At 44.6% G+C, this 114890-nt stretch overlaps 14 protein-coding genes and 1 non-coding gene across 19 annotated transcripts; 4 read left to right on the top strand and 11 right to left on the bottom strand.

The window, feature by feature from the left end:
* Nucleotides 1-15742: 15742 nt before the first annotated feature.
* On the top strand, nucleotides 15743-17651 carry lhfpl5b (LHFPL tetraspan subfamily member 5b). Its single transcript, XM_030117799.1, has 2 exons — nucleotides 15743-16154; nucleotides 17389-17651. Exons 1-2 carry the CDS (start codon nucleotides 15746-15748, stop codon nucleotides 17649-17651), a joined length of 672 nt encoding a protein of 223 aa, XP_029973659.1. The 5' UTR covers nucleotides 15743-15745.
* Nucleotides 17652-19918: 2267 nt separating this feature from the next.
* Nucleotides 19919-31843, bottom strand: srpk1a (SRSF protein kinase 1a). 3 transcript variants are annotated; one of them, XM_030118608.1, is made up of 16 exons: nucleotides 31672-31843; nucleotides 31029-31083; nucleotides 27323-27450; nucleotides 27133-27241; nucleotides 26915-27002; nucleotides 26324-26411; nucleotides 25793-25899; nucleotides 25201-25366; nucleotides 25081-25106; nucleotides 24761-24983; nucleotides 24343-24675; nucleotides 24025-24125; nucleotides 23658-23765; nucleotides 23470-23539; nucleotides 21569-21661; nucleotides 19919-20519 (listed from the first exon to the last, which is right to left on the bottom strand). In XM_030118608.1, exons 1-16 carry the CDS (start codon nucleotides 31682-31684, stop codon nucleotides 20335-20337), a joined length of 1893 nt encoding a protein of 630 aa, XP_029974468.1. In that variant the 5' UTR covers nucleotides 31685-31843; the 3' UTR covers nucleotides 19919-20334. The 3 variants fall into 3 exon arrangements, 2 of the variants coding, with proteins under 2 accessions (XP_029974468.1, XP_029974469.1); XM_030118609.1 differs by lacking the exon at nucleotides 21569-21661 and adding an exon at nucleotides 20733-20825; XR_003933724.1 differs by having other exon boundaries at nucleotides 20479-20519; nucleotides 20733-21661.
* A 154-nt stretch (nucleotides 31844-31997) lies between these two features.
* mapk14a (mitogen-activated protein kinase 14a) lies at nucleotides 31998-45271 on the bottom strand. 2 transcript variants are annotated; one of them, XM_030118140.1, is made up of 12 exons: nucleotides 44938-45271; nucleotides 42305-42434; nucleotides 42122-42180; nucleotides 40013-40124; nucleotides 37902-37931; nucleotides 37578-37625; nucleotides 37351-37465; nucleotides 36242-36313; nucleotides 35558-35637; nucleotides 33482-33560; nucleotides 33183-33356; nucleotides 31998-33082 (listed from the first exon to the last, which is right to left on the bottom strand). In XM_030118140.1, exons 1-12 carry the CDS (start codon nucleotides 45054-45056, stop codon nucleotides 33018-33020), a joined length of 1083 nt encoding a protein of 360 aa, XP_029974000.1. In that variant the 5' UTR covers nucleotides 45057-45271; the 3' UTR covers nucleotides 31998-33017. The 2 variants fall into 2 exon arrangements, with proteins under 2 accessions (XP_029974000.1, XP_029974001.1); XM_030118141.1 differs by lacking the exon at nucleotides 35558-35637 and adding an exon at nucleotides 35092-35171.
* Nucleotides 45272-46741: 1470 nt separating this feature from the next.
* Nucleotides 46742-60768, bottom strand: elapor1 (endosome-lysosome associated apoptosis and autophagy regulator 1). The gene is made up of 22 exons (XM_030118139.1): nucleotides 60661-60768; nucleotides 59217-59337; nucleotides 58948-59128; nucleotides 58713-58860; nucleotides 58547-58627; nucleotides 58355-58460; nucleotides 58114-58263; nucleotides 57752-57840; nucleotides 57476-57650; nucleotides 55664-55792; nucleotides 55347-55437; nucleotides 55131-55233; nucleotides 54914-55051; nucleotides 54057-54320; nucleotides 51655-51834; nucleotides 51418-51568; nucleotides 50069-50162; nucleotides 49859-49960; nucleotides 49657-49786; nucleotides 49178-49356; nucleotides 48908-49073; nucleotides 46742-47367 (listed from the first exon to the last, which is right to left on the bottom strand). Exons 1-22 carry the CDS (start codon nucleotides 60745-60747, stop codon nucleotides 47269-47271), a joined length of 2964 nt encoding a protein of 987 aa, XP_029973999.1. The 5' UTR covers nucleotides 60748-60768; the 3' UTR covers nucleotides 46742-47268.
* A 596-nt stretch (nucleotides 60769-61364) lies between these two features.
* Nucleotides 61365-62526, top strand: cfap276 (cilia and flagella associated protein 276). Its single transcript, XM_030118142.1, has 4 exons — nucleotides 61365-61524; nucleotides 62056-62172; nucleotides 62232-62353; nucleotides 62427-62526. Exons 1-4 carry the CDS (start codon nucleotides 61450-61452, stop codon nucleotides 62524-62526), a joined length of 414 nt encoding a protein of 137 aa, XP_029974002.1. The 5' UTR covers nucleotides 61365-61449.
* A 161-nt stretch (nucleotides 62527-62687) lies between these two features.
* Nucleotides 62688-71062, bottom strand: smc5 (structural maintenance of chromosomes 5). The gene is made up of 24 exons (XM_030119670.1): nucleotides 70841-71062; nucleotides 69295-69436; nucleotides 69062-69114; nucleotides 68703-68865; nucleotides 68482-68616; nucleotides 68202-68342; nucleotides 67955-68116; nucleotides 67765-67836; nucleotides 67057-67312; nucleotides 66808-66962; nucleotides 66440-66553; nucleotides 66258-66352; nucleotides 66020-66152; nucleotides 65197-65370; nucleotides 64953-65122; nucleotides 64744-64867; nucleotides 64461-64583; nucleotides 64235-64360; nucleotides 64064-64159; nucleotides 63827-63931; nucleotides 63624-63743; nucleotides 63283-63462; nucleotides 63102-63197; nucleotides 62688-62968 (listed from the first exon to the last, which is right to left on the bottom strand). The coding sequence occupies exons 1-24, from the start codon at nucleotides 70987-70989 to the stop codon at nucleotides 62837-62839; spliced, it is 3216 nt and encodes a 1071-aa protein (XP_029975530.1). The 5' UTR covers nucleotides 70990-71062; the 3' UTR covers nucleotides 62688-62836.
* Nucleotides 71063-72459: 1397 nt separating this feature from the next.
* Nucleotides 72460-72863, bottom strand: LOC115408937 (small Cajal body-specific RNA 2). The gene has a single exon (XR_003933822.1).
* Nucleotides 72864-76218: 3355 nt separating this feature from the next.
* Nucleotides 76219-77529, top strand: LOC115408478 (protein FAM107B). The gene is made up of 5 exons (XM_030119265.1): nucleotides 76219-76229; nucleotides 76614-76629; nucleotides 76802-76952; nucleotides 77045-77189; nucleotides 77428-77529. The coding sequence occupies exons 2-5, from the start codon at nucleotides 76623-76625 to the stop codon at nucleotides 77527-77529; spliced, it is 405 nt and encodes a 134-aa protein (XP_029975125.1). The 5' UTR covers nucleotides 76219-76229; nucleotides 76614-76622.
* Nucleotides 77530-79706: 2177 nt separating this feature from the next.
* On the top strand, nucleotides 79707-87173 carry inavaa (innate immunity activator a). The gene is made up of 10 exons (XM_030119590.1): nucleotides 79707-79761; nucleotides 83422-83519; nucleotides 84156-84289; nucleotides 84388-84510; nucleotides 84604-84832; nucleotides 84912-84965; nucleotides 85053-85272; nucleotides 85402-85551; nucleotides 85642-86296; nucleotides 86413-87173. The coding sequence occupies exons 2-10, from the start codon at nucleotides 83456-83458 to the stop codon at nucleotides 86503-86505; spliced, it is 1722 nt and encodes a 573-aa protein (XP_029975450.1). The 5' UTR covers nucleotides 79707-79761; nucleotides 83422-83455; the 3' UTR covers nucleotides 86506-87173.
* Nucleotides 87174-87243: 70 nt separating this feature from the next.
* Nucleotides 87244-88682, bottom strand: LOC115408824 (actin cytoskeleton-regulatory complex protein pan1-like). The gene is made up of 4 exons (XM_030119754.1): nucleotides 88579-88682; nucleotides 88371-88508; nucleotides 87533-87637; nucleotides 87244-87449 (listed from the first exon to the last, which is right to left on the bottom strand). The coding sequence occupies exons 1-4, from the start codon at nucleotides 88668-88670 to the stop codon at nucleotides 87299-87301; spliced, it is 486 nt and encodes a 161-aa protein (XP_029975614.1). The 5' UTR covers nucleotides 88671-88682; the 3' UTR covers nucleotides 87244-87298.
* A 48-nt stretch (nucleotides 88683-88730) lies between these two features.
* Nucleotides 88731-90705, bottom strand: LOC115407450 (lymphoid-restricted membrane protein). Its single transcript, XM_030117797.1, has 10 exons — nucleotides 90694-90705; nucleotides 90558-90648; nucleotides 90405-90477; nucleotides 90299-90326; nucleotides 89687-89827; nucleotides 89467-89598; nucleotides 89032-89185; nucleotides 88917-88954; nucleotides 88791-88836; nucleotides 88731-88750 (listed from the first exon to the last, which is right to left on the bottom strand). Exons 1-10 carry the CDS (start codon nucleotides 90703-90705, stop codon nucleotides 88731-88733), a joined length of 735 nt encoding a protein of 244 aa, XP_029973657.1.
* Nucleotides 90706-91715: 1010 nt separating this feature from the next.
* On the bottom strand, nucleotides 91716-94218 carry rpl10a (ribosomal protein L10a). The gene is made up of 6 exons (XM_030119422.1): nucleotides 94156-94218; nucleotides 93669-93740; nucleotides 93511-93591; nucleotides 92279-92427; nucleotides 92016-92188; nucleotides 91716-91931 (listed from the first exon to the last, which is right to left on the bottom strand). The coding sequence occupies exons 1-6, from the start codon at nucleotides 94158-94160 to the stop codon at nucleotides 91761-91763; spliced, it is 651 nt and encodes a 216-aa protein (XP_029975282.1). The 5' UTR covers nucleotides 94161-94218; the 3' UTR covers nucleotides 91716-91760.
* Nucleotides 94219-95500: 1282 nt separating this feature from the next.
* fance (FA complementation group E) lies at nucleotides 95501-99394 on the bottom strand. Its single transcript, XM_030119044.1, has 11 exons — nucleotides 99257-99394; nucleotides 98848-99172; nucleotides 97678-98272; nucleotides 97564-97608; nucleotides 97398-97454; nucleotides 96782-96925; nucleotides 96589-96712; nucleotides 96192-96267; nucleotides 96046-96112; nucleotides 95831-95956; nucleotides 95501-95736 (listed from the first exon to the last, which is right to left on the bottom strand). Exons 2-11 carry the CDS (start codon nucleotides 99081-99083, stop codon nucleotides 95638-95640), a joined length of 1569 nt encoding a protein of 522 aa, XP_029974904.1. The 5' UTR covers nucleotides 99084-99172; nucleotides 99257-99394; the 3' UTR covers nucleotides 95501-95637.
* Nucleotides 99395-100877: 1483 nt separating this feature from the next.
* mkrn4 (makorin, ring finger protein, 4) lies at nucleotides 100878-104521 on the bottom strand. The gene is made up of 8 exons (XM_030118415.1): nucleotides 104474-104521; nucleotides 103523-103651; nucleotides 103176-103417; nucleotides 103041-103108; nucleotides 102641-102945; nucleotides 102458-102565; nucleotides 101594-101693; nucleotides 100878-101500 (listed from the first exon to the last, which is right to left on the bottom strand). Exons 1-8 carry the CDS (start codon nucleotides 104503-104505, stop codon nucleotides 101369-101371), a joined length of 1116 nt encoding a protein of 371 aa, XP_029974275.1. The 5' UTR covers nucleotides 104506-104521; the 3' UTR covers nucleotides 100878-101368.
* A 245-nt stretch (nucleotides 104522-104766) lies between these two features.
* ppardb (peroxisome proliferator-activated receptor delta b) lies at nucleotides 104767-113474 on the bottom strand. Of its 2 annotated transcripts, none has more exons than XM_030118414.1 (8): nucleotides 113110-113474; nucleotides 110135-110530; nucleotides 109909-110060; nucleotides 109689-109827; nucleotides 109027-109229; nucleotides 107895-108101; nucleotides 107536-107779; nucleotides 104767-106581 (listed from the first exon to the last, which is right to left on the bottom strand). In XM_030118414.1, exons 2-8 carry the CDS (start codon nucleotides 110466-110468, stop codon nucleotides 106334-106336), a joined length of 1527 nt encoding a protein of 508 aa, XP_029974274.1. In that variant the 5' UTR covers nucleotides 110469-110530; nucleotides 113110-113474; the 3' UTR covers nucleotides 104767-106333. The 2 variants fall into 2 exon arrangements, with proteins under 2 accessions (XP_029974274.1, XP_029974273.1); XM_030118413.1 differs by having other exon boundaries at nucleotides 110135-110527.
* Between the last annotated feature and the right edge of the window lie 1416 nt (nucleotides 113475-114890).

Below are 114890 nucleotides of genomic sequence, written 5' to 3'. Positions count from 1 at the left end.
TAGTCATTCAGGTCCCATTCAGTTGTCCTCTGTTAGTTTGATTCATACATATCAGTTCATTGCTCTTTGCAACGATGTCCGCAGATATTCGGTGACGATCCAGACGTGTGTTGTTCTTCCAGCACGATCTCATGTAGATCTGATTAACTGCCTCCGTGAAGTTACTCGGATCCTGTCGAATGCCCTTTCATGGAATACAACTTCTGCCCCGTGGCGTCAGTGAGACATGCTGAGACAAACTTCACAGTTGAAGCCTCATTTCAGCTCCCGTCCCCGACAACATGTGCAGATGAAACAAGCTGTTCAAGTCCACCAGTTGCAGCAGGAGTTCCCTCCGCTGACACAAGTGCCATGACAGAATCTCGCACTGTGTTTTCGAGTGCTTGAATCAAATGTGGTTTTGCCATTTCGAAAACCATTTGCCATTTGATGTTCCAAATTTAGAACTTCGTTGGTGGTTTGACTTGTGTTAATGTGAAGGGGTGAGCCAACACTGCATGTTGCATTTTTAAATATGTACTTTTTTTAAGATGCATATATTTGTGCATTACTTTTTTTATTCTGATTTTTATTTTATTGCTTGTTTTTTTTTTCTGGTTTTATGGTTTTGTGCAAAATGCATGCTTCGTATTGAGAATATGAGAACACTTTCCATACTTCCTGACAATCAGGACTGGTCAGTACAGTTCATTTTTCAACTTAAATGTGTTTTGGAAACAGGCACGATGGGGTGAGGAAACCGGCAAAGGGACACTGAGAACAGCACAGGAGTGCACACACAGGACGGCAACGATGAAACTGGAGCGGGGCGCCATAAGGCAGGGGCTGTCCGACTGAGGGGCTGCAAGCACTGAGAGGAGCAGTGGGGACTGCTGTGGGGGTGTGGGGGGGCTCATAGCCCCTCCCCATCACATTGATTCAGGTGTTATCGAAGTGGAAGAAAACAAGAAATCTGTTCGGTTCGATTTATTACTGGATGCAAACACCTTAACAATCATTTGCACATGTTCATTCCTGCCACCCTCAGCTCATCCTCTATAAAACCAAACATCGCAGCAGGTCTCGCTGTCTTGGAAACCTTCTCTTTCACTCGGACTGCGATCCTTCGGGCTCCCATCAGCCCTGACACCCATCTCCACCCTCTCCATCCTGCTTCCACTCTCTGCTTTAACACCGTCCATTGCTCTGGATGATTGACCCATCATTCACTTACACTACATCCACCTTTTGCATCTCCCTCTCATTTCATTTCACGTCTTCCTTTCCCTTATCTACAAGCTCCCACCTTTCCATCTTTTTCCAGTTGCTCTTCAAAGTCACCACAGATTACACTGTCTTCTGCAAACATCATGGTCCACGGAGCGTCCTGCCTCGTCCCTCATTCTCCCATCACCTGAGGTGGCGTAATATAATCTGCCATTGAAGAAAAACACCAGTGCTCAGGTATGATAAGCCAGGTTTGTGTTCCCCTCCTCCAAAAACAATGGAGACAATCCCACCAATATATAATTATCTCCGTAAGTTTGAGACACTCATTGAAAGCAGAAGAAGTGAACATGAAACGAGCCGCATGATAAAAGAAAGCTTCTCTCTGTTCAGGGAAGGTTTGACAGAAGCAGACATGTTTCAGGCTTTAATGGAATGAGTCTTATCTTCAAAAGCTGCGAAAAGTTAAAATGTCAGGAAAGCAACAAGAAGTTGACAGTTCCCTGTTGTTCTCTCGCAGACGAATTTAAAAATTGATTCTTGTTAGCTCACAGTGTTTGGCTCCCCTCCTTGAAAGGACACTCTTGTTTTCTGATGTTAATGAGCCTTTGGCTTCTTTCTGCTTCTCCGGACTCTGAGAGAATCTCAGAATCTCAACAGTCTGTGCAAAGCAGCTGTAAAGCTCACTACACCTTTGGCCTTCCTCTCCTCTCCATTCAGGGAAAATCACACAGTTCATTAATGATGGTCGAGCCACTGAAAAGTGAAAACTCCTCTGTTCTCAGTGTTTCAGCTGTTTGCGTTTTCACTGTGTAAATGGGTCCTGTAAATGGTTTTGAACGGAAGGTGTTTTTATATGTGGTCCATTAATGTTACAAAAAAAAAAAAAAAAAAGAATTTGCAAATGGAATCAGACAGGAAACGACCTGAAGATGATTCAAGGCTACAGGCTGACAGAAACTGAACAGATGGACCAACAGAGATGCGCTTAAGTACACACACTGGGGGGGGGGAGCGGCTTGACGAGACGCAGGTGAAAACACTGAGGCAGTGATTGGAGAGGGAACTCAGAGTAACAGGAGACGAGAGGAGAGTTTGAACAGAGACATCAGCTCCGATACGTGCAACAAAACCAAGAGAATTAAACCAGGCAATTTAGACATGGAACAAGAACACGAGTAGCAAAATCAGAACCATGAACAAATATCACATCAGTCAGGAGAAACACGTGGAAACATGAGGTGAAGGCATATAGACAGGCGTAACGACTGAAGAAGAGGGGGGCAAGACAGAGGTTCAGTAGAAAGAAAGTTTAAAACTCGATGAAAAACAACAAAAATTGTGGAAAATTTAAACTTACATCGACTTTAAATTGTCCAGTATCTATGAAGTACATTTTTAATTGTAGATTGTGGATACTACACATCTCAGAGGGAGACATATCAGGATACCTGGACAATCAAAATCAATCAAAACATGTTTATATTTGTTACGGTTCATTAAAAAAAAAAAAATTCTCTACTACAATTCAGTATTGTAAAAACAGTCTGACCACCTACATTGATTGGCTGGCACTTTTATTTAAATGTCTTACCTTTTTCAAAACCAAATCCCACTATATTTTTTTAGTGGTTCGCTGGCTTTCAGTCACAAAATCCACTGTAGTTTTCTCATTCAGTTTTAATTTTTTCAGCAGTCTTTTTTATTGAAAAACAGGAATGTCAAACATAAATCCTGTGGACCGAAACCAGCCCTCAAGAAGCTCCAATTTAGCCTCAAAATCAACAAGCAAATTGTAAAGATACATGCTTTTAAGAAAGGTCTTAGGGGTCGTGGACACAATGCAACCTGAGCGGAGTCATCGCTCATGTTAAAGCTTGTTGATGTCAAACAAGCTGAAAAGCTAAGCATGATGCAGCAGTTATAGTTTTTTGGATATTTCACTGTATTTTTCTCCAGAAAGCAGCATTAAAATGGGCTCTATAATGAGCCACTTTTGGTCGTAATTGGTTTTCTTAAAACAGGCTTTTATGACACTATTTCACAAGTTCAGCCCACTTAAGATGAAATTGGCACCTGAATTAAAAGTGTTTGACCCCCACCCCGCCATAACACGCTGACAATAGCTGCCCAGAACAACGTTACTTATTATTATCACTGTGTCTTCATTAACTTTGCAACTGAAAGCTCCCTTTTTGTTCTTGCTTAGATTTTTTTTTTCAAACTGAGATTTAGTCCAACATGTTTGATTTGAGGAAGGTGAAACAGCCTCCGTAGGTCAACCTTGTTTATCAAAGCCTCACATTCATTAGTTGTCGCTTCGCAGCTGGATTACTCTCATCTGAAGACTGGAGGAGATTTTCCACCCGTCAATCAGCTGCAGAGCCGTGAGCAGAGCTGCTTGCACCTTCTTTCAGGACAGTCCTATAGTCTTTTTACTCAACTCTTTCAAGTTCTGTCTTCACCTTTAAATTACCGGTAATTAACTCTTCTGCTGTTGACCACATTTCCAGTGAATTCAACCGAGTAACTGGCTTCATCTGATTCATCAACTGTTTTATCTTGTGTGTGAGAAGGAGAAGAGACTCTGTCCTTTTCAAAATGTCAATAAAGTGGAGGAGAATAAGTCAACATGTGTCTGCATATAGATGTATAACATCAGGTACCGAATTTACTCTGATTTTAGATGATGTATTTATATGAACACATTTGAGTTACATCCAACAGGATAATTGTGTTCATGTTGTTCCAAGTCTTATTGCATTAAAGGGGAATACAATAATGAACCAGGACTCTCCTTTAAGCTTTTTAATTTTTTTTTCCACCAATGAGGCCTCTTCCTTCACTCCCATTTTCTCGTCAGGATACTTCTTGGCCACGTCAAGCCACCATTTGCCTTCTGCCATCTGCTGGCTCTAAGACACGGTCAGCTGTTTGCTGGTAAACATGGTGGAAATTTTAGGGAGCAGTTTGGTGAAAAAAAAGATGCCAAAAGAACTTGCAAAAATTCAGAAAACAACAATAAATTTGCTCCACATCTGCTGAAAGTTGCTCTTCCGTTCCCACATAACAATGGATGGCTTGACTGAAAGCTTTTCTGAATCTTCGTCCAAAAGCCTCAAACTGTTGGTGTCCAAAGAACAAACACATGGACATTTGAATGGTTGTGCTCGATCGCAGCTTCATGAGAAAACCTCTCATTAAGTCCACGACCAGGACAAAACATGCAGGCTGCAGGACAAAAAAATGAGCCCAGCTTCTAAACGGTTCCCGGAGAGACAGAAGAACAATGAAACACACACATTTCACATCATTTGGCAGCTTCCACAAAGTTGCTATTTATTTTCAGGAGCCGAATTGCAAGAAATTCCTTCATTAGGGCCGCCTGCCTGCACGGGCCCCAAACGTCACGGTGTCCGATGTCAATCAATAAAGAGAAAATGAATTAAATTACCTCAGAGGCAGGGAGCCCCAGAGAAATGTATCATCTGTTCATCTGCTGTCCACGCCGTCATCTAAATTTTCCATTTCGGCTCCTTCATGCAACAGCGGCACGCTCGCTAATCAGCCCACCTCAGGAAACTAAGAGAAGCTATTTAGCTTGTGTTGACTGGAACTCGGTGTCGCCACTGCTCATCTCTAATGATGCTTTCAAAAGAAATGCTTTCAGTATCATCATCATCATCATCATCATCATCATCATCACTGTGTGTCGCCTCAGGCAGAGGTGGACCCCTCCGAAACGCTTTGACCTCATCTATTTGTTCAACGGTGTAAAAAGTTGAATCCCTGAAGTCGTGTCCCTTCAGGGGCGGGAGACGCCCCGACTCTTCCCCGCCCCCCCCCCGTCAGAGTCCGTCCTCCGTCGGTGTGTGGGAGGGACTCTCATCGCATGTTTTCCCAAAGCTATATCCATGCAAATCATTGCATTTATCCCCTGCTCGCAGCGTGCTGGGAGGAGATGAATACACAGTCGGTGAAATGTGAACATCGGCACGGTGAGAATCGCAGTGGGCCCGATACCCCCCCACCCCCCAAACCCCCCCAAACCCCCTCCACCGATGGCTCACTGAGGAGAAATAGCGGGGTTCCTCCCACACAGAGATCAGATGCAGGTGCAGAGAGGCACCGCTGAGCCGGAGCTACAAAAGAGGGCTACTATTACAGAGCACACACTCCCTGAATATCATCAGGAGTCATCTGGCAGCAGAGGGGAGGAATACAAAGTGCCACAGACTCCTGTGGTATGAGCCTTCATGCCTCCACGCCGGCGTGCTGTCCTTCACAGCGCATCAGGGTTTGATGGCGTGAACCCCTGTCCCAGGAGTGGACCTGTGTGTGTGTGTGTGTGTGACAGCATGATTAATGTGACTCCCACCCCCTCTGCCTTATTTGACCCCCATGACTCTCACATCTAGATAATGAGGAAAAGCCAGCTCGCCAGCTGAAGCCGCCGCCCGCCCTCCCGCTCGCCGTGCGCTCGCCCTCCGGGGCCGCGCTCGCAGCCAGCGGCTGCTCCGAGCGGGATCTGCCATTACGGCTTTCCTCATTACGGGGCCAGCGTGATTTTAGGAGCTGATGGGCGGCGAGGAGCTCGCAGGAGCCGGAGGAGGAGGGAAGCGAGAAGGAAAACACTCATCAGTGGCGAGTGCGGGCGGCGGCGCAGGCCTGCTGCGGTGTCAGTAACGCCCGCAGCCCTGAAGCCCCCCGAGCTTCCCCACCACCAACAGCTGCTACTTGACAATTTACATAAAGATGACAGTTTGCTCGCCTTCATTAGAATCCACAGCCAGTCACGTGACTTTGCTGGCGTTACTGTCCTTCTCTGCCCTCTCACTTCACACCTGTAGGGATTGACATATTTGGTCAGTTTGTTTCTGCAGTTTAACAACCGGCTGGGCTGGTCAGCGCTTTAACTAAGGGTGTTTAATATTTATTAACATGATTATACATTAATTTCTTTTTTCACAGAGCTGCAAAAATAAACTGAACATTAGAAAATGCTGATGACTTTCACTTTATTGACAATGGAAGGAAACAGGTAGTCTGTAGAGTAACGGCTGAAAGTCAGATGTCAGAAGAAAGGGAATGAAACAAGCCTGAGCAGGTTGAACGAACCACACAAGACATGCAAAGAGATTCACCCTGGGCTGCAACGGCGTAGAATTCTGCTTTGAGGTTATATCCACTGAAGCCAAGGCCAAGAGAGACACAGCGACAGCCAGTTATTCACCAAAAGTTATCAGAACCAGTCCGCAGTTTTTCTGGTTTGATCATATTGTGATGCAGTGTGTCGGTGTGTTTTATAGCTCCTTCACATGAAGCTCAGATAGAAAGAGTCGAGCTCAGCATGGTGGAGGCACCTTCATGCCGTGATACAGATCAAATGCTCTATTTTCAAACATTCTGAGTGAAATCTGAAAATTATGAGTATTATCTTTTGTGATCAGTGTTGCAATTTGAGAAATTCTGTGATTATTAAAAAAACATAATAATCTGATCACCATCTTATCTTTTCTTGTGTCAAGTATCCAGTAATGATTCGATATATTTATGTGAGGGGAGAACATCTCGTTCCTGCGAATAAACAGAAGCAGTTAAAGGTTAAATAACCAAAGTTGTGGGGGTTTTTTCTGCTCCACCATTGCTGCTTGTAAATCAGCTCACAGAGCCAAATACTAAACAGTATCTGCTCGAGACCTCTATATGGAGAGAGCACTTAAAGTTGCTCTCAACGTCAGTGAGAATGAGCCATTTCTTCACATACCCAGAAAGCCCTTTGAGGCTGGATCCAGCCACGGCGGTTTACGCGAGCTGGCATCATCACAAGTGGCTGTTTCATCAGATGTTTGTTTGGATAACAGTCGCCTGAACAGCCCCCTTGAAAACGCACAAAGAGCAGAGAGCGTGACACGTGTGAGCGCGTTAACTGTGCGCATCGGTGTGCTTTGTGAGTTCGTTCCGTTTGTTGGCGCGCCGTTAATGGGCCCCGGCGTCCCGCGGTGGCGCCCGCAAACGACGTGGCGGAGAGATCACAGATGCGGCGCATTAAAGCAAATTCAAGATGGTGCTTAAACAGCGAACGCATTAGAAAGAGCAAAAAACACTGAAGACTACCTGCAGCAGGCGGTGACGGAGCTCAGCTTTACATTCTGAGTGGGAGCGGGAGGTCGTGTTGACACTTGTGAGTCCAATTAAAGCTTCACATCTGCCAATTCGTCTCGGCCCCGGACAGTTTGGGAGTTTTTATGCCTAATATACATCTGGTTCTTTGAAAAACTGACAGAGTGATCGAAGATGTGCATGAACTGACCGCACAGTGAGCAGTGGTTGGAAACTCTGCCTTTCTGTGCAGAGATTGCATGTTCTCCCTGGGTTTTCTCCAGGTTATTTGGGATTCAGCCTTTTTCCCTCCACTGACCCTGATCGGAACAGAAAAACGTTTCTACCTCTGAGTCTGGTTCTGCAGGGTTCTTCCTTTCCACCGTCTCTTATTGAACTGTTACATCAAACAAACTGGTTAAAGCAATAATTAGTGAGCTGCAAACCATCCAAAGCAAACATTCTGGGCTGATTCCAGCTTTATGTGCAGAGAAAAATGACAAAAGTGCTTTTTCACAAGTCAAATTGTCCCATAATCCTCCCTATCACGCCTCGCATAATGTTTCAGGGAGACGGCAACAGCAACAACGGTGCGCTGTGAATATTTCATCGAACGTGATGAGAGCAGTTTCTGTAGGCAGTGGGGACACAAACGGAGAGAAAGGAGGGGAAATGGACGACTTGCAGTAAACAGATACAGTTTTATGATCCGCGGTGTGAACTCACAGAGGAAACAAGTGACACGGAGAGTGGGCTGAATCTGCAGTAAAAACAAACAAACAAAAAAAAAAACTTCACAGTCCAATTAAGCAGTTGGAATTTCCCCACAGCTCTGAACCAAAATTTCAATGTGGGATGTGTGACGGATGGGGTGTGGAGTGGAGGGGGGGGGGGGCTCCTCCTTCTCTTTTACTTCTGCTCCAAGGTTACATAACTGCAGGAGCAGGAGCTCTCTGCGTCCGAGAGGCTACATGTTTGACTTGCTATAATAAAAAGAAACAGAGCCGCGTCGAAGCCGCGCTGTCCTCTTGACAGACATATTGATGGTGACATTTCGAAAGGGCATTGCACATCATGACTGATATCATAGGTGTGTTTTCTTTAATCATCCGAGGGTCTCTGACATTACACCGGCGAGAGTGTGCGCACAGTCAGAGTTCACAGCCTCGGGTCTCTGCACAGCACCGAGCGGAGCAGAGGAGGAGATCCACCCCCGACATGAAGATGTGCCTCCTTGTCACGCATGTCCTTGCATAACTGCACCCCTACCTGATATTTTATGCAGTGTGTGTGTGTGTGTGTGTGTGACAGAGAGAGAGCGAGCTCAGAGATGCAGCCAGAGTTGTCGCACCAATAACAGCTGTGTTGAGAGAAGCTGCAGCGCTGTTTTCACAAGGATTCAGTCTGTCAGGAGGGCTGAATGATGACCCCATCTCACACTTGATATTATGTTCACACACACACACACACACACACACACACACACACACACACACACACACACACACACACACACACACACATACACACACAGGGTAGGCTTCAATCCCAGAAACAAAAGAGAGGCATCTGCAAGAGGTGCAGGGAATAAACACATCATTCGCAGATCTAAATGAGGAGCAAAGACCGATGGAAGCTGTGAGGGAGACACGTTTGAGGCAGGAGACAGTCGGTGTGGCTGAAGATTTTGTGTATTATTACTCTGAGTCAGAGGGATTTGGAAACCGGATCTCTTCAAAGAGCAACTAACCACAAAGGATTTATGGAAAAATACACTCTCGGGCTTTTACAACATCAAAAGATTATCACAGGAAGATCCTGATATGTATATAAAACACACAATGGGCCGCTCTAAAAATAAGACACATATTGATTTTAAAATAGACCCACTGTCTCTAGTGGACGACTCGTAACAACACCGAACGTAGAGGCGATGGTGTGAATAATCCAGTGAGAAAAGCTCGTTTCTTCTGTTTCTTGGAGACAAAGATTCATGATGGACCAAAAGAGGCTCCAGTCTGGGCCCCTTAACTACCAAGCAAATTGTAAAAATTTCAAAGAAGATTTGATTTTTTTTGACAAATTTATACATGAGGTAAATGTCTAACAGATATGACATGTCAAGTATAAACTCTCAGTGAATGGATGGAGAAAGGATTTTCTGCTGTAAACCAGAAAACATCTGTGGTGATTTCAGTATCGACACACTAAATGGAAAACTCTGAACACGATGTACAGAACGACCCCTGAGGTCAGTAGAATAATGTCACTCAGTGACGAAACCACAGATAACCTCAACACCAGCACAGTTTACCCACAAGCTTCAGGTATTGTTGGTCCTACTATCGCTGGTTTGAAGTAATGCCACCATTAATGTCATTTCTATTTTCATACACATCTTAGCTGTTTAATTTAAATACTGTGCTATGTTTATTATAAACTGCTATAGTTTTTGTTTATTGTCCTGGTTTGAATCTACATAATAGCAGGAAGTATTGCAAACTTCACTAATGAGGACGTTAGGGTGGGATTAAATGAAGTTTTCTTCTTCCTACTGCTTGTCAGCAACAAATAAATGAAAATGAATATTAGACCTACATGTTTTCTGTTGAAAGTTTTTGTGTATTATTCAATTTGGCTTAATACAGATCTTTTGCATTGTGTACATATTACTCATTTGCTTGAAATAAATTAAATGAAAGGAGAAAAAAAAAAAGAAAAGAAATTTCTTTAGAGGAACGGACACAACACAACCCTGAGACCTGAGCAGAGATCTCAGAGATGCCTCAGAGCTGTCAGGGTTAGTTTGAAAAAACAGCTGAAGGAGAAGGTTTTTGGGACATTTCACTGTATTTCACTCCGGAATGTTTCATAACTGACATTTCATTAATTGCATGGTTTTGTTAAAATATAGACATTTTCATAATGTCTCATTTAAATTTACAGGTTATTCTAACACTATTTTACCGATCTGATGAAGACAGGACATAAACAGGTCTCCAGTCCATCACAGGACACACACACACAGACACACACACGATCCCTATTAATATCAGGGTCATCAATTCACCTGAAGTGCATGTTTCTGCACTGTGAGAGGAAACTGGAAAACATGAAAACTCTGAACCAAAGTCCACAAGACCAGTTAAACTTGTTGAAAAACATCAGAACTACAGTCCAGCATGTAAGACATGGGTTTCACATGAAGTGTTCTAGAAATCTGTCCTTACTGTAATAAGTAAACCGGCTTACTGCTCTCAATACACTTACTGCCCCCTGATGGACAATACTGGATAACAAAACTTGTTGGGTTTTGTTTTTTTTGTTGTTGTTTTTATTCTTACCAGAGAAAAACCATTTAACGCACCTAACACAGTGAAAGACGGCGCGGCAACAGAAGAAGCCTCAGCGGTCCCAGTGACGGCGGTGCTGAGGCAGTGAGAGCCCCCTCTCGCTCTTTTCTCTGTCGAAAATAACAAGATACATGGTGCTGAGGTCTGGACCGGCTCCTGCTTCTTGCTGCCAAACCACACAGATTCTAACAGCGATGGGAAAACAGAGAATTGGCCTTGGAGCCGGTTGGACGGGCGTTATCGAGGGGAGGCTGAGGTTTGAGCTGAGCCACGCTGAGTTTTAGCTGTTTATCTTGTGTCTAGACGGGCGCCGCGACTCTTCTAACACCTGCACTGAAGTCATTATGTTCAAACACAGAGACGAAAGTCACGATACACTCAGGGTCGAAGCGACTGATGCAACTCGGGAGGCTGTTCAGCGGGATGTTACCACGCGCACACATCCAGTCAGATCATCAGGAGGTCAATGAACAGACGTGAAAAATACACTGAGAGACTGTTTGCCCTTCGATAACAACCCTCCTGCATGCTGATCCCCGAGGTTGATTAAAGCGAGTACCAAGTAAATCTTAATATTCTCCTCAAACCAGCATCATGATGCAGCACTTTCCTCTGAAAAAAAAAATGGTTTTTTTTTATAGAAAAAAAAAAAAAAGACTTCATCCTCATGTCAAATAATCTTCATGTCTAATTGGTGGAATCACACAAAGCTCCAGCAGCGTTTCAGGAATCAGACGTGTGTTCTGGATCCAAACTGCCTCAAAAAAATCAATGTTTTCTGCAGCCGCGGACAGACACTTACGTGGGAAGAAATGTGAGTCATACGGAGGCATTAGACAATATTAAAGCAGGAAGAGCAGGATGATGACAGAATATCTGTCAGATATCTGGAAAACATTATGATGTACTCGGCGCTCCGTCTCACCAGCGGACCTTTAATCACATCAAGGAATAAGCATGAAGCTCATTTGATGAAAGTTGGCCATAAATGTAATAAAGCGGCCAAGGTTATTAGAAGTGCCACAGGCCATTTTACAACAGCTCACACACCTCATATTGGATTACGGAGAGAAATATGATGAACCGAGGAAGTAGGACTTGCCCATTTACACAGGACCAGAAGAGGTTTAATGGCTTGTGACTGAATCCATTCATACACATTAATTCCTGCAGCAGTGACAATCTGCGGCGGTTTCCCGGGGCCCTGTGGACATTCTCACACATGCCTTTCACGAGTGCCGCTGTCTGGACATATTAGCCACATGTTGCCTTAATGCAGCTCACACAGCACGCTGCTAACGCTCCTTATCTTCCATCATCACAAATGGGCTTCACTCATATGCCCCTTTCACCACCTCAGTGATCTCAAACCACTTTGTGCTCAGCCTCACACACACACACACACACGCTCACATGCACTGACACAATTTATATCAGCTGTCATGCAACGTGCATGACTGCATCCTTCCGTTCATTTTCCGTACTTTGCTCGACTCAGGGTCACAGGCCGCTGGAGCTAAACCCAGCAAAGGCAGGTTACAAGTTCATCACAGAGCAAATACAAAGAGGCAGACAGTCACACACACTCACACACACAGCAAGACACAATTTAGGGTCACTTTTTTTAACTCACCAGCAGGTTTTAAGAAGAAACTGGAAGAATCAGAGGAACTGGCGCTGGGACCGAGTCGGGACTGCACATTTACACACCAGCAGCGGAGCAACGACAGTACACACACGACAACAATCAGTGGTGATCAGAGGAGGAACCAGACTCTGGCAGGGAAGTTATACACGAACACAAAGATTAAACCAGAAATGGAAAATGGAGTTCACTTTTGAAGCACTTTTCCAAAGGAACCAGCAGCCTTCCGACTGAGAAATAAATAAGATATTGGTTGTATGCATGTGCAAAAAGTAGTATTTTTGGATTGTTGCCTCCAGTCCAGCTGGATCGAAAGTCTTGGTGTGACTGTTTTTGCGAGCAGAACATCACGCAGAACTCCTGCAGCCATGTTTGTCATGATGTTCAAGACCCTGAGGTCCATCAAATGTCAAAACAGTCTTCACAGGCTGTCACGTGTATCAGAGATCACAGCTCATTAAAGCAGCTCAGCCATGTTTTCTCATGTTTCTCATCAAAATTGTTTGGTTTCCTTTCCCTGTCAATCCCCTCCGTCTCGCTCTGAGTTTCCCTCTCTGATTCTCAGACTCCAGTCGATGTTTGTCGGTCTTGATCTGCGGGGATCCGTCAGGGATCCTCCAGGAAAGCAGGACGACCGTTCACCCACGATCACAGTTTGTCAGTGCACAGTGCACGAGGCCTTGGCTGGAATCTGAGGAGCACAGATGGTGACGTGCTCCGTCCGGCTGCTCCTGTCAAAAACCGAACGTGGCTGCAGCAGTTCACGCAGATGAATTAATATACTTTAAAAAAAAAAATCACATTTTAATAAAATATAATTAAATATATGTTTGGACTAGGTGGCTTATCAGCCAGCAGAGTGGAAATTAAAAGAGAGAGGCAGCTTCCTGAACAGCAGCGGCCGTCACACACTCAGCAGCATCACGTAGGTTTCCGTCTGGGCCGAGAGCGCCACACACCAGCTGAATCCTGGCACCCGCCGGTGTGCCGTGTGATTTGATTTGTGTGTTTGTTGTTGGTATTTTACATCTGTGTCTCTTCCCGAGCCATCACGCCGCCTGGCTTTCACACTTGTTTTGCACCTTGCGGCGCAGCTGAACTCCCCCAGCAACAATCAAACGCCTCAATCTACTCACGCGGTTTCATCTGTTTTTCATTTATCTAAATAAAATCCCTCACCGTGTTCCTGCCGCTGCCAGCAGCTCTCAGATAAGCAGGAGCCTCAGCTCCAGCAATATTAACAAACCTTTATTTTAAGCTTCCTGTGCATTAGTCTGACAGATCACAGATTTCACATTCATCAGTCTTTGAAGCTCCTTTTATGACATTTAGTTATATTTAAATGAGGCAGAAAATAATTTGAAGAAGAAAAAAAAAACTGCTGTTTTGTGATAATAGTCAAAAATATTTTTCATAAGCCTGAACACTTTTCCTTTGGTTTTAAGAGCTCAGATGTACATATTCCTATTTCCTGTTAAGGTTTGTCGTAGAAGACTGTGGATCATTTTCTAGTGAAGCTACAATACTGTATGTTCAGGCTGCCGGAGGATCGTCTATCGTCTGTAAAGCACTGAACTTCTCCACACAGTCACCTTCCTTCAGGATCAATGACAGAAGTTCTCAACGGATTCGCCATGTTTCCTGCCCATAATTACCTGGGATCAGCTCCGGCAACCCTGAACTGAAAAGGCTATGGAATATAGAATAGACGATATAGAATATGGATGGATGGAAAAATAAGATGGTGTCAATAACATACCGTCAACACCTCTGGGAATGTGTGTGTGTGTGTGATTATGTCTGTTTGTTTCCTGCAGTAGCGTGCCCCTAAGTGTGCTGTTTGGTTTGGTCTGTTAATTCAATTCAGGTTTTTTTTTGGTTTGTTTGTACATAATTTATGTATAAGTTGTTGAAGGAAGGGAGGAAATATATACCTTCCTCTGGTCTATCGCTTCTTCATGTAAATTCATTCTGCTGCGTGTTCATTAATATTTACAACTTTGGCTGAATTTACAAGTTTGGAGGCAGGAATCTATTCAGAATACAAAAACATATGTCATGTAATGGGAGCCTGCCACTTCCATAGTGAGAAATGAGGTACGGTATTTGAATAAAGGACAGGAATTAAATTTACTACATAACACCGGTACAAGTACACAGCGACAAGAAGCCATTTAGCATCCAATCCAGAGGTGCAATAAAGTAGACATTGTTACAAATAGAAAATATCTGATTATATATCTATATATGAATAGAAAAAGAAAGTGGAGTTATGTAATTCAACAGCCTGAAGACAATGCTTCAAATCTACATCTACATTTAGTGGTAAGTACGAATACAGACCACAGGCTACAGATGTACAGATGAGAGACATAATTTCTCCAGCATGGCCGGGGAAAAACCTCAGATCTCCTCCCAGTCAGGCATGCCTGATAAACCTGTAATGGGAGGCGACGGGGGGGCGTCTGAAATGCTTCAATAATGTTGATTTCCATCTCATTTTCCATCCATTGACTTTTTCTGAAGGTTTCCATTCAATGATTATGAAGAATTTTGAGAAAAGCTATGCTGCATCTGCCACAAAAATACATCTATCTGTCTATCAGAATGGTTTCAAACCAGGAGTGTCAAACATAAGGCCCGTGGGCCCAACCCAGCCCACAAGAGGTTTGAATCTGGCCCAAAAACCCACTAAGCAAATTTTAAAAAAAAAATTACAAAGAAACCATAAACTTTCTAACGTAGTTTATCAGAGTGAGTTTGTAAAAACATGCATAATGCAACATTTTTTGGGGGACATTTCACTATATTTTGCACCCGAAGTTATCATCAAAATTGGTCTGTTGAGATTGTGAGACTATATTTTTGAAAAAATATAGACCTTTTTAAAACTTCTACTCGACACCACAACAAAGGCAAACTTTAAAGTTTCAATTTAGAGGTTATTGTGGAAACGATTTTAATGTTACGGCTCACGCAACATGAAATTGGCCATACGTGACCCCTGAAATGAAATGTGACTGATAAACCAGCCTTATGTTTAGTGTTTTCTGTGAGAGAAAAAAAAAAGCCCGACACAAACTTTTGTTGTTTCTTATCTTCTGATCCTGTTAGGGAAGAGAGAAAAGACAAGCTTCACCACCACCACCACTTTCAAATGTATATATGAAATAGTCGATCATCTGAATAACCTTGTTTGTCTATCATTTTTTTTTTGTTAGTCAACTGGTAAACCAGAGCAATGACTCTGGTGAAAACAACTGTTACTCAGACTGCTCCACCTCAGTTATCAATTATGGATGTGGAGCTGTCCGTGGTGCTGAATCCTGAACCAATGGAACAATGGAAAGAGGGTGTGTGTGTGTGTGTGTGTGTGTGTTTGTGTGTGTGTGTTGTTTAAAGCTTGTAAAGACGTTGGTTCTCCTCTCCACTGGCGGTCATGGATCTGCTTCCAGCTCAGGAAGCTGCTAAAATCTACCACACCAACTATGTGAGGAACTCGAGGGCCATCGGCGTCTTGTGGGCCGTGTTCACCGTGTGCTTCGTCATCATCACCGTGCAGGTCTTCATCCAGCCCTTCTGGATCGGGGACAGCGTCAACACGCCACAGGCCGGCTACTTCGGCCTCTTCCACTACTGCATCGGGAACGCGCTGACCTCGGAGCTGGTCTGTAAGGGCAGCGTGCTGGACTTCGACTCCATCCCGTCTCCGGCCTTCAGGACCGCCATGTTCTTCGTGGGGAGCTCCATGCTGCTGATCGTGGGCACCATGGTCTGTTTCAGCCTGTTTTTCTTCTGCAACGCTGGAAACGTCTACAAGATCTGTGCGTGGATGCAGCTGGCAGCAGGTGAGGCACGGCTCTCAGGACAGGCAATATGATGGGTGTAAATAAAAAAAGTACTGAAGATGTGTTACAACTCAGGTTACTCTGCCTCAAACTAAGAATTAGTACTGTGGTTAAAAAAAAAAAAAAGAAAGTTCTCTTCTTCTCCTCAATGGCTTTCAGAACTTCTGAACAATCAGCCTGTAATGTCAGAGCAAAAACAATGAGGTAAGTGTAAACCCGAGAATAGTAAGTTTGTAGATATATAGTATGTTTTTTTTTTTACTTTTTTTAAAGAGTTAAAAAAAATAGAACGAATCTTATTGCCTACAAACATTACAATCAAAGTTATCAAGTTAGATTTTATGGTTTGAATTATATTCATGTTTAATGGTGATACTTAATTACAGTCATGTACTATATATCTTTTTTACTCAAGCTTCACATCCACTAGTTTGACTAAAACGTTTCCAGTTGTGATATAATATAACGCAATAAGCTTTCTTTTAGACTAGCTGGTAATTCTATTTAAATTGCATTACATCTTGTTCTTTTTCTTTATTTTCTATTAACAGTAAGCGTGCATCATATTGGGGATTTGATTCTTTTTATCACTCTTTCAAGTCAAGCAGTATTTGAAAATTCAAAGGAAAATATAAGAATATGTTTATTTTCATCATTCAGATTTGCATTTTTAACAAGTTTGTGAAAAATTAACAACGTCCTCAAGTGTAATTTAGAAATGATTGTATTACTAGTAACTTCGCGTTCATCACATACAGCAAAACTTTCACCAAAAGATTTTTTTTTGTTAAAAATTGAGCTTTTAAAAAGTATCTTAGACATGAAGCGTATTGGCAGGGTCAAAGGTTTCATCAGGCCACGCAGTAGAAGAGATTTAGCGCCATGTGGGAATCAATGGCTCTTTTTTCCATCAGGTACTGAAAGTGCATCTCTTACAAATCTTTAACAAAAGCCCAACCGGCACACGGAAACTCTAAATAAAGCAGAGATGTGTGAAGGCAGCGCGAGAGAAGTCCTTTTCTCTGGAGTGAGACGTGAGCCGCCTTCACACCTCCTCTGGTTTCAGCGTGTTGGATGTGTTGTTCTTCACCGTGGAGTCTGGTTTCAGCACAGACTCTGACACCTCTGCCCACGGATCACTTTACCTGTAACCAGATCAGGTGTGGCTGCGCTGCTGTTCACTGATGGAGGCCGGCCGTGTGGTGTGAGGATTGCTGCACTGCTTCCCGTCCAGGTGTGTTGATGGTGATGGGGTGCTTGATCTACCCGGATGGGTGGGACTCCGACGAGGTGAAGAGGATGTGCGGGCAGAAGACGGACAAGTACAGTCTGGGGAACTGCACCGTGCGCTGGGCCTACATCCTGGCCATCATCAGCATTCTGGACGCCGCCCTGCTGGCGCTGCTGTCCTTCACCCTCGGCAACCGGCAGGACAAACTGCTGCCAGACGACTTTGAGGTGGAGGGGGCAGGTGAGGCGGGGGTGGGGGTCACGTGAGACAGTCCACATGTAGATCAGGGGTGTCAAACATGTTTTCGCTGACTGGCCACAAATAAGTGCAGCAGTGAAATAATAGCGTTGATCTCTGACCATTTCACAAAAGAACAAGTAGCAGTAAACGCAATGTTTAATGCCTGAATAAAATGTAAAAAGAGATTCTTCAAAAAAGTAAGATGGATAAATGTCAATGTAAAAGAAGAGACAATCTACTTAACCGTCATACTTCACCTTAAATCATTCCTCTGTGTGTTTAGAGTTAGTTTCCTCCATGTAATTTGGTTTCCATTCACAATCTAAAAATATGAATTGGAAATTGACTGATGACACTAATTGGTCAATAATTGTCTTTATTGATGAATCTTGTCTGTAAACATGAGCCTCTTTAAAGCAGGGGTGTCAAACTTAAGGCCTGTAGGCCAAAAGCAGCCCATAAGAGGCTCCAATCTGGCCGCCAAACCGGTCTAACTTTTTTTTTTTTTTTTAAACAAATTTCTTAAGAGGAGCAGACACTTTACAACAGTGAGACTGGAGCTGAGATGCTGTTGATGCTCCATGAAAGCCAGAAGACTAACATTTTGAAACCATGCTATCAGGGTGAGCTTGCAGAAACATGCTCAATGCAACACATTTTGAGGTTTGTGGACATCTCACTGCACTCGGCACCAGATGGTCTCAGGAGAACTGGTTTTTATGTAGAGACTGTGATTGTTTTAGGTAAGAATTTTTTGGCTTTGTGAAAATAGACATTTTCATCACTGAGAGACACGCTGAGTCACAACAGAGAAACGCTTTAAAATTTTAAATGTAATGTTAATTATGTCACTTTTTCTGAACACAGAGAAACTATGGAAACTAAAGACTCAATCCCAACAGACGTGTGTGTTAATGCTAACTGTACATGTTGGTTCTGTAATGAACTGGTAAAGCGAGTGGTGATGCTGAATAATCCACAGCTCTAAACTTATCTAACTACACAGGGGGGTTTTTTTCCCGCTGTCTCAGAGCATGTAGATGGACAACATACTGTATTTCCAGCTCTGCGTGAATTTAACCTCGACACCAAGCTCAGAAGCAAAAGGGTGCAACAAGTTGAAATGCTCTGACCAGCTTCTGTGCGGTGATAAATCAAAGATCTACTCCTTTAGTTTGTAAATCTTCACGGTGGTGAAAGACTTGCATCGTCTTTACAGGCTTTATCGAAGTTCTGAATCACAGGAAGCTAAAAAAAGTGTTAAATCCAGGAGGCAGAGAGCTCATCCATCACACTAAGGAGTATGTCTGAATTGCATAACTGTACTTCCATTCCTCTGCTTGCAGGAAACCCTTGACCCCAGTTCATCCGAGACGCACTGGAAGATTCAAACTGCTCGTCTTTCATTCTCACTGCTTCCTTCACAGCTTTAGTTTTTTTTTTAAATGTCTCGTTCATTCATGTTTCCGGTTAATAAAGCAAACTGAGGCAGTGGCTGCGTATCGTATGAAGATCTGTTTTATTTCATGGTGTGTTGTACAGTTTTTGTAAATGAACGGCTCACACAAAGTCTATGTTCTCGACCTCGACACCGATGTTTTGTTCTTACTTCTAGGCCTCAACAGACAACATAGGTTACTTTGATATGGTCGGTTTGGGACACCATTACAACACAGCAGATCTCACCGTCTCTCTGGTAAAAACAGTGACACTGTTGGACAGTTGGCCATACATACAACCGAGCTCAAACACCTTCCATACGTTTTAATAAAACACAGCTACCCAGCTAAATAATTTTAGCTAAGATATAAGATTTGTTAAAAACTGTACATAACTGTAATATACATAAAGGCAAACTCTTTGGTACAGATATATACAGGTATCACTTTTTTCCTTTGAATTTGGGCTTCATCACATGTCGTCTCGCTGAAACCTTTTGAAACCGTTACTTACCTGAATTGTAATATGAGAATACCAGCCTCCCAACGAGAATGAAGGATCTCATTCGACACACCAAACGGAGCCCCAAATACCAGGTGAGGACAGATCTGTTATGGCTAAGAGTGATCTACTTTATCAGTTGGGACGGGAAACTGGAGAGCCCCGTCTGGAGAAATGCTCTGAATGTTCACCACAGTCAGTGTCAGTGTCAGCCCAGTGTGCAACTTCCTAAGCCTACTTTACAAATACAAAACCTTACAAGTGTAATACAAAATAATTCAACGGAGGAGGAACACAGCACTAATGAAAATGTACGAGGAAAAAAAAAAGAAGTGACAGCTGGTCATTTTTCAAAGGTCAAAAATGACCAATAAAGGCTACATATCCTTAATTTGTTTGGGTTTTAGTGCAGGAGTGTAACAAACAAGGATGAGTCACTAGCAGTACAATGACGGAGTTCTCTCAGATGGATGGGCGAGCAGAGCGCAGCAGCTTGAGCCAGCATGACCACGAAGTAACCAAACCCACTGGATTCCCGACGTCACCACACCGAGAGAAGAACCCACGAATACAAAGCAAACGTACACGGAAGCATCAGTTCATTAACGAGAACATTTAAAAAAAGAAATCAAAAAAACAACTTAACCAAAAAGAAAAGAGAAATAAATATTTTTTTTTTTCTGATATGCCCAAACTGGAAAGTGATCTGTTGCAGTCTCTGGAGAGAACAGGGGAGGGAAGGTTGGGTACAATGTCAGGAGGCGTCCACTAGAGGGCGAGCCAGGGGTGGCGCAGGCACTCTGCAGCGGTGGCTCGCTTCTCGGGGATCAGCTCCAGCATGGGGATCAGGAAGTCGGTGAAGCACTCGGCTTCGTCGCGGGGCCACTCGTACTTGTCCACCAGCACCTCCAGGAGGCCCCAGGGCTTCAGCTTGGTGATGTGTTTCAGGTCGCCTGCAGGCAGAGCGGCGCGTCAGACGACCGGGAACGGCAGGTTTAAATCTGCTTAACATGGGAATGCACTCAGAACATTATTAAACTTCTTAGTAATCTAAGATCAACTGACTAAGAGAGAATATATTCACAACTGCAGTTCAGGCACTAAAGCAGAATCCGGTGTCGAGACGGGAGGCCCTCACTCTCATCTTGGCAGTGAAACTCTTTTACCTTTCTTGGTGAAAAAATCCTTGGAATATTTGCCGGTCAAAATGAGCTTGCGTGGGACACTCCCCAGCAGCTCAATGATCAGCGCTATATGGTCTACGCAGCAGGTGGGGGCGTGGGGGGAGAGGAGAGAACAAACGAGACAGACAACAGATTCATCAGACAGTGTCCCGGTAGTGGCTCGCTCTGGGGGCGCGGCTGGAGGACGGAAGGAGACGGCGGCGCAACTCAGACCTCGCTTATCGAACTGAACCGTCAGACAATGAAAGAGCTGTCAGGCTGTTCCGGACCGCTCGGCCTGAGCACCGACTTGTCCTGCAGCTCCATCTTCACTGTCACACAAACAATGGAGTCTGGACTGGTCAGTTCATCACAGGCAGATGGGACTCCTCAGTACAACAGACTGTAAATTACGCTCTGTTAGCACTCGTCCGTTGCGTCCCTAAAATTTAATGCATTCTATATTTCATGGGCCTATAGCTCTTGGACGTTTTCTGTGTTTTAATAATTCTCTTTAAATAAAGTTAACTGTCCGCAGTGAAATTCAGACGCGGCTGTGGCCGACCTCTCGCTCTCTCTGTGGAGGCAAGAGATCAATAAAACATCTCCGATGGAGCCAACTCATTTGGCTAAAGCTAAGGAGCTGCCGTGTGAGTCTCAGCCAGGCGGGCTTTGGCAAAACTACTGAGGCTTCGATCAATGCCAGACGGCTCGGTTCAAAGTATTGATCCGTGTTCAGCGCGGTGAGATCTGGCTGCGGCCGGCGTGCGCGGGGGCGCCCGCCTCGCCCTCCTGACCGCCCGGTGCCAGAGCGAGCCGCACACACAGGGGGGGCGTACCTCTCTTGGTGAAGTATTCCTGTGAGTATTTCCCACTCAGGGCAAAGTGACGGGGGACTTTACCAAGCAACTCAATCATGAGAGCAAGATGGTCTGGAAATGAGGCACATCAGAGGAGGAGAGGAGAGGAGAGGAGAGTAGAAGGCAAACAGTCATGTGGAACACATATTAGGAATGATGCATGATGACAGCCCGCCATGACATGAGGCACACGTATGAAAAGACTATCATTTTCTGGAGACGAAGAGCCGTTACGTTTCAACAGATGGAAGTCATTCACTTTCACATGTAAAAACAATGAATACTAAGCAGGACTACGGCTATGACATGGAGCGCAGCCTTCAGGGCAAAGCACGGACGACGTGTCGAGCGTATAACGACACACAATGGGAAATACAATCACAGAGCAGCCGTAGCACATGGAAAGCAAAGCAATGACGTGTGTGTGTGTGAAATTCAGAGCTCCAAGACGTGGCGACAGACAGTAGGCAAAGCGGGAGGAAGGCAACATGGAAATGAGGAGAGTGAAGGTGAAAGTGAGGAAAGGCGGAGGAAGGAAAAGGTGTGGCCCCGTCTCCAGCGGCAAAAAGTGTTTGAAAGTGCCAGGAAATAAACACAGGAATGCAGGTGCGCTTCATTTGAACATCATCACTTCACATTGGTGGCGTTTCATGTTAAATCATGGAGAACTTCTATTAGGTGCTCAAAGTGCAAAGCAGGGATGTCCTGATCACAACTTTCACGTTTTTTTTAAACTGAGTACTGGCCAATCCTTGGATCTTGGATGTTCTCCTCCACAGCTCTGCAGTGTAAGGTTTGTTAAACTGGTGTAAATGAAATGCTGCCAGATTTAAGTGAAAGCGTCAGAATCAATGCAGAGAGCAGCGAGGCTCAGCAGAGACAAATGTCACAGCTCCACGCCTTTTAAATCACCTCGCATGTATGTGCTTTACCGTACAGCTCTGGTAAGACAGATTCTAGAATATAATGTGGGGACATCAGGGCAACAATTCCAAAGACTCCAAATCAAAGCCGGCCATGTGGCGGCTTTTTTCCACGTTCTGCGTCCGCTATGTGTTGATAAAGTCCTCTTTATTGCTGGTCGGACTAGTGGAGCGTTCTCAGATCGATCTTGTTGCACATGCCGGAGATTTGGTCGAGTAAAATGGGAACTGTGAAAACGCTTATCTGTGAACCGTTCACACTTCTGTCTGATGTGGTGTCAAACTACTGAACAGAGCTCTAATGCCTCCAGTTCTTCAAACGCGGCTTTGCAGATATTACAAGTGTCTGTTGGACTTTCTACTTTGAAATATTTTCACACGACTGACATTTTATCTGCTGTGCTGCTGCAGGGAGCCGTCAGGTTAAGAGAAAAGAAATACGAAAAAAAATCAGCTGAGCTGATCAGCAATGAATTAAACACTGATTGGCCCGTACGTGATGCTGCGGATCTGATCAGGACATCCCCAGTGCAGCGTTCAGGATGGTTTCAGTAACGCAATCAGTTACACAGTCGAGAGAAAAGATGTTCGCACTGTCTGTTTCTGCAAAGCAAAAATGTTTCAGAGGAAAGATCTTTGGAAAACATGAAACGGTAAGAGGCGATAAATACTACGACCACAAAGGTCTGATAAACTGATAGTATTTAGGTTTTTTAGTTTCCTCATATATGTCAAAGCACCATGCAGAAACAAGCAATGCCAGCATTTTGCTGCTCTCATATTTCTAAAATAATGATGATTAAATTACAATAAACAACAAAAAGAATTCCACATTAGCTGTAACTTCAATTGAATGTAGCACCAAAGCTAAACAGTGAAGCATCAGCTTTAAATTAATGTAGCTCAATTACAAGTGGGTGAAACAGAATGGACGGGAAGAGGAAGACTCAGCAATACCTTCATCCCTGGAATAATCCTCCCCAGAGTGTGGCTCAAACAAATAGTCCCCTGTGGCAAGCTCAAAGGCCTGAGGAGGAAGGGACGGTCATCAGACAGCAAGAAAGACACTTTATGAGGCCATCTGTCCACATCTCCACGAACACCTCCTGTGAGGTCAATACGCCGAAGAAGTCTGCGTCTCCTACCATGCAGGCTGTGCTCCATATATCAGCTGGCGTGCTGTATCCAGCCCCGATCAGAACCTCTAAAGACCGATACTGCCGGGTCTGGATGTCTTCTGTAAAGTGCTTGTGCTGGGAGAGAGAGAGAGAAAGAGCGACGCGAGAAAACAAATCAAAAACATGGAGGCAACAAAACTTACAGACTGTATCCGATTCCTAAATCCAGAGGCAACAGTACATGACATCTTCAAACAATGAGCAGTTGTGAACACAATTCTAATCTTAAATCAATAAGCGCTTCTATTTCTGTAGCGCGTTGACACTGGATGTGTCCCTCGTTTGAAGGCTTTGTCTCTAATCAGGAAATCCGTCAGGTTAACGGACGACTCACCACCCAGCAGGCGTTTCCCAAATCTGCAATCTTGACCTTGATCTTGTCTGCATTGAGTGGCTCAAGAGGGTTAATGAGCAGGGATCCTGCCGGCAGCTTACCTGCAGCCCAGCAGACAGGGAGAGGGATGTGGATGACATTAAAACCAAATAAAAAAAACGACTGCAGAGTTCAAAGTTTTACACTTCACACAGCTGGGGAGTCTGTCTCCGCTTATACAACAGAGATTCGCCTTTACACAGACATCCTGAAAACGATGTCTGCTTACTTCAGTTTTGCGTTTTTAAACTTGAAGCCACTGATTTCTGTCCGACTCACCGTCTCTCAGACCCTCCTCTTCCCTGTAGGGACAGGTGGGGTCCTCCTCTCGCTGTTCCACCTCTCCCTCTTGGAGCCGCGGCAGCCGGAGCCTCTCGTCGGCCCCCCTGCCTTCAGGCTCCGCGTCCGGCTCGGTGAAGGCCGTGGAGTCCAGGCCGTTGCACATGGGGTGGACGGCGGGTCCCTCGTGTTCGTCCTCGGGGGCGGCGCTCTTCTTGGTGGGCTCGGCGTTGCCGTTGTGCTGATCCTCGTCCCGCCACTGCGGCGGCCTCTGCTCCGCCTGCAGGTGCCCGTTGCAGTTCACCTCCGACGGCTCCTCGGGCGTCTCCCTCTCTGGAAAATGAGAAAACCGAAACAGAATTACGACAGTGCAGTCAAAGTGGCGGCGGACATCGCTGTTGTTGCGGCTGCGTCGCACCATCTGCTTCCTCGTTTCCCAGCTCCTGAAGAGACACCTGTCTGAGCGGCGCGCAGGCTCGGGCTTTAGGAGACTGCGGGTCCTCGTCCTCGTCGTCCTCCTCCTGTTTCTCCGTCGTCTTTTCCATCTCCTCCAAGTCCAGGATGCACTTCTCCAGCAGCTCGGCCTGCCGCTTCTGCTTCTTTTTTAACTTCTTCTTTTTGTTCTTGGACATTTTTACTGCCTGTTAGAGAAGAACAAACAGCTTTTTTTTTTTAAGTCCTTGAAAGTGGGTTAGACTGACGCTGTGTCAGACACATCCAAAGTGAAAGAGTTCCTACCTGTTTTGGAGTCGGCGCTGTGCTGACTGTAAAAGGAAATTAAAAAGAACACGTATGAGTAAAAATATGTTTCCAAAGAGCCTTTATGAACGTGCAGAGCAGTGTGTGATTGTCTCATACTTGCTGAACCGGAAGGCGGAGGCGCTCCGGCCCGCTGCCACTCCGTGGCTTCAGCCGCCAGCCTCCGGACGTACGGCTCGTCCACGCTCATCAGGATGTTCTCCGGCTTCACGTCTGTGTGGATGATCTGACACTTTGTGTGCAAGTAGTCCAGGCCTTGGAGAACCTGGGAAAAAGAAGGATTCAATCTCAAAATGTCAGCTCTTTTCTCTTCTCACATGTTAAAATAGGACTATGGAACAGAGACCTGAAAAAATAGCGCACAAATCTGGAACCTATTTGTTTTACTTCAAGAAATAATATTTAAAAATCCTTTATTGGAATTTAAGAATAATCCTTTAACAGTTTATGCCAATGAATTCCTGGAATATTCTTCAGTTCCTTCAGAGCAGAAACCTTCCAGGTTTGTTCTCTCTTCCCATCTGTTCTGCTTCCTTTCTGTTTATACGTTCGAATGGTGCAACATGATCTGGCCCGACTGGTTTCCACCCATCCTGCAGCCTGCAGCCTGCGTTTCTTTTGTAAACTACTGACTGACCCTTCGCCGTGACTCATCGGCATTTAAAAGGTGTGTCTGCATCGCTCGTATTACCTGTCTGATGATGCTCTTCACACAAGGCAGGGGCAGACCTTGATAGTTAGACTTGATGATCCATTTTAACAAGTGATGGCCCAGCACCTCAAACACCATGCAGACGTCTGAACATTGGAGCAGTTAAGGCCATAAGACACGAGGTGTGTTTAAGAAGCAGGTGGTCTTTATCAACAGAGCACAGCCTGATTTACACTGGAGAGCGGGCGGGTCGAATGAGTGCTCATTACCTTTGTGTTAGGGACTCTCGTGTTACAGCGACTGCTATCCCCAAAGCATTCAGAGGATCTCACTCATTCAGAGCTGTTGTAGGTGGAGGTCTGTCCAACTTCCATTTCCACCCATCACCTGTTGTTTATTCTCTTATTCGTGCAACACTGTCGGCTGATTTAACACCAGGTTGAATTGAACATTTTTCCTCTTGAATTATGTGAGAATTACCACACATCGGTCATCCCATGAATCATGTTACTTCATTAACAAACTCACAAAGGGGACAAAACATTTGAGGCATTTAGTGGTGAAGGATACGAGTGCCATTGACACCGGAGATCTTGAAGTCGTCCAGCAGCTGAACCACCATCTCACGCTTCGGATCATCGGGATCAGAGTTTCTCACCTGTGGAGAGGAAAGGAAGTGAACCATGTCAGCGAAAAGATCACATTCCACAGATAAAACTTTCAGATTTAGGTCCCCTTTTACAGGACCATGTTTTAAAATAGCGTTTCGAGTATCTGTTTAAACAGCAATGGTGCTCAGAGCCAGAGAGAACGCAAGGCGAAGGAGTTTCTTTATGATTGGAGGAATCAGAGTGGACTTTCCCCCAGCCAGTGTATTTTGTCCCTGTGAGCCTCTGCTCTGCCTCACGCCTCACAACCATCAGTCCAGGATTTACACACTTGTTTCTGCCTCTGGAACCACATTACACAGTGCAAACACAACATGATCAATTCAAGTGAGCTGCCAGACCTCGACTGCACGTGATGTGACGGCAATAAATGGTAAAGTAAAAGCAAAGTCCTGACGGCTCTGAACCGAGTGTGTTTTAGGACCCGCAATTAACATATTGACTCTGGCGTCTTCGATACATCTTTATTCTACTGCAATAAACTTTCACTCACGGATCTGAGGAGTTTGATCTCGTCCACTGCCGTCTCCGTGTAGTGCTCTGCACTCTTCACCACCTTCATTGCAACGAACCTCTTCACCCTGCAACCACAGAGCAGAGCAGCGTTTGGCAGGAGGAAGCACCCAGAGAAAGTCTCGCCACAGCGTCAGAGCCGGATCGTGCAACAAAACGTCAGGCCAGACACAGAGCAGAGCAGAAAGGTTTGCTTACTGAATGTCCCAGGCCAGCCACACGGTGGAGAAATGCCCCCAGCCCAGTTTTCGGATTACGTGATATTTCCCGTTATAAAGATCTCCAACTTTAACATGGTGGTAGCCACCTGGGAGAGAGAACAGGCTGATGTGTCAGGTTGTTAAAAGGTTTGACGGCTGGTCATAGGTATTACTGGCGGGGTTCTCACCTTTGCAGTAGTCGTTGGGGTCCTCCTGCTCTTCGTCGTCCGAGCCCAGAATCTCCTCGGGCTCCTCGGGTTCCTGAGGAGAAGCTTCGTGCTGGGTCGGCTGTCGAGCCCTGGGATTGGCTGGCTGTCTGAGGAACAAATACACAGAAATATGAACATACTGATATATTCTTTGTCAGATTTAGTCCTAAATCTTGAAAATAATGTCTACAACTTTGCAGACATCAGATTTATATATTTCATAGTCACTTTATCAATAACAGAAATGGGACTAATCTGTCTCGGCCATGACTAATTTAATTTAATCAATCCATCGAAGCCTTCATATTGTGCAAACAAATAAGAGTAATGCATTATTTTTCCATTACCAGGAGGAGAAGCGACTGCCTATATAATATCACACTTGAAACAGGTATGTTTCAACAAGATTCCAAATCACGTGAATAAAATAAAATCCTCCGTACACTACTGCAAATACAGACCATCATGGAGACATTTCACACAGAGTACTTTAAATCTATTCTTTGCTTTTCAAATTCAGAAGAACTTAAGGTTTACAGGAAAAGTCAGTACTGTGTGTTTAGTATCTGTGTCATATCAGAAATACTGACAGATTTAATTCAACAGGACAGAATAAAGTTTTAACAACTCAGTGCTTCCATTATAGGAAGCATATTCTTTCTAAACATGTGTGTGTGAATCTTAAAACTCTGCTTGTCCACAGTTCAGTTCCTGAAATTACCATAAAAGCCAAACAGCCTGATGTTATTTCCTCCATAGTGGAGATTAAAGCTGCTCATTCCGGAGAGCTGCAATCATGTTGAGATAAATACCTAAAACCGAGCTTTTGGTTTCCACATAATCATTAAACTACTTCTCTGTCCTCTCTGTGGTGATCAGAAGTGATGCAGGTTTGTGCTCCGCTGACAAAAACATCAATTTAGCCTAATTACTGAATTTAAATTTGAACTTGTGCAAATATTTCTTCATCCACAGATTTGATGTTGTTCCTCCAAATCTGGTGATTAGTAAAACCAGAATAATAATCTCTTCGATCGTTATGTTTAGTTAAGGATGTTCTACAGTGAGGCATTTCTAATGCTGCTTTAATACCGAGTGTCAGTTCATCACTGTGGGTGTGAACACCGCTGCATTACACCGATCGCTCCAACGTGCCTTTTCCCCGACAGTCTAATATTACAGTGACATTAACTGATGACTGATTCTGAACTTTTCCGCTCCTCCACGTCCTCAGTGTGACTGAGAGTCCTGCTGCTCATCCGTACATATGCAGCCGAGATGCACGGATGACTGAGGCACGCCACGGCGCCGTCTGAAGTTATATTTAGTTTGGTAGTAGCACATGATTCTTCCACCTAACATGGCAGGGCGGCTTGACACGTGAAGACGGCGCTGTGAGTAGGTGCGTTTGTGCCGTTTTCAGTGAAACGCCATGCTCCGGTGGGCTGATGTGGGCTCCTTCGTTCTCTTGTTTTAAATATAGCTCTGGCGGTTATGTAACACTCCGGAGGATGCCACTGGTGCAAGAATGATTAGTAGATTGTTAGGTACACCGCAACAATCAGTGCTGCAAATCAACACTTGAGCAGTCTATTTTCGAGTTTCACGTAATTTAATCACAAATAACTGTTTTTCACAGGGGAACATGGTGGTCAGCGGAGTTATTCCCGGTGCACTGCACTGCACATTCCACGCCGATGGCTCAATGCTAATATCTTATTAAAACAACTGTCTAAACCTTATGAATAGTGGGGGGGATAAAAAGGTAAAGGAAAACAATGCAGTGGGTTCATTCTCAGAGACATTTATCGGCCTTTCACTTGTTTATCTCTGGATCATGGAAGGACTAAAATAAAAGCAGGTCTGCATGCAATGAGACCAGTCACCCTTTGACATTTTCACATGTAAACGTGTGGACCATGTGGAGGCAGCCTTTAAGCACGTGAATGCATAAGGGGGGGGGGGGGGGGGGGGGGGGGGGGGGCTTACCTGGACTTGAATCCAGGGTCCTAAACCGACCAGGGTTAACTCACAAGAGACGGGTTTTTCACATAATCTATACATCTGTGCTCGATGGAATCATCTGATCCAACTACATCGTTTCAAACAACATTTAAATGTACTCAATCATTTCTGAAGTGAAAGTGCTCAAAGGAATCCAATGTCAATTAGCATGGATCCTTAAAGAGCAGGAGTGTCAAACACATACACAGTATAAGTGATGAAAATATCTATATTTTTGCAAAAATCAAAAAATAACTACCAAAATTACTAAAAACTCACAACATGAAGCCAATTTTAAAGAAACCTTCTGTTGCAAAATACAGTGAAATATCCCCCCAAAAATCACCTTCAGCTGTTGCATTATGCATATTTCTACAAACTCACCCTGCCAGCATGGCTTTGAGACCAGTTTGCCCATTTTTAAAGCAGCATCACTGATATTTCAGCTTGGGTTTCAAGGTTATGTTGTCTTCACTACTTCTAAGAAATTTGCATATCTTTGTTTTTTCTTTTTTCTTTTTAATTACAGAAGGTCGCTAATTTTCATGCCAACATCTCAGAAATTTTTCAAAGAATCCGTTTTTACAATTTGCTTGGTTGGCCAGATTGGAGGCTCTTGTGTGCCGGTTTTGGCCCACAGGTCTTCTGCTCGACACCCTTGTAACAGACGTCGCTTCAACCAAAAAGGTCTTTCCTTACATATAAATTTCAATCGTGCTGTTCCTTTTTTACATGATAAAATTACCTTCTAAACATCCAAAGGGAGGGGGTGGGGGGGGGGGTTGGGGGCATAAAAACAAAATCCATTCCATGTTTATCAGCTTTTGACTCATTCACTCTACCTTTACATTTAGCAGTGTTGAATCACAGCAGAGAGAATTAAGTTTGGATCTGGGCCCAGGTCTTTCAGTGCCAAGCCAACATGCATGTTTCCAATTACTTCAGCTGCTACCCGCAGTCTGAAGAAATGTACATAAAAGCTGCAAGTGGTTTAGTGGTGTTCAGTGAAGACCACATATGACAGGTTAATGGAGACTTCTATGTTGGTATAAATGTATGGGTTTATGTTAACTAGTGACCAAACTGACCAATGGTATAATGTGTAAGGTGGTGCAGTGGTTAGCGAGCTCACCTTTCAAAAGCTATTCAAATACCAGCTGAGGTTTTTCTGTGTGTTTGTGTGTTTCCTCTCGCAGTCTAAAAACATGCATGACAGGTTCATTGATAAGCCTAAAATTGCCCCTACGCGTGAATGTGAGTGTGTGGTCGTCTGTCTGCTTTTCTTGTGTGATGGATTGGTGAGCTATCCGGGTGTATCATGCCCTCATCCACTGGAATTTGGGATGGGCTCCAGTGCTCTGCGACCCTGTACAGGTTACAGCTGTACAGGAGACGGATGAATGGCTGCATATGTATGCACAAGTGACTGGCAGGTGTCTGTTCCCATGCTGGACAGGCGAGCTGTTCAGGTGTACTCGGCTGTTCCAGCCGTTTGCACCGAGCCATATAAATGGTTGACACTGAAAAGTTAATAGAACTATAATTTCTAATGAGCAGTCAGTTTATCAAGCGATTTTCTTAGAAAACAAGGAGTGAGACATTCAACACGCAAGCTGGAGACAACAGTCATGTGAAACTGCACAAAACATGAAGAAACCGATAAGATGGTTTACAAACTCACTTTTTGCTGGTCTTCTTCGCCTTGCCTCTCTTCTTCCTCGCCTGGAGTGCCAGAACTGAAGAGAAACCAGAGACAGGTTATGCTGCCATTGTCTGCGTTTCCTTTTGATCTCCAGCTGACACTCGAACACACTGAGGGATGGAAGTGTCTGGCACTGTGGGGGCAGATAAACCTCCTTGCAGCCCATATTCTCAGTCTAGTCAGGTCACGTTGGATCTGTCCAGGCTCCTCACCATGATCGCGGAGCCAGTCACCCACTTCTGATACCGGAGCCCCTCTAACGTTATCCCGGTGATACCCACCGGGAGAACCGCTGCTCGCGGGAGAGGGACGCTGGCATCAGCTGGACTCAGACACCGCAGCTACCGGATTGTCTGATACAACACCCCCGAACCTCACAGCTGACTGAGATGGAAGGAGCTGGAAGGCTGTAACGTCTCCAGCTAATCCCGACGCGATGCTAACGCTAACGTAGCCCCAGTGCGTGACAGACGCCGTCAATTAAACCGCATTGCTAACTCCACGCAGCACGGCTAAAAACCTCCGTTTGCGGTTGCGGAGGGGGGTTAGTGACAGTGCGGACGCGTGGCGACGAACGCCGACAGTGTTCCCGGAGCGTGTGGCGTGCCCGGTGAAGATTTACCTTTCCTCTCCATGGCGGCTGGATTCGTAGCCTAGCTGCTAGCTACACCAGTGATCGAATGCTCCGCGCAAGCGCACTGCGTCGACTGGAGCTTCCCGGTGACGTCAGCAGTCGCGCATCAGACGCTGTTTTCTTGCTTTTACAACAGCAAGGCTGCAGCACGCGCACACGCGTGCACACACACTGCAAACGCACCAACTGCCTTATAAAGAAATGTTTTATGGAGTGTCGCTGATGAGACTGCCAGCTCATGTTTTAACCTTTTATTTTCTGGTGTTGGTATTCAGCAGTTAATTAAAAAAAAACACTCAACCAGAAAGCAAAAAATCTCTTAAAAATAAGTCTTTATTTTGTTAAACAAAAGACTAAAGATAGGAGTTACTCTGCAGGACAGAAAATAGAGGGATCATTCGATTGCTGTTCATAAATACCACCTCAATACAGTATAAATACAAATCCCTCTCTTCCATGTTTTAGGTTAGAGTGACACATAAAAATCCTGTAAACCAAAAGCACAACCACAGACGCACACATCTCAACATACATGCTAACAGTGATTGCTTCGAATTAGATTTTAAAAATACATCACAGATATTTACAATTGTTTTCATTACCACAGCATGTATCCATTAATATGTCTTCCATTTTGTGCCGTACTAAATAACATTATCCCCCGAGAGTGGGGGGGCTCAGATTTTTCCCCACAGGGAATCTAAACAGTTAAAATGAGTGAAATTCAGCTTGTGAGCACTTCAGGTCAGGCACATTCTCAAATTGTGAATCGTCTAAAAACAGAAGTATCTACTTGTGTCGTATGTCTGGAACCCTTCGGAGGTCCCATCTATTTAAATATAAAGAACAATCAAAATGATAAATACATGTGACCCTGAGCTGACAGGGCGAGTGGAGCACACAAGCAAATCCTTTCCTCAAACTGAGAGACGAAAGCTTAATCATAAGTTACTCAAGAGGAAATTTAACACAGGGAAAAAGTAGCACAGCTAATAGGTCCAGGTGTTTCAGCATCTCAGTGTCACAGTGAAAAGTCATACGAGTCTAATTGATTTAACTTATAAGAGAAAGGGTTTCTTTTTTTTTTGTTTTGTTTTTTTTAGAGGTTGGCAGAAATTGATATTTTCCAGCAGGACACCAACATTAGTGGTTGATAAATAGAAGTAAAAGGCGATTGATCTAGGCAGTAATGAGCTGCTCACAGGAGCTAATCTTGACCAATGTTTCCTCGATGAACACACCCAGCTTGTCTGACGTGTGTGTGGCAGTTTATTTAACTCTAATGCTCAAGCTGAAGAGTCTGTGGCAGTGGTCGAAGTGGACGGCTCGTCTCGTTACTCCATGTCATCCTCGTCGAAGACCGGCGGCTCGAAACTGCACATCTCCTCGTAGGTCAATCCTGCAAGTGATGAGACAACGGCCTCAGTTACAATCAGGGTTCTAAGCTTAATGCTTATCCAAAAAAAAAAACTATTCTTTAGTCAAGAGAGCAGACATACGTTTCCACTCGTTGATTGCCAGCTCTCGGCTCTCGAAGCTCTGGTCGTACGGCTCGGCCTCGGGCTCGTCGTCCGGGTCGTGGTACTGGGAGAAGTAAGGGTGGGCCAGGGCCTCGGCGGCTGTTATCCGCTTGTCTGTGTCCAGAACCAGCATTTTCTCCAGAAGGTCCACAGCTTAGAAGATAAATAAATAAAATCAGCACTACTTTCACCATCATTTTGTTGAAATCTAACTAATCGAGATCAACTCCAGTTTTGACTGTAACAACACAATTTGTGGAAGGGAAAAAAAAAATGACCTTGCGGGTTGGCACCTAGAAATACATCCGTGAAGTCTCTCTTAGGCATCTGTGGCAAGGAGCTGATGTAGTTCCTGGCCTGGAAAAATACAAGAACACAATAAATCAGACGAGGGCTCCCGCGAGCAGCAACATGTCATAACACATTAGTCCGAGCTGCTGATTCCACTCAGTGTGAACGCCGCCCAGATCTCATCACAGCTCTGCGGCTACTACACTTCTATCTACAGCTGTGGCTATATGCAGCATCTTATAATCCTGTGCGACATTAATACTACGAGGACTCTTAAGTAGCAGTTCTTCACGTGTCTGCGCAACCGAATGAATGTCTGCATTAACGGTTTAAAAATAGCAGCAGCCCCCCTGCTGCAGATCGTCACAGCCCACCCAAAAACAAACGCAGCCACATAAACGAGCGAAGACTGAAGTTGTGCGACTCGTTCCCAGAGAGGCACTCGAGTTTGTTTTTGACAACCTGAAGTGAGAAACAAGCAGCCAAAAACTCGCACGGCCGCCGCGCGCATACCTTGCGGCAAATGAATGATTGACGTCGCACGCGCGTTGCCTAGCAACAAGGAGTGTTGCAGCAGCTGAAAGTGGAACGGCCGAACGACGCGCCGCTTGTGATTCCCAATTCCTCTTTAAGAGTCTTCAAATCTGCTTTGAGACGCTTTCTGTCAGAATAGTTCATGATGCATTTCAAGACATGTTCATATGAGCGTTCTTTTAAGGAAAGTCCTGAAACATTTAAAAATAAAAAGAAATCAGAAGGAAGCAACAATACCAAATTGCCAGAGAGAAAACCATGTAGAAGATCACTGATGACACAGAAGATGCTGTTAGTAAACTGCTGCTGAATCGAGAACAGAAAGCCGGGATGCGGCACAGCGCTTCCACCTCCAGAATCGGAGCAGCTGGCTGCGTTCACTGTTAACAGAGCCATGCAGCAAGCGTGTCAACACCACATCGTCGCCGTGATCGAGAAAAACTCGACCTTCGTCTGCTTGTGACTGCAGGACAACTTGCTCCTCGTTACACCCCGCCTGACTTCACATGGTTTGAAGAGAGCTTGTAAAGACTTGGTGGAGCTAATAACTCCCTCACCTCTGTTCACTTTTGGCATCCGCCGTTACTGCTGATCTGAATGTAATCGGGGCGGACCGGGACACAGCTTCACGTCGGGAATTTGAGGCGACTGTGTTCAGATTGCGGACTGGCGTCTTTACTGAGGTTCTGCTATATTAATTCGCTCTACCTCCATATTTGCAGTGCTAAAAGTTTGAACATTCAGCCAAAACTGAGCAGCAATGAAGCAGAACAACTAAATAAAAACTCAAATATGAAGTAGTTACTTCCTTTCTAAGCTTATTATAATCCTTTCTCAATTCTGACATAATTACTAAGAATCAATGCACTCCATCCCAAAAGTATGTGACCTTGTTTTTTGGTTCTTTTTTTTTTTTAAGTTGCCGCTTCCCCTCAAAATTTCTCTGGAAGCCCATTTTTACAGCAACTGTGTTAGTAAGAGCTACTCTTCAGAAATAAATAAACAGCCCTCCCATCCCAGCCTGCCGCCTGCCCTGAAGAAAGTAAGCGTGGGTTGGTCTCACCTCGTGGCTGGGCATCCTGTTTATTAGAGTTGACGGGGGCGTTCCTGTCAGACGCATTATCTGCTGAAGTTGGTTTATATCTTATGCAGCTTGTGTCAAGGGGAGCATAGCGACAGAGCAGAGTTGGTTAGGAAGCCGATTCTCAACCTAACATCATGCAAAGTGCACTGCGATGTTAGGTTGACAAGCAAGCTTCCAAGCTTTCGGGGTGGGGGGGTGGGGATGTGACTTTGAGAAGGCGAGAGAAGATGAAGGAACACAACACACTTTCAGCACAGAGCACGATCACCGGTGACACGATAACCTCACAGCAAACACCATGGAAATCAGGTAAAAGAGGCCAGAAGAGAGCCAAAACCCACACAGCCGGAGGAGGGGGAACATGCCGTCGACGGGCCAGCGGACACTTCGAGTGGCTGCGCAAGCTGAGAGCGAGACAAAAGCCTTCGGTAGTGTTGGAACTCACAGACTCTGAAGATATTTTCATCAAGAGCTCTGGCCCTGGAATTCCGACGAGCTTCATGATTAACTTCAACTGATCAATGTCTACCAGCACAAGGTGAAGGAAGACCAGCACTGGACATGGGGCAAAGCATGCTCCTTGACCTCAGTGGAAAAAACTGTCATGTGTAATATGCAGATGTTTTTGTTTTACATTTCACACGCAGAAGATCAGAGAAATGACATTAAACGTCACCTGTGGAGAAAGCAAAAGGGATTTACACCAACACTTTGTGATAGAAAGGAAGTCAGAGCACTAAACAGCCCAGAGGAACTCCGATTTACAACGCTGGGCTGGAGAAAGAGAGAGATAAAGAGCTGCAGCAGATTGAGTCCCACACAGCCATACATGCAGTCTGAGGGAGGACCAGCTGGAATATTCCTGAAAACAGTGTATGTGGAGCCGGAGGGCAGAGTGAAAACAGTACATTTTCACTGAGAAATACTGCAGGCAGCAACTTGTTGGAGGAGGACGGCAGGTTTTCCTGAGAAGAGGAGGGAAAGAAGCCGTGCGGGTCACATTCAACCGTGTGGGTGAAATCGGCGCGAGTGTTGTTTAGCCTGACTGAGATTGTTTTACAAACTGTGTGTGGAAATCTCACCAGCGACAGGAGCGTCTGCACTTACTGAACTCTTAGGAAAAGGATACGGTCGCTGCCAGGAAACAGGGTTTTCCCAGTGAGAAGTTCTGCCATGATGCAGCCGACTGACCAAATGTCCACTGGAACACAGACAGAGAACTATTTAAAAACACTTCAAAGGCAGAAAGTTATTGAGTGGTTTCTAAACCTGCATTCTCACACACTGTGATTTAGACCCCGGTTTCCACTTCAAAAAAGTTTGGTTGCTGACACGGTGGTTTTGAAAAAGACGTCTGTTAAAGCAAAAACGCTAAAAATGAAGCAGTTTTCAGTTGGGCCACTAATAGGCGTTATTTGCTTTGTAATAAAACCACACACACATGCTCCCAGCACCACTCAGTGTGGTTCCACGGGTGTTAATTCGGAATTCTGAATTATATTCATAAGATTTGTGTTTACATGGGAAAACGAAGGATGACATCCTCTTTAACGCTGGGGGCTGTGAAGCTTTCTGATTGGACGCTGAGCGGCCTGATGGAGTGACGTCTCCCGGAAGCAAACAGCGTTATGGCAGCCATTTTTCTCTTCTTTGTTTCTCAATTAACTTCAATGCTATAGATTTGATAATGTCTGCATTACTACGCTCCCGTCTCTCTGCTCTTTTCATGATATCCATTTCTTCTAAAACTCCCGTTACATAAATCGTCTCCGTACGAGTCGAACCGCGGGCAGCGGCCCGCCATCTTGGAATATTGCGTCATCACGGCGGAGCACGCGCAGAACGACCAGAATAAAGTTTCGACTAATATACATATAATTATTTATTCAGATTTAAACAGGAACAAAAAGGCCCATGTAATGCACCGACTCAAACCGCAAGGAAAGTTTTGTGTTTTCACTTAAAAACATCGTGGAAACGGGGTCTTAGCAAAGGGTGCCTGCTTTCTGACTGTGGGGGGGGGGAGCCCACGCACATGGGGAGAACATGCAAACGCCATACAGAAAGTCTCAGCCAGTATGCGAAGTCGATGTGAGGCGAGTTCAAATACCACTAACCACTGTGCCACCGAGCACGCCCAGACTCTGATGAATAAATAAATAGCCTCACTTAGAGGGAATTAAAACCTGATTCCTCAAGGTCTCCGTTAGCGTGTTCATCAGGAAACATTCATCGTACCCGTCATGTTGTAGTGCATCCAGTTCAACATGATCTCGGGGGCCCGATACCAGCGGGTGGCTACGTAGCCGGTCATCTCGTCGTCGGTGTGTCGTGCCAAGCCAAAGTCCAAAATCTGAGAGGGGAGGGGGTTTCAGAGTGTATAAAAGGCAGCTGTGTTCACAGAGGGTTTCCATCTGCAGGCTGGTTCAAGATAAACTAATGTTCTCCTCAATAAGTTCACTGACCTTCAGCTCACAGTCTTCGTTCACTGCCAAGTTACTGGGCTTCAAGTCCTGCAGGGAGAAACACACAGAGCGCGATCTGCTTTGATGAACGTTCAGATGCTGAGCAGTGGAAAACGCTTCCCTTTGTCAATATGAAAAGAATCATTGCATCATGGACATCTTACAAGGTAAAGGTGCTTTTTTTAATGACTTCTTCTCTCTTCAGTGCTTACACAAGCTGAATGCAGGGAGTCGTAAACCCTGACAAACCCCCCCACACACACACGCATTGAGGTCAAAGACACGAGTGACATTTGTCAGATTAGGATCAAACACATCACTTACTCTGTGAATGATGTCTGCTGAGTGGATATACTGCAGAGAGAGAGAGACAGAGGACATTAAATTACATCGCCAGTTCATAGAAATATCGATTTATGATGAGAGAGAATGCCAGCGGCACTGCGGGACAAAAGCCACTGATTCATCTCAGGAGAATTAAGAGGACAGCTTGAAGGAGGCTTGGGTAGTTAAGACCGACTCTACTGCTTTTAAATAGCTCAAAATAAATTACTATAAACAATGAAACCACTAGAGACAGCTTAACACAGCAATCTGAAGGTCAAAACATCAGCCTGTTAGTAGATATCCACGTTACAAATGTGTGACATTGGGCACGTTTACATGGACCAAGTATAAGCGGATTGTACGTGGAGCGGATTGTAAAATGTGTCATGTAAACGACAGAGTGGATCCGCTTCACTCGGAGCGGATTGTAATTTGGAGCAGATTGTATGAGGTGGTCTACGCCGATCGACAATCCGCTCCGTGTCCCTTATAAACGAGTCTGACAGCGGAGCGGATTGTACTGGGGGAGTGTTTGTTCTGCGCATGCATGTAGTGACGTGTGACGTGCCAGTAAACGGGAAGCAGCACAGTCAAAAAACCAGCAGTGGTTGAAAAACACTTTTTTAGTAAGAAACCTCGACAGAAAAAACATTGGAGAGGCGAGATGGAACCAAATCGCGCAATAGCGAGTTGTATAAAGAGCTCTATAGCAGATTACAAGCGATCGCCGGCTAGTGTTATGGATTAACTGGTTCCCGTGTTAACAAATGACGGCGGAGGTCTGTGTAAACACATTTTGATTACAGCAGTTGTTAAAGTAAGACTCACAAATGACTTTAAACGTATACACTCACTGTAACTGTCGATAACCGACGTTCGCAAGAACGACTACATTTTTCAATCATGTATTGGTCACAAGTTAACACGGGCACCAGTTAATTCGAAACATCGACACGCGGAGCAGAGGCAGAGCTCACAACGAGACGTGCCGCTCGGCGCAGCGGTGCTGCAGCCAGGGGAGCAGCCGCTCCTTCAGCAGCGTATCATGGACTTTTGGGACATTATTTGAGCAGATATCAGCAGATAAAAACTCTCTGCTCGGCGCTGAGGACTGCTGCTGCGGAGCTAAAGACCTGCAAGTTCCTCGTGAGACTTTGTGCGCATGTCACAGGACGCTGTATAATCCGCTTCACCCAGGGTCCTTGTAAACGAGGATTCATCGTGGATCACTTCATGAATACACTCCGTTTAATACGATTGTTTACAATCCGATTGAAAAAAACACCCATGTAAACTGGGCCAGTGTGGTGAAGAGGAGTGTGAGAGTGAAGTTTAGCTGAGGCGCAGACTGATTCCTCACTTCGCCACTCGGAGCAGACGCTTTCACCTGGACAGGCTCCGCTAAATTAGAGACACGCTGCATTAACTTTAACAAAATGAAAGCGGCGATGAAAAGTCCCCAGTGTGAAACAGCAGCAGCTTCTCCTGAGGACAATCAAACAGATGAGATTGTTGTCTGAAGGGAAAAGGTGAAACTGAGCCTCCGACCGCAGATATTCAAGAGATGGTGAAGCCCTCAGAGCTCAATGTAGGGAGATTAACACAGACGACGAGTGTGGAGGAGAAACTACAATTTCTTCATATTCTAAATACTGCTTTGTGGTGCTACAGGCAAAAATACTTCAACATCTTGTTTAAGTTTCATAAAAGCTGAGGCCCCGTTTACATGACAATGTAAAAAGCTCCAGTAATAAATCATTTTTTTTTAATCCAATTAATAAAATAATCACAACAATAACGGATTACTAATATAATTTATAGCTGCAGCCCGAGTACGGACAGAAGACCAGGTTGGATTGCTGTTATTGTCCATCTACCGAGCATGTGCAGAAGAACTCTTCACTAAGGCCGTGATGCACAAGCACAGTCGCAGCGTTGTGCACCGTTTCCATGGAGATAGAGCAAAGTTCCACCTCAGAAGGCATTTTCATCCGAAACACTACAGCAGTTTTAAAGTTTCATTTGTAAGAAAAGGGGCCGAATTTCTCAAGAAACTAAATCGGCACAATTCCCAGGATGACGAGTGAAAAGCCCGTCAGCAGCCTCACCTTTAACCCTCGGAGGATCTGATATATGAGGAACTGCACGTGGTCATCTGTGAGTTTCTGACACTTCACGATGTTGTTGAGATCTGCTCCCATTAGGTGAGTCACCAGATACCTGCCGAACACAGAGGACCGTCAGCACAGCGGAAGCAGACATTTTCTCAAAGTGATGAAAACGCCAGACAGATGTAAATTGGCTGCATTTCCACCAAACAAACAGATTTTCACTGGGTTGTTTGCACACTGCGACTAATTTCCCATATGGCTGCCTGAGCTTAAACCGGTTTAGCAGCTACTTCTTTTCACACTCGCTTCTCTCCAGAGGCGCCGAGAGGGCCGAGCCCTTCACAAATGGAATGTCATTTAATGGCACAGCCCAAATAAATGGGCTTAATGGTGCTGCATCAGTGGATAATTTGAACCTAATCCCCGAGCTGTTTAAAATGCTCAAACAGCTCCTACACAGGAAGGCAAGAGCGGGATGCAAGAGCCAAAACTCGCACGGCCGTGCGCTGCTTTGTCAGCCTCGCTCTCTAACAAACACCCGTTTCATGAATACTGGGCTATTCTCACACGGGTAAAAAGACTGAGGGCTTAAAATAGCACCTGGTTTTGCTTGAACTTGTTTTCAGCTGCACACACAAGGACACAAACACACACTCCAAAGTTCACTTGGCCTAGCAAAAAAAAAAAAAAAAAAAAAAAAAAAAAAAGGGGGGGGGTGGGGGGGCATATAAATAGTGACCTCTGTTTTCCTCCTGCCTATAGAAACGAGCACGGCTGGAGATTTAACCACTGCGTCATGACTCAGCTTGTATTTTTAGAGCCGAGGGGAACCACACTTGAAGCATCTGCATATCTGACATTTTTCCTGATAGCACGCCGCATACAGATTCTCCCAACGTTCCCAGCAGATACGTGTGATAAAGAGAGCACAAGTCCCACCGACCCACTTCTTCTCTCTCTCCACACCGCCTCCATGCGTGACCTTGTCTTGCTTTCAGCCCTCCATGACAGTTTGCTGAGCTGGGAGTGAGACATGAGCGCAGGCTCTGGTTTAATGCAGGTTTCTGTCACACTTGGTGAAATGATGCAACTCTGCAGAACTGCAGCACAACTGGTTCAGAGAACGAAACCGAAAAATTACGGACGCACCGATACTGCACTCAGGACACTTGAATCGTCCGATGTCTCTCATTAGCAGCATGAAAACCCAAACTGTGCACATCATCTCGCAGAGTGATGCTACAAATAGCTTTGTATTCATTATGCTGCAGAGAGAAAGCTCAGCGTGGCCGCGCTGCCGCCTTCATGAGTCAGATTTTCTACAAACATCTCGTACCAATCCTGTAATCCTGGAGCGGCTCTGTGGTGTGAGGAGGAGAGCTCAGACGCCACGCCGACATCAGAAACTTTCAATCAAATCGGGAAACTTCTGCAGTCGGTGTGCTAAAGCCCACACAGACGTGACTCCATGCAGAAAGTGTTCTGCAACAAATGAGTCACTTTTAGACTGAAATGAGCAAGATGCTGACCGACCGACCGACCATACAAATAAACAGTCAAGTGTCACAATGCGTCCAAGTAATGTTGGAAACTCCTGACATTCATACTTCAGTGGATTTTCATGCATCGTTGAAAAAAAAAAATCAATAGATTAGTCAATGGCCAAAATAGTCATTAGTTGCAGACTTACTGAAATGCAGAGGAAAAGGGTTTGAATGTCTGACTCACCAATACTATCCACTTCCCATTTTTATGAACTTTCAATAAACAAGAACTACCTGTTTACCACAGCCGCTACACTGAGTTTCTCAAAGTCACGATCCAGGAAACAGGGAAGGAAGCTGGAGATGAAGCAACTCTTGAAGCTGCCGGACATCGAATAACTAACAGATTAGACAGTGTAAAGAAAAAAAAAAAAATGTTTCCGCGTGTTTAGTCTGCTGGATCGACTCCAGGTGTTTCCCCCGCCGCAGCGTCTGCTGCTGAGAAACTAAAGGCTGCAGGTCACCACAGCGCTGTCGGTAAATTATGCACAAGTGTTGGTTAATAGTGACAGAAAGGGGACAGAGGGAGAAAGCAGTGATTGCACATCTTCGCTTAACTTACACATCAGTGAATTCCATAAGCGAAGTAGCAGGGGTGAAGACATCTAGGAGGCCGATAACCTGCAAAAAAATTAAAACAGATTTCAAAAAAGCAGCGAGAATAACAAAAGACAACAACAAAACACAGAACGACTTCCTTTATATGGGTTAACCAAAGATAGAGAAGAGAAACGGATGAACTCACGTTTTCGTGTTTCATGTGTTTGAGCAGCCGCAGCTCTCTGTATGTTCGTTTGGCGTGTACGATGGACTGAAAGGGCCGAGAGAGCTTCTTTACAGCGACCTTCAACCCCGTCTTCACGTCAAACGCAGAGCTGCGAGAACAAAAAGAAGAGCAGTGTGTAGTGGCAAACGTTTCCTCAGTGGGAACCAGCTTTGACAGAGAGACTCTGGTTCATTTGAGGCTGATGTGTTTCATATGGCTCAGGATGGGCTGAGTTCGCTCTCTACACCAAATTAGGGCCAGAAGAAGCTGCTGAAGGCAGGGGAAAGGGTGGCATCAGCAGAAAATGTCATATTTCAGCAGATAGAGGCAGCTCTGCAGTCTGCCCTCCATTCTGAAACCAACACTTCCTCCTGCTCGATCACGTACGAGCGCAGCTGCTTCTTTCCACAAAGACACCCGCCCCGCCAGAAGATCGCCCAAAACAAGGTTACAGTCAAATATACAAATAGTGTGCAGAGTGTATGTGTGTGTGTTCAAGCTTTTTCCACAGTACTGGGCCTCAAAAAGGTGCAAATTTATACTAACTCATGGTAGTTTTCAAGTAAAAACACAAAACCTTCGTTACATTTTGGGTGTCTGATTACACAACAACGCTCTGTCGTCATGTAAGCGGGCAAAAACCAACTCCAAATCCAACTCGTCTGTCCATCTACTCGCTGCTGTTAATATTTATGCCGTATGGTTCGATTAATGTGAAAACGAAAACTGTATTCGGTGGTTCTGCCGTTTCGATGCAACAGGACACTGTTTGCGTCTGTTATGTGTTTTCTCTTGAGATTTATTCGCGTAAACAGGGTCTTATTCCAAGCATCGTCTGCAGTCCTGTGCCTCAAGAAAAGTGCAGTGTTTCACTAACTCACACAGACCTGGAGCAACAGGAAAGATAAGCCTGATTGGCCCTGTTCGAATCACCTGACTTCATGAAAAGAGAAAGTCTGTGGAAAAACACCTCAGGAGGAACAATAAAATCCTGCTGCAATCCACATCTAAAGCGAGAAACACAGATGATCAAGGACTGGATGGAAATGTTTCCTGGTGTACTGAAGCCAGATTGCTTCCTACTCCCTATCTATACATCTAAATATAAATATTATTGTGACTTCAGTTACGAGTCTGGGTCTTGCATTAATCACAGGGCAGAGATCCGATCCCTCGAGCTCCCGATGGTCTACCATTGTGGCGTTTTATGTCATCGCTATGGATCTAAAAGACACACTACATCAGTGATTTGGATAAAAGCACTCTATAATACAGCCTGTTGGTAAATAATGTCGAAGTGAGAGGGATCTTATAATTAGACCTGTGCACTTCAGTAAGTGCAGCTTCATAATGAAACAACTGCAGACAGTGAGCTTACAGTCATCATGTAAACACTGACAGTGTAAGCCAGAGCGCTGTTTGGGGAAAAAAAACAAACAATCACAGTCAACGCACTGGGTAGCGGACAGTAATCTGACCAGCAACAGATTATCCTATTGCCCAGCAACAGCACAGCTGTCCACCTCCATTTGCAAAACAAACATCTGCTCCCTAAACCAAACGAAACGGCCGACTACGCCGTGTCCTAGATAGTATCTGCACAACCCATTTAATCACATCCTGCTTAACATCACCTTTCACCACCAAGGTCTTCTAATATGACGCACAACTCATGAAGCAGGGAAAAAAATGTTTTTAAGATGAAAACCTGAAGGATTAGATGTTTCTATCAAAATATATTGAACACTGTTCAAAATAAGCCCATCTAAGAAAGTGGATATAGACAGTTTTCTAACTTTATAGGAGAAATAACTGCTAAATTAGAGGATTTTATCCCATTTCTTTATAGATTTTAACTATATATTTGTCAATATAATAATCCGATGGACTCAGTAGAGATATTTCTATTAAAATTCATGGGATGCTCTCAGAGATAAGCCTGTCTAGGACACTGGATTTAGTTTTCTAACATTATAAGCAGCATAACAGCTAAATAAATGACAACATTTTTATATTTATCCAGGAAATACACAAATACACTCTGAAACCATTCTATTTCATTTTCTGGATTTTAATTTTCATATTTATCCTAGAAAAAAATCCAGAAGTTACTAAAAACCATCATCAGAAGATGCTGGTGTGTCCAAAACACTGCAGCTCTACTTTGTCTCTTACCCTTCTGACTTTAAACCTGTACTGCAGTGAACGCCTCTAAAGGAGCCACTAAACGGATGATTTTGAGTAATAATGAGTTATAATATTAGCTAATAAAGCACATTTCTGTGTTCAATTCAGATCATGGAAGATGCCGACAGACTTTACATCAGTTTTTACAAGTTAAACCCGTTCAGCAGTTTCTTGGAAGGTGTTTTCATGTGCATATATGCACACTACCGGGTGTAAATTGTAGCTTTCCCTTGCTGATAAGTGGCATAAATTAAAAGTTAAGAGAGTTTTTACGAGAGAAAACACATGATGGCTCCACCTTGCTAACCAACGGGACGAGCTAGCAGAAGTTCGGCCTGTGCAGGCCTCGTCTAAATGAATGGAGGTTAAGTTAGGTGACGACACTTCACCGAACTTTACTTTAAAAATAAGAAAAGCGGGTTTACCAAACTGATCCGTACGCCCCGGATCCCACCGGGGCGAGGTTCTGGTACCGCTCGGGGACTTCCCATATCGTCTTGTTGACCTCCTGTCGGTAAAACTTGGGTCTCTCTTTCTGCGACATTCCTGCAGAACCGACCGACCGACGGACCGAGTTTCTGTTCCGTCTCAAACTTCACCAAAGTTACACGAAGCTCAATGAGACTCCGTCCGCGGTCTGAAAGTTTCACTTGGTGTAAAAGTTACGGCGCCGGCTTCTCGTGAAATGTTGCAGAATAAAGACGATCCGTCTGCACGCCGTAAAGTCTTCACGCTGTTTGCTCCGTGACTTCAGCCAGCAGCGCGCCAAGTCTCGCGAGACTTCCCGAGGAGCGACGAGAACAGGCGAGAACTGAAAGCAACTGGAAGGAAGCTGCAATAATCCGCATTTCATACTGGAAGGTGATCTATGAACACAGTTTCAGTAAGTCAGCACACCCAATTTAGAAATAAATCCCTTTATTTTCCAAAACTGATTCGAGAGGGGAATTTGTTTGGATCTGTCAATAACACTAGTAACATTGTGCTCTTTGATGGTTTATTTTATAAGTCTCCCAATGATTTAAAAAAATCCCAATGCAATAATGTTTATAAACTTATCTTTTCTCTCACACTTGATCATGTAAATAATGGTGATTTCAGACTGTGGAACCGCGCAGTAAGACAGATTTTCATTAAACAAAAAAAAATCTATACATATGTATCCATTTTCATCTAACAGAGTCTCAATTTTCCAATTCTTCAACACAAAAAGAAACCAGAAAGTTAAGATCCAACTTCTTTTTATTTCTCGCAGCCCCAAAGTGAAGGGTGCTCACTTTAAAATAATTACTGATCCTTCAGCTGTATTTTTAATGTATTTTTTCTTTTCTGTGACAAAGGCAAACAACAAAGAATCTTTCTTTTCAACATACATCAAATTTAGTGATTTTTGCTTAGCCGGTTGTTTTGCAAATTTGACAGATATTCTGATCTTAAAAATATATGTTTTAATGGTACACACCTCGTAAAACTTGCAAAATTTCACCAACTGGAAAATTCTATCAACACAAAAACAGATATATAAATATATTTAACAATTTTTAATCTTAAAAACGCACAGAGAAAAAGAATTGCAAGGTGGCTGAAGAATTTAAAGTTACAAACTCTAGCCAACTTTTATCCCACTTAAGCTTGTATCAATTTGTTTAATCGAGCCTCTTCCTTTTCTATTTTTTAACCTTCTTCTATAAATAAATCAATTTTTTGAATTTGCTTACAGCCTCACCGAAAATATCTCTTTATTTAGTGCATTGCAATTTTGTTTTTAAAAAAAGGACTCACAATCCACATCTGTGGGATCAGACTGACTCCAGATGGTTTCATCACCTTTGAAGCATGAAATATTTTTCTCCATGGAAAATAATGCAGAAAATGTCATAGTCACACCACCCCAATTTGTCTTTTTCATATTTTAAGATTATTTGTTAAAGGATATTATCCATGGTTAAGCAATTCCATAATTCTTAGTTACGCTTGTAATTTGAAATTTCTGAAAAGTCTTTTTATACATTCTTGTTTTGCACTTATGAAGATTTCACACATTGTTCCAATCTTTCTGGATTTGGGGTTGTTAAGTTAATTTCCTTTACTGATTATAATAGTATTAGATTTACCAGAATATTTCACATTTCAGAGATGAGATGAGAGAAAAAGCACAATAATCATGTCCAGTTGTGACTTTTCATATGTGCATATGAAAATCAAATTAAAATGTATTCATTCCTCAACAATTTTTATTTCAGACTTTATTTTCACACTTTGCAACAGGACCTTACAAAGATTTCCTCCAGTCAAACTCCTCATAATGACTTTCCTGGAGTTTAAAAGTTTTCATAGTAGAAAATGTCTTTTTATATCACAATGACAAGCAAAGGTTATTAACTCACAACTTGCAACATTATAAGACTGAGCTGAAAGCCTGCTTTGTTTTGCTTTTTTTTTTTTGTTTTTTTTAATGAAACCCAACAAGACAAGTCAAATGAAATGTACATCCAAAAATCTTCATCCACAGTTGAGTCTGTGATACAAACACTGTGCTTCCAGTGTCTCCCAAATACGGAGACCTGCTTTTCAATATTAGGCTTGGCAACCTAATGTACGATAAATAATACTTCACAAAATGATGACGCTTTACATCCCGATAAAACTCCCTTCGTGACTCCATTATCTCCAGTAAAAATTAAGCCCATCTCTGTTTTCTCACAGCACAAAGACCTCTCTCTGTGTTAAAGAAGAATCAAAGAAAAAAAGAACGATCATGTCCCGAATTCGTCCTCATCAGAGTCGTCCACCCGTCGCTGCTGGTGTGAAGAAGACGACTTCAGTGGAACAGAGTCGAATCCATCCGACGTTCTCTGAAAACACAATGAGGAGGAAACGGTTCACTCAGCGGCAGGTTCCTTTTTACACAGCATCAATTAAACACGAGGGAATTCAAAGAGATCCATCCATCTTCTGTTTCAGTAGTTCCCAATGTTTATCTTCAGGGAAATCAAATGTTTAAACTTTGGTAATTCTACCAACCACCACAGCCTGAAGGAAGCTCATAACTGCAGCCGCCCGATGCTCATCAGGGGCCGATGACTTCCTCCCGTCTCCCACAGGAGCAGAGCAGAGACGCAGGAGGGGGGAGCTGGTGGCCTGCAGAGGAATGCAGGACAGACGAAGAACTGCGTGTCTGGAAGGCATGAGGGGAGCTGGCTGGCCTGAGAGAGGCAGAGGCAGCAGTGTATTTCTTTGATAAAATGGAAAGTGCATCCCAGAACGCTGCTCCTGCTACACACACTTTGTTTATCAGTGATGAGTTCCTTCCCTCTGAGGATAAACTCTTTGGTTTTGTCTGGCGCTGCCTCATCTTGCAGTTCCGCACTTTCATGAGCCAGTTTTTCCACCTCAAACAGATGCAAGTCCTTCAGCGTTCATTAAAGCTGCTTAAGGTCCTTTTACGACTCGGCGGTGGCATCAGCACCGTCATCAGAGCGGCTGAGAGGAAGACACTGGTGAAGAAGGTCAGCTCCATGCTGGGCCGCAGTCTGGATCCTGTGGAGGTGGCGGGTGGCAGGAGGATGATGACAGAGCTGTCGTCGATCCTGAACAACACCTCCCGCTCCCTGCACGGGACTGGAGGAGCCCTGGGAAGCTCCATCACTGCCAGGCTTCTTCAGCCACGGTGCATTAAAGAGAGGAAGCGCAGGCCCTTCCTCCCTGCTGCAGTGACACTCTACTACCAACGTATTTAAGTTACACTGTTTTATATTTATGTACATCCAGGATGTCTTTATATGCCAACATACTAGGAGATAAATAAAAGCTCATCTTATTTTATCTAATGAAACCATATTCACTGTGATTCTCCTGGCACACTGTTTTGTTCTTTTTGATGGATTCATGTTTTTCCTGCTTGTTTTTTTCCTTCTGGGTGCCTCGCCAGCTTACCCTTGCAAATACTGCAGATCGTATGTTCACATTCAACTCGTTCAAATCTTTGCATTCTGGAGCACATGGGTGTTTTCTTCAGCCTTGGGTGATTAATTGACAAAGTAATGTTCCAGGTGGAGTTTGTGCCGCTGTTTGCTTGTTTTTTGTTTTCATTTAACCATTCTATCAGTTCTACATGTTTGTGTTTTTCATCTTTCACTGGCCCTCTAAAGCGTCTGAAGACAAAACCCCACATTAAACAGTTCAGGAAGGAAGACAACCGTACTGCAGTAGGTGTGTCTGATGGTTGGAAAGATGAAGAGAGAGCAAGTCCAGATTGTCTTCAGAGGTGAAGACAATGGAAAACTCAATATTAAACCAAACAATGGTTTGTTAGCATGAGATCACTGAAGCTACTGTGTTGGTATACTTACATGCTAAGTTCATACATAACCTCTAATCAGTGAAATCACTGACCTCTCGTGAGAAAGCTTTCATCTTAGTGAAGAAGGACTTCCTGGTCAGGTCCATCAGCTCGTCCTCGGCATCCTCTCCCTCCATGATGGCACAGCTGTCCGCGGCCGGCAGTTTGCACTCCGTATCCCCCGAGCTCATCATCAGCTTGGAGTACTTATACTCCAGCCTGCATGTGGACGGCGCTTTGTCATTTTCAAGATGTTTGCAGACAGTTCTACCACCTCTCAGTCATTGAAGGTGCTATTACCGGGAGAAGGCCGGCCGTCTCACCTGCGCGTCTTCTTCCAGAAGTAACAGCTGATTAAGATGAGCAACAGAGCAGCGATCGCTCCTGTCAGGACTCCAAACTTCAGCCAGAAGTCCAAATTTACACAAGCGTTCACTGTCTGCGCCGGGAGAGACTCTCCTCCGTAACACTGCACATGTTCCTTCCACACATAGGTGGTTCTCTGAAAAACGCACATGGAATTATTAATATTTATAAATAAATCATCTGAACATTTACTTGAGTTGTTTAACAGAGCAGTGTCAGTGTTCTCAATAGAAAAAAATTCATTTACTTCATCATTCCCTGAGGGAAATTGTTTTAACGCAGATTAAATAACATGGAAGTTAGAATATCAATAAGACAGAATAACATGGTATAAGTCATTTAAAGGATTTCAAAGCTCTTTCTTTTCACACAAATAAACCTTTGGACTGGACTTGTGAGCTGAAGGCTTGTAAAGCCAGCGTGTGAGCAGCTCTACCTGGATTCCCTGAGCACACTCGCTGACGATGGGCTTGTAGTGGTCTCTGGTGCACAGCGGACATGCGTGCTGGCTCTCCCACAGGAAGTGGAAGGTGCAGCCGTCGCAGGTGCCCTCCGAGCAGTTGGTGCTGGAGAAAACAAGGTTTCACACTTTAAAGGGGAACTCTGAGGAGAATGGGAGAACTCGGCGCGTCGGTTACCTCGGAAGTGTGATGTGGTCCGTGGCCGTCACGGCGGGGTTGCATCTCAGCCGGACGGCGGCCGCCCGGCCTTGTTTACACGCTTGAGTTACATCACTGGACCTTCAGACATCACAACACAAGGGTGAACTCCTCCAACAACACATCATTTCACTATTCTCAATATCACGGCAAACACAAAACGAAGGGATGTGATGTGAGTGTGTTTACTTGTAATAAAAGATGATGTCCGGCCGGCCCGGCGCCGAGGGGAACAGCCTGTCTGGAGACGAGATGCCGTCCAGCGTCGTCTCAGTGGTCACACCTTCAGGAGGACAGGACGTGCAGCAATAGTGCTCGAATCATTTTAAAAAAGATCATTATTTAATGGTCCAGACTCTGGTTTCATTATGTGAAAATCTTGGATTCAAGTCTGGATCGAGCCTGAAGGCATTTCTCCTGTTCATGAGTGAGTCTCCTCCCATCATCAAAAAACAGGCAATTTCACCTCATTAGTGTCTCTAAATTGAAAAAATAATGTACAGATGTAGAAGATATATAAAAGCTTCTGTCTTGTGAACTAGTTCAGCTTTAAAGTGATAGTAACAGAACGTTGTCTTGTCAGCAGCCCAACAAAGGAAAATACAGAGGAGAAGCAAAAGAAACTAACTAGAGTATGAATCTCATTTTCAGAGATGTTGTAGCAGCTGTTCTGCAAAATCTAGATTTATTTTCATTCATTTAAAATTACTTTGTAGTTCCAGCATTTTCCACGTTAAAACCTCGTGTTGACACTGCTAACATGTGGATGCATTTCTGATACGGTGCTTAAGATGTTTCAAATCTTGGCAACGTTCGCTGACGGGTACAAAATAAAGCCAAGACAAACAGGGTCCTGTCAGCTGAGCACATACATTATCATCAGTCAGGGATAAAGACATGATAGAAGAGTAATAACAGAAGGTAAACATCGACGTGCCTCCAGCCTGTTTGACCACAGTCCTCAATCTCTCAACTGAGTGAGTTTTCATTATGTGGTAAATTTAAGAAAATCGTGCAAAACAAAATCTGACTGGCTCTGCCGGAGCCATCACAGGACAAACAGACACTCATGTTCTAATTTAACAGTAACTTACAGACACTAATATGCCAGATGTTTTTCACACTGCAGGAAGAAACAGAAGCACTTGCAGAAAATCAATCTAGACACAGGAAAAACATGCAAACTCCTCTCAGAAAGTGCATTTTCTGAGTCACTGCACCACTGTGCAGCAGACACTACTGTCATGAACCAGACCTTAAAACATCATTATTTGGTCGGGATTTCCATTTAACTATAGATTTCACTTATTTTATCGCCTTTGTCTTAATAAAGCTTCTTTTTTAGCTCTCTGTTGATCAAATGCATCTAAGCATACAAGACAGTGTTTCTTTTGTGTTTGACTTTTGTTTTCTTTTCAATGATTCAATTGTTGAAGAGAAAGTAATAAAAATGTTTTGAAAGAAAAATACAAACACACTCCACAGTAGATGACCAACGAATTCACACAGCAGGAATTCATTCATTCATCTATTCATACCTATGAGCGAGTCCCCGATGAGGAAAGGCAGCGACGACACCAAGCTCTGACTCCTGATGCCAGAGGGAACCATGGTGGACTGACAGATGTAACCTTTGACCTCCCTCCCACTCTCTGTCACATTGTCCAGGCAGGACGCCGGCGTCCGGCTCTGTGGGAGAAAGAGAAAGGTCAGCGTGGGCGTCACGCTCATTTCACCCAGATGAAGCGTCGGTGCGGCGGCGGCGGCTCGCTCACCTCGGCGCCGCACAGGGCCACGTTGAAATGGGTGAAGTAGCGCACGCCTCTGTTGGTGAAGCGGGGGCCGCCGTGGCTGCCGGTGACGTTGGACAGAGGAGAGAAGTCGTAGTGCAGCGGCGGCGCGCCGCCTCCCGCCCGCAGGTCCAGCTCGCAGTCGCTGAGACAGGCTGTGTGGGCCTGCGGGGGAGAGGTCGCCGTGTCAGCCGGTACACGCACACACACACTCACACGCACGCGCGCGCGCACACACACCGCACTGTGTCTACAGTGGGCGGGATAACCTCATGTTCCGTCGGTGGGAACGCAAAGCGAGGCAGCTGCTGCCTGCCGGCATCGGCTGAAATATGGAGTCTGGAGCTTCTGTGTTCCTGCAGCCGAGCCGGAGGAAGGACGACTGCTTGAGGAATGATGGAGAAGAGAAATCCTCCAACGACTGACGGATCACTTCACCAACACGTCCAGTGTCATTTATGTAAATTAAATTAACAGTTAAAGAGAAACTGTTTTTCAACATAAAGATGCTTTGGATGATTTAAAGTTGATTTTTATTCAAGAATTATCAATAGATACAGATATAAAGTCAATTTTCTTCAGTTTTCTTTATTCATGAAGCTGTCCAATCATCATTTTTAACAGTCTATCTAAATGCAGTTTATCTGTTTAGAATTGTTTCTGTAGTCTGCTGGTATGTTGGTACATTTACTGGTTTGGTTTCATTTGTATTTTACTTTATTTAATTTGTCAGTCATTTGATTTTCATTATTTTTAATGTGTGGGTGTGGAGGCAGCCACATAATAGAATTTCTTTGATAATCAATGCAGTAAATCTGTGTACTACTCGGGTTGTGGAGGGCCCTGTACATCTGTACATCGTACAGATCCTACATCGTAGTAGCACACGCACATGTAGTAAAAAAAAAAAAAAAAACAGAGACAAAGTGGGAGACTTAATGAGAACTTCCTGTCCCAGTTCAAATTCAGGACCAGGGAGAACATGCAGACTCCACACTACCACCACACTTTGTTGTATCACAGCATTTTTAGACATAATTTCTAAGTTTTTCAAACAGCAATAAAATCACTTCTGGGTTCAGATTTGAACTCTTGGCACCTGTAGCGGAGCCAGAGTGGGGGCAAGGGGGCGGTCGCCCCAGGGCCCACAAGGTCATAGGGCCCCGTTTCATGTGATGTGTTCACATTTACTCGTAAATAAATTATTATAATAAAATGTGGAGTGTGTGCCAGAAGGTATACGCATATGATTGTGGGCTCCAATTTGCCAATTCTTACATTACGACTGTCCATGAATGCATCAGAGCTGTAAGCCAGCGCTGATTGGCTGTGCTGCATGAACGAGTTTTTTCTTTGCACGTGATCTGAGCTCTCTGTAGGGAAGTTAAACAGTATGCTAAACACTATGCTAGCCGCTAGCGGTACTACCCAAAACCTAACATTGGAGCCATTGGTGAGTCAGTGAAACCTTCAAAAATATTATCTTTATCAGAATGCTGTGGTCTTAAACACCTGGCTATTTGAATGTGCCTTGTGTTGCCCTCAACTATAAGAGACCGCCGAGTCTATTTTTTTTTCTAATATACTTGAATTCCAAAAGATATAGATAGCTGTGTCTATATCTACCTGAATAGATTGTGTAATTTTTGACCAGCTGTGTTCATTTTATATTTAAGCTGTATCAAAGATGGTACAGATTTAACCAGTGAGTTTTTAATCTGATTTTTCAGCACCATGGACAGCGGACGATCGGAGATTGACACCTGTCAGGCTGCATTTGGATGTGTGTGTGAAGTTTGTGAACTGGTTTGTGACTTTATTCTGCTTTCTGGGGCATATAGGTTTGCTTGGCTCAATAAAAGTGGGCATTAGTGTGTTGTTTGATGGTAGCATGAGGTATTGTAGGAGTGGTAAAATTACTATCATAAGGGCCCGTCGAGAACGCTCCGCCCCCTCTGTACTGAGACCCACGCTCCGCCTCTGCTTGGCACACTTAATGCCTCATCCATGTTAAAAGCTAATCGAGATCAGGGATTTACAATCTTTATGACCAAAAGAGCTGTTTTGGTGATTTTCTGTAAAATATGTTAATTATCTGATTAAAAAAAAAAAAAAAAAAAAAAAAACATTGGTATACAAAGACTGAGATTGCAGTCTCGAAGTGTCATACAGTAGGTACGATTTAGATATATTTTCTCACATATTTGGCTTTTTTTCATTGATTTTCCCACTTTGGCTATTTTGTACATCAGGACTATTTGAGCCTCTCCATGTCAGGAGACCCAGAGTGGATCCATGTTGTACAATGACAACACAGAATCTCTATCCAGAAACCCAGAATTGAACCAGGTATCCTATCATTGTGAGGTTACTACGCTAACCCTAACCTTGTTGGGCTTCAGGTTGGGTCCACACTGGATGCAGGCCTCCGGCCCCACAGAGTAGCTGGACCTGATGAAGGTGTTAGGAGGACACCTCCTGCACTCCCCCGTCCCGTTGACCATGTAGTGGCCCTGGGGGCAAGGCACGCAGGCGGACGTCTCCACGCCGGACGGCAGGGCGCAGCGGCGGCAGCGCGAGGCCACGCCGCCCATCACGTTGGTGATGTGGATGGAGTAGATCTTCGCTATGTCTGCGCTGTACTTCCTCTCCTGAGGGGGCAGAGAGCAGAGCGGTGAGCTATACTGATTGCTGACTCAGCTGCTCAAAGCAAGTTACTTCAGCTATTTGTTATTTTTTTCATCTTTCCATCTTTTTCCAACTGTTAAATAATCACTCAATTTAACTTCAGGTTCAGTTTTGTTTTCAATAATTGAAGGTTCTGCATGGATGATTTTATCAGTTTAGATTTGAGATAAAAATGGACTTTGACGAGCCAAATCAAAATGCACAACAAGAGAGACACACTTTGAATAAATGATCAAGCATAACACAATAATATCAAGAGAATACAAATTCAGATATTATCAAGATTCCAGTGTGATATTGGAAACGGTAGAATTTTTGCATTTAGTGCATTTCAACCAAATAACTTGGACTCATACATGCAAAACATTAAAAAATACCTCAATAATTATCTGATGATTTAAAAAACAAGCTCCTGGAAAAATGCATTTTAAATTTTCTGTTATTGTTTTTGATAAACTGAACAAAAACGACTAAAAATTGAATCATCCCGAACCTTTGACCTTTTGAACTGTGTGGATGTGACGACGGCACAGTGAAGCGCTCTAAAGAGTCTCACCGCGTTGAACTGCTCCGTCCGCTGAAACAGCCAGGTGAAGCTGAGCGTGCGGTTGCTCAGGATGACATAGGAGTACGACTGCTTCTCGGCGGAGCCCGTCCAGTGCTCCATCTCATCGTTATACCAGCGACTGGAACCCTGCGCACAAAAAACCCTCGCTTCATTACACTCGCACTCCGATCGCGCCAGAAGATAGCGACAAGTTTTTCCTCCTCACCGCCAGGAAGTACAGTTTGCAGTCAGCCGCGCACACGGTCTCAAAGACAAACGAGATTCGAGAAAACTCGGTCTGGGTGTCCATGGCTGCAGCGTGAGGCTGCCTGAGGAGAGGAGAGGAGAGGCCGACTTATTAAAGGTCACGCCCAGAGAAGAATCTGCCAGCATGTGTACAGGAAGCAATAACAGCAGACACAGAAACACCGCTCCGCCTCACCTGTACCCTGGGACGTTGAGCATCAGGGTCATGTAGTCTGTGTCCTGCTCGGCGGGCGTGGTGTAGATGTAATCTCCAGCCACCTCCCAAGCTGTCATCAGAGGAAATAAACTGTAACTTTCAACAATCTGGGGAATGTCGTCTCCAGATATGAAGCTTATTCGTTCATCTTTGTTATTTTTGACATTATTTTCCGCAAACTCTTCGCATGTCTTAGTTTTTCAGTTCACTTTTGATGCTTTAGCCATTTTAAGAGAGAAGATGTTTTCCTGGTAACTTCTGTTTCCCAAAGCTGCTGCGCTGTCGCCGCCTCTCACCTGTGTTTTGCTCGAATTCACTGTATCCTTGGCGGAAGACGGAGCTCTTCATGTTGGCCGGCATCGTGTTCCACCATTTGTATTCGAATTCAGTCACGGGCTCGGTGCCAACGGGACACTCGCTACAGTCTGCAGGAGAGAAGGTCACGCAATGTAACACAGTCAGCGGTGGAGAGGCGACACACAAGCCAAGTGAATATACCGATTTAGCAGCTTCAATAAAATACAAAATGCAGCCCGCAAGAGACAAAGCGTCTCTTTTATCGATCCATTTTAAAGGGATGACCACAGGAAGTCATAATCTCAAGACCAAGATGGCTGCCTGAAAACCGTAGTAAAAGAACGACATATAAACACGATATATAAACACAAAAAAAGCAGGATTTTTCTCTTGAATGAAGTCATGTTTGGGTAACATCTATCAATTTTCACAGTAAAGTGTATTTGTGCACTGACAGCAGCAGTTAGTAAGACGTGGTGAAATCTTGTCACGCATGTTGTTTTTTTGGTCTTATCCTGGTATTTTTCTGTCTGTCATGCTGGAAATACACTTGTCGAAGCTCAATGAGATTTTTTTTTTTTTTTTTTTTCAAACACTTCAGGTTATTTCATTCTCAAAGTTTGGAACTGAAATGAAGAACAAGTTTTTAAAATGTAAGAAGTGAAAATGCATGACATCTGTATTCATAAATGACTAGATTGCAAGAGAAAAAAAAGCAGTGACCTATTTTTGCTTCATTACTTCTTGTGATTGTTACATGTGCTAAGCATTTCTTTTTATCACTCAGGGTTTACGTGAGGACTCGGGAATGTCATACCATTCATGTTACATCCCATGAAGGGCGCAGCATGACAAAAATAAATCTTTAATTATAGCAGCACAACTGAGGCTGCACTGTATTAGGTCAACAAGCAAGTATGCCATACTGTGATTTGCAACAAGCACAGACACTTGCATGATTTTTGACATTAGTTCTTTTTCAATAATAGTGCTCTTTCTCTTGATGCAAATATACACCAGATGTGACTTTTTGTTTTCCACTCATCACGTGTGCATCTGCAGCATTTTGGAAGCGCAGCAGTTTCCTGAATTAGCAGAACATGAATTCAGAGTGTTTCATGTGTTCTGGTGCGTGTTGATATTGTGACAACAACAGATTTGTGATGCAGACACAAAATGTTCAGACAAGTCTCAGCCGATATTTGGGGCCGATACTGCTTTTGCTTCCTCAATTTACATCCAAAAATGACACGATAACAAATATTACAGGTCTCAAGCTTAAAATAAATATTTACTGAACAGTAAAAAAATCATAACAGATTTGTTCAACTTCACAGCATAATGATATGTATGTAATTCATGCAATTTAAAGTATAATTACATGTGTGTTACAGCATACTGATATGCGTGTTACAGCAAAAATTATGCTTTTTAAAGTGTAATTACATGCGTGTCACAGCATAATGATATGCATGTTACAGTGTAATGATATGCGTGTTAAAGCGTAATGTATGTGTTTTAAAGTGTAATTACATGTATGTTACAGCATAATTGTATGCGTGTTACAGCGTAATGATATGCGTTTTACAGCAAAATTCATGCTTTTTAAAGTGTAATTACATGTGCGTTACAGTTTAGTTACATGTGTTTTAAAGTGTGTGTGCACATATAGGCCGATGCCAATACAAGTAAAAAACTAAAATATTGGCCGGCTGATGTATCAGTCTATCCTTAGTCACGACACTCTGGTTGCAGTGACATTCATTTTGCGTGCAGCACAGAGTGACAGTGGGGGGGTCGGCGTTGATCACCTGTGCCGTTGGAGTAGTGGCCCTCCGGGCAGGCCTGACACGTGGAGTTGGACATGAAGAAGCCCGGGTTGCAGGGCGGACAGCTCTGCTTGTTTCCCGATGCAGGGAGCGTCACAGCGCCGTCCGCCGTCTCGTTGCAGATCTTTGGCGCGATCCACTTGTACATGAGCTGAGTCTGAGTCACAGATTATCCATATTTACAGAAACATAATAGAAGCACCAGATGGTTTTGTGTGTGTGTGTGTGTACGTGTCAGCTCTATATTTTTTACATTACCTTTCCCTCGGCGTCGCAGGGTGTGTGGGTGTAGAAGTAGTCGCTGTTTTTACACGCTGGCCTGGGTTTACAGCTCCCTGATCCGGCCACTGGAAGAAATTTAGAAAAAGAAAAAAAGAAAACTAAGTGAGGGAAACCGCCGGCAGGGATGAAGGAAAAGCACACACTGAGATCTGGAGACAAGAAAAACACTCAAACACCTTATAACCACTTCAGCAGTTAGTGTAGCATTTGCATGTTGACTGCCTCGCGTGTGTGCAGAGAAATGCAAATACGTGAAGCTTCTAACTCTGTGAGCATTATTAGCTCAGAGATAAGACGGGCCGCTGTGGACAGAGCATTAGAAATGCAAACAGACATACGTGCGTATTGGTCGTTTTCACACTCGTGGCAAACAGTGGCACCCTTGTTGGAGTAGCTATTAGGAGGGCAGGGGTCACAGTGGGCCGATCCCGGCTGGGCGCTGTGGGTGCCGGGCTTACAGTGGAAGCACTCGGACGTGTAGGCCACCCCTGAAAGACAAGCAAACCCCTAATCAGCAAACACAAAGCAAAGAGCCGGGGGGCAAACAAGCGCTTCAACACAATGCCGGTGTTTATCTACCTGAGATCTGAATGTTTCTGAGCAGCACAGGTTTGACAACACGGTTGTGCAGAGCAAACGCCGACGTGCGCCAGTACAGCACATTGTTCCCATTGCTGAGCTCCGTCTGCACAGAACCACGCGGAAAGAGACAAAGGGAGTATCAACAAAGAGACACTCTTCAGGAAGTGTTCCAGTTTCATTCACACACACCCGGTATGTGTTCCAGTTCTTCTCTGAGACGGTCATCCACTGGACTCCATTTTCTCTGGACTGACACTGCTCGCTCTGGACCTGCGCACGACGGACAACTATTATTAAATAATACCAAAAAGAGGAGTGGCGATTTGCATTGGCAGGAAGTTTTTAAAACACATACGAAGAACTCAAAGTAGATGTTGCTGTCAGGGTAGAGGTATTCGAAGGTGAGAGATCCCGGTTGCTTCAGGTTGACGGCGTAGGACAGAGCTGCGGTGCACTCGTCTGTGTTTGAGGCGATGTACTCCCCCTGCGGCGTCCAGGTGGAGCTGGACGTCAAGAGAGACAGTCAGACGAACAGAAAACCTGGTGTTCGAAGCTTCAGTTCCACGTTTGAAGGCACAACATTCACTGACTTGGAGCAGTTTGTGTTTGCCGAGTCCTCGTTTGTCGTCACTCCGTGAGAGACGAAGCCGGACGGCAGGCTGTCCCACTCGTCGAAGGCCACGCCGGTGCCCAGGGAGTACGTCCCCGCAGCGCACTTCTGGCACTGCTGGGACTGCATGTCCAGGTACTCCCCTTCCTTGCAGGTGAAGGCTGTTCAGAGGGGACACGAGTCAGACACTCCTGGTGAAGAGCGCACCTACTGGAGACGATCAGACGGGCGTGGAAGCGGGACACTCACTGCACTGAGTGCCTTTGACTGGGTCCGGGAGACCCGAGCACGTTTCGACCTTGTTTGGAATGGCGACCCGCCATCTTGACCCCAGCACGTCGCACTGTGTGTACTCAAAGTGATAATCTGACTGCAGGGAGAGAAACACAGCTGTGAACTTCACACGGGAATAAGGACAATAAAGTCTGCTGAACAAACTGTGAAGAGAAGTGGCATCAGAAAAACACGCTTCGTTTGAATTCTCCGTCTATTTGGGGGAAACTTATGAAACAATAAGATAAACAGGACAGCAAACACACTCCAGACACGAAATAGTGTCACAAGAAATCAACACATTGTTTCAGGAGGAATTTTTTTCCCTCGACCAGACCAACCTGTTTTACAAATAAAAGACGAGGCCAATATTTGCCAAGGAGGAAGTCTCAACTGTTGTTTTAATGAGTCGGCAGCGGGGATGCACTGCTGCTGCTGCTGCTCCTCCGCGGGTGTTTACACAGCTAAGGGTAGAAATGCTGATGGGTTCGATCCTTTTGTAAACATGTCGTTTGCTGCTCTTACAGAACTTTGGAGAAAACACAGGAGCTGCTGTGGCGGGATGGGATGGGATGTGTCTCTATTGTCCTGCAAGAGCACTGTGTAAAAGAAATTAGCCACAAGCGGTTTTACTCTTGAAGAGTTTGATCCAGGCCCACTGACCCGCCTCGGAGGATTAATAGTTAACAACAGCAGCAGCAGCGCTTCTCCATCTCTGGTGCTTTTAGATTAGAGCTGCTTCATTAGCTGTCAGATGAATTAAAGGTCCATGTGGGAGGAACTGATGCAAAAATGCATGGAAGTAGGGATGCGGTGAATCTCTTAATCGCCTCTTTTAAGCAAACATGAGGAAACCACGGCAACCGGACATTGTGACCTCTCTGCCTCATGGCCACAGACTCCGGGATGGAAACTGGCCCACCTGCTCGGAGTGGCCAGCGTGACATGTTTTTGTTTTACACACAGCGGTTAAAAAGGTTTAGGGAGAGCAGAGACAAAGAAAAAGTTTTCACATTAACACATCTTGTGGTTTTTGTGCAAATTAAAGAATTTGACGTGACTGAGTTGAAGCAGAGGACCAATGTAGTCTGAACACTTGAAAGGCAAACTAAAGAGCTTCTGGACTTTGGCTTTAAATCGCTGCTGTAAGAATATGTTAAGTTTAGTCTATGAATGAAAATCCCTCATCGATTAATAAAGAGAAAGCAGTGAACAAACAGCTCAGGCAGGTTGAACAGGTGCAACATATGTTTAAGAGAAAGAGTTAGTCTGAGGCTTGCTGATAAATGTAATCCAAGAACAGAGCAGACGCTCACAGCCGCCCCTCAGAACAAATTCAAAATGAATTGCCCACATATTAAAAAAGAAGAAGCGTCAAATCAACAGACGTGTGTTTTCCAGTATTGAGGAGCACACTCACCTCGGTGCACATGGGCAGATCCGCAGAGCCGTGCACGGAGCCCAGCCACAGGGCGAAGAGGCTCAGCGCCGCCGGGCCTCGCAGCATCGTGACCCTGCAGCCGGCAGAGGTGATGCAGACTGACTTCCACCTGCAGCTCCTGGAGACACCAGCCTGGGGCCAGGGGGGCGGGGCTTACCCAGGACCGCCGCCTGATTGGCTCAGGTGTTTGATCTGAGGCGTCCTGGCTCACAGCCAAAAGGAGCAGATCTGAACTTCACCTGTAATCTTCAGCCATATAAATGAACAACTGGACATTATTGCAAAAAAAGTCGTTCATTCCCAATCGCACATGATGCTGGTAGTTTTCTGGTCTTTTGAGGACTTTCAGTCATGATCATAAGTAATAGTTGTTCTTAGAGAGAACCCCAGAAATACATTTCTTTGTCCTTCAAATGCAAACTACATATTTAAACATTTTTCAGCCTGTAATTAATATGTAATTATAATTTAATAAAACAAAGGCAAACAAATGTATCGAATTCTTCTACTCTAACCTTATTTTTACACAGAAATGTATGCTTTTTTTTTTTTTTTTTTTGCTTAAGTTAACTACATTTAATCATTCTGGTTTTAAAAAATTAAAGCTTTCATAAAATCCAAACCTTTCCCCTCCTGTTTCATTGTGAAAGGGCAAAGAGGAAGTGTGTGGTTACCTGGTAACCAGGCTGTAAACATAAGGCCGCAGCAGTAAAAGGCTGCAGAGAAAGAAGTGTTTTCTCTGTAAATCTCAGTGTTTCCAGAGAAAATATGTCAGGCAGAGATCCCTTCCCGTCTCCCAAGTTTGAGAACGGCTTCAGCCTGAGCGGCTTCAGGCCGCAGCAGGTGAGTCTGGGATGTATTGAATATTATTATTAAGCAGTGATGGGGATGCAGGTGGCAAACTACGAATACTCACATTTTTTAAATGAGTGATTTGATTTTCATGGAAAATAAGTAGCCATTGATTATTTGCTGCAGTTTAAGATATAGGGCTGTAGTATTCAAGTACATCAAAGCGTCCAAACTCTTGAAACAAGACAATTTCGATTAAGACTGTTTGGTATTTCACTGTTTAAATAGGTACACAATCATTTGTTATGTTTTGTTTGTTCCTTCATTTTCTCATAAAGCCATGTGTTGATTTCTTAAAACTAACTTCTAACTAGTTTAGGTTCTCATTAAATGTGCCGAATCGATAAAAACACCATCAAAATGCTCACTCAGCAGAACTGATGGTTAAAACAACCTTTAAAAACCAGCTCGTGAACTGTTATTTTGGCGTGTAAAGCACAACACATCTGTCTGCAGCATCTACAATTCAAGTAATTAGAGTATTTCAAACATGTTGTACTTAACACATTATTTTTTTTGCAGAGAAAACCCTTCGATAAACCGACTCATCTCGCCCAGATGGAGGAACCCTGGAGCCGCCTCCACGACGCAGCCACTCTGTCCAGCAGCCAGCGGAGCGTGGCGTCCGACGAGCAGCAGGTGAGCACTGAGAGCACGTCGAGGCCGCTTCACCCAAACACTGCCGGTTCTCCATTCAGCCCCAGGTTCCCAGAGACAGCCTGGACTTCCAGCTGAGCTCCATCTACGACCACCACAGCAACTTCTTCTGGAGCAAGAGCCAGATGCTGTACCAGAGGGACACCGTCTCCGAGGACGGCGGGTGAGCGTTCTGAGGTTTAGTTCAGTGGTTTTAAACGCGTCGCCGCGTTGGTTCATCTTGAAATCTTCAACAGGAAAGAGAGAACCCCGGAGAGGCGGGACGAGACCAAACAGCAAGGGGACATCAGAGTGTGGGTGGACCCCCAGAGGTGCTCCATTTACAGCATCAAGTGACTCCGCTGTGGAGTCCGTCTGGAAACTAATCCTGGAAGCGTGACTAAACACGAACACAACGTTGATTTTTATTTCCCTTTGCTGAAATTGGATAAGACTCGTGGAAACATGAGGTCTGTCATCCTGTTTGTTAATCAGTTAATATTGACTCAAGATGTGAGACAGAAACACTTTATTCCAATAAAATAAAATATCCATATGAACTGCTAAGAACATGTAAAAGAGCAAGATTTCTAAAGATTAATATGATAAAGTGAATCCAAAAAAAAAAATTAAAAATAAAAGCCTCAGATGAAAACGTTGGTTCTGTTCATGTCCTGGCCGTCCGTTTCAGCCGGCGCGTGACGAACTTCTTTTCGTCCCACTGGTCGGGGGAAACCGTCTGTCCGTTGTGGACACACAGGACGGTCATTTCATCCACGTACTTCAGATTCTGCAGCAGCTGAGGAAAACAAAACGGGGGGGGGGAAACGGCGGCGTCACGTCAGCACGGATCGAGTTCTGATGCTTTTTAACGTGACGTTCAGTCACTTCAGACGCTGACTGTGCTGCCTCGGTGAGAGAGAAGGGCCTACCTTGGGGGTGATGAAAAAGTACTGGGACGTTGACTTCCTGGACGCTGTGCGGACTACAATGTCAAACACCCTCCTCTCGTTGATGGGATCCATTCCCTGAGCAGAGCGGAGAGAAGCAGCGGGCTTTAAAACGTGCTCCATGCACCTTCTTACAGAACGTTATCGCGGCGACCTCGCCCACCTGGTTGATCTCGTCCACCACCCTGAAGGGGCAGCGGTTGAGCTCCTGCAGCGCCATGAGGTACAGCATGGTGGAGACGCTGCGCTCGCCTCCGCTCTGGTGGTGGGGCGTCAGCTCGTGCAGCTGGGTGCTGCTGTGGAACTTCACCCGGATGCGGATCCCGTACTTGTCGTACTCGTCCTGCGGCAGGCAGTTCAGCGGTCAAGCTTTCGGAGCTGCGCCGAGAAAAAACTAACTCTCTGTCGTGGTTTTACTTCCAACAGAGCCGTGAAGGATTTATCTTCTGACCTTACCTTGAACTCTCGGCCAGGGTGTGGATTAGACTTTACTGTTCTTCTTACCTCGTTCTCAAAGTGCAGGTCGACTTCTCCGGCACACTGCATGGAGCGAAAGAAGTCACTGAACTTCTCGTTGATCTTCTCCACCAGCTGCTTCAGAGGGTTCAGCCATCGCTCCTTCGCCTGCGACACAAACACACACACACACATTCTGGTCTTCACTTCAGACTTTTCTAGCTGGATCCACGCAGAGCGGCCGCGGTTACCTCGGATATGTTTTGTCTGTAGGCGTTCAGGGCGTTGACCTTTTCTTCCAGCTCTTTCTCCAGATTTTTGATCTCCTCCTCCTTCCTGTTGTAGTCTTCAACAACCTTCAAAACAACGACTTCATTAGTATTGGAAAAAGCCCAGCTCAAGCTACATAAAGCTCAAAGAGGAAAGCAAAAGGAAAACGGGTTTGTAGGAGTTCTTTCTATATAATGCACGAATGAAGAGCTGCTCACTTGTTCGCTGAGGCCGGTGAAGAACTCGGCTCTGGAGTGCTCCTCGTTCAGCATGGCATCGATCTCAGCCAGAGTGTCGGGCAGCTTGGTGAAAGCCTACATTTACAGAAGCACAAGTCATCTTCGTATCTCGAACTGAACCGTGATGACGTGGCCGTGGCGGACGCTCACGTTATGCAGATCTTCTGGCAAGTTCTCGTTGAGCTGCATCCTGCAGACGGACTTGGCTTTCTTCAGCAGGCCTTTGCACTGCTCTGTCAGCCTCACCTTCACCTGCTCCAGACGGTTGCATTTTTGCTGCAATGACATGAGAAACAAACCGAAAAAAAGGCGATGGAAGTGGAGAAGCTGTACATCGCGACACGTGTTAACCCTCCCCTGAGTGCGGGGCGCTCACGTCGGTGGCCTTCAGCTCCGTGGCTCCTTCCCTGCAGCTGTTCTCCAGCTTGGCCTTCTCTGCCATCAAGCCCACGGTCTTCAGAGCCAGATGCACCTTCTCCATGGTCAGGTTGGCCCGCAGCTGCACAGACGGGACGGTTAGCGCTCATCAACACAGCAAGTGGCAACATGAAGAAAAATGGCTGTTCACTGAAAGACTGAAGGAACACTTTTCTTATCCATAATTATTTTTTTTTTAACAACAATAAAGAGTGAAACAAACAACAGTTATCTGGCCTCACCTTCATCTGGACCATGAACGCAGTGACGATCGCCACCTTCTGGCTGTTAACCGCTTCGATTTTCCTCTTGGTTTCCTCTTCAATTTTCTTCAAGTCGATGACGCTGTTCTCCGTCTGCCTCAGACTGAGCATAGATTGATTCTGTGTGTTTTACCCTCTAAGGTGCTGCAGAGCAGAACTCATCGTGGAAGATGCTCCTGAGGCCTCACCTGTCCTGCTTGGTGCTGATTTTCTGCTCCAGCTGTCTCTTTTTGCCCTTCAGTTCAGAGAGCCTCTTCTTCTCCGACAGCAGTTCGTTGTCGCGGCGAGCCAGCGCGGCGCCTTCCCTCTGCAGGGCGCTCATCCGCTCATCGATCTCAGACAGCTTTGACTCGCAGGCCTGATCACAGCAGTTAGCCACAATTAAAAAAAGCTCGTCGTCGGATTAAAGAGGAGCGGTCTGTCGTTCCTCACCTTCATCTGCTGCTCCAGCTGCTGCTTCCCCTCGGCGTCCACGGTGATGGCCAGGTACTGCGAAGGGTTGACTGCGGAGTTACTGGTGCTGATTTTGTTGGAGTAGAAGGACCTCTTCACGATGTAGCGCTCGTGAGCCGTGTAAAACACCTTCAGGTACGGCTCCTCAATCACCTGACGGGGGAAACAAAAGAAGGGCGGCAAAACGGGGACATTCAAAACTCCAGAGATCTTCAGGATAGAATCGGAAAATGCAACTTAGGCTCCGATTACACCACGACGCTCCAAGTGAGAACACATAATTTTTGTTTCAGGAAAGTTTTGCGTTTCCACGGCAACATTCTGAGATAATATTCATTTACAAGGAAAAGGCAGAAAGGCTGAAGATGATGTAGTTTTCATGTTGGGCCACTAGAGGATGCTGTTGGTTGTGTTTGTAATTGAAATGAGCTGAGGACAACTGGAAGGCTGCAGGTTTGATTCCGCATATAAGTGTCCTTGAACAAGACGCTCAGAAAGCTCTCAGTGGATGGACTGAACACCTACAAGGGGTGAATGTGATTAAGAGTGGAAAGCTCTTTGAGGACTGTTAAAGCAGTGAAAAACACTTTCCAGGTGACCGTCAAGTCTAAAACTAGAAGATGGACCGGAAGTCACGGCACACTGAAGGCCGCCATTGCTGTTACTGTGACTTTTCAGTGTCTCTGACCACCGCTGCCGTGTAAACAGACACCCAAAACGCAATAAAGGCACTGTGCTTTCACTGCAAAGACGTCCACCGGCTGATGTCTCTGGAAACGGCTCCACAGGGCTGCTGACGTACCGTCTTAATCATGGCTTTGGTCTTCTCACTGCCCACCGGCACGTCGTGCACCACGTACTGCTGACAGAGGTAGCTCATCACGTCATCGGGAGCGTCAAACATCTCACGGAGGTAAGTAAAGAACCCGAACCGTCTGCATAGGGGAAAAAAAAAACCCCAGTACAAACGACGTATTGAGACAAACAAACAACAAACCAGATAAGAGATCACATTTTATTGTAAATTCCTTTTCACTCACCGTATGGACTCGATGTTTCTGGAGGGAGGACGCTGAGAGCACGACGTCTCTGGAGCGCAGATGGAATTCACCTTCAAGTTCTTTTTATCCCGGACCTGAGGGTTGAGGAGGATTTTAGAAACTGCCCGAAAATACTTTGATTCCAGAAAAATCCACATCCTCCATTCAGCAACCAGTCTGACCTCCGACATGAACTTCTCCATGTCGTCCTTCCTCTGGAACACAAACGCCCGCAGGTCGTGGAAGGAGATGTGGGTCTCCACGTACTGGGCGTACCGAGGATCCTTCACGTTAATCTGAGGAATCAGGAAATAATCTGCCTCAGTTCGTAGCAATGGAATAATACGCTGTGAGAATTCAATACTTTATGCTTCAGAGAGATGAAATCGAGGAAGAAACTGCTTCATTAATACTGCAGAAGGCATGTAGCTTTTCTAATCTTTATTATTACTCTTAAAGATTGTGGTTTTACTCAACTACAAGGACATATAGGAATAACATCACAATAATGACAGCAGTAAATATCTTCACACGTCTCAGGGAGACTCACCACCAGCATCATGGGCTCGTAAACGTTCCCCTGGAAGAGGCTCCTGTTCTGCCGGAGCCACTGGAGGGCGGTGTGCGTGTCCTTGTGGCGCGCTCTCAGCTTCTCCTCTTTAGCGTTCATCATGTTGTTCATGTCGTTCAGCTTCCGCTGCAACACTACACAACAGACGTGTGAAATCAGTTCCGCGGTCTGTGCAGTATGGAGGCGATTGACCTGACAGATGTGGTTTATGAGGAAACGCAGGCGCACCTCTCGTCTCTGCAGACAGGTTGGACTTCTCCCGGCGCAGGTCGGTCTTCTCCCCTTCGATCTTGGCTCTGTCCTCCTGGATCCGCCTCAGATCCATGTTGATGGCGTTGATCTGCGGAGTCACGTCCGGCTGGTCGCCCACTTTGGCGAGCTCTGCTTTCAGGTCTTCGATGGCGCGCTTGGTGTTGCTGATCCGCTTCTGCTGGTCGTCCGCCTCCATTTGCTTCAGTCTCAGGGTTTGTTTGATATCGTCGATCTGTGGGGAATGATGAGGAAAGCGGCCGTTTAGTTAGAACAGTAAAGGTTCTATTGTGGGGTGTGAGTGAGTGAGAGAGAGAGAGAATATGTGTGTGTATCAACAGTAACAGTGAAAAAATATCAATCAAGTAGCAATAAAAAAAGCGTCACTAATTCTACGACTGTTAAATTACTGAAGGTAGATTTTTGAGTATTCTTAAAGTCCACTTTGAATGGTAAATTTTTCAGGTTTGAAAAATTCATAACAGAAGTCACAGTTCACTATTCCCGCATTTTCCAAATGTTTTGATCTGCTTGATGTGAATATGCTTCTGAAGTCGAGGGACTAGTTATATGTGGTGGATTATCAGTAGTAGACCTACTTATACAAAGTTTTTTGTGCAAAACGCAGTTGGGTGAGGGTAAGGTATTCAACTTCTTGAGCCTGTAATGAACAGAAAACACACTGACCTCTTTGTTTTTTCGATCCAACTGATCCTGCTTCTGTTTGCACTTCAGAGTCGCGTCCTTGATTGCAGCAGTCTGAAAAAATAAAATCATAATAGTGTCAGAAATCTCTGTTTTCACACTCCTGTTTGAGTCACCCTTCAATCACGGACTGGACACAGATTTAAGAGCAGAGTGACTTTCACTTCTTCACCTTCGTCTTGATCTGGTCCTCGGTGGGTTTCAGCTGCTCTTCGATCTGCTGCATCTTCCTCAGCATGGGAGCCTGGGCCTGCCGCAGGGCTGAGAGCTGCCTTTTGGCTTCCTCTCGCTCCTTCTTCACACCTTCCAGCTCTTTGCGGTTGGTCTCGTACTCCTGACGCAACATGGAAACAGAAAAGAGAAAACAGTCGAACAAAAGAGGGCGGCGTGAAGCGTTCATGTCTGTCCTGAGCGCTCACCACCCACGGCTTCTTCTTCTCAAGCAGTTCGATCACATCCAGATGCCTCTTCTTCTCGTAGTAGCGATTCACGTCATGTTTGTTCCTCTCGTTCCTCTGCTTGGCTTTCTCCAAGAAGTTTGTCTTGTCTTTCAGTTCGTTCTACAGATAGAATAAACAGCAGTTAAATGTTCAACTTGAAAACACCTGGTTTAAAGTGCATCAAAACCAAAAGCGTCATGTCACTTTAGCAAACATCCTCTGTGGTGTTAGGCCCCACGTGCAGCAGCTCAATGCTGACCTCCAGTTCTCGTTCTTTGGTGCGGAAGTTTCTAAGCTTGCAGTGGTACGCATACATCTCCGGCGGTCCCACCGACTTCTCCGTCGCCTCCAGCAAGTCTGGTTTGGTCATCTTGGCGAACTCTCCTACTTTGTCCTGAAAGGACGGAGCAGAAAAGCGGTGAGGACCTCCACGTCTCTGGATCTGCGCAGCACGACACGGCGGCAGCGACACCAACACACCTGAGGCAGAAACTGGCACAGGTTGCTGACTTGAATGTGCAGAGCTTTAACCTCCTCCTCCACAATTTTCTGACTGCAGACCTTCCCGTGGAGCATCCACACTGACTGGTTGGTATCCACATGGATCTCTCTGCTGATTACTACATTGCCGCCTTGCTTGTACCTGGAATCACAATGAGTTTGAAGATTAATTGGATTTTCTTTAATCCAAAAACCATCACAGTACATGTTACACATGAGGAATTATCAGAATCTACAGGGAATTGTTGCGCAGGTATAAAAATACTTATTTATGCTATCAAGAATTTACTTTTATCAAACACTTGAAACACATGTGCAACATATTTCATATAACTTACAGTTCGATCTCTACGAAGCCTTTACGACATCCGGATTTGACATAGAGTCCAACCTACAAAAAGCAAAGAGCAATTTTAAAGTTTCTTTTTGACGATAACGGTTGTACCAGCATGAATATGAATGAATAATTTCAATTAAAGCAAAGCCTTTCAAACTCTTCAGAAGACTTTTCAATGGAAATCGAGGCTAAAGAGGGAAATAAAGTGCTCGACCCAGCAGCTCAGTTATTTACCTTGTCCCCTCTGCCCAGCAGAGCCGTTTTCCCAGCCAGACCCAGACAGATGGCACACACAATGCTGGACTTGCCAGTTCCATTGGCTCCGACGATCATGTTCAGATTGGGTCCAGGACGCACCACAGTGTAGCTGTAGGTTCTGTGACACAAGGCAGATGTTTCAGTTAATCCTGCAGTCTTCCATAGCAGAAGTGAGAAGCCGATCAATAAAGTCGAAAAACATCTATGTGAGATTGAACGGTCAGTGTGTGTGTGTGTGTGTCCTGTGATGACATGCCGTTACTTATTGTGAGCTGAGGCAGGCTCCAGGGACAAGCTGCACCACAGCACAAACTGTTTTTCCTAATCAAAGCAGCATTCTTGATATAAAGGCTTAACAAGGTGTTTGACAAAAATGGAAAAGTAATCACAAGTAATCACAAGAAAGTCTTCTTTAGCTACACATGAAAGTTCATTTTAATTCTTAAAACATTTTCCTGAGACCATGAATCAAACATCAATAATCTGCATTTTCAAGAAAATGCTTTTCAGCTCATCTTTATTATCATTTAACTACAATGAGTGAAAACAGCAGACAAAACATTTATTGTTCACTTATATTCTATTTTTAGCTGCATCAGTATTTTTATTACTATATTATCTTTTTTTGGCTCTATGGATTGACAACATTAGGACAAAGTAACAAAAGCACGTATTTGTCACTTCCACTGTTGTACATATTCATATTTAATTTCATTTTCATCCTGTATGATTTTATATTTTGACTTTCTATGTATTAGGCTCGTTTCTGTATGAATTTCCACGTGGGACTGAAACAGTATTTCAGTTCTATTCAACAAGGACCGCACTAAGTGTCATATGTTGGTCAGAAGATGTCATTCAGTTAATTAAAGATCAGATCATCACTGCATCAGGGATTTAATCAACATAATAACAAGCTTTCCTTAAAAAAACCATGTTGTAGTCCAGTTTGCTGTTAGTCTTTCAATCTGAGAGTTGGTGGTTTCGATTTCCCGTCATCCCCTGACCACGTGTCCAAAGTCATAAATAATTTATCTGATTATTTCAGTGTTTGATTAAAGCTTAACCCAAATCGAAAGTATGCCACTAACGGTATGTGGGACATCCAGGCCACAACAGCGGCGATCTGAACGGTTTTGGGTATGATCGTTATGTTGACACCAGAGTTGTCCGGTGAGATCTAGACTTATATCTCACTAGACAGCTCTAGTTGACACCATCTCCGGGTGAGGATCTTTCTGTGTGGAGTTCCCATGACCTCCCTAACCGGGTTCGATCCTGATTTCCTCCCACGGATCAGATGAGAACTTAAACGTTGAGAATCTTCCTCCGTGTTTGTTCTGTATCCTTCCTTCACTCGTCTCCTAGTTTTACCGTTACAGATATCTAGAGTCAACTGGTTTCAGACATCTAAATTCTCCCAGGTGTGAAAAATTAAACTCTGCAGTGCAGACGGGACTACCGCGTTTCGGCTTTTGGACATTTTTCTGCTTAAACTGACAGCCGAGGAGGAGCAACTTACAGGAAGTTTTTCATGGTGATGCGGAGTATGGAGCCCTCCACGTACCGCTCCAGCGGTCCGGGCGGCTCGCTCTGACTGCTCGTCGTCTGGGTGGCGGCTTGTGAGCTGTTGACATGACTGATTCTCTGCTTCTTTTTGAGGAAAGACATTCAAAAAGACGGAAAAGAGAGCAGAGGAAGAAAAATCACGAGTCTGAAAACTCACCGCGCGCTTGGGCGAGCATTAGCCCGATGCTGATTGGACGACAGATGGTCACGTGTGTACACAAAAAGTGACGTAATCAACAATCTTCACGTTTTTCATCGCGATACTTGTGAGTTTATTTAGCCCCATTTGGAAACCACAAAACATTTTTATTACACTGAACATATGAATCATAGCAGATATTTTTTTTTTTTAATAAAAAGTAAGAAAGGGCAAGTTTATTTGAAGGCAAATCTGAAAACCAATGTAAAAAAAAAGCAAGGCAAATTTATAGCATAAGTCACACATTTCACAGTACAATGAAGGGAATGTTTTTTTTAAAACGGGGGAAAATTAAGGGGATAGAGGTAGCAAAATAAGTCAAATCAATTTCTAGTGTAATTCTTCAGGAAAAACAGTGTATTCAGTGTATTAACCCTGGTTTAAAAGAAGTGTTTGGCAACAGTCCTCTGGTGTTGAAGTTTGTTGCACAGGTGAGGAGGAACTGATTCTGGGAGCACTTTACAAACAGCTTCTTAAGGACCTCAGGGGTCGAGAGGTTTCATATCCTACAAATAAATCTATTCATTCAGATTCAAGCCATTCAAAGTGTAAATGATCTTCTTTTCAACCCCCTTTTTTGTTGTTTGTTTTTGTTATGATTGCCTTGATTTTGGGAAATATAAGATTTTCTCTTAAATGTGAACAAGCAAAATAAAATAAAACATCTTTTATTTATTCAGAAGTCATATTTTGAAATAGATTGACACACAGGCAGCCAATACAGAGACTGAAGCTCTGGTGTAATGTGCTAAACTCATCTTATTTTAGGTTGAGTAATCTGAATGAGCTGAAGCTGTTAGATTTTCAGTGAGACCTGTGTGAATACACAATGTGCAGCCTACTGATAATACGTTTCAATCTTATTCCGTCAAAAATCCTTTAATTCTTGCAGTATTTTTCAGACGGTACTGAGCTGATTCTGTTATTTTCCTTATTGTGCTGTTGAATTTCAGGTCGGAGTTCAAACACATTTCTGGCTTTATTTGTTGAGTGACATTGGAAAAAAATGGGTACTAATCTTTAACCTTTCCTTTTAGGGGACAAAAATAACAGTTAACAGTTGAGAACATTTAACATATAAACCAAAAAGTTTCATCTTTAGATTGTAGTTCTGATCACTACAATAAATGATCTGGTAAATGCTGTATTTTAATTTGTATTTGGATATGTAAACAAGTTAAAAGACAATTTGCATGTAAGCAAAACGCATGGTTTTCACAGAGGAGTGGGTAGAGGTATAAACCTCTTAAATCCTGACCATGCATTCCATGAGTGTGTGCGTGTTTGATACAAAGAAACCAGCAGATTCGTAACACCGCCCTGCATCTCGTCAGCGACCAACAAACTCCCCGGCAGCTCCGCCTCGGCTGTGGTTAGATCAGAATCGCCTCTTTACTCACGGTCCTCCGTGATTATTGAGATGAACTCAAACACACGAGAGAACTAGTATATCTGATCAATTCATCACCTCTGACCACAGCACGAAGCGTGGAGGCCCTGAGAAGGTTTGTCGTCTCCGGCTGCTCACCGCCCGAAAAACGGGCTAGCGGACGAGTTTTCATATCACCTCCGGTCCGAGCAGAGCCGAACTCAGACCGGATCAAATAAGATCAACGTGTAGGTTTTTAAACACACACACACTAACATTCACCCGCCATTCAAACTAACGCACGAACATAGAAACACACACACACGCATTCAGCAGCATTCACACTCTGAGGGAAACGAGACTTCCGGGTCCGCTTTATATGCAAGTGCCGCACTGCATCATGGGATACTGGAGTATGTCGACCTCACGTGGACAAACACGGAAATGCTCTCTCTGGATATTCCTAACAGCGAGTTTAAAGATTGGATTTCTCTCTAAATCAGCTATGGTAAAAGTGTAGACCTCTCAGTTATTTTAGTAAAATATCGTTTACTCTGCAGTAAACGGGAGGAATAAGAAACCCTCCTTCACCTGTTTTGGAAATGAGTTTGTACTTTATTTTACATCTCTTAAAAACATGTTAGGCACTGTTTCTAAAAAATATACAATTATACGTCTCTTTCTCACACATGAAAGAAAACCAATTAATGGCCAGAGTGATGAGACCAACAAAAAGGCACATTTATTTCCGTAGCACTATTCAGACAAAAATTCACACTGCCTGAGAAAGGAAAAAGAAATGTATTAGAACAAAACGATTAAGGCATTAAAATAACAAAATCAACACTTGAATAAACCCAAATGAATTAATAAAAAAGTAGAATATATTGTTTAATGGAAACTCTCAGTAAATAATTGTTTTTTATGGTATGATATAAAAGTGTGTGGAGCAGTCATCAGGTGTTCAGGAAGTTTGTTCCACAGAGGAACATAGGAAGTAAAAACTGCCTCACTTTATTACTTCTTATTCTGCGAAAACTGAGTAAACGTATTATTGTACAATCATATCCACCCATCTTGTATAGCCTACTGCTTTATCCTTTTTAGTGTCACAGGGCACTGGAGTCAATCCCAGCTAAGAGCAGGGTATGGACAGGCCACCAGTCCATCACAGAGCACAGAGGGACAGACAACCACACACACTTGCAGGGGCATGGCCAGCAATTCACCTCACGAGTTTTCAGACTGTGGGAGGAAACCCATACATGCACAAGGAGAGCAAACTCCTCACAGAAAGGCCCAGGTGGTATTTGAACCCATTCACTTCTTGTCGTGAGGTCAGAACCCGAGCCACTGCTCAACAGGGCCCTGAAATATTCATATATAAAAATTAAAATAATACCTGAATAAATAAGTCAGCTTGCAGCCACACAACATTGGATCGTCATTGTAAGAATCTGCTGCCGTTGCAGCCACGCTTTGACCCACAACTGTTAAACTGCATTAGCGCCTCAGTGAGAAGCAGGAGGATTACTATTGCAGCAACACATCATCACTAGAGTAAAACTGACCTGTCTCACAACGGTTTGACCCCAGCTCACGTTCCCTATTAGTGGGTGAACAATCCAACGCAGAGGATTCATCCTCTTAACTACTTCTAGGAATGGACCCCAGATTTTCCTGAATTTGTTGGCGCTGCCACATAAAGATAGTGGAATTTTTTTGCAACTGAAACCCGTTATCTATAAATATACAATAATGTAATTTGCGCAAATGCAAATTAGACTCATTACGAATGATTTTTAGGCTGCAGTGAGATAAAGGCATTTTGTGTCTTTCAAAATCAATGTGATGACAGAAAAGAACTTAATTGGTTATATTGATTATTTACAGAATTCCTTTATCTTTCTCAAAAGTATCTGCATGCAAGAAACACTAAACTATCCAGGGTGATTTATTCTCCAATCATCCAAAAACTAGTGGACAGTGACCAATACTCCGACTACTTCACATGGAAGTTGGCAGTATTTTGGTTTATCTGAAAGTCTGCCATTCCTGCAGTCCATAGAAGAGTTTACTGGCAATAAATTCCGTGCTACGTTTGTTTTAAGCTGCATTTGTGTCTGTGGCAATTAACTAATCTGTCCTCCTGTTCCCCGTGGGGGTGGCGAGGTAATCTTGAATGGCGTAATAAGATTTCAGCGTCTACTACCACTATGGACAACTGTTCATTGGCACATTGAGTCTGTTCCCCCGTCAACAACAACATGCTGGCCTCAGAGGCAGCACAGAAGCAGACAAGAGACACACTGAGCTGAGTGGGAGAGGACAAGTGATTGTCTTGACCATGGACTAAAACAGGAGTCCCGTAACCGGACGCACCATTCGGCCATGGAGGGGTCAGCTGTAAAAAAAGTGAGTTTCTTACATGTGTGTTTTCCTGCTGTCCGGTGAGCGAGAGGTCAGCGTCTGGCCTGGTGGCCATCTGTCAGAGGTTGAGTTGGCTTGTGGTCAGGCTGTAACTGTTGCCACTGTGAACTGATAGCCAAGGTTGTTTTTTTTAATGTTCTTCTTATAGAGAGATTCTCTGGTGTACATACTATAAACAATAACATAGGTGGATTTTTACACAAGACACAAACAGGAACAATATTGTAGGAAGGATGGACTTGATGATGGAATAATCCTTTTTTTTATTTCGCTGCAGTCCTAACATGTGCAATAATTATTACTGTTTGTATATTGTGTTGTGAGTTGTCTACATATTTAGGGGTAGGGTATATATCATCCAAACTTTTTAATCCTTCAGGTTACTTTACAGAAGTGATGAAGCCTCGCGTAGATGTGTAAACTGTTCATGTTTGAAACCATTCAAAATTTCATTTGCTGTGAGTTTAACAGCATCATCTTGGTGCAAGGATAGAAATTACATGAACCTAGTGACACCAAAAATAAATAATATTTATTCCTTCGGAGCATCAGACAACCTCATCCAGCCAAGCACCGGCCATCATGTAAGTTATGTTGTGAATAATTTCAGCAATAGATGGCACAGTCAGCCTATGTGACACTGGGAGCAGGTATAGGTGGGTGAAGTGGATAAATCATGAGATCATGTGAAGTGAGACTGCAGTGATCAATCTCTCTGGGAACAATGCAGGTCAAAATGTAAGAAACAACAAAAAGACTTGGAGGCTTAAATCAGAGACAGCGACAGCAAGAGGCACAAACAAAGGCTGTAGGACAGTAAAGGACAGAAACACAGCCTCGTGGGCCAGCTTGACTTCGCCTTTGTCTGCTTGGACCAGACACAACAGCATCTGCTGCGTGTGATCCCTCTCTCACCTGGCTCTCTGGTTTCAGTGGGTGTGGCAGCAGTATCTACCTGATTGTGTTACTCGCTCCTTTGTTGTGAGTGTAACAATATCAGCTATTGACATTGTCTTATTTTTAATATCTGCGTTCTCAAAGACAATCCCTGCCCGGTGAAAACACGGGGTGTCCCTCTGGCATGTCCACAGTCGGGCTGTTATGTCACTGCGGTGCACAAAGCTCACCTGCTTAAGCGGCACAGCAGGCACTGTCTGTTTTAGCGCTTATCTAATTATACCCTCCGTCCCATCGGGCAAAGATTAAAACACAAAAGTTTGGACCAAGCATTGTTGCTGCATTGTTGGGGTCATGTTTGCGCTCTTAAAACAGTAACAACATATATTTTCTTCTTCCTTCTTTGTCAAACTTAGCAGAAACCCGGATATGGATCACTCAAAAAAGGTATTTTACAACACAAACAAAGCTAAAAGTACATTTTAATGCATAAAAGAAGCACACATAAATGTTGGTGACTTGCACTGAAAGGCTCAGAATTAGTAAGTTTATATTAAAGACTTTGAGGTTATTCCGATCAGAGCAAGGAAAAACTCAGACATGTAAACAGAAAGTTCATTTGAGGTCAGGACTGTTAGCACACATTAGCACAGCATGACTCCAGGTTAACTAAACTTATCCAACAGAAGTGTTTTTAGTCATGTGTTTGATTGACTTACACCATCATGACTGATAAACAAATATTCAGTTATTAAATTAAAAATTATTTGTCCAAAAATACCTTTAATATTGAGGAGAAAATGAAAGCGACCCGTTTTCTTTATATTTCAGTGTTGCTGAATGAGTGGTAAGACTGACCTTGTTTTTAAAATCTCCATCATGTCACCAACACCGTTCATCTTGTTTTGATAAATTCATAACACTTTCACACTTTCATAAAGACCATAACTGAGTTGGCTTGGAGGTGACTGATCGTTCCTGAGGATTTGACCCCTGATCAGCTCGCTTGTGTCCCTCAGAGACCTCTGCCGGCCCTCTGCCTCCAATCCGCCAGTCCACGGTCGACGGCGGCGCCGACGAGACTGTTCAGCCCAGGAAACTGAACGGCTCCTCAGTCGACACGCCGAGCTACCACAACCTGCACCGCGAGCTGCTGCTCAGCCACAAGCGGTACGAGATGGCGAACCCTCTGAACCCTCCGTCGTGAGGCAGGGCAGGGTCGGTGCTTTGCGCTGATGTGTGTTTACGTGTGTATTCTGCAGCGGCCTGCTGCTGGAGGAGAAACCAGAGCTGAAGAGAGTGCTGGAGCAGCGCAGACTGGAGCTACACAAGGAGGAGGAGATGGCGCGACAGCGGCCCTCGGATCTTGAAACGGAGCTGCGCAAGAGGCAGCAGAAGCTCCAAGAGGTCAGGGCTGAAAAAGGACCACAAATAGGTGTTTTTAGTATCAAGTTTAGAGGTTTGCATGGTTTGAACGGTCAAAAAGAGTATTTTTACATCATGTGTGGCTGTGATTTGAAGCTGCTTCCTAAAGAGCTGTAGACAACAGGAACAACATCTGTGTCCACACCATGGTGACAGCCTTTGAGTGAACTGGTGGTGATTCTGCTCAGCGGAGAACTGACACGCTGATGTGTTTTTTCAGTATGAGCAGGAGGAGATAAGGCGGCGGGAGGACCAGCAGAAGATCCCAGAGTTTGTGCGTGTGAAAGACAACTTGAGACGCACACAAACATTTGAGCAGTGACGCCTTGAAAAACACATCAGGCCCCCCACCAGCCACCCAACCAGTCCCTCGATCAGACCCATCCAGTCTTCATATTAACTATCTGCTCACAGAGAAGGAGAGTAAAGAGTCATCAACTTGCTTCACATTTCCTCATGTTTTTAAATTACAATTGAAAACTGAATCAATCATGAAAACCTGTTGTTTAAATTCATCTTTATGGATAATTTAACCTTCTTTAAACTTAATCACACGTCTTTTTCTGTGTCCTCACAAAACAAACAGCTGCTCTGTTCAGAGGATGGACATTTTAAAAAATGTTCTCAGTTTTGCTGCTTCTCAGTGGATTACAGGACTTCTTTTGTTTGTTTTCTGAAACCCATATCTATTAAGACTGATTGTTTACTCTCAAACACAAAGGTTCCAAACAGACATTTTCAGCAAAACCATTTTGTATCAATAAAAATCCCCACTGTGTTAGAAATGTGTGTGTGTGTGTGTTTGTTTGTCATGGTGTTTGTTCTCTGGCGCGGCTGTGTACGGCAGTAATAAAGGCATCATGGTTTGTTGCGCAGGACTCAATTCAAAACACTGGGAATTGATTTGCATGCAGCTCTTCCCCCCGAGGACTCTCGCGGCTCTTTCACATGGATAAGGGACTTTGTTTAATTAGCTGATCTTTTCATTCCATCACGGGACAAGAGGAAAAAGCACCGGCCATCTGGAGGAGGCTTTTCAGGACATATAAGCAGGGAATACCCAAGGGTCTGGTTAAGGGACTGGCGACATTTGGGATAGCCAAAAGACGCCACCGGCTGAAGGTAAACAAATGTAGCCCATTTACAACTAAACACTCACATTTCAGTAGTTTTAGCATCTCGTATTAAATTGAACTTAGGGATTTACAAAGAAAATTATTGCATTCTATATCATAATATCATATATTATTACACTTTGTTGTCACTTTGCACTATCCTCAATTGTACCTTTATAAAGTTTCTGATTTTCACTTTGTCTTGAAATAACATGTGCAAGAGGGCCACACGTTTAGAACCAACTTTCAATAAAATGCAGCCCAGCTCAGAAAAAAGTTCAAATCTCTCTGGAAATCCAAGACAAATCTGGATAGTTTGACCTCTGAACAGAGCTGCAGTGCTGAAGTGGCTGCTGAGCATATATATGCAATATATCAACCAGTACAGAACATAGAGTAAGCAATGAATGAAAAACTACGTAATCAACAGCCCTACTTTGGCTGTTTCTCCTCTAGAATAATAGAACTTTTTAATCCCAGAGGGAGTTTCTTTGTAACATTGCTCCACAGAAAACAAAACCCCAGAATAACTAGAATAGTCAAAATATCAATAACACTGAATAGAGATTAAATCTGGAATGTAAATACACACACACACACACACAAAACTATGTACGTAATCAGTCAGTCTACTTTGGTCGTTTCTTCTCTTCTGAAATCAGCTAGTTCTATGTTTGGAACCAGTGACCAGTATGAGTGTGTGAAGATGCTGGATCATCTTATTTTTCTATATCGACACAATCTGGTGAGAAGCAGCGCAGATGTAATTTGCCGAATAACATCGGGTGAACTGTAAGGTGCACCATTTCGCCACGTAGTTCAAATAAGCTAAAAACAGACGACTTGAAAGCCAGCTCATCCCCAAATATACACCTTCACATGCAGCATAACCTGCAATCAAAAGTACATTTGTCCTGGCAGTATAATTATGTAGAGAAAGTCAGGTCTGGTTGCTGGTGAATGGATAGAGAGTGCCAGCTGTCCCGCTTTCTTTTCTCTTTTTTGGAGAAACTTGTCTCTCCTTACAGCCATTCTTCTTTTGTAGCCCCCTTTGAAATGAAAAGCCCCCTCCAAGCGTCGCGTGCTGTGTCAATAAGCAGAGCGTGTCTGGAAAGTCAGCAGCGTCGGACTGAACCATTTCAACAGGGTGCGGAGGGGGGGGGGGGTCACTTTCTCCACGAAAAATAAATACACTTTCACACATGAAGATAAGTACATGCAAGAATATTAGAATGGAACTTACAATAGGTATTTGAGCGAAATAAAATACACAATTAAAAGTTTGTGTTAGAATAAGTTGTTTTCCACCCCCCCCCCTCTTTTGGAGGGAGTGGACTGGTCTGAAACAGATGTCCAAGCGCTTCTTTCACATCGGAGCGCAGAAAGTCTGAAGCGAGTGTGCAGAGGATGCAGTAGAGCAGCTGACCGCAAAACACACAGTGAGTACAAACAGCTTTTTGTTTGATAACTGAGTTTTATAGAGGATAAACACCGACCAGTGAAGTGGAGACAGTAAAGAGGGCTGCTACGCTGAAGAAAAGCTTTACACAGCAGTGAAACTTTTATGGAAACAGTGAATATAATCGCATATTTTTCATCCTAACTTTTCATCTCACTTCATTGGCCACTATCGTTATTAGTCACTTTTTAACTTAAAATGAGTGTGTGTCTGGAGATTTAAACAATTATTAGTGCATATAATACTTAAATATGCCAATATTAGATGCTACTTATGTATTGATGAATACTGTCAAAAAGTATATATGTTGCTTCAGATATAAATGTTAAGCTGCACCAAACTTTTTTTTTGCTGTGGTGCATAACTGCACTGTGTTTTAATCCAGCAGTAGAAACAGGTTGATTTTCCAGAGTAAAGCCGATGTGGGTCAGCAGACTACTTGGTGGACACTGTTTGCGTCCACAGCAGAATAAACATCACCTCTTCGTGTATCAGGGTGGTGCTGAAGACAACACCTCAGTGTTGTGATACTCCAGAAGCCTCCACGAGCCTTTTGTCACTGGTGGGCCAAAGAAGTGAAAAGCTGCAGCCACATCCGGCCTGGAAAGCCACCGGTGTCCATTCAGAGGTTTCAGAAATGATGACTCAGAGGAACGGGGGTGTCGTGATCCTGAGTTAGCCTCTTCGGCCTCCAGAGAACAATGGAGCATCTCTTCTTGCCCTCTGTATTTACGCTGTCACTGGGCTGTGACAGAGCTGGTGTGTCTGGTCAACATATGGCTTCCAGTGACTGAGAGCTGCCCACTGTTATGCTTATTGCCCCTGCATTGTCTTTGCAGGGAAACTGAGACCCCCGCAGGACGTCACAGTGTGATCTGAAGGGGCAAAAAGCTGCTAGCATTTCAGTATTTGATGCTCTCAATAGTATCATCTCATTTATTCTGCCTTTTGACTGCCGTCTGTGGAGTTTCCGAACTCAGCAGTGCTTCTGAGGCACAGATCCTGACTCCAGTGACGTTCTTTGTAACACAACACTTCATTTCTTTCCCCTCCTCCTGCACCCCCCCATTGATGCATCCCGTGCTGTAACTCGCAGTGATTCCATTTTGCTGAATAGATTTTGGCTTCTCATCAGACTCTGGAATAAGGCATGTTGTAAAGTCGTTCGGTTTCTTCCATAGTATCAGCATTCAGTGGAGAATCTTAATTACAGGGTTCGAGCGGGCCTCGCTCTGGTTTCAGGCAACCCTCACTGTTTCCTCGGCGAGGCCGGTCCCCGTTGGTAATTCCAAGGCCGACCACAGTGGTAATGAGCACGGTGGTGGTGGCCACAATCCAGAAATACGAAGCTCCAAAAGGCTCATGGGAAAGGGTGGTGGGGGAAGTATGGGAGACAGTGAATCCGCATCGTGATCTCTTGCCATAAACATCAACTTCCGCAGATGTTACAGTGTCACGGTCCGGCGAGAAGAGAGGACGGGCGGGACGATGGGCTCCTGTCCCTCACACGTCTGGGGTGGTCATCAAGGGCAGTGATCACAATTAAGATATTATGAGAACATCAGTCGGGTCTACCGGGCGCCGGCTCCGCTATCTGTAGTCATCCCATCAGGAAATGGACGACTGTTCCTGTTATACCCAATCAAGAAACTCCTGCTCTCTTTCTCTTTCTAACAGTAGAAGTTCAAAACTGTCACGACGTCTTGTTCTCATGAAAGTCTTGACAAACAGAATCAGCGTTTTGGCAATAAGCTGCAACTTCAAGTAAGAACTTCAGTCAGACCTACACACCCAACCCACCCACTCACTCAGCTTAGCCCTCCGACCACAGACTCTTGTGAAACGCTTCAGACAGTTATGGGGTGTAAGTGGGTAAATCCCACATTACCCTGCCTGTCTCTGATTACCGGGCCGGATTCCTGTTGACGTCTTTAAACGTTAGATGGCTGCAGCATGGAGCCATGTGTCTGAGAACACGGCAGTGAAATCTCAGCACCGCTCCCTTTCCCTCTTCCGCCACTTCATACTTCAGCCTCGTCTTGAACGTTTGGCCCCGGCGAATGCAGCTGGAGCCTCAGTCGTCAGCAGATCTTGCACCCACAGCAGATTATTGAGGCCGGCCGGTGGATACAGGGCCTTTGTTGCAGTGTTGTTTTACTGACTCGCTGTGCCTCATTGTGCTGCTGGCTGCTCATCGCTGTTTCAGTTCACATGAGTTGCTGTGGTGAATGGGTCAGACCTTAGAGATACACAATAATATCCTGTTAGAGAAGCTTCTCATTCACTCACGCTCCGTGTCTTCCTCGTCCCAGCAGGAAAAGGCCTGATACCAATCTCCAAACACAGGGGCTGAGGCAGGAGCTGGGGATTATGCACACAGGACGTCCTTTCATGTGGGGCCATGTCATCTTACCTTGGCTTTACTCCTCATTATCATCACCGTCTCATCTGGGTTCTGTTTATAAGACATTAACACAGCAACATTATCTGCTTTGAACATGTGGCGTCAAGGCACCACAAGTTAATGAGATACTTTCATCTGTATCAGACTTTCTACCCAAAATATCTCAGTGCATTCATCACGAGAAAATGGGAGACGGTGCACCGTGTCCTGTTGCTCTCAGGAATCGCGTGGCATGTTGTTTTAAAGAGAAACCAAACCTAACTGTATGGAACCTGTGTCTGTAATCGCTCCTCTTGTGATCTGCTGACCCTTTTTTTTAACTACAAGTTTCAACTGTGGCGAGCATGTGAGACCCCAAAGAAATCGATTGACCTATAAACGATAAAAAAAAAAATAAATAAAGGCAGCATTTTCTTGAAAGGTCTACCAAAACAGCCACAAGCAAACAACTGGCCTGATTTAGAGTGATTCATCTCTGAATGAGACCTTCCTTTCGGCTGTTTACACATTTTTTTTTTCTTTTCTGTTCCTGTTGTTGTTCCTCGCTGCACCTCGTCGTCGATTCATTAGCAGTCGCATGTTTTTTTTTTGCCGTGGAGGAACAATACCGCAGATCAGGCTGTAAACATGAATTGTGTTGTGAAATGAGCAGGAGTATGTGCAGGCCTCAGCCGGGACCTTGTGATCCGATGGACAAGCCCAGCATTGAGACATTCTTCCACTTCAAAACCCCCAGAGGGTTCCTGGACACTGGTTGAATAGAGGCGGAGGGAGGGGGTTACACAAGGGAGAACAGGTGCAGTGCATGAGTGGGGTAATTCCCGCTGCCATCTGCTTTCTTTTTCGGGGTGCGGGCTCCTTTAAACGCCCTCTGACACGCCTCACGGCGACACGCTCCCCGGGCCAGCCGCGCCGTGCCCCGTCGCCATGGCACCACAATTCAGATTAACCCCTGCACATGTGCCGAGTCAAGCGTGGGGGTCTGCCTCCTTTGTTGATGGGGCATGGGAGGGAGAAAGAGGCGGGGGTGATGGAGGAGGAGGAGGAGGAGGGGGAGGAAAGCTGCTGGGATAAGTGTGTAAAAGGAGCACTCGCCAGTCTTTCACTTTTGTTAAGTGAGGCAGCAGTGTGGGAATGAAAGAAGCCATGTGGTCAGAGAACAGCAGGAGGAGACCTGCTGGGTGTAAAAAGTGATTCATCTCATTCCGCTGGTTTGATCCCCGCTTATTTCAACAGGTGATAACAAAAACTCCTGATCAGACAAGTCGAGATGACGGCCGTGGAGAGTAAAGAGGAGATCAGCGACACTGACAGCGGGATTATCCTGCACTCCGGTGAGAAATTATCCGTCCACACTGCAAACACAGCATTCGATTTCCGCATACTTCAATGTGCAAACTCTGCAGAATATAATCACTGTATTACTTCCAGTAATATGTTGCTCAGTCTGCTGGATTACAGGGCTTACTGACTAAACAGAAGGTCGGACAAAAAGCACAAAAAAATAATTACACTCCAAATTACTAAAACAAAAAATAAAATAGTAAAAGTGAAAACTTTTGTCCTGATTTTAAGTTATCTATGATCCTTTTTTCTGCATAACAACTGGATATTTTTATAGGATAACTCACATTTTTTTTGTAGGCCAGTCTTTGTAATAAATGAAACTACAGTGTAATCTGAAACTCAGCATATTTGTTGTTGTAATATTAGCAAGGCAAATTTATTTCTCTAGCCCCATTCAGACATAATTCACAGTGCTTTACAAGGATATAAATGAAATGCTTTAAAACAAGGCAATCAAAAAAGATGTAAAAGGTAGAATAAATAAAGTAAATCATTGTGTATTAGTCTTCCAGAGGACTCAGTAGTAAATGTGAGATTCACAAAAACAAACCGAAACAAATGAATTATTAAAAAAGACTTTACTTTCTTCAACTGAACCCTGAACATGTGTGTGTTCGTTCCAGGTCCGGACAGTCCCACATCTCCGGTGAAGGACCTGACCACTCACACCAGAGCCCTGAAGCTGAAGCACCAGAGTCTGGAGGAGCGTCTGGAGCTCTGCCTGCTGGAGCTGAGAAACCTCTGCATCAGAGAGGCAGTGAGTCGCTCGGACGCCAGTTTGTGTCGCGAAGCCGTCTGTGAACGGCTGGCATAGCAGTGTGAGTCATCACGGCTTCTGTTTGTTGCTGCTGGCAGGAGCTGACCGGCACGCTGCCCTCAGACTATCCTCTGATGCCCGATGAGAATCCGCCTCGGGTTCGACGGAGAATCGGAGCGTCATTCAAGCTGGATGAAGGTCTGATTTGTCTGAATCAGCAGGTACGAGCTCTCCTCGCCGCCGAGTGCATCTCATCAGAGAAGATAACGTTTCCTCGGATTACATCGAATCATCACAACTGGGTTCTTTCACAGGATTCAGAGTTGCAAGCACTGGAGACCGACTTGGCTCTTCACCGGCAGATTTACGAAGCGGCCCGCAAGCTGTCCCTGGAGGAGAACCTCAGCAAACCGCAGAAGAAGAGTCGGCTGCAGCAGTGCAAGAGAGAGGAGAAGAAAGTGAAGGAGCTGCAGGAGGCCGTGTTTCAGCACAGGGTCAAGAGTGAATGCAACTCTCCCTGCATCATGGGCGGCCAAAACAAAGGTGAGGGACAGTGCCGCCCCCTGCAGGTCCGCCTGTGCAGCACAGTTCAACTCATATCGTGTTTTTTCTGTGTGTGCAGATCTGAACATGTCTGATGACAGCTCCCTCTCTGATGTGGTGGCTCTGGATGATGGTGAGGTTATTATACAGAAAAGGAAAAAGAACCACATGCAGCAAACTGCAGATCTTCATGCTAAATGCTCTCTCCGTCCCCTGTCAGATGTGGACTCCCCTTGCCCCCTTTCACCTCCACCGCTGGGTACATCCTCCTCGGACCCCCTCCAGCTCTCAGGCAAAACCCAGCGCCCTTCTCCTCAGAGCCAGCACGGCGTGGAGTTCGAACGCTCGCCCATCCAGAACTCTCCGTGGAAAGAATCCAGCCTGGACCAGCCTTACCAGAAAGTCCCAAAACCTCAGTCTCCGTGCAGCAGCCGGTCCAGGTACATAACTGAAGCGTGGTCACAGCATATGGAGGCTACGGCAGCAAAAACATGTAGAGCCTGATGTCAGTGAACTGTTCAGTCGTGGTTTTCTCTCACCTCACCCCTGCTGTTTGTTCCTGTGTGCAGCAGCCCAGCCGGAGCTCCGGTGCCTGCAGAGAGCAGCAGGATCCCTCTCACTCAGTTCGTCAAGAACTCTGCTCTCCGAAACAGCACCTCCACCAGCGCCCCCTCCACCCCAGAGCTGCTGGTACGCCGCCAGTACTCCCAGTCCTTCAGGTACAAACTCCTGCCAGAATCCTGTCCGTTGACGGTTTTCACCAAAAGCACAAGACGTCATGTGTGACATTTCTGTCTTTGTGTCGTCAGACTTCCAAAGAAAAAGCCGTTTGCTGGCCTGGAGCGCCTCGGCTCGGACAGCAGTCGGGGGCGAGCCCGGCTGCCGCAGCGCCGCTGCATGGCCGACTTCATGGTGCGCTCTCCAGAGTACTCCCCTCTGCGTCCCTACCAGTCCAGCTCTGAGGACAGCAGCTCGGAGCACTCCTCCTCCTCCTACATCGGCTCTCCTGGCAGAGACGGCCCCACTGAGATCCCCAAGCTCTGCCCGCCGCCGTACGGGTTCCACTTCGGGGCGCAGAAGAAAGGAGTCTCCGGCTTCACCGGACCGGTGAGGGCGGCGGAAGACGACGGTCCGCTCTCCCCGCAAGACCGGGCGAAGTGCTGCCTGTCTCCTGTGGCGCGCGGTCCTCCCCAGCAAAGACCGTGGCAGGAGGCGGCGGCGTCCTCCTCCCCGAGGAGCGTCCTGAAGCCGCCTCCTCCGTACACCAGGCTGGTGCGGACCCCCTCGCTCAAAGAGTACCCCAACCACGCCATCAGACTACTGCCCCGCGAGCTGGTGTCCGAGGAGCTGAAGTCCTGGCACCAGAGGAACCAGCTGCAGAAGCTACGGACCAACTGCGGCGAGCAGCAGGGCCCCCTGAGCGTGACCAGCCCCACCTCGCCACACCTGCCTCCGTTCAACCAGGTGGGGGAACAAATAAACTCAATCCAACCGAAAATCAGCAGATTTTTTTTCCTATGTGAGCTTTTTCTTTTTGTCCAGAATGCACTAGATGAACCTCATGGCGTTTTGTCTTGCAGGGTTCGGGGAACTTCATCCTCCAGAGAGCTGCGGACGGGACTCCGGTCCAGTGGTTCGTGGCTGAAGACGCTGAAATCGTGAGCCAGGTGTAGCCGGCACCGCCACCCTCCTGCAGTATGCTGAGTCATTCCTATTTATCGCTGTATTTATTAAGTCGCTGGACTCTCTGTGAGATCGTTTGCTGACGCGATGCAGAAAAACGTGGACCTATCGGTGATTAATTTAAATGTGTAAGGTGAAAAAAAGCCAGTTTTATTTATTTGAAGTTGTTTTTGTGATTGATCTGAGGTGAATTCAGGCTCATACCTTCTCATAAATGTGTCACGCAGACATGTCTGCTGTTATTTCAGGCAGTGTTTTTGTGGCTGGGACACATTTTGCACATATAATTTTCCTTCAGTAGTTTCCACATAATTTTCTGGATTTCTAATATAATTTCACATTATGCTTTATTTATCTATTATTTAAAGTTCCCCCCTCCTTTGCAACAAAGAGACTTTTAACTAAAATGTGGATCCATCTTTGGAGACAGATTGCTGTTTTTTTAATAAATAAATATATATACAGACAGGTTGATTGTCTAGAAGTAAGCTGAATTTTTAACATATATTATCTCTTGAATAATTAATCACTGATGCCTTTTGAACGGTGGTTTATTGAATGTTTTGACTGCAGTATGGTGTTTTCTTACTAACCAAGTGATTGTATCAGTTTGTGTAATTTTTTTTTGTATATTTATAATAAAAATGATCATAAAAGATGTGCGTATGTTTCAAACCTTTAAGGCGAAAGTGTTTGATGATGAACAAACAGAAATCCGACAGCAAAGAGCGTTTTTGGAAGATAGAATGACAACGTTCAGAGTCATGAAGGTGATTTTCCAGATCAGGGTTCGGATGCTCCGTCCTGAAGTTTCCACAGGAAGAAAGTCATCGACAGGACGCAGAAAAGAGCGACGAGGTAGGTGCAGAGGAGCGTCCACCGGCAGCGGTACATCCAGTGAGTCAGGAGGCGAGGCCGCCGCAGCGCGGCGCACCTGAAGGGAGACGCTCACACGGTCACTGCATTCACCCAGAAGCAAACCAAGAGTCACATTTTAAAAAGATTAAAAATACATACGGGCTGCCAGAGATCCGCTTGTCGAGATTTGTTGCTTTCCTGTCCTTTCTCCTGGACAGAGCAGCCTTGCCTCTGTGCCTCTGTCTCAACGTGTCTAAAGAGGAGCTGGAAAAGTCAAAACATCAGATACGTTTAATATTTACCTACGATTAACAAACTGTTACACGAGAGAGGCAAAATTACCAAAAAAAAAACCTTCCATTAACACTAAATACATCAAACAATGTGACGGATTTTGTTGATACTGTTGAGGGTGTACACACCAGGGTCAAACGTAAGGCCCGCGGGCCAGAACCGGCCAACAAAAGGCGACAATCCGGTCCATCAAACCACCAAGCAAGTTGTCAAAATTTTGAAGAACACACTGATTTTTGGACTTTGAATTGTGGTTTTTGGGACATTTCACAGTATTTTCCACCAGAAAGCATCACTGAAATGGCTGTAAAGTAAGATTATAGTGATTTCTGCCAGTAAACTGCAAAAACTAAAAATTTTATAAAGTTATTTAGTCTTGTTTTTAGTCAAAATGTCTCATCCCATTTGATTCAACATCCATTTCAGATAGAGAAACTTATTTCTAGATTCAAAAATCTTATTTTCTCTTGATCTCTTGTCAAGTGAAATTTACTTGCTGCATGGTTTCTCTAGTTTTGAGAGTAAATTTCTTAAAATTTAGAGTTGATATCTTATATGTGCTGTTGCGAAAATAAAGACTTTTTTTCTCTTTCTCCCTTTTAAAATACAATAAGCGACTGACGCTTTAATGATCAGTGTGTGAAAGTCTGTGGATCCTGCTGCGATTAAATGTTTTATTCTCTAGGCGTCTGCGCAGCCGTACCTCCTGGTTGCTGTCTTGGTGGCAGCCGCTGCTTTGGGTGGAGGGCATTCGGGCTCAGGGGTCGGAGGTCGTTCTGGAGGAGCAGCGGGAGCTTCTGGAGGAGGAGGAGGAGGAGGAGGCTCACCTGGGTCAGCAGGTCTGGAACAGAGAAGGGTTTTTATGTGGCGTTCCCATCCGGTCCGGACATGAGGCAGAACGCGAGTCTCACCTGTCGTCCGCTGAGTTTCCGTCGTCTCTGGTCACGGCGGACCATCCGGACTCCGAGCTGTGAGACGGACAGAAGGACAGAGACTTCTTCATGGGGGACACCGGTTTCTTGGTCTCTTGTTTTTTCTTCTCCTGTGGAGAAGAAGAAGGCCGTCAAGGTCCAGGAGATAACCCTTCCGAACGCAGCGAGGCGGTGGGAGCCTCCTACCTGACTCAGAAAGGGAATGAGCGAAATGCTGACTCGTCGGCGAAGGTTACTCTGACAGAAAGAGAGAAAGCAAGAGCGCTCATAGACAGCAGGCCAGCGGGAAGATGTCACAGTAACTAACATATACACACCTGAGAAGCTTTCATTTTCATTTCATTCTCCTCTTGATCTGCAGAAACACACCGAGCGGTCAGTGGGGTCGTTCTCAGAACAGAGCGGAACACGGTGAGGACAGAGAGTGAGAACCTGGAGAGATTCTGTGATCCAGGCTCCTGCTCGTGTTCTGCTGCTGCAGCGTCTTCTTGGCTTCTTCCAGCTCGGCTGCGTTGCGGTCGTATCGCCTCTTCAGGCTCTCCACGTGAGCCACCATGAGCTCTACGGCCCGGCTGACCCGAGCCTCCTGCCAAGTGCAGAACACACACCTTCAGTGGTGCAGTGGGACATCAGACCGACAAATTAAGGGTGTATGATAAAACAACATGGATATTTAATATTATATTCCTGTTAACAATAGCAAGTCTTCCAATATTTATGTTTGTTAACATGAATAAACAACATTATATCTAGATAATGTTTCGATTAAGGATTTCTGATATGGTCAGGTTTTCAGAATTTTGGGTTTTTTTGAGATAAACCTTAGTTACAAAGTGTTTAAAGAAAAAGCAAAGCGGCCTTTTGTACCTGATGCACAGCGCCGAGCACCTCTGCTGTGTTTGAGATCCGTTCCACCGTCCCTCCCAGGATGTCCAGAGACAGCTCCAGCTTCTGCAGGATCTTACTGCGCTTACTGTCCAGACACAGGCCCTTCAGCAGCTGAACACACACACACACACACACACACACACACACACACACAGTCACACACAGCCTCATACAAACACAGACACCACAGAGACAGTACCTCCAGGGTCTCCCTGCCTCTGGTCAGCTCCAGCTGGACGTTCTCCTCGGCCAGGTTTCGAGCGTGCTCCTCGGCCTGCAGCCTCTGCTTCAGGGTGTACTGATCACTTCGGAAAGCCAGGGCGATCTGCGAGAAGGCAGTCTGCAACCACAACACACACACACACACACACACACACACACACACACACAACTCAAGCACCAGTTTTTAAAAATGATGAAGATCTTTTGAGGACTGAATGAAACAACACTATATGAGTATTTATTAGAATATTTATATTATATGAGACTGCTTGTGTGTTTTCTGTTTGAATGGTGCCACATTTGTAACAAACATGCACTTGTGGAATGAGCAGCAGAGCTGACTTTGGGTGTTGTGTCTATGATAGCTCTGCCAAATCTCAGTTTATTCTGCTGATTTCTGCTTTGTGCTGTTTGGTCTCTTATCCTCACTTGCTGTCAGTAAAGAGGTTGCAGAGGATTATAATCCTGCAACCTGTGGAAAACTCTTTTCTCCATAATCTATGCTGATAAAACAAAAAGAAAATCTGACCGATCGCTTCCTCTGAGACGTTAAAACACCGACAGAGTCCCGGTTTGGAGGCAGACTCACCTCGATGTCCTTCTCTGACATCTCCACGCTGTCAGGAAACAAAGCATTCCGTCAGAACTCCCTCTGAAAGAGCTTGAATGTGGCTGAAGGCGTGTGGCTGCGGCACCTGTTGAGGCCGACCCGCTCTATGATGGACAGGTCGCTCCAGCTGGCGGCAGGCGGCTCCTCCCGGCTGCTCTCTGCGTGGAGAAGTCAACCCGCCTTTCAGTGGTGACCGCCTGGGCGTTTTATTGACCGTGATGGTGTTCGGAGGCGTTACCTTCCTCACTGTCCTCGCTGTCAGGCATCGGAGGCAGACTGTACTTCCCGTCTGTCTCCCCATCAGGCTGCACACAGCGGAGGAACATTACCTGACGGCGGCAGAAGGTGTTTACGGCGGGAAGATTATGTCTCACCTGAGCGCTCATCGCTGCGTCGGCTTGAACAGAGAAATCCAGAGTTTGTTAATTTAGTGAAACCCAATGAAAACTTTGAAATCCTCACTGCAGTCACAGGGAGACTTCTGGCTGGAAAGACAGATTTATCCACACAGTCTGCGTTCGGTTCATGTCTTCCTCCGCCCGTCTGCTGGACTGAGAATAGATAATCCTATTAAGAGATCCACAGTCAACCCAGAGCAGTAGACTGAGCTCGGAGGCTCATGGGTAACACCGCGAGGATCTGGAGTGAATGAAGGATGTCATTCAGCTCATCATCATCATCATGTGAAGACCGGCCACGGTGGAGCAGTGGTTAGACCTTTGTCCTCACGGTGAGAAGGTCTGTGGTTTGAACCCTTCATGAGTCACAGAGAAATAAAATAAACTTCAAGCTTCAGCCTGAGGTCTAAATGGGCCGCAGTTAAAAAGTTTGACGTCAATAATACATCATTACTGTAGTTTCTCTTTTTGATAGTGTGATGTTTGAGTTACTGAAGTCATTCTTTCTTATCCAACTGAATAAATGTAGAATTTATTCCTAAACTTTCTACTGGCTACAATGTCTCAAAGTAATTATTAAGACAACTGATCCTCCATATGAAGACAAACCATGAGAAACTAAATGTTGGATTTTTATCTAGAGAGCATTCACATTCAGTGAACCTGATTTGTTCCATTATATAGCATGACAACACAGAAACCGTTTGATCCATCATTCATCCACCTCCTTATACACCTGGACAGGAGAGAAGTCCATCAAGGGACACTCATCGAGGATGTTTCAGGTTCTAATTTAACCTCTTCATTTATTCACTGGGTTTAATTCATTTTTAATGCATATTGTTGCAGTTCTGACCTGAGTGATTACCTTGTCTCATTCATCCAACTGATCAGTGAAACACCCCACTACACCAGAACTCCCTTTAGGAACATAAAGTTGTCTGCTAACATCACCTGGAGCAAAACCTTTACACCAAAGCAAATGAAAACTCTGCGCATAACTTTGGGATCAACTCCACTTTTATTAATAGAAAAGGTGTGTTTTAGTAGAGGCGCTGGGGTTTTCCCATGGTGCTCTTGATGTACAGCGCGCGCACGTTCTGCCAGTTCTTCTTCAGCAGAGACACCAGGAAGTTGACGGCCAGGTGGATGTTGTAGACGAGCTCGTCCTCGGTCATCTTCACGTGTCCGACGGCCACGGCCAGACACAGCACCTGCAACGCAACGCGCCTTCAATCATCTGCGCCGGGGGAAATTCAACGGCGTCAAACCGCCAAGACCCAAGCTGCTCAACGAACCTTCTTCATCTGGAACTTGATGGTGGACTTGACCTCGTCCACCTTGGTGTTCAGGTTCTCGTTGTGGGTGAGCAGAGAGGGGAACTTGCCGGCCTTGTTCAGACCAGGACCCAGGATACGGGGGATCTGCTTGATCAGAGACTCGGAGGCCAGGAAGGCGTCGTACTTCTTGGCTGGAGGAGGAAGAAAAATGAGGTTAAGTTCCCCATCAGAACCGATAAAAAAATAATCCAGTGTTTATAGGGGACACATTCATGGCATACCGAGCTTCTTGACCAATTTCTTGTTCTTGTTGAGCTTCTTGAGGGCCTCGATGTCCATGTGTGGCATGTCGGCCGCCTTGGCCTCGTCGCAGTGCTGCTGGTCTCCCAGGACACACACGGAGAACTTGGGCCTGGGGAGAGTCTTCAGCCTGCACGTCAACAACACTCGGTTACAGCACCGGAGCGGAAGAGCCGCAGAGCCGGCCGACTCTCTGCTCCACGGCAAATCATCTGCATTAAAGTCTCTTCAGATTACGGCTGGTGACAGTTCATCTTGGAAAGCAACTCCATTTAAAAAGTGGCTTTTAAATTATACATTTCAAGAGGTTACTCAGTATTCATTTCATGTCAGAGTGCCAGGTTTAATATATGATTTAAATACTCATAGTTCTTAACTCAGCGTGTGCTTTCAAGTTAACACCTCCAACTATATTAATCATAGCCTGGTTTGACCCAGTTCATCTTCTTTGGCGATTTTGGGACTAAACTGACACCAGCCTCCTGCTCAAACACAAAATGTATATATGTATTTATGCTATATGAGTTTGAGTACACTGGCCACGGGAATTGTTCCAATCTGCTCCCATCTTAAAATCTTAAAATGTGGATAAGAAATTATATAAACTGTAATTACAAGATCTAAACAAAAACTGGACAGTATTGGGGGGGAAGAGCCTTGGTTTCATCAGTATTGGTATATTCCTGTAGAACAGACACATTAATGTTGGCCATACTACATGCTAATATTCCAGAGGTATAAAACATTCTTGGAAGGATGTGAAATCAATCTGCAGCTTCAGATACTGAGCTGTAATTTAAAGTCTGAGTTGAAAAATGTATAATCTGTAATCGATACCTCCTTCATTTACTGTGTAATAGAAGAGGTCTTACCCATACCGCCACCGAGGCCGGAGTCCAGCTGACTTCTTTACAAGGTCAATTGGTCGGCCTGAGGACGTGAACTTTTCAGTTCACCCACTCAAAACCTGCCCTCATGTTTTAAGACCCAGGGTAGGGGTCCGCCTGCCTCGCCATCGCCCGCCGAAGCTGAGCGGGCTCGGTCAGACTACCCAGAGTACTTCTCCATGTCTGCCCCTGGCCTGTCTGAACTATAGAAACCTCTTTATCTACCAGTTTACCGTGTAAAGGTAATACCATCGGGCTATTTGGAAACTCAGACAGGGCTGGAGGCGCACAGGGAAAAGGTTGGGTGACACAGCAAAAGGTCGAACCTGACGGTGCCGGAGAAACGCTTGTCCTTCTGGGGATCATAGTTTTTCAGGCTGATCTGCAGCTCCACTGTCTCCACAAACCTGGAATCAAACAGCAGGTTACACGTGTCCTTTAAACATCACAGAACTGACTAAACTTTTCATTTTAACAGACGTACTTCCTTCGCTTGGCCACGGATCCCTGCAGGACCTCCTTCACGGCCTCGTACAACGTATCTCTGGAGACCTTACTGTAGGAAAACACACAACGTAAAGGCGTTCAGGAGTGGAATCCATTGAAACTGACTCAGCAGTGAAGCGACATGGTAGCACCAGATAAACTGGATCATCATCAACAAAAAGACACTAAATACTGGGAGTAGTGTCATCTACACCTTATCATCGATTCATTCGATCATGATATATGTGCCTATATGGGTCTTAAATGAGCGGATGACTGCGGATTGTCTAGAAAAAACTAGAACTGCGACGTGTTTCACCGGCAGATGAAGCGCTCTCATGCCGGACACACAGCTGGCCTTAACGAACCCAAAATATAAACCAAACAGCCAACAAGCCGCCCAGAACCGAGCCACTACTTTTGTACGCAATAACTGTTTTCATATATGTAATTTTAATGACTTTTTCGGCTATAAAGCGGCCTACCTCATTTTAGCGGCTCGTCCCTCTCGGAAGCTACGGTGAAAAGGAAGTGACGTAGGACCTGACGCTATATAAAACCTCTGCGTGGTGACGTAAGCGACAGTCACATGACCTTTAGAGACATTTTTCAATAAACTTTATTGACAAAACGAAATAGCACACATGTGGGAACATTTGTCACTGAATTAACAGTAATCAATTCATCAACACAAGAGAATTAAAGTTATATCACATACATTTATGTGATGCATTTAACTCGAACAATTTCGATACAAGTTACCAATGAATTATTTTACATAATTGTAAAATGAAGCCAAACAGTAAAGACAAAAAGGCTGCTTTTCTTAATTTTAATTTGAACTTTTCATGTTTTGGGGTTCGAGCATATATAGGGTTTTCAGGAGGAATTGAATGAACAGCATTTTTTTTTTCTTTTTTTAGAAAAGGGTTAGAATATGGGGGTTACAATATGACGTTGCAGTAACTCCTACAATACTGGAAATTTTGTTTTGTCTTTTTAAATTGTGCCACATATATCAGGTATTATGCATTTGAAGAGGTGAGGGTGCCAGTTACACCATGACAACATCAGCCAAAGTCTACCAAGCAGTCCTTCTTCACAGTTGACCCGCTTTTGATTTTGGGACATTTTTTCATGGGTGTAATCCACAAATGCATGTTCCAAACCAAGTCCTACCATTTTAAATGGGAACATTCAAACGTTTCACTTGTATGAAATTTGAAAGAAGCACCGTGTTACAAACTGGCTACTTGAAAGTAATTAAACAGGAAGGTAAATAAGGGAGCGCCTTGTTTCAATTCAAAGTTTGATTATGAATCAACGTGTGGCAATTAGGGCCGTTTGATGATATAAAATATATCTACAAAACCAAAGTGAAAAAAATTAACTCATGCTCAACAGAATTAAATGCAGAAAATGAAGACAACCTCCTAATCAAAGTGACCGGCCTATAACTTTATGGATGGATCAGATTTTCAATTCGGACTTTTGAAATTTATTTTCAAACATAAGGGTTAAAGCCTGGACCCCCTGAAGACTGGTCTATGCCTCCACAGTCAGCCATTCGTGGCTTCACCCTCACAACAACGCTGCACCAGATAAATGTGAGTAAATAATGGATGGATGGACAAGTAACGGACATTATCGAGAGAATGTGACAATAAATCCAACAGATTATCTGTAAATGTGTACTTAACTAAGGGTGTGCACATAAATATTTTAATTATATTACAGACAAACATGTAAAACAAATGATACATTGTAGTGACCAAAGCCAAAACACAAGACATTGCTGTGCATTCAGGACACCACAAGACTGATACGAGAGCAGCATGAACTTCCTTTTGAACGCAGGAGGAACTGAAAGCATTTCATCAATACATAGAGAGAAGGAGCATCTCTCACTGTCAAATCTGTGGCTTACGAAGCATTTCATGTTGGAAATTCAAGAAGGTTCTATCAGGTCATGTGATACGTTTCAAAGCAGCTTGGAGAGATTTCTTCAGGAAAGTCTGGTTTGATGCCAGACACGCAGACAGGGCGTGTTTGTGTTCAGGTGTAACCTGGAGGGGGGAAAACAAAGAACATTAAAGATCATAGAAATCTAGAATCCAGTTTGATGATAGTCGATTGGATGTGCAGGACGGGGAGACTCACGTGTCCGCTGTACTTGGTGAGCACAGTCAGCATCATCTTTGCGAACTTCACAGACTTGGTGAACTGTGAGCTCTGTCTGACGAGCTGCTCGGCGAACTGCGTGAAGACTTCCTCATTCAAGTCGGGCTTAAAGACGGAAACATTCGGGTCGGCGACGGTGAATATCACGATGGAGTGATCTCTGGCACGTTCTCATGAGAAACCGCGTGGATTACCTTCAAGTCCAGCAAACTGTGGATAACGGAGAGCGCCGCCTCGCTCCAGGGAACTTTAAACGTCGTCCTGAAATCAGGAGAAAGGATGAGTGAGTGTTTTATTGATGAGCTGCTCAGCAGCAACCGAGGTCAGAGTTTCATCTCACTGAAACACCAGCAGTCTGTAGTGTGAATCCAGGCAGCTTTCGATCAGCCTGTTCAACAGCTCTGCCTGCGGCGCTCCTGAAAACAGAAAACACTCAGAATATTTCACTGATTCATGCTGATGTGTCTCTGAATCCAGTCAAGATCTGAAGTTACCAGACTGAGCTGGTGGAAACATTCGTTATTTATCAAGTTAACTTCTGTACTTACATAACAGAAGCCCCTTATTTACTCACCAATTACCTTCATTATAATAATTAATTACTAATTTTAAAAAAGAGTACGAGGTCAGTAAAACAGGTTTTGTGTGGGGAGAGATTTCCGATATTGTTTTAGATGTGTGAGTCATTGAAACTTAATGATCGGTGTATTTAATTATGGTTTTAAGTGTTTGCTCACCGACATTCTCCTCCTGCAGCACCGGCCCGATCAGAGCGTGGCTCATGGGTCTGGGATAGCGAGCGCACAGCGACGTGACGGCGGTCACCAGACATCTGGAGGCCGCCTCGGACAGCGACAGGACCTGGAAGTGAAAGAGCATCCTGTCAGAGGCAAACGCGTTTTCCTTGAATTGTTCGTCTCGGTGGAGTACCTTGTCCAGCAGGAGGTTCTTGATGAGTGTTGCTGCAGTGCTGTAGCTCAGGTCAGGAGAGAGAGATAAAACGCTGCTGCACACTTTAGGGAGAGTCTGTTCTGGCAGGTCTGACAAATTCAGCAGCTTACAGATGGCCTCCACCTAAACAGGAGAGATTAGACTTCAACAATCAAAACCGACTGATTACTTATACTGTGATTGCCTTGTCTTGTATTTAAATTCTTTGCTTTAAATCCTCTTGGATTAATTTGTGGCTTGTGCAAAACTTAATTAAAAAAGACAACTTTCTGATTGTTTAAACAGATGTGATCTGTGTAGTTACAATACTAAAGAGATCAGAAGGATTCAGTAGCAACTGAAAGCGTTGCAAAATCAAAACAGGTGAGAAGCAAACAAATAAGCACACCATGACTTGTTAAGGCCCTTTTTTCAAATATAGCTTAAACTTTTAAGATAAAAAATCTTATTATTGCATGTTTTTCTATGAATGCGAGAGGAATTCTACATGTGCACAAGGGGAACATGCACTGAAAGACTCAAACTGGGAAGAGTATCAACCACTGCACCACTGTGAAGCCTCATTTCATGAATAAAGTTCGACATAAGTGCGTACTTGTTGTGGGTCACAGTCGTTCAGCACCCTGAACACTCCCATAGAGCTCTGATCCCACTGAAAGAGGCAACATAAAAGAGCTCCATGATGAATACATTCATGCAAAGTCATTGCATTCTGCACTGTGCACATAAGATAAAATAAATTAAAAAAAACACACTCTAACCTCTGTCTGGCATCCCAGCAATTCTTTGATCTGAAGAGCTGAAGTCTGAAGAGCAAACAAGCATGAGTGAAATAAGAATCACAAATGATTTGATGTTCCTTGCAGTTTATTTACCTTTATATGTTCAGGCAGAGCCTCATTTGAACCATCTGCTGCTGGATTTTCTGCTGATGCATCGACTTCTGACACTCGTGGTGTCACCGTGTCTGTGATGGGATTATCTTCATGGTCGGACTCATCCTCACACACGTCTGTCTTCACCCGCTTCCTCTGCTGTCCCACATCGTCACCGTCTGAGTCCAGACTCGTAAAAGTGCTTTTTCTTTTCCTCAGTGGGGCTGGCTCAGGTGAGAGGGCCTCAGGATCAGGTGAGAGGGCAGCAGGTTCAGGTTCAGGTTCAGACTCTGCTGCCTCACCACTGAAGCACCTGGCCCAGCCTCCAGCCTCATCTGATCCAAGCCGACGCTGGGACAGCTCCGTCAGCCTACGGCTGCAGGCCGCGCTGCACAGCGGCTCGGTCTGACGGGCCTCCAGGCTTCTCTCCAGCTGCCTGCTCAGAGCGCTGACCCAGGGGTTTGGGCGAGGGTCGCGGCTCAGGCACTGCAGCAGGCACACAACCCCGGTGCGAGGGAGAGTCCGGTGCACCAGGTAGATGAAAGACAGCAGGTTTTGCTTGAATAACGATGGAAACAGACACACCAGCGGTCTCCTAGATGATGGAGATTAATAAAATTGGTGAGGCAGAGAAACAGTATGCAAACGCAACATAATGATGTAGTGAATTTCAGCATTTTATGCATGTTTCATGGAATTGTGGTGATGGAAAGCACAATCTGTGATATGTCAGAAGTTTAATTTCAATCCATCACTCAAACAAGACTATTTTCACATCTTAATTCAATATTTCTAAGCTTTCTATACTATATTTGCAGACCAGCAATGTGGAAAAAAAATAACCTCAATACATAAATAATGCCGCTCCTATTTATTGTAAAGCACTTAGTAAAAAGTGTTAAATACAAACAGAGTTCAGAGAATAAAAAGAGGTGGAATCAGTGGTTCAAATCCCCACATTCACTGTTTATGCATCCATAGTGAAGCAATGAGCAAACCTCAACACAATGCTTTAGGAATGTGTAAATGTTATTCATTAGTTTCATTATTAAAACATGACAGTGGTTAAACGAGAACAGTCAAAGCTGTGTGCACTTTATAGAAACATCAAAGTGGTGAAACCTCAGTATATTGAGCAGGAATCTGGGTTTAGGCTCAGAGTTTACTTACAGGGTGAGTGTGTGCGCAGCAGCAGCAGGAGCCTCCTCTCCGGCTATCTCCTCCCGGCACAGAGTTTCCAGCATGTCAGCCGGGGAGGAGCAGTCCGGGTCGGCCTGCTGCTGCCGGCGGAGGACGGCGAGAGCCCTGTGGACCCCGGGGGGGACTTCACACAAGGCCCCGGAGGGTCCGGACATAAGAGAGCGGACCAGCAGCCTCGACTGCCCGTCAAACCGCTCCAGAAACATTGCGGCTGCACAGCGGGTCCGTACTGGTGTTTCGGATTGAGTGGACTCCTTGTTGACTGGTGACCGGCTTCTTTTAGCGCCCCTATTTGCTGGTAGTACAAGCAAAAATTAAAAACCCGACAGAAAATTAGTGCATTTAATCACATTCACAAAAAAGTTTCAAAGTGTCGGACCTTTTTCTAGTCCGCCCTGTTCGGTTTTGCTTCCAGACGCCCATAATCCTGTCACCTGTTAACAAGGAAACCATTTAATCCGAAACACCAAAACAGAAGCTCCGTCTCTCGCTCCGCCATCGCGCCGTAAGTTAAACGCTTCTTCTTCTCTGTTGCTTTCAGCGGCTCGCCCTCGCGTTAAAACGCGGAACGCCCCCTGCAGCACAGAAGTGTAACATCACCACAACCCGCGCCTCTGCTTGAAATCCCTTCAGTGTTTATTTGTAGTATTAAAAAAAAAACATCCAATTATTTTTGGGAAATAAATTATTTTTATATGATTGACATTTTTAATTTTTTCATTTAATTTACCATTATTAAATATTTTTTTGTGTCGTGGCAGTTACAAAAACATGGATTTTTTTTTTACTCTTTAAATATTTCCATTAATTGTTTTGCATATTTTATTAAGAATTTATTTTAAATTGAATATCATACCATCTTGGTGCTTCAAATGCCCTCGACCTCCCATTTCCTTTCAGTGGACACCATAAGATTATTTTTAATTCCCACAACTCCACGTTCATCACTGCCCTCTGCTCACGTTCATAAAACAATGTTGTGATTAGCACTTTCTTCTATCAGTCCTGATCAGAGATGGAGAAAGTATAGAAAAGGTCTTTTTTAAGGCAGTTTTACAAATGGGACTAGTTAAAAAAAAAAAAAAACCTAAGTAATACCAGGTATTGGTGACCATTATGCTTAACTCTTGTCAAGACCGCAAAACAACACAACAGTTGGTTTTTGTTCTCTGGGCACTGTGAGGAGCAACTTTCCAGTTTCAATGTACATTGTGCAACGACAAAGGTTATTTCTGTGAAGTGACGTACAATAATGCAAACATTTGTAGTTCATGACATCCTAATTGTGCCGCCAACTGCCAGAGTTTCATCCATGTCATTAGCGTCAAACATAAGGCCCATAGACCAAAATCAGACCACAAGTGGTTCCAATCTGACTCGTGAACCCAAACAAACTGCAAAAATTTCAAACACTTACTTTCCAGACACAACACAGATATCTGTGATGCTGCAAAGAAAGATAGCAAGTACTCTAAAGACCATACCGACAGTGAGTTTATAAAAACATCCAGAATTTAACTGCTGCAGAAGTTACTTGGACATTTATCCAAGTTAAGGGCCAGAAAAATGGAACTAAAATATGTTTGACTCCCAAGTTTAGTCTGAAGAAAACAAATTAAACATACCTTTATACATTGAAACTGCTGATATGTGGCTGGTTAACGTAACGGAGCATTTAAATGCTTAAACAAGTCAGCATTTCATTTAACAGTTGTAACATGCATGGCAGTTCAGCCACTGGAGGATAAAACTGTAAAGAGATGCTAAATTGCTTCGTGTCACTGTGCAGCATCGTTCAAAAAAAAAAAAAAAAAAACCTTCAATGAAGAGCAGGACACATTTTTCAGTGAGAAAAACTGTGAAACAATGTTTATTTTCTGTCTACAAGTACACCTTGCTTAAAAAGGAGTAAAACCTTACTTTTCCCAGGTTCTTGCCAAAAGCTTGCAAGTGTTTTCATGACTAGATGCAGGCAACAGTAGCTGTAATTGACATTTGACAAGACTCAGCTATCACTTTTTTTTTTTTTTTTAACCCTCAGGCAATTAAAAACCACTTACGCTTTCTTTTTTTCCTAAAACATCAGATTTGTGCAAACCGCTTGAATAAAGGTCTAAATTCATCAATTGGGGATTGGGGTGGAGGGGGGGGGTCTGCTACACATCAGAAAAACTGCATGCGGGAGGATGGAAAAAAACTTCAGGCAGCAGGAAAGGACACCAACAAGATCAGAGATAAAAAAATTAAACATCTAGTCCGTCAGAGTCTAACCATCAACGCAGAAAAAGCATGTTGCCAAATACTGCATCGAATTCAAGTAACCACTTAAAAATCTGTCTGTACTTGACAATGCATGGCTCATAACTCTGATCTCAAAGGCTTCACACAGGTTTATCGATTTGAAGAGGAAGGGAGGGTAAATTCACAGGTTTTTTTTTTGGGGGGGGGGGCTTGGAATTATTGCACAGACAAAAGGAACGATGCTCAGAAACTAATCTTCAGTAATGAAAAAAGGCCAATCAAAGTCGTCGTCATCTTCATCGAGGCTGAGGAAAGTCATGGCGATAAAAAAACCGAAGAGGCCCATGTCTTCGCTCTCGCTGTCGTCTTCATCTTCTGTATACTGAGGGACAGGAAAAGGAAATACCCCAGATTAAACGTCAGTGACACCTTACAGCACACTTGGCTGGAGTGTGAGACCAATCAACATACAAACCCGAGTCAGTCTGTGTGCCGGAGGCTTGTCGTGTCGATGAAGGCATTCCGCTTTGAAAGGACAGTAACCGTGTTGAGAATAAAAATGGCACCTTCTCTTACTGGGAAAGACGAAAAGAGAAGCAAGGATTATACAGCGATATTGCACTAATAATTGAACTGATGTGCTTATTTACAAAGTACAACCCTATTTAAAAAATATAAAAGTGGACAACCCGCAGCTCAGACAAGCAAACCGAGGCATCTTGTTTTGTGCAGTAGAATCCAGATTAAAGTTGGGAGGTGACAGACGCGATATCTTTGCTGATATTGTGGACAACAGGAAATCCCGCAGTGCATCTTGGCTCCTCTATAAGCTGTTCCAAGTTCTCAACTGGTTAAAACACAATAAACCGCCGTATGAATCGCATGTAGCGGCGTATGCTACATTTTTGTGGATGTCCCAGAATAAATGTTAAGGCAACTGTCCAGCATTCATTTGAAAAAGCAAACATTGCCAGCCTAAAATACCAACTTCTCCTTTCTCCCCCGGGTAGGCAGGAACTGGGAGGAATTGCACAACAAGTGTCAACAATCAACTCTGCAGTCACACCGGAGGCTTACAACTTCTCATTAAAAACCACATTTTGGATGAGAAATAATAATGCAGCCCCTTTTCAAGTGAATCATAACATGCAGCTGCAGCCAGGAGACATGCTCAAACTCAGAGGTCTGCTTAGCACTTAGGATCACATTCAACTCCATCCAAAGCAAAGCCAATTAAGGAGTTACTGTTTCAAATGACAAGATTCAGTGCAACGAAAATAATTTGTGAACATCAGTTCCAAAGAAAGGATTTATTTATTTCTTTTAAAGTCTCACATACCCGAATTTTTGTTTGAATGCAGCGATCAAACGATCCTTTTCTTGTCCTTCCACCCAGTATTTATGTGGCACATAGAAAGCAGAGCTCACTCTGCACTGGGGGCAGTTCCTGGGAGCGAAAAGTGAAAACAGAGGTCAACTTCAGCTCTTTCAAAGATCACACTCAGCCTTCAGCGAGACCTACTTCACCAGGTCTGGACCAAAGTCTTTGGATTTCCTCCAGGTCCTGATGCACTTCAAGCAATACGAGTGGCTGCAGTTTGGCAGGATTCCAAAGACATGGTCTCTTGAATCGGGCTTTTCATACACCTTGTCCATGCAGATCCCACAGGTCACCTCTTTACTCCGGAGGAAGGCCTGTGCTACCTCAGCTTTGCTTTGAGCAGCTGACGACGCAGGAGCCGCAGCAGCAGCTCCGGCGTCCTCAGCTGATCCGGAAGCAGCGGCAACAGCAGCTCCGTCCTCCACTGTATCTGATGAAGAGGGTTCCTGGACACAAAGACTTCTGCATCAGATAAAAACAACTGGGATCAATCTGCAGCAAAGAGATTGTATTGGGGTAAAAAAAAAAAAAAAGGCAAAACCTCATTTGTTCCTTGGCTTGCACCTTGTTGCGCAACATCTGATCTCTGAACAGAGTCCAAGTTAGTTTCTGCAAAGAGGAAAATAAATGTCATCTTACCCCAGCATAACTTGGGGGAAGAAAAGACAAAGTATACCTTGTGCTTGTCCTTCATTTGTATTTGCTATCAGGGGACCACTGTCAGGAAGAGGGCGGATGATGGTAGCTGTAGTCTGTGAAGTGGCACGACTCTCCCTGGAAGCCTCAGACTGCAGGACAGAAGGCTCGGACCCCCTCCTGTCAGGAGAGAAAGGCACGCTGGAGGAGGAGACCGAGGGCACCGAGCCCCTCCTGTCTGCAGCCGCTCTGTAAGCCTCAGGCTGAAGGACGTGGCGATACCTGCAAGAAATTAATGAAAAAAATACAAAAAAATAAATAAATTAGTGAGAATCTATCCTATCTATCTGGAGAGTGATTGCTAAAGCTGAAGGGTGGGGGATTTACCTGCACTGCTCACCAAACCAGCATTGACCTTTAATGAAGTACCTACAGATCTGGGATGAGGATGGAAATGGCAGTTCATGGCGAAAAAAACATCTGGAACCAAATCTGCAGGAGCCATTCATGAAAAGTCTGTAATGAAAGGAGATTGACCATTGTTAGGGAGCGCACACCTGATTTGAGGAAATCATTTCTTCAGGAATCCAAGTTTTGATAAAAAAAAAAAAAAAAACAACTCCAGAATGAATTAAACCATTCAGAGAAATTAAAACATCAATAGATTTTGAAGGTGCAATTGTGTTCTGTAGGAACTGCAGCAGAAACAATTTAAAAACACATGCACTGCGCAATACTCTCATGCCATATATCCCGCAGGAAATAAAAAGTGAAGATGTGGCCCATTTTTCCATTCATCTGCACACAAACATATCCGGTTTTAAAATGTGTATAATAATAGTGCATAATAGTTAACATGAAGAAAAGTTCTCTTCAAAATCAAAAAAAAAAAAAAAAAAAAAAAAAAAAAGTAAAACGATGAATGAAAACGTGAAATATCAGACCTTCAAACCCTGCCTTTACCCTCCATCTCTCAGGAGGCTTGATCCTGACAACTTCGTGCATTCATTTACTAAAAATGAACAATATATGCAAGTTTATGTTTACTTTCTTTTTGGAGATTTTAAAAAATGCTGTGGTTTGTGTACATAATTATAACTCACTTTTTAAAAAAATAATACTCATGTCAGGAAACGCAGACGAAAACACTACATATATTATAAACAAACAAGTTGGGCGTCATTTGTTTGCTACATAAGTAGTTTCATTGTTTGATATCTCATTTTTTTCCTCATTTGTTGCCCACTTTCTGCCAACTTCATGGACATAAACTGACAAGGCCATTACGGTTTTTTTTTTATGTGGTTTGATAATAAACTCACGCGCGCCTGAGCTTACCGGCAGATCTCCTGACTACCAGCCGCTTCCATCCCCCGAGCGTTAGTGGTCCAGCGGCGGCCCGCCATGCTGCTCCTAATATACGAACCTGCCGCTCGTGCTTATCAATTAACGTTCAACCGACCAATCAGGAGCGCCGACCTGCTGACGTCACGCACCGCATCCTCTTTTTTTTTTCAAACAGGCTTGTGGAAGAAAAAACAAAACGAAGAAATTCAGCGGAATGACTTCTAAATAAAGTTTATGAGTGTGATATCACTAAACTAGATCTGCAGGTTGTTTACATGTGACCATCAGGAAGAAATCATTTCATTTTTACACTTGCAGAGGTAGCTTACAAAACTTTTTTTTGTTTGTTTTTTTTGGTGTAACTTCTCCTTTTTATCCATCACACCTTTGATTCTTTAAGCCCAGAGTAGAAAACGTTGCAAAAAGCAGGAATTAAGGCAGAGAAATAAATGTCAGGGAGCAGATTAGACTGGAATAACGTCACGGATGGTACAGTGGAGGTAGATAGGGATGGAGGCAGAGTAAGAGCACAAGAGGAGACCTCTGAAGGTGGACTGTGTAGGTCCACCGAGAGGAGGTACAGCAAAAAAACAGAAAAAAAGTACATGACAGAGGGTGAAAAACAGTCGGAAACAAAGAGATTTGGCTCCAATAAAGTAAGGCTGTTACACTTTGTGAAGAAAAATCAGACCAAACACAAGAGAAGTGATCCAGGACTTTGTAAATCTTGATTACAAAATGTATAAGATACCAAATGCTTGATGACTTTCAGTCAGAAAATATTTTATATCTGCTGGTTTTCAACAATTCTGCTGATTCATGAACCTCCTCATGAAGAAAAGCAGTTTTCTCTCTTTTTTTTTTTTTTCGCTTGATGATATATTTGGTACAACTAAAATATATAATACGAAAAAAAAATAAAAACCACATACTTAATACATGAAACAAGATGATAAATTCATGTTTTGCCCTTACAAATATGATCAACAAATACAAATAATTAGTAAGAATTACAAAGAAATAAAACAAAGATGGCATGTTCATATTTTGCACAAGAAACAGGCGAGAACCAAGCATGCTGTCCCTTGTATGTTTATAGTGTCAGCCTCGGAAGTGAAACGTCCCACAGTTTACCGCTCGGGTAAGATGGCTTTAAGACGAAAGCGAATGAACTTGGAGCTCACGTTTTATTGACAGAAAAGAAATGGTATTGCACAGACAGTCGCACCATGAGAGCTCGACACTGCTGGAGCCAGCCCAGTTTTGTTCTTCAAACCGAAAGATAGAGATGGCGACGGGAAGGGGGGGGGTTGGTGTTGATGTAAACAAACACTGATTTTGTGCATCTTCAGCCTCGTTGCCTGAAAAAGGGGGTATAGAAGGATGTCTCCTTTCTGTTTGAGAGTGAGGCGCTTTTCTTAAAAACAGAGCGGAGGTGAAGGAGGAGGCACTCTCTCTCTCTCTCTCGCTCGCTCTGTGTGGGGTTAGCCCTGCTATGAGAGTGAAACAGGAGCAGCTGTGATGCCAAAACATATCATTCTTCTTGTTAAGTGACCGTTGTGGGAAACTGAGATTCGCGGCAAATGATTCCAGATGCTCATCGCACGCACGCTCGCACACACACACACACACACACACACACACTCATACGCACGCGCACACACACTACTGTGCTGACAACTGATTGTGTTAGCCCTACCAGGTGAAACAGCCTCATCTGCACTCGAGGAACCATGCCCATTCGTGGAACAGTGCTTGAACTGAATGCAGTGTTTTGTTATAAATTCAGTCTGTAACAGTATTGCTAAAAAAAAACAAAAAAACAAAAAAAACAGTCTGCGTGGGAGAACGCTAATACATGTCTTTGTAGATCTCCTGTAGTAGAGGATGGAGCGAGGTCTCCGACTCAGTCTTTTTGATCTTTTGGACGAGCTGAGCGTTCTCTGTAACCAGCTGACGGAGGTCGGCCATCTTCTGAAGCAGCTTGGGGAAGAGGTAGACAGAGTCAGAGTGGTTTGCTTGGAGGTGGAGGTCCAGGGCCTGGAGGATGCTGTCCTGGCTCTGCTCCACCTGCTTCACGTTTATCAGCCCGGGGCGATCTGCAGGGGGGGGGGGGGGGGGGGGGGGGGGAGAACACGGACTGTTGGCATGGCGACGGTTCAAGTGAAAACGCATCGTTTCAGAAAACTTTTGCATTTAAGGATTTTGATACAACCTCTGAATGTTTCACACTGTTGCTTTGATTCGCATTTGAAGTTATCGCTGATTTATCAGATCTGAACTGAATGTCACAGGATTTATCTTTCAACTGTTCCACACGCAGGTGACCCTGAGGACTGAATACAAGGTTTGACTATAACAGAATGAGATACACTCACTTGAAGTGATGCTTATATAATTTATGATAAAAACGAAACTTAGGAAGGAAGCAAAGGTCACTGACAGTTCAAAGCTACATAATAACTACAGTTTCTATTTGAAAAGATGAAAAATCTCCAACAGCTGATAAAAATTCTTACTGGGTCTTCGTTAAATATTAAATTGGGAATCAATCTCATCTGGAGGTGACATGCTTCCACAGGCCACAGCTTGATAAACACAGCTCTCACCATGCCTGCTTTCCTTCAGTTTCCTTCTGAAATCCTCCACATTTGAAGTATAAAAGTAACAATAACACTCGTGTTTGGCTTCATCTACGCAGGTTGATCTGTATTTAACGCACTGATAGTCCCCTCAGATAATGTGATCATTTTCTGTCCTCTCCTCATTGATAATCAATAGCTTCATGTGTCTCTTTTCTCTCTTTACCTTCCTTCGGGATCTGTCAGAGTGAAGTGTGTGATCTGTGTTTGAGTCTGCAGAACAGGGTTCGACCTTTGACCTAACCTCAACCAGCGCATGCAGAAAGCCCCCGAATCTCAGTGAGCAAACGGTCTGTCCTGCGGGAGTTTTCTTTTTTATTTAATTCGAACTTAAAGCCACACTCATATTCAAGACTGCAACCAGCCCCAGTTAAAACAGCGGCACTTTACCAGGAAGCCACCGAGTCTCACCTCCGCACAGAATAATGGCAGCAACGAACAGGGCCAGGTCGCTGTCATCCAGCTCCAGAGCATTGAACTTTACAGCAAACTCAAACTTTGGCTCCATGATCTCGCTGAAGGGCTTCCTCAAGCTGCGCAGGAACTCCCTCGTGACAAAGCCTTTGCCGTTGGCCACCAACAGTCCGTCTTTGTTCATGAGAGATGGCAACATGGCAAAAATAGCCTCGTGGACGCCATACTTCAACAGAGTCACCTGCGCAGAGCAGACACACACATATAGTTGTCCTTCAGTGCTTTTCTTGGTAGTCGTGAAAAACAAAAACAACAATCGTTTTAGAGCGCGACGAGCAGAGGAGGCGCCGACTGACCTGGTCGTTAAGGAAGAGGTCCACAAACCCTGGAATGCACTTGGCGAACTCGGTGAGTTCCCGGACTGTCTCCACCGTCGTGCACTGGCAGCGGTAAAACACGTGAACCCCGATCTCCTTGGTCAGGGGGGCGCCGGGCAGCAGCTGGCTCCACACCAGACCGCTCTCCGCCTGCCAGAGCGTGTCCACGTCGTAGATCACGAACGGCTGGGAGGACCAGGACAGACGGCTCATCAGCACGTGGAAAAATGGGAGCCTAATTTTTAAATAACTTTTCAAACATGTTAGAGCGTTACTTTAAATAATGGGATTTCAGGCAGCTTTCCAACAAGGTGGTGCCGTCAAGCCCCGTCGTTTCAATTTTCGCACATTACTCATCTCCAACTGGAACTTTGCTCCCAGCTTTCCTTTGTCCATCTCCTACACACACACACCTACACAGGTCCCAGGCTTTGAGCCCGAGAAAAATACACACACAAACACACACCTTGCCCTGCGGCCTCCTTGTTTACAAGATGTTTAACTCCTTGTGGGCCGGTTCACAGCCTGAGTCCTCTGGTCAATTTTGTTGTATCTCAGTCGTAAAACACTTTGTAGCCATGGCTTGGAGAAGTGCTACAAAAACAGTTACCATGTCTGCGTGCAGATAGATAACCAGCACTATTTCTCAGCTGACTTGAACAAAACTTACCAGTTTTGTTACGAAAGCTCAGATACAAATTAAGCCTGCTTAGAGACGATGTACAAAAAAAACACGACAATGCTGGAGCCATTTACAGCTGAACATGGACAACATTCACATCTACAGGTAACTTAGAGTCACCAACTAACCTGAAACAATCTAGAAAAAAACCCAGACCCTGCAACCCCACCCTTCAACTGAGGTCTGACATCCAGTCTGATCAGATCTTCTGATGAGCACATAAGCAGGCCGGTAAAGAGGCTTAGAACAAAGAGGAGAGGCGCTGCAGGAAAAAGATCTGTCATCTCCAAACTCTTGTCTTTGGGTCTTTCTGCCATCTGCTTACCCCAGCTTTAAGGGTCAAAGAGGTCGCGGCACACGGCAGTAACCGCTGATATGAGTTGCAAAGCAAAAGTATGCTGCCATTCCCGAGCATCATGCGGTACTCACTGAGGTGCTGCTGGTTTTGCCCGTCAGGATGCTGCGGGCCCTCTTCTTGGTCATACTGAGGTTCTTCAGGTAGGCTGTGTTGACTTGTTTGGCCAGGGTCTTCAGGTCGGAGCCCCCCGGCTTGCTGAGGTTCAGCTCCTCTGCGAGCAGACCCGCCACCAGCTTCTTCCTCTCCGCCTCGGGCATACGTCCGTATCGGATCGCTGAACAAATACGCACAATCACACAAGTGGATCCTCTCAAAACTAAATGGTGGATCAACGAAGAGTTATAACAACGCAATGCTGAAAAATTAGGCTGTTAATTCTGAGAGCGACCACACATTATGTAAAACATCTAAAAGAAGATTAGGAAGGATTTGAAGTGAGGGAGCAGATTTGTTGCTCACTTCAGGTTCAATGAAATTCTTCTATTCCCAGCTTCATAAATGTTCTGCAGTTCCCCCGTTTCCACGGAGACGGAGTTGGGTAGCTTGAAAAGTTTTACTTTGGGAGCAATTTTCAAAAAGTTGCATTTTCAGTGGCTCTGAGCACCTACAACTCTTCTTAGTTTTAAAATGTTGTGGCGTAAACGGGACGTTAGGAGTCGATTATGAAATCCACAGCAGTGACTCATCATGAAAAGATTAAAATATGATTTTAAAAAGGAGTTTACTCTCTCACCATCGTGGGACATCCCCAAAGACAGGCACTTCTGGAAGCGACAATATTGGCACTTGTTTCGATTCTTCTTCTGAATCTTGCAGGAACGCTCGCAGCGCTCATACTCCAGCTTCATCCGGACGGTCCGCCGGAAAAAGCCCTGAGAGAGAAAAAAAACGACACGCCGGCTCAGCGGCTGATGTCTCGCCGCATTCTGCCGCGATGAACGAAACCGTGTTACCTTGCAACCTTCACAGGCGTGCACGCCGTAGTGGAAGCCGGAGGCCTTGTCGCCGCAGACCTTACACTCCACGCTGATCCCGGCGGCGGCGTTGTCTTCCCGGCCGAGGCGCAGCTGCTCCGACAGCGAGGGCGACGAGGTGTGGGACAGGTCTGTGCGTTGAAATGCGTCAACATTAATGTGTATCTGAATATCACTGAAGGGATTTTGCCGGAGAGGGGCTTACCGGTGTAGCTGGACGATGCGCTGCTGACCTGCTTGCTCTGATTGTCCTCCTGATCGTCGTCCTCTTTCTGTCTCTTCTTCTGGTCCCCTTTCAGGTCGGTGGAGGCAGGCGCTGCCACCTCCCTCTCCTCCTCATCCTCACTTTCCCTGGACTTTAACTCATGCAGGTCCGTGGACTCCGAAACGCTCGTCCCTCCGCAGCTGTCCGAGCCTCCGGACTCGCCCCCCGGGGGCGTCCACCCCGCGTCGGCTGTGTCCTCCTGAGGGGATTTGGGCCCAGAGAAGCCATTCACCCTGTCGGGCTGCTCCGTGGCAGCTTGCTGAAGCCCGTCCATGGTTCCTGTCGAAGCTGGCTCAGCGTCTCATCTTCTGTCACGTGGCAATCATAGCTCCGCTGCTTTCAAAACACAACAAACAGCAATAGAAAATCAAAGTGCGGCCAAAAACCATCATCTCAAACAGTTTTGACCCACGGGATTTATGTTCGACACCCCTGATCTGACCACACCTTGCTGGAGTCGGGTGAGTCGTCAGCAACACAATTCAAACCTGACATCCACACGCGGTTCCATAAAAGTCAGTTATTCATAAACGATAGTAAAAAAAGAAACACACAATGAGGTTATTTAGCATCCAGTCTAGTAAACAGCTCCCAACTCAAACATTCAGTCACCCTTGACAGTGTTTATTTAGGCGCCCTGCAGTCAGTTGGTTAAAACTGGTTTTGTTCGAGCTGCCGAGAGAACGTCCTTGATAGTAATAGGCTTATGACATGATATACACATGCTGTGTATGTAGTCATGCCTGGATTACCCACCGAGCGGGTGGAACAGACGAGCAGGGGGCTCTGCACCCTCACAACCCCCCCGAAGGCCTCCATTCTGAAGCAAAACCCGCAATATCTTCTTCCCCCGATGCCTCCAGGGGGGCTTTGCTTGAGTTTGACAGAAACCACAGCAAAACACTTTCTAGAATCTGGAGCAGATTTCGACAAACTTCCTCCTGCTTCTGTTCGTTATGTGAGACTCTGTGTGTCTGCTAGTGTTTGGTTTCACTTCACTCTAATGCTTTGACAAATCAGACAAGAGGATACACGACCTTTCCGAGGAGTAGTCTGTGGAAGCTGTTTCTGGATAAAATGATGTGATGATGAAGCTAAAATAGGGACTAACGGTGAGAGACAGCTCAGTTAAACCGTCACTGAATGTGGAAAACCCACAGAAAAACCCTTGTAGGCAAAAGGACAATACAACAAAAGTATGTTAGGTCTACTGAGAGTAAAAACACCAACACGATGCATTCCAAGCGGCATAAAAGTAAAGGTAAACGCCAATAACAAGAACAAAACAATTGTGGTCATTGATCTGAAACACAACCCCCAAAACATTCACTCTACCTCAGGGGCGTCAAACACGCTTTAGTTGAGGAGGTACATACAGCACGACTTCACCTCGAGTGGGTCGGACCGGTAAAATAATGCCACGGTTAACCTTTAACTTCAAACTGTAAAGTTCTTCTTTGTTGTGCTGCAGAGGAGCCATGATGAAAATGTCAATATTTTGACAAACGAGGGCCCGTTTGCATGACATTTTCAAGTGAACGTTCAAAACTTGTGTTGCGTTTTCGAGGTCATTTTGCATGATAACAGTGATCAGAGCCACTGAAAATGCTATTTTTCAAAGGTGGAACTTTTTGAATGTCTTCTGACTCTGACCAGGCTCGGACTCCGTCTCCAGAGACGCTGCTTCGAGACATGCACGCCACAGCTGTAGTAAATAATTCGGACATCGTCTACACATGACAGAGTAAATGAAGAATAACGATAATGGGGTCTCCAGAGTGTCATGACTCCCAGTCCATACTCTACTGGGAACTGATAGTTTTATAGTAGGGAGTCAATTGGTCGCCTGTCCATACGAATGTCTTTGCACTCACTGTTCATGTTTACAACATGTTTGTGTTTCAAAGCAACAGCATTGTAACTACAAAGTTTTCAGCATTTCTGTTATTGCTGTGTAAATGTGAAACTTTTCTGGAGCACAAACTGCAAAAAAAAAAAAAAAAAAGTGCTGTCACTTGAAAGGTTGTACAAGCAGGGCCAAATGCTAGGGGCCAGATTGGAGCCACTTGCGGACCACTTTTGGCCCACGGTCCTGATGTTTGACAGCTTTGCTCTACATCATAATGCATGTCTTTGAGAAACAAAATCAGATTCCTGTCAATAAGCCCGGCTCTGTGATTGATGGAACCCTGATTGGAGCAGTGAAGTTTGCAGAGCAGCTCTGGGCCATCTGTATTATTGCTGCTCCGGGCTGCGTGGCGGGGTGCTCGCTGCACGGTGGGTGCTTCAGGGACAGGCTTGCATGCACTGTGTACACACTGAGCGGTGTTGATCGCTGCTGCAGGGACTAGGGGAGAGGTTTTGGGGGTGGGGGTGGATTTTTTTTTTCCTTCTTTCTTTTTAAACCAGGGGCCCTCTAGTGGATTAATCCGTGCATGAATGTAGCTTGACAAACATCCTTATTAGAAATGCCCGTTTATGTTCGCGTGCGAACACCAAGTAGCTATCAATACCTTTGAAGTAGTTAAAAGTCCAACCTGAGTTTGCACGATTGTTTGGAGGAATAAAAACGTTTAAACGAGAGGAGTGTTGAGACTTGTGACAACCTGTCACACTGGTTCTCGGAAACCTCCACTAGCTGCTACTGTGAACTGTGAGTCACTGACAGGACGGTAACTGGATACTCTCATCCCGCAAAAAAAAAACACTCCCAACTTTCCCCGATACATGAAGAAGAACCGAGCCGGGCCCGTCGAACACGGTCGACTCTCGGAGCTAAGTTAGCTCGTTAGCAGCCCGTCCTAACCTTGGGATATTAACTAGTACTAGCTAGCCGCTAGCGCGGCTGGCTGACCCACATTCCCCGTGCGCGAGCCTTTAAATAACGTTAGCGGGGCTGAGCAGAGTTAGCTTACCTCTCCCGGTAGTGCCGCTTCGCGAGGTGTTCACAGCAACAACAAACAAACAAACAAACAAACAAGCAAGCAAACAGTCCCGGGATCGATCCGCCGCTGACAAGTAGTTAGAGGTCCCCCCAGCAGCAGCAGCAGCAGGAGTTAGCTGGCTGGCTGGCTAACGTCAGGGCGCTTTAACTAAGTTGTTCCCCGGGGCCTGACAGAGCCGAGCCGGGCCGGGCAGGACAGCAGCGCCGAGCCGGAGAGGACGCCGCTGACGGCCGCCACATCACATGCAAATCAGCGCAGTTAACGGGTAATCCCTCCCCGACTTGTCGCTGGCTTGGCTTTGCTTGCTGTGCTGTGCCTCTCTCCTCCTCCTCCTCCTCCTCCTCCTCCGCTTCGTCACATGCCGGGACACAGCGCCCCTCCACCCCCTTCCACCCCAACGCATCCCAGCCGAGTCAAGGTCTCACTTCAGGCTTGTTTTTCACTTTTATTCAGGTGATCCTGGACGCTCCGAGTGACATTCACCTCATCTGGAGGAAAAACGTGATTTAAAAAAAAAATAATAATAATTTAACCGGATCACTTCCACATAGTTTTATCTTGCATTGTAAATGCATGTGTTGGGTGTATTCTGCTTAAAGCACCAACAACCAAAATGCCTTTGACACATCTATTAAAAGTTATATCCAAATGATGCCAAAGTAGGTTATTTTCTTCAAATAAATACTCTAGGCCTTGTGGACACAGTGACAGTCAGGCTCCCAAACAACCATGAAGAGATTTCCAACTTGAAAACAACCAGAGTGAGATATGATATTACAAAAATTCAAAACATGTACTGCATGGCACATAAACAGCTGTCGGAGTTAATGTAAGAGGGAGAAAACTTAGTAAAATAATTTTTTAAAATCAATGTTTGCAGGTATTTTTATGATATTGATTAATACACATGAATATATATGTTTATATGTTGGTAAATAAAGATGCATATTATATTTGTGCATGATTTATATATTTCCCCTTTATAGAGGCATATAATGTGTGTATGGTCCACTAGGGTGTGTGTGGGGTGGGAATTCATTGGAGCAAAATGATTGTATTACATAATACATTTTGTCCAAAACAAATTATCAAAAGAATACATTAAACTACTTAAAAAAAAACATATTAAGTGTGGCTAAACAACCCAAAGGAGACCTTAAAGAGTCAGAATAAGACACAAAACACCTACAAAGACTGCACTTGAAATTCTACTGAGGCAAAACATCACTTAATGTGTAATTATCCTGATGCACACAGATGAATTCAACATTGTAGATTCTGACCCAGTAAGATTTTTCTGTGTTGATGCGTGTAACCTGATGCTTAATGCACTAACACACTAAATGCCTTTGAAACAAGCTTGAAACTTTTTTCTGTGCAGTAAAGCCAAAGCAGCATATTTCCTCTCAGTTACCGACAGGTTCCCAGCCATGACGAGATGTCCAACTCGAATAAAAGAGGGAAAACAACCAGAAATTGATATGAATTTACTTCAAAGAAACACAAAAATCTAAATCATATGCAGAATGAAACTAAAGAGGAGAAAATAGCCAAATAAAATACGTAAAATAACTGAAAAGGAACACAAAACAACCCAAATGTATATAGAATGGGCAAAGCAACACATAAAGGGAAACTAAATAAAAGAATCAGGATAAGACACAAAACAAAAAGGTACCAAAGATGGCTAAATTAGACACAAAATACACCAAAAAAAAAAAAGACTTTGGACAACTAAAACAAAAACTAAA

This window comes from Salarias fasciatus, chromosome 20 (genome assembly GCF_902148845.1).
Source record: "Salarias fasciatus chromosome 20, fSalaFa1.1, whole genome shotgun sequence".
Classification (NCBI taxonomy): Eukaryota; Metazoa; Chordata; class Actinopteri; order Blenniiformes; family Blenniidae; genus Salarias; species Salarias fasciatus.
This window is presented reverse-complemented; position numbering and strand designations above follow the sequence as displayed.

Coding starts and splice junctions, on each gene's coding strand:
- ppardb (XM_030118414.1), bottom strand. CDS start 110,468: ATGGACGGGCTTCAGCAAGCTGCCACGGAGCAGCCCGACAGGGTGAAT. Junction 108,102..109,026: donor GCAAAACCAGCAGCACCTCA/GTGAGTACCGCA, acceptor TGGTCCTCCCAG/CCGTTCGTGATCTACGACGT. Junction 107,780..107,894: donor ACCTCTTCCTTAACGACCAG/GTCAGTCGGCGC, acceptor TGCTCTGCGCAG/GTGACTCTGTTGAAGTATGG.
- rpl10a (XM_030119422.1), bottom strand. Junction 93,592..93,668: donor TCCGTGGCCAAGCGAAGGAA/GTACGTCTGTTA, acceptor GTTTGATTCCAG/GTTTGTGGAGACAGTGGAGC. Junction 92,428..93,510: donor CGTTTCTCCGGCACCGTCAG/GTTCGACCTTTT, acceptor GTTGACGTGCAG/GCTGAAGACTCTCCCCAGGC.
- LOC115407450 (XM_030117797.1), bottom strand. Junction 90,478..90,557: donor CAGCGAGGACAGTGAGGAAG/GTAACGCCTCCG, acceptor TTCTCCACGCAG/AGAGCAGCCGGGAGGAGCCG. Junction 88,837..88,916: donor TGAAAATGAAAGCTTCTCAG/GTGTGTATATGT, acceptor TCTTTCTGTCAG/AGTAACCTTCGCCGACGAGT.
- mkrn4 (XM_030118415.1), bottom strand. CDS start 104,505: ATGGAAGCGGCTGGTAGTCAGGAGATCTGCCG. Junction 103,652..104,473: donor GGTAGTCAGGAGATCTGCCG/GTAAGCTCAGGC, acceptor CTTTCATTACAG/ACTTTTCATGAATGGCTCCT. Junction 103,418..103,522: donor TGGTTTGGTGAGCAGTGCAG/GTAAATCCCCCA, acceptor AATTTCTTGCAG/GTATCGCCACGTCCTTCAGC.
- mapk14a (XM_030118140.1), bottom strand. CDS start 45,056: ATGTCGCAGAAAGAGAGACCCAAGTTTTACCGACAGGAGGTCAACAAG. Junction 42,435..44,937: donor GGGGCGTACGGATCAGTTTG/GTAAACCCGCTT, acceptor TTGTTCTCGCAG/CTCTGCGTTTGACGTGAAGA. Junction 33,561..35,557: donor TGAAAATATCTTCAGAGTCT/GTGAGTTCCAAC, acceptor GTATTTTTCCAG/GCCAGGAACTACATCAGCTC.
- LOC115408478 (XM_030119265.1), top strand. Junction 76,953..77,044: donor CTGCTGCTCAGCCACAAGCG/GTACGAGATGGC, acceptor TGTATTCTGCAG/CGGCCTGCTGCTGGAGGAGA. Junction 77,190..77,427: donor GGCAGCAGAAGCTCCAAGAG/GTCAGGGCTGAA, acceptor GTGTTTTTTCAG/TATGAGCAGGAGGAGATAAG.
- cfap276 (XM_030118142.1), top strand. CDS start 61,450: ATGTCAGGCAGAGATCCCTTCCCGTCTCCCAAGTTTGAGAACGGCTTC. Junction 62,173..62,231: donor TGGCGTCCGACGAGCAGCAG/GTGAGCACTGAG, acceptor TTCTCCATTCAG/CCCCAGGTTCCCAGAGACAG. Junction 62,354..62,426: donor ACCGTCTCCGAGGACGGCGG/GTGAGCGTTCTG, acceptor AATCTTCAACAG/GAAAGAGAGAACCCCGGAGA.
- LOC115408824 (XM_030119754.1), bottom strand. CDS start 88,670: ATGAAGAAGTCTCTGTCCTTCTGTCCGTCTCACAGCTCGGAGTCCGGA. Junction 88,509..88,578: donor GGAAACTCAGCGGACGACAG/GTGAGACTCGCG, acceptor TCTCTGTTCCAG/ACCTGCTGACCCAGGTGAGC. Junction 87,450..87,532: donor AAGCGGATCTCTGGCAGCCC/GTATGTATTTTT, acceptor GTCTCCCTTCAG/GTGCGCCGCGCTGCGGCGGC.
- elapor1 (XM_030118139.1), bottom strand. CDS start 60,747: ATGCTGCGAGGCCCGGCGGCGCTGAGCCTCTTCGCCCTGTGGCTGGGC. Junction 57,651..57,751: donor CCTGCGACGCCGAGGGAAAG/GTAATGTAAAAA, acceptor TCTGTGACTCAG/ACTCAGCTCATGTACAAGTG. Junction 55,234..55,346: donor CTCAACGTCCCAGGGTACAG/GTGAGGCGGAGC, acceptor TCCTCTCCTCAG/GCAGCCTCACGCTGCAGCCA.
- inavaa (XM_030119590.1), top strand. CDS start 83,456: ATGACGGCCGTGGAGAGTAAAGAGGAGATCAGCGACACTGACAGCGGG. Junction 84,966..85,052: donor TGTGGTGGCTCTGGATGATG/GTGAGGTTATTA, acceptor GTCCCCTGTCAG/ATGTGGACTCCCCTTGCCCC. Junction 86,297..86,412: donor ACCTGCCTCCGTTCAACCAG/GTGGGGGAACAA, acceptor TTTGTCTTGCAG/GGTTCGGGGAACTTCATCCT.
- lhfpl5b (XM_030117799.1), top strand. CDS start 15,746: ATGGATCTGCTTCCAGCTCAGGAAGCTGCTAAAATCTACCACACCAAC. Junction 16,155..17,388: donor GTGGATGCAGCTGGCAGCAG/GTGAGGCACGGC, acceptor CTTCCCGTCCAG/GTGTGTTGATGGTGATGGGG.
- fance (XM_030119044.1), bottom strand. CDS start 99,083: ATGTTTCTGGAGCGGTTTGACGGGCAGTCGAGGCTGCTGGTCCGCTCT. Junction 96,113..96,191: donor TACAGACTGCTGGTGTTTCA/GTGAGATGAAAC, acceptor TCCTGATTTCAG/GACGACGTTTAAAGTTCCCT. Junction 95,737..95,830: donor TCACCAAGTACAGCGGACAC/GTGAGTCTCCCC, acceptor TCCCCCCTCCAG/GTTACACCTGAACACAAACA.
- srpk1a (XM_030118608.1), bottom strand. Junction 25,900..26,323: donor CTCCGGTGTCAATGGCACTC/GTATCCTTCACC, acceptor TCCAATGTTCAG/ACGTCTGCATGGTGTTTGAG. Junction 24,676..24,760: donor GGGAAACGAGGAAGCAGATG/GTGCGACGCAGC, acceptor CTCATTTTCCAG/AGAGGGAGACGCCCGAGGAG.
- smc5 (XM_030119670.1), bottom strand. CDS start 70,989: ATGTCTTTCCTCAAAAAGAAGCAGAGAATCAGTCATGTCAACAGCTCA. Junction 69,115..69,294: donor TGCTGGGCAGAGGGGACAAG/GTAAATAACTGA, acceptor TGCTTTTTGTAG/GTTGGACTCTATGTCAAATC. Junction 63,744..63,826: donor ACAGACAAAACATATCCGAG/GTAACCGCGGCC, acceptor TTTGTGTCGCAG/GCGAAGGAGCGATGGCTGAA.